At 41.4% G+C, this 144,179-nt stretch overlaps 1 pseudogene; it reads right to left on the bottom strand.

Annotated features, from left to right (window-relative positions):
* Nucleotides 1-23,130: 23,130 nt before the first annotated feature.
* LOC120236218 lies at nucleotides 23,131-100,708 on the bottom strand (annotated as a pseudogene).
* Between the last annotated feature and the right edge of the window lie 43,471 nt (nucleotides 100,709-144,179).

Genomic DNA, 144,179 nt, shown 5'->3' with positions numbered 1-144,179 from the left:
GAGTGAAGTAGGAAATCACCATTAGACCATCACAGTAATCAGTGCTGAAAGCAAGATCCAAGGAAGGATCATAGTGTCAGGGGACAAGAGTTTAACCAGAAGCAGGATACTTGCATAAATTCAAAGTATCTGTCTTCAAATGTTTAATAATTATAAGAGGAAAAGAGTAAGTTTATGGTGGAGAATCTTGACAAATACCACCTCAGCCAAACGACCAAAGATCACCAGTTAACACATATCAAAATTATGTACTACTGATACAATGTACTGAGAAGCACAACTTTCTGATCTATCCATTCTCCAACTATATAATCTTAATCTCATCATGAGGAAACATCAGATAAACTCAAACTGAGGAACAGTCTCTGAATTAACTGTGCTCTTTTCAAAGCATCAAGGTCATTAAAGACAAGGACAGACTGAAAAGCTATCACAGATAGGGTAGGAGGGTGGGGAAGACTAATGAGATGTAACAACTAAAAGAAATGTGGGATCCTGGAATAGAAAAAGAATAGTAATGGAAAAACTGGTGAAAACCAACTAGAGTGCGGTTCCATATATTGTACGAACGTTGATTTCTTAGTTTATGTAAACATTCTATGGTTATGTAAGATGTTAACATAGGGCAAGATGAGTAAAGTATACGTAGCAATTCCCTTCATATTTTTGCAACTCCTCTGAATCTAAAATTATCTAAAAAATAGTATCACCCCTCAAAATGTAAAACCCTCATTTCTTCTTTCACACAACCCTTTTACTCGGCTAAATAAATAAATAAAACCTTTTAAAACAATTAGAGAGCCAATTTTGACTGCGAGAATAGGGCCAGGCTACCAGATTTCTGACTACCAAATTGTTTCCCTGGTCCTCCTTTCATCTATAAATCAGGTCAGGAATCCTCAAGAATCTATTTTTTTTCCCCTCTTTCCTTTTTCAAACTTCTAAATCAGGAATTCCTACTGAATGCAGCTGGTGCTCTCCCGCTCCCACACAGCTCAAGGCCTGCGGAGTGACAAGGCCCAATTGGTGGGCTGTGACCCTTCCCAGCCTCTGCTGCACTTAAGTTTTCTAAATATGGTTCTGGGAAAATGGGTTCCTGGGGGTGCCACATCCTGTTAAAATGTCTGCAGACTCTTCTAGAATTTTTGCAAGAAAAGCAGCACAAAGGAATTTCACCCAAAGAGAGCAAGTTGCAAGGTCTGGTCTCAAGTCTCCTGTTGCCTTTTTTTTTTTTTTTTTTTTTTGAGAAAAAGAACTCCTGTCTCCAAATGTATAAATACACTATTAGTGGGCAACAAAGGAAAACCCATCTGCTGTCATCTGAAGATGCTGCCAACCCGTGACATTTCATAGGGCTGTCTACATCTTCCATCTTTCCACAAGGCAGAATTAAATTGTGTTTAGCCTAAAAGCACATATTTTACCTCATTAAAGTGTCTGATGTTCTATGAGAAATAGACTGGCCTCTGGCTTTGCAGTTAGCTCACACAGTAAAGGCCAATCTTGATTAATACAAAATGTTTGCATATTGATTATATGAATCATGAGAGATAATTACTTTAAAAGGAGAGGTTTCTGCCTAATGAAAAAATAGGCTGCCCAGTAAAAACAAAAACCACCACCAAAAGCCAGAAGCTCAGGGAGATACCATCTAGGTGGAAATACCTTTAATAGGTTCAAGACACACTGGAACAATTTCTGTTTTGAGGCTCAGGGATTCTCGGGACTTCCAGGATGAGAGAATTCGCACCACTGTTTCTTTCTCCAGGCATTAGGCCAGCTTCTTAAGGCCCCAGGAGGACACACCGAAGTTTAAGGTAGCTGGGCTGCCACAACTTGATCACAGCAAGTTATCAAGTTGGCAAGTTCACTGGTCACACTGGGATGTTTTCTGGAAAGTCTTCAGGGAGAAACTAGCTCAGAACACTCTTTGGAGGAGCAGGGGCAGGGGCTTTCTTTAGCTCCCATTTCTGGTTGATCACCTGTCGTTTCTTCGAGCTCCTGTTGGTCTCTCAGAAAACCACAGTCCATGCTCCAAATTGTTGTATTTCATCTCAGTCTAGAGGCGGAAGCTGACTTAGGATGACTAACAAGCCAAAGAAATAGTCAAGAGAATGTGACAAGGCACACAGGATTTTTGTGAACTGTCTCAATTTCCAAAGCCATTTCTACTGTTTAACCTTCTTATAAAAACCAGCAAAGGAGGATGAGATGACATGGACTCTGTATGCTGAGCCTAAGGATAGCACTACAATATAATTCTAAAACATTTTTACAGAAGATATGTTTTTCAGTTTGTTCATTCTACCTCCTGGTCCCCAAGCCCCAAGGATAACAACTCAGCACGTTTTGGGGGCAGAAGGGGGAACTGGATTCTTCAGGATTAAGATGCAGTTTCACTCTACAGATGGCTATGGTGCCAAGTTAGGGCTGGGACCCTCAGTGTTAGTTTCCACATCCCCAGGATGGAGGTCCCACAGACTTGGAGGCAGCCCAGGTGTGGGTGTCAGTTGGGTGCTCCAGAGGCCCAGGCCATGCCATGAATGCAAGTCTGAAGCTGCAGTGGTAGTGAGGGCAAACCAAGAGCAATATGAAAGTAGAGTTCTGCTCCACCGCTAAAAATCTACCCAGGATCTACCAGGAAGTATCCATACCTGTGGCTGTATGTCAAGAGTCAACTCCAAAGGCAGGAAATAAGCATATCAAGCTATTGATCACCAATGAATGATATGTTTATTGTTAAAGCTCAAAAGGGTACTATGAACAATTATGGGATGCTAAATTCATTGCCTATTACATTACGGGGAGGTCTACATATATAGGTCTATCTCCCTTCAAAGCATATATGTACATGTATATACATATATATCCACAGATCTATGTATACATTAAAAAATATAGTATGTCCAGGGATCAGCCAATTTTGGGCCTACATGCTAAACACGTAGTAAAGACCCTTTACTTTATGGTTGTCATCCTTGGCTGCAGCAAATACCAATGCCTGGTTCCCATTGCCAGAGATTCTGAGGTATGGGCAGGACATTCTCATGTTTGCCTAAGGTTGAGAATCAGAACTTTATTTCCAATCTAAATGCCCCAATTCTAATAGTGTTAATTTCCATGGGAAACCAGTGAGAGCAAGCAGGGGCCACTGTGGAGATTAAAGCATGCTCTGTTGATGGCTCATGAAAGAAAACAGTCATGCAGCTGGTATTATGCTGCTCTGGTACTTATCAAAGATAAGCTAAAACTGTCACATATAGACTACAGCCATTGGTGGACTTCTGTCTGGGGAAGATGCTAGAGCAGGGTTCAAAGTTATGTAAAACCAGTGTGGAGATTCCTCAAAAAATGAACAATAGAACTCCCCTATGACCCAGCAATAGCACTGCTAGGAATTTACCCAAGGGATACAGAAATGCTGAGGCATAGGGGCACATGGACCCCAATGTTCATAGCAGCACTCTCAACAATAGCCAAATCATGGAAAGAGCCTAAGTGTCCATCAGTGGACAAATGGATCAAGAAGATGTGGTTTATCTATACAATGGAATACTACATGGCAATGAGAAAGAATGAACTCTGGCCATGAGTAGCAACATGGATGGATCTTGAGGGTGTTATGCTGAGTGAAATAAATCAGGCAGAGAAGGACAGTTACCATATGTTTGCACGTATAGGAGGATTCGGAGGAACTTAACGGAGGGCCATGCAGGAGAAGAAGGGAATAAATAGTGGGGGAGAGGGAGGGAGGCAAACCATGAGAGACTCTTGAATGCTGAGAACAAACTGAGGGCAGATGGGGTGGGGAGAGGGGAGGGAGGGTGATGGGCATGGAGGAGGGCACTTGTGAGGATGAGCACTGGGGGTTATATGGAAACCAAATTGACAATAAACTATTAAAAAATTTTTTTTAACTTTTAAAAAAATGTTATGTAGCCATAAGCCCAAACAAGATAGAGTTATACAGTAGAGCCCTGGTCACTTGCAGCCTCTATCAAGAGCCTACTTTTGCCCTAGGAGATATTAGAAAGAAATCTTATCATTATGGATCTGAATCCAAGTTAGAAATCTCTCCTGATTGCTCAACAACTAGCCACTTAACGCTCATATTTGGAACTAAGATCGGCTCCCTGGTATCTTTGTCTCTCTGATTATCCAGCAAGCCTCTTAGTATCCCCATCTCTCATGGGAAGAGAAGAGTAATGTAGACCTGAGCCTTCCAGTCTTGAAATCAAGAGTGTATACCAATCAGCTCATTTCATCCCCGCCACTGCCTTAAAGAAGTGATTCCCTGTCCTGGCCTTCATGCTATTGCTCCTAATGGGCCACTGGCCATCTCTGTCAGCAAGCAGGTACATATCAGTCAGGAAGGGTGGTGAGCAGCAATTGCCTTTTGAACAGGTTTTTTTTTTCAATGTTTATTTTTAAGAGAGAGGGAGAGAGTAAGCACATGTGTACATGCAGGGGAGGGGCAGAGTGAGAGAGTACACCTTGTGTGTGTGTAGGGGAGGGACAGAGAGAGAGAGCAATCTGAAGTGGGCTCCGTGCTGACAGTAGAGAACCTGATGCAGGGTTCAAACTTACAAACTGCAAGATCATGACCTGAGCTAAAGTTGGATGCTTAACCAACTGAACCATCCAGGTGTCCGTGAACAGCATGGTTTAAAGAGTCACATTTGGGGGCGCCTGGGTGGCTTAGTCGGTTAAGCGTCCGACTTTCTCTTAGGTCATGATCTCGCGGTTCGTGGGTTCGAGCCCCGCGTCGGGCTCTGTGCTGACTGCCGGCTCAGAGCCTGGAGCCTGTTTCAATCTGTGACTCCCTCTCTCTCTGACCCTCCCCTGCTCGTGCTGTCTCTCTCTCTCTCCTAGAAATAAAACATTAAAAAAAAAATTTTTTTAAAGAGTCACATTTGCCTGGAGCCAAGGATAGAGGCTCCAGTTACGCTTTTGCAAGGGCAGCATTGTGCCCCCGCTGCATGCACCTGTAAGCACAGATGCGTACAGGCCAGGCTGGTCAGGCCAAGCTCCTGGGCTGCTTTCCACACAGGGTCTTATGTTGCTGAATCTTTTTGTCCCCCTTCAGGGAGCTGGTGGGAGTCTCTTCTGACTCAGTGTATTAGTTTTCTGTTGCTATCTAATTACCACAAACTGAGTCGCTTAAGCAACATCCATTTATTTTCATGTTTTCCATTGGGCAGGAGTCTGGGCACAGCCTGGCTGGGTCTGGTCAGGGTCTCTGAGGCTACAACCAAGCTGTCAGATGGGCTGGGCTCTCATCTGGAGACTTGACTAGAGAAGAACCCACTTCTGAGTTTATTCAGGTTGTTAGCAGACTTGTGGCTATAGGGCTTGTGATTTGTAGGGTTGGGGATCTGGCATTTTGCTAGACCTCTCAGCTCCCAGAGCTCACCCACAGTTCCCTGCCATGTGATCATCTTACAGCATGGCCACATACTTCTTCACAGCTACAGACGGAGAGTTTCTGTCTTCAGTTTGCTAAGTTACCCAATCAAGAGAATAATCTCCACCACATTCACCACTTAATGTAACCCAATCAAGGGAGTGATATCAGTAGCCTTTGCCATCTTCTATTGGTTAGGAGCAGGTCACTAGGTTCCACCTTCAGTCAAGACGAGGAGGTACATAAGGGTAGAACTCATTGGGGGTTACCTCAGGCTGTATCTACCATACTCAGCTGCTTGCTTTTGTATTTGATACAGACTACAGGTTTGGATTTCCTCTTTGATCCTTCCTGCCAGGCCTGAACTTGACTTAAATTTTTGTTACTTATCCCTGGCTACTTCCAGTAGTTCCCAACTCTTTCTCTCTCTAGATGTTCTTGGATTATAGTTGAATATATTGGTGGCAATCAGTCTTGACAAACAGATACCATCTAACCTCTGAGGAAATTTAGGTTAAGTGGTCTTGTCCAACATCACACAGGTTATAGAACAGATGGAATCCAAACCTGGGTCTGTTTAATTCCAAATCCCATGACTCTGTCGTCTGCTTAGCTTGTGTGGTAGTAATAACAATTTCACCCATCTACCAGAACTAGTAATGAAATAATGCATAGAACAGTGCTTTGTAAATTGAAGAATACTATGCAAATATTTATTAAGAATTTCATTCAGAGGCACCTGGGTGGCTCAGTCAGTTGAGTGTCTGATTCTTGATTTCAACTCAGGTCATGATCCCAGGGTCATGGGATTGAGCCCCGTGTCAGGCTCTGTGCTGGGTGTGAAGCCTACTTGAGATTCTCTCCCCCTGTCTCTCTGCCCCTCCCTTGCTTGCTCTCATGCATGCTCTCTCTCTTTAAAAATAATTAAAAAAAAAAGAATTTCATTAAAATCTTGGATTTGGGACTTTTTAACAAAATAGATCTTCACTTGCATTTGTCCTTTGAAAACCCTACGTCTAAGGCAAACTTTATTTACATAGCTTTGTGGCATATTAACAAGAGTTAAATCTTCCAGTATAATCCAATGGGTAGCTTACAAAGCATAAGTGGAGGGAAATTAATCAAAGAAAAATCTTTAATCTCCCTTTCTTAGTCTTCCTTTGTTCTTTTTCATTTTCTCTTAGCAGGTTTCCTATTTAGACCTACGATTTTCATGGATAAGCCATGGATCTTGGGAGAGGGGGCCGTCTGTCCAGACCTCCTTGATATCTAAAAATATAGGGAACATGTACAGAGGCATCCTTGCCCCTCCACTTGGGTGTCCAGCACTGCCCGTCTGAGCCCAGTGCTCTAATTTCAACCAGCAAACCTGTGGAGCTGAGGCTGCTGGGAGGGTCTGGAAAGGGACTCAAAGAAGGACACAGAGGCTCAGGCCTAGACAGGCCCCTGCAACCACATTACACTGGTAAGATCTGAATCTGGTCACAAGTAGGCCTCCATATGCTGAATAGTGGACACTGGTCTTAAAAACAGATAGCTGAGATAGCTGAACAATCGCACCATTGTTTGAGAAGTCTGAGCTTTATCTTCGGTTATTTAAGGCAATGAGGACAGACCACAGAGATTCCCACATCCCTCTGGTGCTAACAAGGCAAAACTCCCTGTTCTTGCCTACTGCCTCCCACTCCAAGATAAGAAGCCGTTCCTCCAGTTACTAAACGCTCTCTATTTGTTCTACTTGTAAAGTTCCCACAGGGGTATTCTGAACCTTTCTCTGTAACACAGTCTTAAGACAGCCATGCACTGTTGCAGAGTTGAGTCGCCTCTTAAGCTCTGAGGTAACATGTGATCAAAAGTCAGAGACACCTGAATTGGAAACTTCAACTGGGCCATCAGGCATCTGGTTAATCTTAAGCCTCTCTGGGTCTTCATTTCTTCTCTCGGAAATAGGAATACAACTACTACCTAACTCATGGCTATTGCTATGCTCTAAAACTTAGATGGGTTCATGCATGTAAAATCTTACCACAGAGCTTGATCTCAGCAGAACTTGCTGCAACGATGGAAATATTCTGTAGCGATGCTGTCCAACACAGTAGCACTAGCCACGTGTGGCTGTCGAGCACTGAAAAAGTGGCTAGTTTGGGTTTCGTTCTATGAGTTTTTCTTCCCTCCTCCATTCTAAGGAGGTCAGGCCATTATGTTCCCTTACCTCAGGGCCACAAAGATCACTTTATTTTTACTCTGTGGTTTCAGAAACCTGTACTAATGGGTGACCCTGGTCAGAAAAGGGCAACCATGATGGAATGGAGACCACCTTGCCACTGCAGGATTCCTGCCTAGCTCCCTGGTGATGCCCCAGGCAGGACTCAGAGGACTGAGTGTAGCACCCAGGAGGTGGCCTCTCCGCGTGCCTGCCAAAATACCTGAGATTCTACCCTATGTCCAGCTTGGCAATTTGGTTTAAAGATCACATCCAAAGGGACCAAGAATCATCCATGCTACATGATTATCATTTCCACCAGGAAATAAGCAATTCCCAGATTTCCCTTGGGTCCAACTAAATCATACACTTGGGGGGGAGGGGGAGGTAGATGGGGAGAAGGTAGGTGGAACAAAAAAAGTGGGCAAAAAAGGACACTTCTGCTGGAGATGGAGGTGGTCCAATTGCCCACACAGAGAATTCTCTCTGCCTTCGCTTAATAGAGTCACATTACCGTGTATAAGATTTTACAGTTTGCAGCCTTGTTCATTAAGAGCCTCTGAACTATAACAAATTGATTCTGCTGGGCAAGTAAAAGACATTTTATTCATTATATTATCATCTTGGGAGGAGAATAACTGCCCATGAAAGGAGGGGCAAGTAGGGGAAATCATATACTGGCTGGCCAATGTTTTCAATGGAACATTCTGACTTGAGACTCTGATATTCCTTATGCTAACAGTAAACCTCTCAAGGCTTTGATGCATCAAGTTCTTTCCCTCTCTAGAGCCACACTATGCAAGACAGCAGCCACTAGCCTGTGTGGCAATTAACTTTTATTTGTAAAAACTCAGAATTAAAGTTACTTCTATCCTCAGTCACACAAGCCATATTTCAAGTGCTCAAGAGTCATACTGGGTTACTGTCCATGCTGTTACAGAGCAGATAGAGAACATTTCTATCATTGCCCAGAGTTCTAACAGAGATTGCTTTTCTAGAAAGGACCATTGAGTGTATAACTAGAAAGGTGTTTTAAATAACTACTTTCTTGGCTGTTATGACTAATAACTATTTTATACTTAAAAAATGAAAATAAACCTTATCCTGTTCCAAATCCTGAAGAATTATACACTAGAGTCATAATTTTACATATCATTCACAGCTAAAAATAAAAAGCGAAGTCTTTGTATACACACAACTTTCTGAAGTTGTGTTTGCTTCCTGGGGACTCGTGACAGTCTGATACTCCTGTCAGTGTCTGAGTGGCAGTGTCTTCTGCGTAGGGAGACCCAGTTATCCCACAAAGGTGACAAGAACATGGGGACCTGTGCTCAGGGTGAATATAGTTAACACCCTGCTGCCAGGATGGATTACATTTATGGCCATTTACAGCTCACCCCAGGGAGACTCCATCTATAAAAGCCAAGTGACAGCTGTAGGGAGGAAGTTGCCACAAGGACTCAGGTAGTGAAGGCATTAAGCTATAAAATCTACGGAGGCATATAAGGCTCGGGCCTTAACTGTCCGGGTACACGGTCTACACTAGCTGACTATTCCCGCAGTGACTTGATGTTCCCCTTCGCTTTCCCAGTGATGGCATCCCATTAGAAGCCTTTATTCTTTTTTAACAGGTGCCAGTTGCAGCATGCCTACAGACTTCTAGAAGCAGCAGGACCTGAACATGATCATTTAAGCTCCATGCTAAAGAGACAGAAACTGCTGCATGACAGTAAGTAAAAGCAGACAGTCAAAGGGAAGGATTGCATTCCAGGCCATGTCTGGCTCAAGTCCGACTCTGCCCTTGTGGCCACAGCAAGTTGTTCATAGTGCATGGCCTTGCTCACACAGTGAAAAAGGTCTGAGATTACATTAATACTAACATTATCAGTTATTAGAGGTTTACTCTGTCAGGCTCAGTGTCAAGCCCTTAGCAGGTGTTATGCCATGGAACCCTCCAACAGTGCTGTGGGGGGTCACTGCTATGACTCTATCTGGTGTCATCTGGTATAGGGCCTTATACCAGTTAAGTGATATCCAAGCTCATGCAGTGAGAAGTAGTAACTGAACTTGGACAAGGAGGATCTGACCACTTCTACCAGTTTCTGGGAAGCTCCTGTCAATTCATCTGTATACCTGTCTGGTCTACTGGCCTTTTAATCAGCTCCCCCATTCGCTTGATTGAATGGTAAAGCACATGCGCTCTGGGACAAGATCACTGGGTTGGAATCTCAGCTCTGTAGTTAGTCACCTGTGTGCTCATCTAAGCTGATTTTTCATCTATAGGAGGAGGAAGATAGTGATGTCTGGCATCACCTGAGAGCTAGGAGCAATACAGAATTTCATGCCCAACCAGAGAGTCAGAACCTGTAGTTCAACAAGATGCCCAGATATGTTTGCACATTAGAGTTTGAAATCACCATCCTGCACTAGAAAATAGTACACTGAAATGAATTGTTTAGTCAGATACCTAAGACTCCCAGATAGACTGGTTTTATAAGGCCAGACCCATATCACAGGTATAGATCAACGGCACATATGCACTTAGAGAGCTACAGTGCTCCTCAGGTGAACACGGCCATGTGAACTCGGAGGATTACTCTGTTGAAAGATGAGGAAATGAGGCTCAGTCGTTGCTGTAAGGACTCAAGTCAATGAGGCAACATTAGCAATACAGTTCCGGTAATCCATGAGAGCTGGGAAGGAGCCATCATTTAAGCAGAATAAAATCTATTGGCATCTGTTCCCACAAGGATTTAATGCCTAATTAGGTCCAACCTAGGAAAGCCGCATCCTGCTCTGGGGAGGCTGGGAGGCCACTGTGTTCTCTTTGGGAACTGACTGCTTCTCATAGGGGCCAGGCAGAACGGCATCTGGGTCTGGTCTTCAGATTCCTAGAATTCTGCTTGCAAGGGATGCTGTTCCCAGACCGCTTGCCAGGTAATTTTGAATAAAGGATCCTGAGTGGCTCAAACCATGTCTGTTCCTTCCCTGCTCTCCTATCCCCCCACCTTAGGAGGTTCCCAAAAAGCAGAGCTTGAGATAGGAACTCCTGTTCAAATGATTTATTGGGGGCACGCTCTTAGGAGAAGGGGTACAAACAGAATTTCTGATAAAATACACGATGCCTAGTTTGATTTTAATTGCAGATAACCAGGAGATAGCTTTAATGCAAGCATGACCCCAATATTTCATGGGACATACTTAAACTAAAAGGTTATTCATTACCTGAAATTTAAATAGAACTGAGTGTTGTTAATTGCTAGATCTGGAAACATGAAGAGCAACAGAAGCAGGATAGCCAGGGAAAGCAGCTAAGTAAGGAAGTGGGTAGACTGAGCTGGAGTCTGGCTTTCACCTGAGCCTACAGGGAACCCAGGGGGTACCCGGAAGTAGTCCGGTGTTGGGGCAAGGGGGCTAGCATTCTGTACTCTCTGCAACTCAGTCAATGACACAGTATGTCCCGGGCATATGGGTGAGGAGGTGTCGTTCGTGGGCAAGGGTGGGGGGAAGTGGATCTCATCTGGCCAAGGGCAATTCTCCAGAGACCAAGCATGGCTAGGAGATGCTAACAGCCAATACTCAATTGAACAACTCAATTGGGGTACAACAACATCTATGATACCTTCCCCTCCACATATCACTCTTTAGCAATCCTCAAGCCCTTGAGAAGTCGGCATCTTGTTGATGGTTTTAAAATAGGGGAGCACCCCTGGATCTTTTAGCCTTATTTCATTGGGAACAGATCCATATGCAGGGCTTTTGGAAAACAGAACAGGAACATACTTGATTCACTAACTGCCAGATCTGCATCATCAGCATATTATCAGATCAACTCTGGGCATTTCTAAGAGCTGGGCTGAGCACTTTCTTTCTATGGCACTTATTGTTTCACCAGAATGGGAAATGGAGGGTGGAGAAGAACTTCCTCCCTGGGTTCCAGCCTTCCGGGCACTAAGGATTTGGCAGTGTCTGCTGGAGGCTGGCTTGGCTGGTGTCACTTTCAGAATATGAAATGACATGATGGCTTCTGGTTAGGGCATGAGTTGTACCTAAATAGCTAAAGAGATTCCTGTGTTTTACATGTACTTATCCATTTAAAGCCCAGCAGAAAACTAGAAGTAAAAAGAAGTATTCAGGACCAAAGACATCCAAATTCAGGCTGTCTTTGAAGAAGGGGAAGATGTTGACCATTTATTCAGCAACGAGGCTATAGGAACTATACTCCCAAATTAGAGATTACCAGCTTTCTTCGTGGATATTGCTGGCTATCCCTAGCTCCTTGCCAGCTACAAGTAGATCGGTCTTCCCAGAATGTGGTCCACAGAACACCTCCCTTATAAGTGAGGTTGTGTGTTTCAGAGTTAGAAACTCTGCCCACTGCAGCTATTTCTTTGGAGATTCACAGTACCCATTTGTGTTGTAAAGGTTCTGAGAAGTCCTGAAGTACAGAAAGGCAGCTGTTTGCTGATGCACTTTTTTGCAGAACACCAGGAGCTCTGTAGTTTAAGTGCCACCAGAACAATCCCACAGTTCAAGCGAAAGAGAACAGAAAAGCAAAAGGCAGTTATCTGAGGTGGGGAGATGGGGGTTCCTCTCCAGGCTTTACAACCTGTGAGCCTGTGTCAGGTCCCGGCATTCCCCCATTACTAATTTCTTCTGGATAAGAAATTAAAGGCAGTTAAAGGGCTAACTGGAATTGAGAGGGCTAAAGCTTTGCTATTGTCAGGCCTGTTACCCAGTAGATCCCTCACATCATTCCTCACTTCCTCCTATGTGACATCTGTACCTAGAATAAACTCAGGAGAGCAAAGCCCAGGTTTTCTCAGAAGCTACCACATGGCAGGGGGAAGGGAGAAGGGGAGGGGGAAACTCTTGATAACATGAGAAGCATGTCAGAGGGTTCTGCAGGCTCAGGAATTGGAAGGGCATTTGCTCCCTTGCCTTTTGTAAAGAAAAGACAGCTGGGGGCGCCTGGGTGGCTCAGTCGGTTAAGCATCCAACTTCAGCTCAGGTCATGATCTCACAGTTCGTGGGTTTGAGTCCCGTGTCGGGCTCTGTGCTGACAGCCAGCTCAGAGCCTGGAACCTGTTTCAGATTCTGTATCTCCCTCTCTCTCTGACCCTCCCTGCTCATGCTGTCGCTCTCTCTCTTTCTCAGAAATAAATTTTAAAAAACATTTAAAAATTTTAAAAAAAGACAGCTGGAAAAAAGTCTATACCTCATACTGAGGTAAAAGGACAAAATGAATCCTGCTCATTCTGACATTTGGTAGAAAAGTCATCTTAAAAGGAAGTCATCTATGCAAGAATAAGGGGTATAAGACAAAATGCACTCACTTTCCCCCCTGATTGAAAGAATAGGCAACATGGGAAAATTGCCTCTGGGTATTATTTGGGAGGCAACAAGAAAGTCTTTCTGTATCCGATACGGTTCTTAATATAATTTACTGTAACCTGGAATTCCCTCATTAGAGATTTATTCCTTTGAGTTAAGTCAGTGGTTCTCAACTAGGAATGATTCTTGCCCTCATTAAGATATATGACAAAGCCACACTCCCAGAGTTTGATTCAAAAGGAACCAGAGAATTACATGCCAAACAAGTTCAGAGAGGATGCTGACCCCCACCTTGAGAACTACCAGTTTAAAGGGCTGAATGAGACAATGCATATACATAGCTATCCATGTAATGCCTGGCATATATAAGCTTACCATGCTCAGTGATTCTCCAACTTGACTGCACATTAGGATCCCCTAGTGGGTTCGTGGTAATCCCAGTGCTTGGTCCACAGACCAATTAGACCAGAATCCCTGGGGGTGGAGGGATCCCAGGCATCATTGGTTTTTGAGGCCCCCAGGTGATCCCAGTATACAGCCATGGTTGGGGTGCATTGCAGCCAGTGGTAGTTTAGAGAGAGAGTCCTTTGCACCGCCCAGTCTTCCCTACCTCCTTGACAGCTTGAGCATCAGTTGACCTCTCTTATCCCAAAGCACTACCATGTTCAGGCCCTGACCAGTCCCCCTCTAATGTCTGTGACGTCTACACTGGTCCCCCTGCCTCGAGAAATCCTCACCTCCAGGCCTGTCCAGCCTCCATTCGGGCAAGGAGCGTTCCCACCATTATAGGTCACCAGCTGCTCTCACTCTGTCCCATGCAAACCTTCCCATCAGTTCCACACTTGCTTTCTATGCTTTCCAGCCACACTGGCTGTCCTTCCTCACAAATAGCCTCCACACAGGACTGCTCATATCCTCTGATTTCTGCTAACTGGCCCCAACCCAGCAAGATGCCCGTGAAGCTGTGCTCCCCTTGCTAAGGGCTGAATTATGATAAAGTCTATCACTATAAATATTAAGAGTCATCCTAATTTTTGGTTTCTCTCTCCAACTAGATAGGGGGCAGCGAGGGAATCTTCGCTGATAACAAGAACCACCATTTATTTATCAAGTACCCCTAATTGTTTGTTTGTTTTCCAGCCTTGCAGATATAAAAGTGAAGGAAAAAAAAAAAAAAAAAAGGCCCCTGCTTCAAGGAATTTACATCTCCTTGATCAGAGAGGCTCCTCAAATGTTAAGTCTAACCCCAACTAAAAATCTGGACTAATGGTTTGATAAAGAGATTTCCATTATAGAGCTATTTGTTTGAAAACCCTTACAAAAGAAATCAAAATTAAAGCACATTTTGCTATACACTTACCATATTGCCTGACCAAAGCAGGACAAGTAATACAGGTAAAGAAATGTAAAACTGAACAAATTATACCAGTACCTATATGTGAGTAATTGGGATCAGAACTACCCCACCACCCCCATAAATGGTTATCTATACCTACAGTCATCCCAACCCATCCTTGAGGCTGCAAGTGCAGGAAACAAGACTCCTCCACTCCCACACACCACCACAGAGAGACCGCTGCTGCTTAACCCTCTGCCACATTTCAAACAGGTGGCAGCATGCCGTCCCTGACCTCTGCTTCCTCTCTCTCCTGGCCCTCTCCCTCCACTCCCCCCTCCCAGGGACAGCTGCCCTGTCCACATAACCTCCAAGCCCCTGCAGTTCACCCAAGCAGATGCGTTTCCTCTTCTTCCCCTGCCCCACCTATCCTTCCCACAGAGATCCATTCCTTCCGCAGGTTTCCTGCGGAGCCATGCATTTTGTGTGTTTGTGTTTGAGAGGGGGAGAAAAATAAAGGAAGAACTTTATTATTTGAGCCTTGACCTTTATAAATGCACCTCCCTGCCATCTGTTAACCTGCAGGCTGGAGCAAAGGAGAGGGCCCCAAATGACCTGGTCACTGAATGGGCTTGGTACCTCAGACAGTGGGAATCAGAGTGTTTGAATAAGAGGGCCCCACCCCACTCTCCTCCTCATCTCTACTATGTGGCACTAAACCATTCTTTCAAAATGTTAATTTCAGTCTTGAAATGGAAACCCAGTGGAGAATTTTAAATGAAACACTCAGCTTAAGAAAAGGAGAGGGTGGGAACCAGGGTTGATGGGACGTCCACCATGCTTCATAGGAGCATCATGACAAATGATAATCCCAACAGCCCCCTGGGGGGAAGCCACAGCTGGCTGCTGCCCACTTGGGCAGATGCAGTGATAGGGACATAGGAAGATCCAAATTGCCTGGGCCTTAGTGCTAACTTCCCAAGCACATGGTCTTCAGCCTATGGTCCGCTGAACCAGCAAATGCAAAGGTGGTAGCTAGGCAGGATGCAAGAGAAAAGCCAGGAAAGTTTCACATTTTATCATGGACACACCCCCAAATGGATCGCAGAGCAAAGTCAATAAGAAAATGTCTAGCAGTGGCAAAGACTGGGGTCCCTGTAACCTCAGATGTAGTTTCTCATGCAGTGAATATACGGTTGGTTTTTTTCTACCCAAGGCTGTTATTGAGAACAATCACAGAGAAGGCAACAGCGACACCTGCCTTTCAGAACAGATTCATACCAGGTAGAGAAACCCGAAGCTTACTCTCAGTACCAGTGAATGTGACCTTAATGGGAAATAGGGTCTTTGGAGATGATCAGATGAATAAGATCATTAGTATGGGCCCGAAACCAACAGGATTAGTGTCCTTGTGAGAAGGGGAAATTTGCCCACAGAACATCACATAAAGATGACAGAGATCAGGGCGATGCATTTTTAAGCCAAGAAATGCCAAATTGGCAACAAACCACCACAAACCTAGAGGGAGGCAGGAACAAGTTCTTCCAAGAACGAACCAACCCTACTGTCACCTTGTTGTCCGGCTTCTCATCTGCAGACTAGGAGACAAATTTCTGTTGTTCTGTCATCCAGAGTGGGGGACTTTGTTACCACAGCCCTAGAAAGCGGGTATAGGCACTACTTTGAGAGTCTGCTTCCATCATAGCCTCAACTGGACAGAAGCTCCGCAATAAAATCAAAGAATTCAATGGGCACTACTCCCCCTTACCAGTAGGCAGACTTTAAAGCTCAAAAATGTCCAGCAACTTTCCCCATTTCCTTATCTAAAAAATGCAACCCCGTTGCCACTAACCTCCTCAGGGCTCATATGCATCCTTGACAGGTTCATGCATGTGAACATGGCCTATAAAATGGAAAGGGTGATAATTACAGTTATCGCAAGGAGTATTACTTTTCCTTCAACTGCCCCAGGCACGAACAGACTGGCTGGCCCTAAGCAGAATGAGACTCTCTATGTGCCCCTGCAACCACCTCGTTCTAGGCCTCGGGAGGTTGACCTGTAGGGGATATGTCAGTGGCTCCCTTTTCTTTTGCTACTAGTTGGGACTGGCCAAAGGGAGGCACCAGCACATGGTCGGATGGCATGAGAGCAGAGACGTCAAGGCTTCTATCCCTCTGGCACCCTCCCTATTGGGTTCTCAGGAGTTGACTATCGTCCATAGAAGGTTTCAGCTACCATCAGAAAAATATCCCTATACAGCTACTCTCTCAGGTTTCCAGAAATTCTGCCTTCTCCTTGTCTCTTCAGGGTTAGGAGCAACAGACACCCACAGGGGCTAACTCCAGGACATTGTACTCAATAGGACCAATTTGCTTTAACTCCACATACACCTTGACAAATAACCCCTCTAGTAAAGGCTCCTCAAAGTATCCTGCTGGAGTGTGCCTCCTGGCATGCCAGGACTGATTCAGTAATTATACGTCTAGAAAGTAAATTTTACAGTATCAAATCATCACCTTGTACACCCTAAACTGAGACGTTTTATGCCAATTATATCTCAATAAAACTAAAAAAAAAAAAAAAAATGGACACAATTTGTAGTTCCTCCAGTGAAGAGGTAGGGTTTATTTCTCCACCCTGATTCTGGCCTCAGCCATTTTCTTCTTCAACGGCTGGGATATTAACAAATGTGACGCGAGCAGAAGCTGAAATGCTTGCACGTCTGTGTCTTGCCTTCCTCTTGCTGCCCCGTGGCAGCCTTTGGGCCGCCATGCAGACACCTGGACTGGCTTCCTGGAGGGTGAGACAATGTAAAGACAGGCCCCGGCCACCGCCAGCATCCGAGCTGAGGTACCGGACACCCCACTCTAGACCATTTCGCACCAGTGACGCTGCTCAGACCCGAAGAAAGGTACCAGCAGCCTCATAGAGTTGTGAGCAAATATAATGATGTGTTTTTTTTAAATTAACAGTTTCCTTTTAAGTTTATTGATTTTGAGGGAGAGACAGGGAGAAAGAGCCAGAAAGAGAGAATCCCAAGCAGGCTCTGTGCTGGCAGCGCAAAGCCCAGTGTGGGGCTTGAACTCACAAACTACGAGATCATGACCTGAGCCGAAGTCAAGACTCAGACGCTTAACCAACTGAGCCACCCAGGTGCCCCTAAAATGATGGTTTTCTTAAGTGATCCCCTTTTGGGGTGGCTTGTGACATTTCCAAGGTTAGCTGAAATAGTAACTAGAGAGATCGTAGGGTCTACTGACTTTCTAATGGAACTAGAGTGCATGCAGAAGGATAAGAAGAAATTGAAGGGCATAAATATCTGAGAATAGAACTTGGGAAGTCAGGGACCTCTTGGGCAGCTTTAAAGGTGTCCTGCATCGCCTGGAACCCTGAACAGATGTGACAGGAACAACACCTGGTAGTCAGGGTTGCAAACCGGCAACAGCAAACGCATACTCAAACCCACCAGGGTTCTCCAACTAAGACAATTTCAAAATGTAGTTCCCCTACCAGCAGCAACTGAGTCAGCTGAGTGCTCATTAGAAATGCAAATTCTTGGATTCCACCAAAGGCCTAGTCACTCAGACACTGGGAGGGGACCGAGCAGCCATGTTTCATCAGGTCCTCCAGGTGACTCGGACTAAGGCTACAGACAGATAGCGTGAGAACCACTGCATGAACATAAGGCTCTGGTGGAAAAGGAGTGGGGCTCTGAGATGGGGACATCTGGACAGACACGAATGAAGCTGGGAATTTAGGACCCGCCCCACCCCACCCCCATTCCTCTTAAATCTACTTTGTCCTCAGAGGCTGTCCCTCTCCCATGCAGGAAACTACCTACAACTGTCTAAAACCTTTCAATGACTACTGGGACGTGCCTTTAGGCCCAGAAGAAGTATCAGATCGCAGCATCGCCCAGATGAACACTAGGCCTATGCTGATCTGGCCAGTTGGTGTGGCAGGAGTCCAGGGAGCATACAGAAGAGCGCCTGCTAAGGGTGACAGACAGCAAAGGAAGAAATAGTGGGGGTGTAAGACAATCCACTAGAATGGACTTGAGGGAGCCAAGTGGTAACTTTTCAAAGCTTGGTGTACTTGTTAAACATAGGCTTTAATGAAACTGAAATTGGGGGCACCTGAGTGGCTCAGTAGGTTAAGCGTCCGACTTCAGCTCAGGTCATGATCTCACGGTTTGTGGGTTCAAACCCCTCATTGGGCTCTGTGCTGACAGCTCAGAGTCTGGAGCCTGCTTTGGATTCTGTGTCTCCCTCGCTCTCTGCCTCTCCCCCACTCACGCTCTGTCTCTCTCAAACATAAATACACAAAAATTTTTTTTAAAAAACTGAAATCACATAAACTTACAATTAGGTATACTAAAAATAAAGCTGATACTCAGAACTCATCACTCCTACTTATCTTCACTACATTTTACTATTATCTACGCCTTTGAGGTTATTTGCCTGTACTCTATCTGCCTAGTGGAAATACTAGATCATGGTGGCCCACTCTGCATCTCTCCGCAAAGCTGTCTTCAGTACTAAGATAGTTATAGTTTGAAGAGAGAAGTGGTGAGAATATTTACTACTTGGAGATGAGCAAACACTGGAAAGCAGGCTTTTCCCCGGCCCCAGACTGCTAATGAGTAAACCTTTACCTGCATACCACTCCCTCTAAGTCTTGATAAGCCTAAATTTATTTTCATGGGTATACCTTTAGCACTTTCAGGTCCCAACATGCCGGCTATAGAACCTAGTAGTGACCTTGAGTTGAAACTTGGATTTCATGGTAGCTGTGATCAATTCCTATTGCTGCTGTGACAATTTACCACACACTTGGTGGCTTAAAACAACAGAAACAAATGCAAGGAATTACCTGGAAGTTTGGGAGGTCAGAAGTCCAAAATGGGCCTCATGAGGCTAAAATCAAAGTGTTGACAGAACTGTGTTCCTTTCTCGAAGCTCTAGGGGAGAAACTTTTCTTTCTGCTTCTAGATGCCCAGCAGATCTAGGCTCACAACTCCTCTTCTGTCTTCAAAGCCCCAGTGGCCACATAATCCTCCTCCAGCCACCATTCTTCTCACATTGACTTTTCTACTTCCCTTTTCTCTATTTAAGGACTCTTGTGATTACATGGGGAGCACCTGGATGCCCAGGAGCCTCTCCTTAAGGTCAGGCAATTAGGACCTTAATTCCATCGGTAACTATTCTGCCTCCCACAGTAGCCTACAGTCAGAATGAATCACCAGAAGCTTCCTGCAAAGGCTCAGAGAGATAGGAAGATGAAAATGAATCCTCTATACACACCTTCTTAGGACCTGATCCCCTCCAGTCTTAATCCACTGGTAGACCTGGGAGCACTCTCAGGGACAACTGCACAGCTCGTCAAATGGCTCTTTGGTGGCTGCTCTCTGCAGGCAGGAGCCCAGGTGAGACAGCCAGTCTGACAGACAAGGTGGGCATGGTTGCTACGAGAAGCCAGCCACAAGGACAGAATGGTGCAGCAGGGATTTGTGGCAATGACTAATTGATCATGGTGTCCTTAGAAATTAAACTGATAGATAGCCTACGAAAATGCAGCTTGACATATATAAGAAAAAAAATGTGGATTTATTGGCAGAAACCTAACTCAAATTATCCTAGGGGGACGCATGACCTCTTCTTCAGTTCACAGCTCCAGAGCTCCAGAACGAATGTATAATGCAGCCATAAAGTATAATTAGAATTTTCTTCCAAAGCTTTCCCAGGGCAAACTGTGGCCATTTATCCTGGTAACTGGGGCTGGAGCAGGAAATCTACAAACCTCCCAGGAGTTATTAGAAACTGGCTCTGAAATGACATGAAATCCCCAGAGACCTTAAATATCACCATGGGCCACCACTCAGAATGGGAGCTCACAGAGGTCAAGTGATGGATCGTGTCCTGAAACAAGTACCTCTCATGGTACAAGCTCAGCTTGGACACTAACTTGGTTATCTCCTCCATCCCAGGGTGCAGAGGAGGAATAGGTAAACTTGGCAACTGGCAGAACGTTCACATGGTCTCCCTGACCTATGAGTCAAGGCCATTGTGGCTGGAAGGGCCCCATGGAGTCCCCAGAACTGACCCCTGTGCGTCCCTGGGAATTGCCAAGATTAGTGCTGAGATCAATGGCCTGACAGCACGGGGGTGGTGATTCTACTATATCTCATCCTGCTTGGAGGGTACAAATTCCAGGCAGCTCATGGAGAATAACTGTGTTTTCACTAATTAGGTACTTTTGGATTTTTAGTATGCATTTTTCATTCTGTACCTCAGGGAAAGAAAAATTTTTCAAAGGAAGACCTAAAACCCAGAATCCCTAAAGACAAAGATCAATCAATTTGATTACACAAAGGTTAAAATTTTCTGTGTGAAAGAATTAAGTGAAAAGATAACTAAGGAAAAAAAAGATAACTAGCAACACAAATAACAAAAGACTCACTGAGTTAACATATAAAGAACACTTGCAAATTAGTAAGGAAAAGCTACAATATAATGGAAAATTAGGAAAGAGGCTTAAATAGAAAAAGAAATCCAAATGGATCATAATTATATAAATTAAATTATGACAATAAGAAACCACTCTTCCTTGCCTTTGCACGTTGGAAGAACATTTCAAAGTTCAACAACATTTTTTTAAAAACAAGATGTTAGCAAGGATGTAGGAAATGGACAGTTTACTATATCATGCAAATTGCAACAGCCTCTTTAAATTATAATTTGGCAATACTGTATCAGATGTAAAATACACATAGTGTTTCCACAGTTCCACATGGGAGTATCTACCCTTCACAATAATTGCACGCAAGTGGGAAGAAGCCACTGAAGCAATGACTGGTTAAGTTAGAAACTGGAGTAGGTCTAAGTGCCCATTAGTTCAAGTGAAGTAGAAAACTGAAAGCCTAAGTACTTTGATTCAATCTTGGTTAAAATTCTAGTTTGAAACTATGGCCCACAAGTTTCAATGGTATTATGGAAACTTCAAATGAAAATGTCATTGACGTAAGTGCTTTCAATAAGTGAAGCACCTGGTTAGCTGTGATCTGTTGCTTAAAAAGATAAGAAGGAAAAGTTAGGGAATATTTACCAACTCATTACAATTGAGTTTCTGTCAGTTTACTAAAAAGAGCAGCAAGCATTCCTCAGGGCACCTGGGTGGCTCAGTCGTTAAAGCGCCAGATTTTGGCTCAGGTCATGATCTCATGGTTGGTGAGTTTGAGCCCTGCATCAGGTTCTCTGCTGTCAACTCAGAGCCTGCTTTGGATCCTCTGTCCCCCTATCTTTCTGCCTTTCCCCAGCTCTCTCTCTCTCTCAAAGATAAATAAAGATTAAAAAAATAAAAAGAGCAACAATCTTTCCTAAGTTTTAGAGTTGATTTTCACAGTTATCTATCAAGACTGCTGACCTGTAATGTTAAAACCATGTATTTGTTATTGGAAACTGAATACAAATGCTTATTTTAGAGGGGTGTGTTTGTTTTCTTGCAAATTATGTTTTCATAACAGATTTAACTGCTTATCAACCTGAGACACTGATCCACTAACTCTGACCTCATGGGTCTTGTAATAATAAACAAACCCATATGAAAACTGTGAAGTGTCTTTTGGAGTTAAGAAGGTGTCTTTATTTTGGCTTTCTGCTCTCACTGGTTTGTGGAAGTAAAACAATCTTTAAGGGGTGTTAATATCAGATCTATTATTTGAAACACAATTCAAAATATTTTATCTTTTTCAATTAGCTAAATAAATTATGGCACACGAAAACAATAGAGTAAGGAATAGAGCAAATCCTCCATGCCACCCTCTACCCCCAGTGGTTCCCAAACCTGAGCAGAGGGCTTGTTACAACACCAACAAGGCTCGGCCAGGCATTTCTGATTCCACTGGTCCAGATTAGAGCCTAAGAATGTGCATTTTTAACAAGTTCTTCGATAATGCTGGCCTGGGGACCAACCACACTTAGAGAACCATTGCTTTAAAGGCCTGAAGTCGCTCTTTAGACATAGAGAAAGTTTCCTTCCCCAGGACACAATAAATTAAAAGAACAAACAAGAGATTGATAGGTATGCTGTCTTTGCTTATGTAAACAAATACACTTATCCAGGCTTGGGAAATGGCTGGAAGGAAATATGAAGTCGGGGATGGTTTCTTTTGGACAGTGGGCAAAGCTGGGAGAGGCACTGACCGCTATTATATATATTTTATACTGCTTCAGTTTACCAACAGCATGCATTTGATTTAAAAAATTGACCGAACTTTTAAAAACCAAAATCAGCAACAGACTACGGAGTCTGGCACTGGCCGAAGGTCTGTAGGAAATGCATCCCCAAGTGGGGACTGGGTCCAAGCAGGGCATCCTGGGCTCAAATCATCTCCATGTTCAAGTCTTTCCCAGACAGGGCTCTGGAGGACGTGGGCGTGAACTCACAGGAAAATAGGCACGAATGTAAGCGGGTTCAATTTTAATACTGGAGGGCTGTGGGAAGCGGGCAGAAACTAGCCCCAGGGGCCGGGTCGACGGAGCTGTCTCGCTTGCCTCCTTAGGGACGGGAATCTGCAAGCCTGCCTCGGAAACCGGACGGAACAGCTGTCAATCTTCCCTGAACAAGGGAAGTGAAAGAAACCGTTGATTCGGGGGTGGGGAAGGAAGGGTAATGGGGCTGCGACCGCAGAAATTTAACTGAGGCTGCGGACGGGTGGGGAGGGGCGGAGCGGGGAGGGAAGTGGTTGCGGGACCGCAGAGACTGAGCAGAAGACTCTGGTTGCCCCTCGGTTTACTTGCAGGCTCTGACCCTCTGGCGGAGACGAGCACGGAGCGCGTCTGAGATGCACCTGCTCAATGGGCCGTGGTGGCTAGCATCTGAGCGTAGGTGCAGCACCCAGCCGGGCACACAAGCGGGAGGCAGGAGGAGGGAGGCCTCCGATCCCCCCAAACACTTCGGCCCCGGTAATTATCCGGAAGAAGCGCCCTCCCTCCCCACGGCTTGACTTTGCGCACCTGTTTCCTAGAAGGTGCAGCCGTGTGCGGCTCCCGGGACACCGCAGGGACACGGGTGGCAGCTACCTTCAGCGCCGCAGGCCAGCAGCAGCAGCGCGCTTTGCTGCGAATGTAGGAAGCAGCTTTGGCCACCGGAGGGCGCAGCTGCTCGGAGGGTTTTGCAAAAGGCGAGTGCGTGGCGCTTGGGCTGAGAACGTCCACAGCCCACACTCAGCAGAGGCTGGGACTGAAGGCGTCTGGGGTTCAGCCCCTGGGCTGATTTCACATCCTGGACTGCGCTGAAGTGTTGGTTTGTTAGTCTGACTTTGGTCAGTATTTTTGGCGGCTGCCACATATCCTCCACCCCTTTTTGCGATGATGGTGTTACATGGAATAAAATTCATCGATTTTAAGTGTACAGTTTGATAAATTTGGCAATTCCATGAGGCCGTTTAGTCACCCCACAATCAGGACGTCGAACATTCCAACATACTGAAAGCCCCCTTGTACCTCTTTACTCTTCACCTTCTCCCCCAACCACCCACTACCTAACTGGGGCAACCCTTCAGCCACTTTCTGTTACTAAGCTTTCCTTTTCCAGAATGTCTTCTAAATTGAACCATGGAACCAGACTTCTTAAGTTTGGAAATTCAGCCACATCCTTGCATGTTCTCATACCTTGCTCCTTTCCATTACTGGGCAGTTGTCCATCATAATGGGGACACCGCAATTTGTTTCTCCATTCACCACTTGGTGGACATTTGAGTTGTTTCCAGGTTTGAGGTTATATGAATCAAAGTGCTGTGAATGATATTGTACACGTGTTTATGAACATAGATTTGTATTTCTCTTTGGCAAATACCTAAGTAGTGGAATTGCTGGGCCAAGTGGTAAATGTCTGGGTCACTTTCTGAGTACTGCCAGACTGTTTTTTAAAAGGGGCTGCACTATTTTACATTCCCGCCAGTAATGTATGAGGGTTCTAGCTTCCCCACATCCTTGCCAACACTTGGTACTGTCAGTCTGCGGCTCTGTCTGACCACCAAGTTTTTATTTTTACCCTATTAAGTCCTGCATACCCCAGGACAGCAGTTGCAAGATGCTCCTACCACAACGCTTTGGCAGCATGAAGGGCAGCTGAGGAGTCTTTGAGCCCGACAAGACAAGATTCTGTGGGTGATAACCTTTGTTTCAGGTTACCCCAAGGCTTCTGAGCATCAGCAGCTACAGTAAAACAAAGTTCCAATCCACAGATTAGATGGGATGTTTTCATGCAGGGAACCAGAAAATGAACACTAGCAACACCCCCCAAAAGCTTCTGAATGCACTGGATATATTTAGGGTCAAAGGAGAGTTGTCAGCTGACAATGGCATTGGCTTTGTGGAGACCTATATGGAAGTTTCTTACTTGTAATTGATAAACTCGAAAATTACTTATACCATTCCAAATGCATAATTTTGTATAAGTAGTGCTTATATGACTTGTTCTTCTATGTTTTCCACCCTCTCTCCGTTTTAAAAAGGTTTTTCAATGTTTATTTATTTATTTAATGTTTATTCTTTGAGAGGGAGAGAGGCAGCACATGAGCGGGGAGGGACAGAGAGAGAGAGAGAGAGAGAGAATGTGAAGGCTCCAGGCTCTGAGCTGTCAGCACAGAGCCCAACATGGGGCTTGACCCCATGAACTGTGAGATCCACTTGCAGTTAGATTGAGACCACGTGATTAAATTACAGAAGAGGAGCAGAGAAGTTCAGGCCAGACCCTTAGAAATATTCCATGGGACCCTCTATGTCTCTCTTCCCCTGCCACAGCGACTTTATAGGGCACATGCCCCAGAAAATGAACTTACAGGATAGAAGAGGGCCATCTGATTCCACTAGATTTTAGGGCAATAAAAAATATATCTTTTCTGTTTTAAGTAACTGAGATCTGAGGACTTTTTTGGTTACTACAGCAGAGCCTAGCCTAATTCATATATTTAACCAATCCCCCCATTCTTCCAATGTCTACAGAAAAGCAACTTGGACATGATGCTAAGACCTCATTTGAGAGTGGGAATATCACAGTCCTGGAAAAGAGAATGTTGAGGGGGCAAGCATCTGATTTGTCCAGATGGACTAAGGAATCCTCCTCACTTCCCACACTTTTCTCTCATGTCCTAATCTGTCTTGTAGCTAGAACAACAGTGGCTGAGATAAGGGAGAGTGAGAACCTGTACCTGTAAGACCTTGGTTCTATACAAACAGTGCTCATGGCAAATTGAAATCTATAAACAACCTCCCACCCTTCAATTTAGGTGATAGTTTCCATAGCCCTCAAGAATAGTTTCCTTGTCCATGTTGCAGACACAATGGTACATGAAATACAAGTCTGCTTTCTTACCCTTTTCCCCTTCTCTTACACAGAGGGCTACAGGCAGTAAGAAAGGAAGAGTGATCGAGGTCTTTGATCACAGCAATAAATATGCATGCTTTATTCATTTATTTCAGACTCCATCAAACTTAGTAGGAAAACCCCCTGCTCTTCGTTATTATCTGTGAACAGGATATTAGGAAGTCCCATGATGGCCAAGGCAAAGGGCTGAAGGCCTGAGGAGTAGGACAGTCTCACCTGAAGGCAGGTGGAAGGAAGAGGAAGGAACTCACAGCCTCTGGACTGGCTTGCTGCGTGTGCTGCATCATGACCTTTAGGAAGCCAGAGACTGAAAATCAGAATGTGGTGAACTGCATTCCAGGAAGTCAGGGGAAGCTGGATGTGGACTTGGTTTGCTCAGGAAGAGAAAAAGTATATTTTCAGAAACATTCTTTTTCTTTTGATTGTTAAAAAATAGTCCTTGACAATAGTTGCCTCATTGTCAGAACCTCAAAAGAGCTCTGAGAAGCTCCAAGGAATCTTAAGAACATACCTCCCTCCCTCTGATCTGGGTCTGATCTCCCTCCTCGTTCATGTGCAAGTCAAGGAGCTTGCCCCATGGGCTCCGTCAGCCCCGCCAGTCTGGGAGTCCAGGTCCATCGGTCATGAGCAAGGAGCCTAGGACAGCTCCAACCTTTGACAAAAGTCAAGAAATGGGGAAGTCAATATCCTGTCCCATCTACATCTTGTCCTCCTCTGCCCCCAGTGCCGTAGACCTCACGGGAGGTGAATGAATAATTCTGGCAAACTTTGTTAACCATGCAGCCATGTCCCCTCAAATACCCTGACCACGAAAACCAAGGAGCTCCTGAGGACCTGGGCAATGCTCAAGATGGTTTGCTCTGCAGTTGGAGCCTAACCTGTGTCTTGTTCTGTGATAATTGCTTCATATTGTTCTGCTTCAAAGTCCACAGGATGAGCTTTGTCACTGAAGGATCTTGTTGCTTTAACATCCTATTTTTATTGTGCTTTATTTTTCTTGTACTTCCAAACAAAGTGCTAACTCGTAAGAATGATTGGTGAGAACATTAATGTTTTTAAAGCTCTTTGATAGTAGAGCCCTGTTAAATTTCCTCTCCATCATACCATGTATGTCATCTGACAGTTGTCACTCGACTTAAATGGTTCTATTAAACTTTCAGCTAAAATGCATCGTTCTTTCATTATGCGATAAATCACAGGATAATAGTTCATAATTCTCCATGAAAAATTCACTGCATTCCAAATATGTTTTCTAGAGATTATTATATACAGATCCAGTAGTTATGTCACAGCAGTTTTTGTTATGAAAACTTCATCAGTACAAATATTAACTTATTTAAATATACAGATATATTAAGATACCACAAATACCAAGATAAAGCACTAAACTCATTTAAATATACAGATATATTAAGATACCACAAATACCAAGATAAAGCACTAAACTCTTATGTACTTTATTTTTCCCTAGATGTTTTCTTTTTTAAGGTTTTCAGAGTTAGGATTTGAAAACAGAAAATGAAACAAGGGGGAAAAAGAAGGAAAATTATTTGGATACTTGAATATATTTTTGGAGGAAATACAAGAAAGGCCAGATGGGAAAAAAAGAAACTTTAGAGGTTCTTGATTTAATGGTGTGTAGTAGGCATAAGTCTTGGATTGATGCCCTCTACCTCTGTGTCAGTCATACTGAAGAAACATAAGAAAGACAGGAAGACGTAACACTCTCCCTGCTGCTCTCACTTGCACGTGCTCTCTCTCTCTCTCTCTTTCTGAAAATAAATATACATTAAGAATTTTCAGTTATATTGGGTACAAGTCCTGATACAAACTTTGTAGAACAGTTAATAATTATCACTAGGTTGCCCACTTCTCAAATGCAACTATTCCCCCTCTTTGCACATTTGACCCTTCAAATGTTGTCTAATAGGCAAAAAAGTATTGCATGTATTTAGTAGACCACTTGTAAAAAAAAAAAACTACATCTAAAAAAATCATAATTTGAAAGTCCAGACATACATAATGCTGCAAATATATTTAGGAAACATAATGAATTGCAACAGGAACTCCTCTAAAATACTTCTAGGACATTCTATATTTCTTACTTTGTGTTCACTTGTGAATAATGCAGCAAAAATCTCTCTTGAAACTTGAGGCTTTAAAATATTGCCCAAGACATTTACAGCTACAGGAAATACAGAGCTGCATTAAAAACATGTTTGACAAACCTAAATTTGAGGCCATTTTCAAAGACAAAGTAGAAAGACTGAGTTAAAAGATGCAATAATCACTTTAAAATTATTGATGATTTTATTGCTAAAGACTTTAGAATGCAAGCTAAAGGTATACTTCTGAAAAATATCACCTTTAAGCCTTATTTACTTGATACTCATTTTAGATGAAGTAAAATTAATGATACAAGCCAAGTAATGCAGGAGCCAGATTCAATGTGCATAGTGATCTTGACCGCATCAAAAAATTAATAAACTCTCTGAAGACAACCAGTGATTATGTTTATCAACCATCTGTTACTGATGCTAAATAAATTGCAGAACCTCTTGATTTTGACACCAACTTCTTCATCATTAAAAGTAAAATAAGCAATCCCTATCAAAATTACACCAGCATTCTTCACAGAGCTACAACAAACACTCTTAAAATTTGTATGGAATCAGAAAAGACCCCAAATAGACAAAGCAATCTTGAAAAAGAAAACCAAAGCTGGAGGCATCACAATCCCAGACTTCAAGCTGTGTTACAAGGCTGTAATCATCAAGACAGTATGGTACGGCACAAAAACAGACACTCAGATCAATGGAACAGAATAGAGAGCCCAGGAGGACCCACAAATGTATGTCCAACTAATCTTTGACAAAGCAGGAAAGACTATCCAATGGAATAAAGACAGTCTCTTCAGCAAATGGTGCTGGAAAACTGGACAGCGATATGCAGAAAGATGAACCTGGACCACTTTCTTACACCATACACCAGAAAAACAAAAACAAACAAACAAAAAACCTCAAAATGGATAGAAGACCTAAACATAAGACAGGAAGCCATCAAAATCCTACAGGAGAAAGCAGCCAGAAACCTCTTTGACCTTGGCCGTGGCAACTTCTTACTCAACACGTCTCCTAATACAAGGGAAACAAAAGCAAAAATGAACTATTGGGACCTCATCAAAATAAAAAGCTTCTGCACAGTGAAGGAAACAATCAGCAAAACTAAAAAACAACCGACGGAATGGGAGAAGTTATTTGCAAATGATGTATCAGATAAAGGGTTAGTATCCAAAATCTATTAAGAACTTATCAAACTCAACACCCAAAAAACAAATAATCCAGTGAAGAAATGGGCAAAAGACATGAATAGACCCTTCTCCAAAGAAGACATCAGATGGCCAACCAACATATGAAATAATGCTCAACATCATTCATCATCAGGGAAATACAAAACCACAATGAGATACCACCTCACACCTGTCAGAATGGCTAACATTAACAACTCAGGCAAAACAGGTGTTGGCGAGGATGCAGAGAAAGAGGATCTCTTTTGCTCTGCTGGTAGGAATGCAAACTGGTGCGGCCACTCTGGGAAACAGTATGGAGGTTCCTAAAAATATCAAAAATAGAACTACCCCACAACTCAGCAATTGCACTACTAGGTATTTATCCAAGGGATACAGGTGTACTGTTTCGAAGGGCCACATACATCCCAATGTTTATAGCAGCACTATCAACAATAGCCGAAAGAGCCCAAATGTCCATCGACAGATGAATGGATAAAGAAGATGTGGTATACACACACACACACACACACACACACACAATGGAGTATTACTCAGCAATCAAAAAGGATGAAATCTTACCATTTGCAACAACGTGGATGGAACTAGAGCGTATTATGCTAAGTGAAATTAGTCAGTCAGAGAAAGACAAATATCAGATGATTTCATTCATATGAGGACTTTAAGATACAAAACAGATGAACATAAGGGAAGGGAAGCAAAAATAATCTAAAGACAGGGAGGGGTACAAAATTTAAGAGACTCTTAAATATAGAGAACAAACAGAGTGTTGCTAGAGGGGTTATGGGAGGGAGGATGGGCTAGATGGGTAAGGGACATTAAGGAACCTCTTCCTGAAATCATTGTTGCACTATATGCTAACTAACTTGGATGTAAATTTTAAAACATACGTACATATCTACATAAATTTTAACAATGGAGAAAAAGAGAGAGTGGGATGATTAACCAACTGGGCCACCCCAGATGCCCTTCAATAAACTTTCATCTGATTTAAAATAATAAAAATTAAAAATAAAACAAAATAAAATAAATAGATAGATAGCTGGTAGGAGGAGGAAGCTTTTCAACTGCAAGTCTTGTGATCAGGCCTCAAACTGGATTTTAAAATCGATTTCTTTTTTTTATATTAGTTACAGTAATTTCATTATTAAAAGAAAGGTTTATAATACTGAAAGAATATCACAGACATCCCAGTCATCCCAGTTCTCTGGATGACATCTAGTTAGAAAAGTTAAAAGAGAGAATCTATTTTATTTTATTTTATTTTATTTTATTTTATTTTATTTTATTTTATTTTATATTTGTTTTAAGAGTTAAAAATTTTTTTGAGTTTATTTGTTTATTTTGAAAGAGAGAGCAAGCACAGTAGGGGCAAAGAGAATCCCAAGGAGGCTCTGCACTGTCAGTGCAAAGCCCAGTTGGGGCTTAATCGTGAGATCACAACCTGAGCTGATCAAGAGTTGGATGCTTAACCAACTGAGTCACCCAGGTGCCCCCTTTTTAAAGAATTTTTTTTTAACATAGGGGCACTTGGGTGGCTCACTCGGTTAAGCATTCAGCTTTGGCTTAGGTCATGATCTCATAGTCTGTGAGTTCAAGCCCAGTCTGGCTTTCTGCAGTCAGTGCTGCTTCAGCTCCTCTGTCTCCGTCTCTTCCCCCCCTCCCCAAAGGAAACATTTAAAAATTTAAAAAATTTTTTTAAATATTTATTTACTTCACAATTTACTTTTTATTTATCTCCCAATCATGAGATCATGACCTAAGCCACCCAGGCGCCCCAATTTGAATTATGTACCACTGCTTTGGAATGTCAAATTTGCTACTGAAAATAACTTATAAACATAGTAAGAGATGTGATATTGATGGGTTACCATGTATGAGGAACTGAAAACCTTAAATTGCTTTCTAAATTCTAATGTGTGTGTCTTTTAGGCCTTGAGTATATTTACAGCAATAATTCACCAGGAATTTCCAAATACTTTTGTAACTTTCATGAGGTAGATACTTTGGCCAGTGGAGAATATAGTCAGTGAGGAATATAGCTTCTCAAAATTAAATTTTTATTTTAAAAAACCCCTAAGTTTATGTTATATCTGAGGATTATAATATTAGAGGCAGACTGTCATATACAGTAAATATCTCTAGAGAAAATGAGAGATTTGAGCAAGTAAACATTGAAACTGCCAAACTATCCTGCTTCTGTGAAAGTGACACAAATAACTTTTATTTTATTATTTTATCTTATTTTATTTTATTTTATTTTATTTTATTTTATTTTATATGTGTGTGAGAGAGTGTGCGTGCAAGCAGGGAAGGGAGGGCTGAGGGAGAGAGAGAGAATCTTAAGCAGAATCTCTTCGCCGAGAGTGTGGAGCCTGATGCGGGACTTGATCCTACAACCCTGGGATTACGACCTGAGTTGAAATCAAGAGATGGAAGTTGAACCAACTGAGCCACTAACTAACATCTTAGTGATATTGAGTTCCTAATTGTTCTCCTAATAGTTTCAGGCCTATTATTGGATCATCTATAATTTAATTTGTTTAATTTATACAGAACTGATATAAACTTTATGGTTATTATAATGTAGTTGAAGTAAATTTTATTATTGGAAAATTTAAAATATGCTAATTTTAAAAAACTATTATTTTCCCTGAGTAAAGTCACCTTTTCCTAATGACAAAGCCAGAGTGTGTCTTCTTCCTTGATACCATATCGGAGAAGGATGGACCATTCTTGATCTCCAACCTGTTCCCTCCCTCATATCCCCACCTCCAAAGGATTTGGAACAATTTCATGTGGTCTATGAACTGTCCTAAAGTGGCTGCAAAACTCTGCATGTATGTGCACTTGTGCCTTTTTCCCCCGGGACAACTGTCCCTGCCTCTAAAAGATCAGAACCTATTATTTTAGACTGCATCAGAGGCTTGGTAAACCAAAATTGCTGGGCCCACCCTCAGAGTTTCTAATACAGCAGATCTGGAATAGGGTCCAAGGATTTGCATTTCTAACAAGTAACCAAGGGACGCTGCCATTGCTGATCCAGGAACCACATCGGAGAACCACTGCTTTACATCAGCAATGGCCATGCTCCATAAGCCCTCACCGGCAGAGCCCTGTGTATTAACTACTCCGTCTTAACCAGCAGAGGGCAAGCCCACGCTTACTCCAATTTGTATGAATAGCATCTTCTATCACTAGGTGGCAGCACCTGCCTACAAATCTCTACATACAGGTCTCCCATAAATGTAAAAAAGCAAGATTAGAAAGCTACATGAAAAGCCTTTGTCTACAAATTGGATGGTTACCTAATTCTGACAAATGATCAAAATGTCTATCCATGAAGAATACATGCTTGCACAAACTAGGCGTCAGGTAAGAGTAAAATATATTGTTTGAGAGAAAAAGATGCTATGTGACCTCTGGCCTCTGGCCTGATGCTTCCAGATGGGGTTTCATACTTCTCTGTCTGATGATTCGGAAATGTCCCTCTGCGGAAAGTCCTGGGCTGGATGCTGCAAAATTACCCAACATGCTCATTAAATATACAGATCCTTCCCTCTCTCCCTCCCATTCTAATGAAGCAGATCGGGGGTTAGGCACTGGCTGTCGTATTTTTAACAGGCATCCCAGTCGATTCTGAGGCAAAGTCATGTCTTGGCTATTAGCATCTGTACATTTAATAAACTAAACCAATGTTTAGCTATGAATATTTGGATATTTCTGCTTTTTGCAAAGTGGTTCTTTCTAGGTCCAGACATCATAGTGGTTCCAAATGCATAGAGTTCCACAGTCCAGTGTGGTGGCCACTGGCCACGTGTGGCTGGAGCACATGAAATGGATGGTCTGAATTGAGACGTGCTGTCAGTATTAAATGACAGCAGATTTCAAAGACTTAGTAGTGGGGAAAAGGAGATAAAATAATTTTATTTTCATTTATTTATTTATTTAAAATTTTTTAATGTTTATTTTTGAGAAAGAGAGAGAGAGCATGAGTGGGGGAGAGACAGAGACAGAGGGAGACACAGAATCTGAAGCAGGCTCCAGGCTCTGAGTTATCACCACAGAGTCCGACGTGGGGCTCGAACTCACAAACCATGAGATCATGACCCGAGCCGAAGTCGGAAGCTGAACCGACTGAGCCACTCAGGTGCTCCAACATAAAATATTTTTAATGTAACCAATAGAAAAATTAAATTACATGGGTGGTTCACAATCTATTTCTCCTGGACAGGTTAGTTAGAGGATGTAAATAACTTTGAAAAGAATGGGGAGTGGGGTGGGAATGGAAAGCAGAGAGGCAGAGCATAACAGGCTCAGAGGAGGAAATTTTGAACCTCTTGGCATTCTAACAGCATTCTCAGACCCAGGCCTCATACCCCGGCAGCTTGGCCAGGAAAAGAAACATCCTTCAACCCACAGGCACTGTAGTGCTAACAACAGTTTATCCATCAATGAGTTTCCAACTTAAGCCCAAACTGACTATGAAAACCCGGGAAACGTTCACTCTCTAAATAGGTTGTGTCTGAAACAGCCTGGGTGTTATCCACTTGCCAGAACTCAGATGGCACTTTGACATAGGAAAACAGTGTAGTTACTACAAATGGCTGTTGGTATGTGGGCTAGCCCACTGGCACCTACTTAACCTTTACAAGAGCTGAAAAATTGGACTTTGCTACAGAAAAAACTCCACTGCTCATAAACAAAACTGTGCTCGCTTACTCTTTATTTACTGATTAGCAAAAGAAACAGAATGTTCGGATTGCCTGTCTGCAGTACCAATACCGTGCTCTGAGAACAAAGGGCAGGTTTATCCTAAGCTGTGGTCCTCAGTCCTCAAAGGCAGTCCTCTGGGTCAGCAGCACCAGCATCATCTGGGAACTTGGTTAGAAATGCAAATTTTCAGGTTTTTACCCCAGACCTTAGAAATTCTGCAGGTGTGGCCCAGAAATCTGGGCTTTGACCAGCCATCCAGGTGATTAATTGTGAGGATGTGCCCTAAGATGGAGAAACACGGATCTATACTGATCTAGATAAAGAGGAGGCCGTATAAAGGGAAGCCCAAGGGCACTGAAAGCTGTTGCTGGGAGATGCTGTCCACCACATCTGCTGACATTGGAATACTGTGTGGTGAGGCAGGTAGGGCCTGGATTTTGAATCCAGGACAGCCTGGGTCCACAGTTGAATTTCATTCCCTACTGTGTAACCTGCCATAGTTACTAGACTTTTCTGAGCCTGCTCTGCCATCTAAAAGATGGGGGGAAGTAATATATCTTGTGCATGATTCTTCTTGGGAATAAATGAGCCACTGTATGGAAAAACTGCACACGTTCTTGGTACAGAGCAGGAGATTATTTTTAGTTACACGAAAGTAAGACATCCATAATGCTAGGGGAAAAAAAACAACCTGAGGGCTTGTGTGGCATCATTCCATCCATCGTTATTACCTTATCTGTGCCTGTAACGTGCTTGCACTTTGCATGGAAATTACTTCTTTTCCATGATTAGTCAATTAATCTGTGACAATTTTATCTAATCTCATTATCACTGAATTGACTCATTAAAGTTTTATCTCCTTGGTTTTATTGAATCAGGTTGGATGGCAGTGAACATCCCACACGGTTTTTGAGGGTTCTGCTTTCTTTGCCTTCCCATGATATGGCTTCAGAGCCCGGCTTGATCAGGAGAAACTAGTTTGTTAGTATTTTTGAGCTGGGACCTGGATGCTCATTCCTGGGTTTGCTGCTTTCCCAAGTCTGTCTCAGAAAATGCATAATGCTTTGATATCATAGATGCTTGCTGATGGGAAGGTGACATTGGACTATGGAAAGGTCTGCCCGGGATTTAGAAGCAGCAGGCTTTACTCATAGGTTTTTCTGTCCTCAGTCTTTGAAGGAGAAGCATTACAGGGAAGAGGTCACGTATCAGGAAATATCATTTTCATAGGACGTGAGATGGGCTGAGTCATTGGCAAATATGCACCATAGCGGCTCTCCCCAACAGGCACTACCAGTTTGGGCAGCATCCTGGCTTTGTCGAATAGGCAGCAGAAATAGCCCAGATCAGGCCAGCTTAGGAATCTGAAACCAAGAACTCCCTGGCTCTTACCTCTCACAGGTTTCCCCTGTCAGGTCACGAGTGTTTATCATGAACAATCTACTTTCAATATGCTGTTTGTAGGGGTGGATATCACTGTTGCTAAGACCTTTTTAGCCTATGGCGATTTCAAGTGAGCATCAATACTGTGGCCTTCCCCTTTGGAAGGGGGGAGAAAATGCACTTTCCATTTCCTGACAGCAGGCTCTCCTGGGCCACTGGGCTGCGGTTGGAGGAGGAAGCTGAGGACACAGCTCCCTTCCTGTCTCCCCAACGTGTGGACTTCAAGTAAAGGAGGGAGGGAAGGTAGTTCCTGCCTCCATCCACCCCCTTCCCAGGAGGTTCCAGACCACAAAAAGGACTGAAAGTGCACTCAAAACCATATTATTTCAGCAAGCTGGGCTGCCCACATCGACGTCGACCCCTTCCTGCAGCATGGGCAGTGGAGAAAGCCTATCTGCAATCATTGAGGAGAGAATGAAGACACATTTGACCTTCTGTCTAAATTATTCCCCGCTGGGTGCACCCTTCCAAGGCTATAAGCTGCCTATAAGATTGAGAGACACTTATTGATTTTTGCTGAGGGAGGCTGTCTCTGAGTCAGGTTCCTCCACCTCATTCAAGAAGGTGTCAACACACAAACTCTCAGAAATGCCTCTCTTGGCTTCCCTCTCGAGACGACTGTGATAAACAGATTCTATCTCACAAGCAAATGCCGGTTAATTGGTACTGGGCCGTATCCATAACTCTGAGGAAGGAGTTGGCTTGAGTAGAGGAGGCAGTGATTGGGCATTAATGTCCGCCCAAGGCAAAATGTGATTAAAAAAAAAAAATAGCCTCAACATAGAACGTTTGCCACCTCTCTTCTAGAGAAGTAATTCTTCAGTTTCTCAGAGCAGAAAGACTCATGTAGACTACTTACTTCACCCACACCTTGCTACAATGGACAAAATAATGGTGAACATACAGTAGATTGAATACCTGCTACATGAGTATCACTGCATTATGTATTGTCCACATATCACCAGTGAGCTTCAGAGCAGCTCCCTAAGGAACACATCATAATGGCCCCTTTGGAGGAAACTGCTGAGACCGCAGGAGGGCCAGTGGTGCCTCAAAGTCACATTGGTCGGGGTCAGAAATTTGACCCCAAGCCAGCCTCACTCCACAGCTGGTACTATTTCCCCCCACCTTAAACAAGCTGCTAGCTCCAGACCTCTCATTCTTAGGCTATGTCTGGTTACTTCAATATAGTAAAACAAACACACTGTAAATTCATCAAGAAACAAAGTGTGCGAGACATGAGAGTCACTCAGTAAATGAATATGGAATGAATGACAGCGTTGAGCTGGTGTTAGCCTCTTTCCCGCCCACAGGCACAGCTGTGAGCACCTCCAAAGCCCAGCGCTGCCCCCCACCCCCCTCCAAGGACATGACCTCAGACATGACTCCGGGCTCTGCACCCTTCCCTGACTTTGTAGAGTGCTGTAAAATTAAGTCTTCAGGTGGTTTCGTGTCTCCTGCCAATGTTTCCCCAGAGCTCAGATTTTGGTTTCCCTTTGCCTTCAGCCCACATTCTGATGCAGCCAAACCCGGCTCCTTCAGGATGCAGTCCAAACCAGAAAGCGTGGACAGGATGTATGAAAGACTGTTTAAACAGTTTAAAGAATGAACCATTTGAAGTCATGAATACTGCAGGAACATCGTAGGCACTAAGGACTGTAGATGATTGAAAAATGCATTTTGGACACAGAAGAGGGTGAAGATCTTAGTGAACACAGGGAGAACTTTGGTTTTAATTCCAGATATGTTTATTGAGGCAGCATATATAGTTCCCCCATAAAATTCAAAAAGTGAAAATAAGACATCTCGAGGAATGTATTATAGCATGACCTAACTTTTCAAAAATGATCTTTAACTTCAAGGATTTGGGAGAAATGGAGACCATGATTGTTTTGTTAAACAAATTCCAGCCTCGTTCTAGAAACCACATGTACACAGCAATTGAAGAAGTGGCTTAATGACTAATTGGTGTTGCTGACATCTCCTTCATTCATTACTGAGCCCACACCAGTCCTTCTCACAGGGCTTATATTATGCAAATTGCTAAAACTGTCTTTTTACTCCTCATGGCAGGATGAAAGAAGCTGTTTTTCTCCCTTAGAACCACTTTGTCTGACTCCTGACTCCTAGACTCTGAGTAAGACACACACGTGACTTTCTCTTGGGGTGTGCCCATCCCTGTGGACAAGCAGACAGGCTGCTCATCCTAGACACACAGGCTCTGCTTCAGGACCCTATCCTCTGCCTCCCACCATGGACGCTCCTCCTTCCATCTCCCTGGAGAGGACGCTCCTCTCTCCCACCTGTTAACACTGAGGGCAGGGGCTCAGTTCTCGTCTTTGTCTCACTCCCTTGGTGACCTCCTCCAGTCTTGTGCCTTCCAGAGCACCCAAATGCCTAATGCGCAGCCCTCATCCAGACCTCTCTTCTGCACTACAGCCCACCTCTCCACCTCCGGGTCTAATGGCATCCTTCAACTTAAAGGGTCTGGAAAGACCAGGCCTGGTCTCTCCACAGACAATTCCACAGGAAGACTTCCCCTGTCAGAGTGGTGGCAGCTCCCTCGTTCCAGGGGCTCCAGCCAAAGACCATGGAGGAGCCTTGGACAACTTTCCTTCTCTGATACCCCACCTACCGTCTACTGGAACATCTCTTAGCTTCAAAACATAGCCAGAATCACTCTTTCTCAGTTCCTGTATTACCAACCCCACACCCCCACCCATTTCACTCATAGGAAAAGCCAAAAGTCATCGCAATTGGGCTTTTTCTCTCTGACTTTACCTATTACTCTTCAGCTCCCCTGGCCTCCTAGCTATTCTCTGAGCACATGGGGGACCTCCCACCTTAGGACCTTGGCACTGGCTATTTCTACCTCCTTCAGAACTTTGCTTAAGAATTACCTGCTCAAAGAGGCCCACTTGGCCACTCTACTTAAGTCCAAGCTCCAGGTCCCTATGCCCACACTCCCAATTCCTTGCTGGCAATACTTTTGCGTAAGTCTTATCTCAGCCTCCTTGTAGCCTATCACACCCGCAAGGATGTAAGCTCCATAAAAGCAAGGGTACTTTTTTCTGTTTCTTTTTTCCCCCACTGAACGAAGGCCTAGAACCACTTCTAAGCACATAGTAGTTGCTTAATAAATATCTATGGAATGAATGAAAGAAAACTACATGCACATAAACCTTAAATATGAATCTTAATAAGGGAAATAACCACCTCGGGATTCTTACTAGGATGAACTGACCCTCCACGCACAGCCACAGTTACTCTTCCATGTAACCCCAATTTTAGTCATTGCAGAAACAGCCCCAGATGTCTGAAATGAAACTGAAAAAAAGTGTAATAATTTCATTTCTGCCTCTTAAATACCCAGCTCACCACACTCTGTCAACTCTCCTAGCTTTGCCAGGACACATGCCCACTTTAAGGACCAGATACCTATCCTGAACCCCAGGACAGGTACATTTGGTCACTGATTCCCCTTGGCCCCAGTGACCTTGGACTGACCTCAATTCTCACAAATTTCACTGCACTACAAAAAATTTTTTTGTTGCATTTTCTTCCCACAAGTATGTATGGTATTTAAACTGTGTCTGAATCGTGACTCCAGCAAGATTAAGTTTCTTAATCTTTCTATGTCTCAGTTTCCTCATCGGTAAAATGAAGATGAGAGTGCCTACCTCACAGATTTGTGATGAGTGAATAGATCCAAAGTGCTCAGAACGCGGGGTGGAGGACCGGTGCTCAGTAAATGTCAGCCATTATTGTCAACATTGTTATTTTCACTATGAACACCAAACACAGTGTCTTTTTGGTTTTTTATTTCCAGCAGCTAGTATGGTGCCTGGGAGATGCTTAGAAAAAGTCTGCAGGATAGATGAGTGAATGAATGAATGAATGAATGAGGATGAGCTATTTCAGGACAGTGGCCATATATTTTCATCTCCATTTCGCACAAACCTGGCATCCAATAACTCTCAGGAAAGGCTTTCTGAATTTTGAATGAATGGCATATAGGAGGCTTTCTGCATACAATCTGTATAGTACAATTTTGGGAAAGCATAAAACCAAACTAGTGAGAGCACTGAGGAGGTTGCTGTGGTGCTTAAGTTCTGCGACATGAAGAGACAAGATATGTGACTCTGGGCACATTTTTAAAACTTTTCTGGGTCTCAGTGTTCTCCTCTACCAACTGGGGCCAAAGAGTCATTGTGGCCTAAGAGAACTAACCCAGACAGCGCCTGCAAAATGCACAGTTCAGGACATGGCACCTCAGTACCTCAGTCAGCAAACGTTGACTTTAAAACCACGTGGCCAGAATGGACTACTCGTGCACCCTCGTGCATCAGGCCCAAGAGCACCAAGAGAAGGCCGATGTCCAGCTTTATGGGACAAGAGCTAAATCTCCATCTTTCTACCCTCATGTCTTTTCACGTTTGTGTAAATTGATAACTTCACCAAAGGCGTCTCTTTCTCACCCCCACCTGCCCATGACCCCAGGGAGAACCTAGATAAATTCCTCTTCTATAACCAGAACCCCTCCTTTCTTCAGGTGTGAGATTTTTCTCCAAAACTTGGCAAACAAGTCCAGAAAAGTCTCATCACTTCAGGAGACTTGAGAACAAAAACTGGTTTTTTTTCTGGTTTCCTCTCTCCACTTCCTCCCCTGAACCCTCGCCAAATCTGCGCAAGCAACGGATGGGTGAGAGGAGGCTCGGCTCATGATGAATCAAGCCCCTAATCACAGATGGCACTCGGCCTCATGCGTGCCCAGGACAAACTGAACTTTAGCCTCTGTTGATTGGAATCCAGAAAATACCCGGCACTTTATTTTAATTCATCATCTCTGACCACGCTGTGAGGTCTGTGTGATGACTCTTTTTAATGTCATATTTGAACTGATTGACTTCTCCAAAAACGCAGGGTAATGATTTGAGAGAAAAAAATACAGAGGAAGTTTTCTTACACATAGATGAGAGAGGAGGAGGCACTGCCCGCACCTCTGATGCTTTGAGTATCTGAACGGGGGAGTTGGGAAAAGGATGGAAGCAACAGCTTACTTCCTTGTCTTTCAAAACTAAAAGCCAGAAGCTATTTATATTACATCTTTAGGGAGTCAGAAGAATACCAAACCCAGCAACAAAGCCTGACTTCCTCTCATGAACTTTGAAAAGCAAAGCTTAAAAGTTCTCAAGCTTAACATGGGAAGGAGGAAAATGATGAAAACAGAAATATGGAATGACAGAGGGGATAATTGCTACAATTTAAAAAATGGCCCTGTTTCATCCTATAAATGAAAAAGTCTTCAAAGGAAAATAGTACTATTTGTATGATGTCCTTAGATGAGTATCTTTGCTCTTTAGTATCTTTGTTTTGATGATAATAAATGAATTATAAGTCTGTATCTGGAGCTTTAGCAATATATTTGCCATATGTATGTTCATATATATGTATGCATGCGTGTATGTACACACATATATTTGATCAATAATTCTTTAAGAGTTAGCTTAAAAATATTATTTGGAGCAAGAGTTGTTGGAGAAGATGGTAGGAAAATAACAAGGACTCAGTCAGTCTTGTCTCCTACCAAATCTGAACATTGAGAAGTATATTCCATAAATGCTTGTTGACTATATGAATACGTCAAAAGATACATTTAGCCAAAATTACATATTTAAGTATGGCAGTAGTATGTACAGCATTAGGGGAAGGAAATTCAAGCAACCAGATTGAGGTGTCTGTAATGACATTCTGATGTTGACATTCTGTAGTAGTTGTTGATATTTTAACATTCATACCAACTTTTAATCCCCTAAAAACAAACCATTAAGCTTTCAACTTCTTTTTATTACCATGAAATCTGTGCACTAGGTGCTTTTACCCCCTCCCTCCTCTTCCCCTCCCTTTCATTGGCCTTATTTGGTCCCTAATCCACAACCCATCCTTGACTCTCACCTCTCCCCTTCTTAGACCTCCCCATATCCTTTACCCTATCCTTTACCAGATGATCCCAAGTCAAAATATCCCTGGTGTCCAAACAAAGGATAATGTTAAATGGTCCCAATTTCACCCATGGGGCAAATGGACTGACCAGGGCTGCTGGTAATGGACATGCCAGGAAAGGCAGAGTGAGAGGAAATCATAAAGAGCAATGTACAAGATTTGGCAACAGAGCAGATGTAGTAGAAGGAACACACAGAGCAGCCAAAGATGACTCTCTGGTCAGCATGTGATGAGAAGAATGGGGACGTCGGGGAAGTAAAGAGCAGAAGAGGGTGTGAGAACAGCTGAAGAGGATGAGTTTGGACTGGGCCATGGCAAGGTCAGTAGCAACATCAAAACCCTGAGTAGCTTCACATGATTTCAGATAGAGTTGGTGTTGATGGTACAAGATGCATGGGGCCAATACACTTCGGGGTCAGGGTCTGGCAAGGCTGAAGAACAGAAGTCCTTGAGAACAACATCTCCAAATGAGGGCTGAATTGAGGCTGCAGGGGCCTGGCTTCTAAGAATGCCAGGCGACACTCTGGCTCCTACCACTCAGGGGGCCCAACACTTCCACCTATTTATTGTTGAAGCCCTGGAGGTGGGGGAAGAGGCCAGTCTCATAAGTCATGTGTGGCTGAAGGAGTTGCCAAAAGGAACTGCTCCTTACTGTTCTATATCTCACTTATTCAAATAAAGAACTCCTTGTAATTCTTCTCCTGAGGGAAGGATGGAGCTGTGATTTGCAAACCCAAAGGCAAGTTTGTTATGGCTGCTGTAACAAAGTACCACAAATGGGGTATGATGTAAGTAACAGAAATTTCTTTTCCCACCATTCTGGTTGTGAGAAGTCTGGGACCAAGACTGGTTCCTTCTGAGGGCTCTGAGGGTGGGCCACATTCCAGGCCTCTCTCCTTGGCTTACACATGTCTGTCTTCATATTCACAAGTTGTTCTCCTTGTGTCTTCATATTGTCTTACCTCTGTATGTATCTCTCTGTCCAAACTTCCCCTCTTGGTAAGGGCACCAGTCATATGGGGCTAGCGTCCATCATAATGACTTCACTTTAACTTGGTTACTTCTGTAAAGACCCTGATTCCAAACAAGGTCCCATTCTGAGGTACTAGGGGTTAAGACTTCAACATATGAATTTGAGAAGACACAGTTCAACCCTTAACAGCAAATCAGAGGGAAAGGACAAGTGCATGAGGAAGTACACGTTCTAGGAGGACTCTATCTAAGTGTGCAGAGTTGGCAGTCATAAGCTTGGCCTCAGACCTTTGGAAATCCCCTGCATCTGGTTTTCCCAATTCTCGTAATCTCATCCCACCAAAAAAAAGACATCTAAATACATTCCATGCATTTCTGTTGAGACGCTCACTCTGCTGCCCTCTGTGCAATGTGCTAAGAGGTTTTAACTAGGGTGGGTTAAATGGCTTGGTTAAACTAATGTCTCTGAGACATTTCACCCATTCCCTAAGGCTAAACAAATTTTTTCCAGGTGTTAAATACATTGCATAATATTAGACCACCTGCGGCTCCATGGCTCCATCTCCTAGCAGCAAATCAGAGTGAAAGTGGTTAGTGACCTTTTCCCTTTGTGTCATTGCAGTCTAGAAGACCCTATGTTCTTCTAGACTGGTGGGAGAGACACTGCTGGGTGAAGGAGAGGGGTTTACTCTCAAGATAGGTAGATGTGGGCTCAGGTAGAGTTTCCAGTGGAACGCTGATAATGTACCAGCTGCTGCATTAAGCTGGAGGATTCACTTGTGAGCAGGACAGTCTTTTGGGTGGGAATGGGAATTCTCACATTCCCACAGGCAGATGGAATTTACAAGTGGAAGGGCAGAGAAGCTCAGAGACAGAGGGACTAAACCTGTTGCTTTCAGAGCAATCCTTGCTTAGTGGTTCTGTGAACGTTTCTATTGGTGGGTTTCCATGCAATACCAGTTGCTAAATATTCCTATATTACCATTGCATAGGAACATACTGTTGGAGGGAAATTGAGATGGTGGCAATGGTGGAAACCAGCTTAAGTTAAGAAACAGGCTTTAGATGGTTATGGAGTTTAGATAATTAGGTTGAGAAAAACCAGGATTTGTGTAGCAATTCTCAACTGTTTTACTGTCAGGACTCTTTTCCATTCTTAAAAATTATTGAGGCCCTTAGGAGGAACTTGACGGAGGAACAAGGGGTGAAGAAGGGCGGAAATGGTGGGGGAAAGGGAGAGAGGCAAACCATGAGAGACTCTTGAATGCTGACAAAAACTGAGGACTGATGGATGTGGGGGGGAGGGGGGATGGGCATGGAGGAGGACACTTGTGGGGATGAGCACTGAGTGTTATGTGGAAACTAATTTGACAATAAACTATTTGTAAAAAAAAAAAAAAAGGAAAAAAAATTATTGAGGCCCTTAAAGAGCTTCTGCTCATATAGTTTATATTGATTAACATTGACAATGCTGTAAATTAAAGCAAAGAAATTTTTGCAACATATATTCATTGATTTAATGTAACAACTACCCGTTACATGTTAACATAAATAACATCTTTCTTGAAAATTAATTATATTCTCTTCCTCAAAAATGTAGCAAAAAGACTTCATTGTGTCATATTTTTAGAAATTTATTTAATGTCTGGTCTCAGAGAAAACAGATAGAATCTCATATCTATTTCTGCTTTCAATCTGTTAGTTGTGCTATTTTAGCTGAAGTATATGATGAAAATCCAGCCTTACACAGATATGTAGTTGGAAAAGGCAGGATTCTGTGGGTTTCCTGAAAAGAAATCAGGGCTCCCCAGGGGTCCTCTGGCCACACTTTGAAAACCACATTAGTTTAATCTTACTACATCCTGATTGGACCTCTTCTTCTAACTATACTGTTAGAAGGAGATTCAAACCTCAGGATTTTAATCCATAATATAAAATTTTGTTTTAATTTGTCTGTGTCATGTACATCCCTACAAAGCCTTCATTCTTTTTACTTCTGCATTTGAGAAGTCAGCTTTGTGCTAAAACTTACTATCTTTTAGCTTGTTTGCAGTGAGAGAGTTAACTAAAGAAAAGATAAATTAGAAACAAATATAATACAATTACCTATAGTTATCAGAAATAGTTTTTTAAAGCCTCCAACTCTGAAGACCCAAACACTCTTAACTATGCACATATAAATGATATTAAAATATGTGTATGTAAGCCATAGACAGTAGGAAGTATTTTGTGAATTTTGTTTTGCTGTCTTTTTTTTTTTTTTTTTTTGGTCTTTCGAGGAACTATGTCATATGAATCATGAGGACCATTGTCAACGCAAAGGAAGATAAAGGAAATTGGTTCATTGCTCAACTGTTTCAAGCCCAACCCTCATTAGCAAATTGTGGTTCTTTAGGCTGACCAAGGGAACTTGGGCCTAATAAACTTGGGGTGTGGTCACAGGAGACTGACCCTTGCAAATCTTAGCTGAGTTACAGACAGTATCACCCTGAAAGCAGCCAATGAGTTGTTTTCCTAAGCCAGTGGCATGCAGAATATCATGTGCTATATAATATGGTTAACAAGGATGACTGAATTTGAAGAAACCAGTCCACAGATGTCAAAAACCCTAAAGAAGCTCACCGTGAAGTTAAGTCTTGGGACCAATAGTTCTAGCCTAAGTCTTAGACCCTGGGAACCAAAGAAGGAAGAAGAAGGAGGAAGAGTAGCTCTCCTTCATCCCTTTATTGAAAACAGGGCTAGTCCTAGATGATACTGGCCTTGAAAGACCCCCTTCCACAATTTTTACATCCTTTACCACCTTGCAAAGCCCCTCTCTCTGAATGCACACAGTGTTTCCTACTGTCTTTGTCCTATGTCACTCAGGTCCATGATTTCCTAATAGTCATTCCCCCACTACATCTGCCCTTCTCCTTAGCCTCACTAGCTAAACTCTGGTGCCTCACCTGGGAGTTCCAACAAAATCTATCTGATATACATTCAAGCTTCAAGTTTAAATTCACATACACATTTCCTGAGCCCTGCCTGGTCCCACTTCTTTGTCCTTAGCCCTTAGGTGAAATCAGTGTTTCTGTTGCCTCACCTCTTTGCCAAGGCCATTTGCATCTTTAGAAGGTGTGTCACAAAGAGAAATGAAAACACTCAGGTGAGGGGAAATCTTGGGGGCTGGGGAGAGGTTATAAGGATATCTCACACTCCCACCCCCAAAGCTACTTTAGTTATTCTTGTCAAGAGAGAAGGGTCGTCTCCCAGGAAACTCAACTTTTGCTCTTTGATTTCATGTGAATTCCCCACCTCCTCCTTTTATTAGGAAAGAGCATAAGGTATTTGTTTCTAGATTTGTTTGCAGAAAAACCAATAGTAGTCTTCCAGTTTCAAATGAGGATTCTTAATGCATGGCCTATAATATTTGACATTGTTACCCCAGGTCTGCTTATGGGGTCCAGAGAAAATGCTGGAGGCCTCAGGGAGGTGTTGCTAACTGACTGTCAGTGTGCTATTCCAACAACCACAAAATGACAGTATGCCTTTGCCTTTTCTAGGAAAAGGACACTTTCTTTCTCATTGCAAATCACTGAATTCATGGTAGTATCTGTCTGGCTGAACTCTTGTGATGCCCCAGTCTCCTTTCCTTTGTGGTTTGCTTTTTCTTGGTAATGATTCCATTCCATAGTTTTCTTTCTGGGTTAACAACTCTCCTGGATGTTATATAGCAATCCCAAATGAAGCATGAGTCTCCACTAAATCATAATAGGGATAGTATTGATCCTTGTCTTGATTGCATCCATCAGTAGATTGATGTCCAGACAGATTCCATATGGAACAGAACAACTGTCTGGGTTTTCTGGGACAACAGATTGATTTGGGCTCAGGGAGGTTTTATAACCCCTGCTAGATCCTGGAGAAGTCTTCATGTGCCAAAGGCTGCAGGAGATTTTTCATTCTCAACTTTTTAAAATGTTTATTTCTTTTGAGAGAGAGAGAGAGAGAGAGGAGGGGTGGGAGGTCAGAGAGAGAGAGAGGAGAGAGAGAGTCCCAAGCAGGCTCCGTGCTGTCGTCACAGACTCCAACGTGGGGATTGATCTCACAAACCATCAGATCATGACCTGAATGGAAATCAGGAGCCAGAAGCTTAACTGACTGAGGCATCCAGGTGCCCTTCATTCTCAATTTTAGTGTCCCGTTAAGAAGGTTAGGCAGACACAAAGGAGAAAGTGCTACATTTACCTTTAAAGAAATGTTAAAGCAATTGGATTGCATACATGTTATTAAGCTGTGGAATAGGAATAGGACCTTAAGATATAATGTGGTTTATTTTAAAGTATAAACACATACACGCTCATATTTCATGGAGCAATAGAGGAAAATTTCTTCTGGAAAAGCAAATAAGCTTAGGAAAACCGAACTTATGAATTCATGCACATTCCTGGCTTTATGACCCCATGGCTTTATTTGGTTAATGTTAACTTTCCACATTTGGCCACCAAAATAGCTTTCCATTCCGACCGAGGCTGTTACTGCAAAGTAAATAGCTTAAGTTTTCCTTTCACACCTCACCGGATATTAATCTTTCAGAATCACTGCCCTGCCTTTTGCAATGTTCTTAATGTTCACACTTCCTATTGAGAAACTGCTGCACACACTGAGGATATCCTGCTTGATCAGCAGGGTCTGCTGTTCTGAGTGGCAGTTCTCAGGAGATCTGCCCCTGCTATTCCCTCTGATTGTTGCCTTGGGGGACATGCCTTGTGCCCTAGTAGTTCTGAGGTTTGTCAGATCCAGATCATTGTCTCTGACTAATCATGGTCTTGAACAACAGTTGTCATTCAAAGGTTGTTCTCTTACTGAATTGCCATGACTAGGCAATCATTTTTTATATTGAAGTATTGGACATTTTTAGAGGTGATTCCCTGGTGATTATTCAGGGAATTATACATTAGGCTATGCAGGAAAATATCTTTTAGGAACTCCACGTGCTCAATGAAACGTCACATGGAGTAGAAACAATTGTGAATGGAAAGGTGATTTCAGGACATGATGATTCCAGCACAATTTGTTTTTGAACTGTGTCTTCTCATAGTACTTCATGGATTTTTTTTTTTTTGTTAGTGCTGGGAAATATGATGGGAAAAACATGGGCAATTTTTCTAAGGCTAATATCATTGAAGAGTATTTCTTCATTTGAGGAGGAGAGTTTGTTCCAAACTGGAGGAAACTGAGAAAATCGTTTCTAGGACTTAAATTGTAATTCAGTTTCTGTCCCAGTTATCTAATACCATGTAACAAAACACCCTCAACTTTAGAGGACTCAAACAAAAACCATGTTCTTGTTCATGATTCTATGGATTAGGAATTCAGACCAGGCTTCATGGGGACAGTCCATGGTGTTGTCTGAAGCAGATTACATGTGGCTAGAAGACCCAAGATGGCCTTATTCATGTGGTTAGGGTACTGGTGCTGGCTGATGGCTGGGAGGTATTAGTCGTCATATGTACACTGAGGTGGCTGGGTCTCCAAAGGAACTGGAAGTCCTCTTATAACCCATAAGTCACACAGTGTCAATTCCCCCACATTCTGTTGATCAAAGTAAATCACAGTATGGACCTAGATTCAAGTGGAAGAAAAACAGACCCTACTTCATGGCTGGAAAATAATCCTGGCAGCACAGAAATTGTTGGTAACCACTTTTTGCTAAAATGCTTCTACCATGGCTGGTTCCTAGCAAAGCACTAGTAAAATCCTTCACTTAACCAATAACTATTAACCAATTGCCTCAAAAAAAAAAAAAGAGAGAGAGAGAGAGAGGGTTACTTATTTTAATGTCTCCAAAGTGCCATTAATTGTAAGATGTACATTGTTCTGTATGTTATTTTAAAAAAGAAAAAGGCCGCCAAGTAAACCATGACATGACACAAATTGTTCTCACCTGTTTTTATCTTTCCCAGTTCGCAATCACGCGCCTATGAGGCTGTCTTCTTAGTGGACTCTGTCTCTTTTCCTTCCAGACTCTTGCAGTTCAGCCCTTCTTTGTTTGAGAGATGCAGAAGGGAAGTACAGGATTCCCTATTTCTCTGCCATCTTGCCTCCCCATGATATAAATTGTTAAGATACATCTTGACTTTGGAGATATTACGAGGTGGGGGAAATGTGCATATTCAGGATAATGAAAAGTGGTAATTATCTGATAGATAATTCAGTAGAGTTCTCAGACAAATGGATAAAATCCAAGGCTTGGAAGCTAGTCGTTATTTTGATCACTCCTGAGTAAGGTACTCATTCTGGCATAGTCTGATAGAACAGGGCCTTAAAGGGTCATTATTTCTCAAACCATGAGGGCAGGCAAACCATGGGAATCAGGAGAACAATAGGGTATTTGTAGCTCAGTGAGCAAAGCTACCTCTATTGGGAAGTTGATCCCTACTTTTGGTTGCTTTGTACCACTCAGCTCAACCAATACACCTAGACCTCTACTGGATTCTTTAATTAACTCACTGAGTGTTCTTCACCATTGAGAAGTCCTCGGTAGTTTCACACTGGCTTCCTAGATGACAGGTTTCCAGGAATACACGAAGTCATAAAAGCAGTGATTACCATATTTCCAAATTTAGTCAATGCTTATTGGGTCCCTATGTGTGCCATAGAGTGTGTGAGATGCTACAACAGTAAAAAAGACAGATATGCAGCATTCCCTCTTATAGTCTGATGGGGGAGGCAGGCAGTGGGCAAGTAAAACATTTTTTTAATGTTTTTTTATTTTTGAAAGAGAGGGAGAGAGAGAGCATGCAAATGGGGTAGGGGCAGAAAGAGAGGGGGATGGAGGATCTGAAGCAGGTTCTGTGCTGACAGCAGAGAGCCTGATGGAGGACTTGAACTCATGAACTGTGAGACCATGACCTGAGCCAGAGTCAGACACTGAATCAACTGAGCCACCCAGGTACTCCAAGGAAAACATCTTAAATCGTGGGAGATCTTATAAATGGTATGAGGGAAATGAAGAAGGTGGTGAGGGAAAATAAGAAGAGACTTATTCTCCATGAGTAGGAGAAGGGCAGAGAAAGAGAGAAACACAGAATCCAAAGCAGGCTCCAGGCTCTGAACTGTCAGCACAGAGCCTGATGGGGGGCTCGAACTCCCACCAAACCGTGAGATCATGACCTCAGCCAAAGTCGGAAGCTTAACTGACTGAGCTACCCAGGTGCCCCATGAGGAGACTCCTTTAAACTGAGGTGATCATGGAAGGGCATCCTGAGGAAGGAATATTTAAGCAAAGACCTAAAGATTTAAAAGGGTGAGCTATGCACAAAGCCAACGGAAAGTGCTCTAGCTGGAACAGAAGACACAGCAAGTACAATGGTGCTGAGGTCACAAAGAGCTTCACATGTTTTTGAAACTGAAAGTAGTTTGATATAATCACAGCACAAGGAGCAAATTTCTCCAGAAAGCAGGCCTAGAGATACATGTAGAAATTTCTCCTATGTTCCACACAGGCAAAACAAACAGAAAATGTTTAAAAAGCAAACAGCAAAACAAAAAAACTGGAACCAGAATTTTACAAGCCTATAACCATCTCTGAGAAGAAAAAAAATGAGCCTATAGTGATGTTTTTTTTTTTACTTTCCTTCTAGAATATGATGCAACTATTTCTTGGATTTATAGAAGCTTATTCACAAAGTCAGTATTTCTCAAACATGAGAAATGAAGCAAGTCTTTAAAGGAAAAAAATACATAAATCATCAGCATGGACTTAAATCATTTTAATTATGTTTCTTTAAGATGAATGAAGTGTAACTGCCTTATGCTCATAGATCTTATGCAAATCTAAAACTAAATCAAGTTTACAAATTAAATACAAACTAAGCTTTGAAACCAATAAAATGCAAATTATCAACATTAGAGTAATGAATGATGTTATTTGCTGCCACTAAATTGCCGCTGTTTGCATAGCAAACTATACATGAATGTGTTTCATTTCACTTGTTGCAAAGCTGGACCATTATTGTTATCATCTTCTTTGCTTATCTTTTTTAAAAATAAGCTTTCTTATTTGGATGGATCCATTATTGATACAATGGATCCATTATCATAAAAGGCCAATTAGCACACTTCCAAATACAATGTATATATAGTGTGTGTGTGTGTGTGTGTAGATATATATTCCAAATACAATATAAACATATATTTTTAGGTTTATATCTTTGTATGAGAGAGAGGGAGAGAGTGTGAGTACATGCACATGTAAGTGGGGGGAGGGGCAGAGAGAGGGAGAGAGAATCCTAAGCAGGCTACTCACTGTCAGTGCAGAGGCCCATGCAGGGCTCCCTCTCATGAACCATCACATCATGACCTGAGCTGAAATAAAGAGTCCAACACTTAACTAACTGAGCCACCCAGGTACCCCATCACACTTCAAAATACAATACTGAAATTAAAATATATTGTTTCACAAAAAAATTCTTTGTCTTTCACTACTGTATTTATAATCTAACCATTGCTAATTTAAAGATAATATTTTACAATATAGCCAATGACTTTATGAATGTGTACTAATGGCCATCTCTGAGGTTTTTATAGTTTCATATGCCAATGATACGGACCATTACCTCTCTCTATGGAATGAGTGCAAAAACCTTAGAGTGTATGTTGTATGGTAATTTGGCTTTACTTGGTACTAACTACGACCATATGTGCAATGCAAATGTCCCTATGAAATTGCATGGGGTACTTTAATAAAAGGAGGTAGTCTGAGAATTCTGGAATGTGCTCAGATTCCTTTAAGATTACCATTTGAAAATAAAAAAAAAAGTTTAATCCTATAGATTTTGTGGACTCAGGAAATGTGTCTGAAGGCTCTAGACTGAGAAAAGGTACATGTATTAATAATGGGATCAGAAGGAAGAATGGGTCTGCAATGTTTTATAATATCAGGAGCAATCAATCCAACATTAATATAGCTGGACAAATGCATGCCACAGAGATATAGCATAGGACATTTATTCAGCTTAGAAACAATGTGAATAAGGAAGCACAAAAGCGTAATAGCTCTTAATAATGATTAATACTTCCTAAGTGTCTATCAGGTATTGTGTTAGGTAATTAATAATGATGATTTGAAAAAGAATGCAGTTCATTTATTAGCTACCACAGGTGTGTGTAATAGAATAACATAATTCCAACTAGGTCACGTATTTAAAGAAAAAGCAGGAAGGCAATTTCTAATTTAACAATATCAGGTCTAACAATCTAAACAAAAATCTCTGAGGAGAAATTTCCTACCCAATTTCTGGAGACCGAATCTCTTCCTGAATTCCAGACTTGAATATCAATACACATCTCAGAATATCAGTGATAGATGGTGTTCAAAGATGGCTTCCAATTGTGCCTTCCCTCCAACTGTACATGCACGCTGCTCCTCAAATCAAGAGGTGAAGTCCTACTCCCCATCTTTAGAATACAGGCTGGCCTTAGTGGTTTGCTTAACTAGTAAAATATAGCAGAAGTAACATTCGGGTGCTTGTAAAGCTAGTTATAAGAATTCTTGGAACTTCTACCTGGCTCTTTTGAAATGCAGTTGTTAGGGATATTCCCTCTTGCAGCCCAACTGCCCTACTGTAAGGAGGCTAAGCAACATGTGCTGACACTGCCATTGACAGCTGCCAGCAAATGGCCAGCATCAAGTGCCAGCCATATGCCTGAGCCCCAGATGTCTCCTACAAATTCCAGAGGAAAACAACCCCAAGTTTTCCAGCTAAGCCCAGGCAACCTGCAGAAACATGGAAAATAATAATAATTGCAGTTTTAAATCACTAAGTCTTGGGTGGTTTGTTATGCAGCAACAGGTCACTATAATAGTATCCCAGATCCCAAACCAAATCTTTCATTTCCCCTTCACAGAACTCAATCCTTATGTGTCCCATCACAGGAAAAACTTCCATTTAATGGGGTAAAAAAATATCTTGAAGTCATCCTTGATCTTCTCTTTTTCTCAAATGCAACCTCCAATCCATTGGCTCAATCTCTAAATCATATCCCAAATTTCTTCATTTACTATTTCTTCCGCCCCTCCCATCCTTATCCAAGCTACTGCGACCTCTTACCAGAGCTTCTGTAATAGCCACAGAGCTGGTCTCCCTGCTTTCCCTTTACCTCCAGGGTTTCTTCTCAACACAACAGGCAGCCAGAGTCCTTCTTTAAAAATGGAAATGACTCCTCTGCTCAAAACCCTCTTGTCACACCTAGAATAAACCCAACATCCTGACCTTGGCCTAAAATGTTTTCCAGCATCTGGCTCCCATTTCCTTGCCAAACTCATTTATTACTGCTCTCCCCTTTGCACACTCTTCAGCCAGACAGGCCTTCTTGCTGTTTCTTGAATATGCCAATGTCACCCCTACTTCAGGTTCTTTACACTCACTCTTCCCTCACCCTGGAATACTCTTAGTTGAGATGTTATTATGATCCTTTTAGTCATATCTCTGTGCATAGTGCTTCTGCTCCAGGATGCCCTTTTCTGATCATCCTAGCTAAAATAGCAATGCTTGACTTTCTGCATCGCCTCACACTGCTTTAGTTTTCTTTATCATAGTTCTATCACCACCCTTCGCTATTGATCTCTTTTGTTTCCTGTCTATTTTGCTCCACTTCAGTGGAACTCCATGAGGACAACGAAGTTGTCTGTTTTGTTTACAGATATATCACCAGTGCCTAGAATCATGCCTGGCACATAGTAGGCCCTCAACAAATATTTGTCAGATGAATAAACAGTCCCTAGACCTGTTTCCCAAAGTGTCAATAAGGACTGACATGCATCTGCCTTCTTGACATTTAAGCTGATGTTTTCCATATTTCCTTCAGCTCAGAACATCAAGACATATGAGAAGACACATCATCCCCACGTATTCTATGTTACTAATATTTGGCCTCACTACTGCCTGGGTATTAGGTGTTCTCAATATGGGACCACAAATCCTTCTCTTAATCCTAACTTCTTGAAACTCAGGTTGAGACTAGACTTTGTGTAGGAGCCCATGCAAGCTCAGATGGCCAACCCTGGTCACTTATCTATTTAATCAACGTCAGTAGATCCCCTACTGTGTTCCAGGCCTGGTAAAAAGTACTAGTGATACACTGGAGAAGAAGACAGATTGGGCTCCATCTACTCGAAGCTAGCATTCTGAAGCATGAATGAAAGATAAGGCAGCCAGGGAGTAATGGCAAAAGGTGCCATAGAAAGTGCCTATAACCACAGCCTCAGGGATGTGTTCAAATCCGTGGGACAGACACATGTGTGGCTTGGGAGGTCCTGTCTCAGTAGTATCATCTAGATGACATTGGCTGTAACCAGCACACCCGCTGAGTACCCCGTAACCAATATTGCTATGCCCACACATCACTAGGGCCCTGGGAAACCCTGTGACACAGCCAAATAGCTGTAACCTTTTAGGCCTTTCAGAGCACTTCTGAAGCCCAGAAAGGCAGTGTATTGTCTGTATTTACCCAGCAAAACAACAAAGGCAAAAACCACGCTTCTGAATATTTTCAGCAGTTGGGACTGTCGGAAAAGTAAAGATTCATGACTAAATATATCCAGGCAGTGTCTCTGCACTGTTAGGCAGGGCTCAGTTTTCCTTTGTTTTTGTTTGTAAATCTCATCACTTTCAAAGAGTGGTCATATTAAAAAAAAACAAAAAACACTGTAATAATAAACACCCTTAATCCATCACGAATTATTATGGAAAAATTTCCTGTATTTATTTTCTCTAGAATTCCTAAATTCCTGTGGAACTCCTAGTAAGGTTTTCAAGTGGCGGGATCTTTTGTGAAGATTCAGTGATGTGGGTCACGAGCTCACATGAAAAGTAGATGCAATTTCCCACAACCATTAAAGTTCTCTTTATACTTCTTACATGTTTTAGCTAATCTGCCTCTCTAACTAAACTCTAATCTGTCATTTTCTTTTTCAAAGAAGAGTAGGAATCATTTAACTGAAGTCTCTCGGGACTAAATTGTGGATGACAACATCTAACATAAAAGCTTAGACTATTAAGCGCTTCACAGCCTTTATCTCATTGAATTTGCACAACAGCCTTGTCAAGGGAACACTGCTATTACCATCACCTCCATTTCCCAGATGAGGACACTGAGGCACGGCATGTCTTAGTGCCTAGCCCACGGTTACCTAGCAGGGAGCTCATTGGTAGAATGGGAATTCAAACCAGGACCCATCTTCTGCAGAGCCAGCAAGAAGCACCACTGCGCCCTTCAATCTGGCTTCAGAGGCTGGCCTATAGTAGGCACTCAATAGCAGATAGGGGCAGTTCCCGACTTTCAGTTAGCCAGCTTGCTAGTAACTCACATATTTGGACACTCAACTGCAGAACATCCCTCCACTCATAGTCTCCCTCCTGTCGACACTGCTGTAAAGAGAGCCCCCATTCCTTCCACCAGAGGACTCCCCACTCTTTCCTGAATCCCCTCCCTCCAGCTTCCCTCCCACCTCCCTACCCTAACCGCAGCCTCGGGGTTGCCCTCTAGGGGCAGGTGAGGGAACTGTTCAAGTGAAGGTCACTTCTGAGAACCAATCTGGACAGGGACCTTGCACCACTACTGGCACTGTAGTATCCTGACATGAAGGATTCCATTGTCCAGCCTGCAATCTTCGCTCTAAATGCCTTTTCCATAGGAAAGCAATGTTGCTTTCAAACAACCAACCTGCAAGTGAGCCCTATCCATTGGAACTGCCTGTTTAAGATGATGCTGCAGCGAAAATTCCTGTCTACTGGGATCTCTCCAAAGCTTAGAGGGAAAGTTGTAGATATGTCAGGATGACATTAAGTCCAAGTTTCCTGTTTCATTTTTTACCAGACTCATGTAAATCGATCATTAGTGCACTATTTCCTATGCCAAAAGTTATTAGGCGTATCCATGTTTGAGGCACATTTTGTGAAATCCTCTCCAATGCAAAACCACAGTATGTGGGTCATCTGTTCTGTGTTTGCATCCAGCCTTCACCATTTTGAAACTGTTTTAGGTACTGGTGCTTATGCACTTCTGTTCTTAATGGGTGGTATTTTCCTTCTTCACACTTCTTATATTCTTTTAGGCTCATCTTTGAAATGTTAGCCTTGGTCCACTGACATGAACATTTTTAAAAAGGAAATTAGTTGTAATTTCTTTCAAGTTGTAAAAGTAACATATTATTTATAAAAATTACTTTTCTTTCTTTTACAAAAAAATGATGTTTTGCCTTCAATCAAAAATATTTCATCAGTCCTTCTGAAAATGCCTTTCTTCCCTAAAACATAATATTAGAATAGTAATGCAGCAGCTCTCAAACATGAGCACGCATCAAGATCACCTGGAAGGCTTGTAAAAGTGCAAATTGCTGGGCCCCATCCATAGAGTGTGTGGGGCCTGAGGTGGGGCATTTCTGACAAAACATCAAGTGAAGTTGATGCTGCTGGTTAAGGGACCACAGTTTGAGAACACTGATTTAGTGTTAGAGCCCAAAAAAGTCTTGAAGATCATTTATGCCTTATTTAAGCCTCTAATGGCTATAATTTACAAAATCCTACTCAGACTGGCCTGAGTGCAGAAGACAGTTTGTTGGAGCAGCTGGGATATCTCCCAGACTCCAAGATAAAGGTGAACAATCAGGCCAAAGAGCAGGCAGATTGAGGCACACAGCAGGAGGGAGAGATCTCCTCTGTCTCTGTCTCTTCACTCCCCAATCTAAGCTCAAAGTTGCTTGTTCAAGTAATCAAGGGAGAGATCTGACTGGCTACTGGCCAGCTGATGAATGGACTCCCCAGGGCCAGTACCCATCCCTGATTCAATCAGCCTAATCCAAATATGGTACTCTAAGAAAGGTGTGGTTCTCAGAGAAGAGTGGCTTGGCAGAAACTCTAAATAGCTTGTACCACATCATCATTGGAAGTCTTATTGTCACAGGAGACAGCTGTAGTTTGGGGAAAGTAAATACTTGCCAAGGAGCATGTGCCTAATAAACGACAAAGCTGAAGCCAGTCTTACTTTTTTTTCTGGGGGGGTGGGGGGGGGAGGTGGAGCCTGGTATGTGGAGCCAAAGCGAATCTGGAAGTGGAAAATGGACATTTGTTTCTTAGCCAAGTGGGCCAGTGGACCCAATTACCAGTGGGCCGGAACTGCAGGTAGCAACGCCAGAGACCTGGGTGGTGTTAAATATTCAGGAATTCTGTAAGCACGTCGACCATTGGTAGCTGGAAACTTGCCATAGTCAGAGTATTTACACCATGAAAATTGGGTAATGTTACAAACTGGCCCTCCTCCTTATTTTTTAGTTCCAAAGAGCCAGTTTACCAGCACACCATTGTCTAGCTCCATGTGGGCAAAATTTACAATCAGCATAGACACCATATTTCATATAAGATAAGGCAACCTGAATTTGCAGTTTCCCCGGTAGCTGTCTTCCTAACCCCTACCGTTAGCGAATTGCCCTGGGGCTGGCAGCTAGGATTCACCTTGTATATCCAGTCCCTCAGACGTGTCTCCTGACAAGTTTCCCATTGACACTTGTGCCCAAAATAAGCCCACTGTCTCATTGACCGTGTGTTGCTCTTGTCCCCAGATTCAAAGCTGGCTCCGTCCTGACTGCCAAATCGCAGAACTGTAGTATCACAAATGTAAGACAAGCCTGAACAAGTGCATATGAAACCAACAGAAGGGGCACCTGGGTGGCTCAGTCGGTTGAGCGGCTGCCTTTGACTCAGGTCATGATCTCACGGTTTGTGGGTTCGAGGCCCACATTGGGCTCTGTGCTGACAGCTCAGAGTCTGGAGACTGCTTCGGATTCTGTGTCTCCCTCTCTCTCTGATCCTCCCCTGCTCATGCTCTCTCTCTCTCTCTCTCTCTCTCTCTCTCTCTCTCTCTCAGAAATAAATTTAAAAAAAAACCAACAGAAGAGTCTTGAAGAGATTTGCATTAAAGAAAAGAATGCAATAAGGCAGCCAATGAACAAATGCCCTCAGGGCTACTGACTTACTGTGTGGTTATTTAAAGAAGGAAACTCTTGTGCAAATTGCCCAAGACGTCTTTCTCCAGGCTCCCGTTATGCGGCTTGGCTGCCGGCTGCCTCATTCCCATCAGTGCACAAAGGCTGGGAGAGAAAGAAACCTCCGTGACTGTAAGTGATTCCCCAGTCCCCTGGCCTCTGCCACCTGTCATAGATCCGGCTGACGCACCTCCACTGTCCCTTGGCAGCACTCCACCCAGCCTCCTGTCCCATATTTCTTAAGAGGCACAAACTGCATGTGCCTCACTGACCACAAGACAGCACTGGGGGCTGAGTGGGGGTGGGGTACAGTGTTTCCATCCAATAATGCTTCCTGGGCCAGAGAGCCTAAAACAACACAAAGCAAAACTCCGGCTTTCCATAAGGAATTTGGGCATGAAGAGATTTGCTGCTGTTGCGACTACAGCATGATTTCCTGGAACATGATGTCGTCATGAGATCTCACATGCGTCTTCTCCCACGGCAGACCTGGAGTTACTAGTGCACTCACTTAAAATACTAAAAAAACCATATGAGGATGCCAAGATAAATTAAGTCTTGGCACTGACATCTATGGGGATAGAAGCATTTTACAAATTTTAATGCTTTATCTCCTCCTTTTCATTTCCTTTCTTCTTCTTCCTCCTGCCTGCTTGTCCTTCTTTGCCTTACTCAAAATCTGTCTCCCACCCTATTTTATAGCCATTGAACTTCCACTGTCAATTTCCACTGACACACTAAACTAGGTACTGTGAAAAACACAAAAATGTGTGTTGAGGTGCAAAGCATTTGGCACATGGATACAGCCACTTCCTTCCCTAAGACTAAAGTACTTCATCTTATTCATTGTTCCCTCAACAATCTTGAGCACACTGTTCTTAGCAATGGTGAGTAAAGCCTGCTCCCTTCCTCTGCAGTCTTCCAGGAGAGGAAGATACTTGGGAAACTAATGAGAGCCCGGAAAAATACCTGCTACAAAGTGGTCCATACAACATGCTAAGATCATCGCATGCAGTTTTTTTGAATCACAAACCACTTTCACTGGGTTAATGCATAATGTCATGTAATTTTCACAGCGGCCCTAGAAAGGAGGCAGGGGAAAACGTCAGTGTTTTGATCTATTTGTCCCCCTGGACTGAGAACTCCCTGAGGGAGTGTCCTGGTTACAGTTAAGAGAATCTCATAGTTGCAGGAACTATGGAAGGACATCCAGCCTGGCACTTTCCTTACACCAAAAAGGAGACAGAGGTAGGAAGGCACCATGAGATGGTGACAAAAGCAGGGAATTCTACTTGACCCTCTGGTTCCTGTCCCAGCCTCAGCCATATGCTACACACATTATTTCACATATAACCTCTTTATGCTTTGATATTCTCTTCTGTGAAATAAAATCAACACTATTTCCTCTGCCCATGTTATTGTGCTTTATAAATACTAAATGAGGTGAAGGATGTGAAAACACTTTGTGAAACATTAAACACTATTACAAATATGATAGCTCTTTGTTTCTATCTCACTTAAAGCCTGTCTAATCCTGTTATGCTTGATTGAAAACGTGCTTGCATGTAAGCCCTTTGGAGGCAAGAGACAAATTCCACTGATATTTGTATCACCAGCTCTGAGTACAGTGGCTGCTAAAATGTTGTTTTAAACATATTTTTTAGATAACAATTACTGGTTTGGTGGATAAAACATAAACACGCTTGCCCAAGGGTAATTCTGAATGTCTCCCGAGCTCTTTCAGGGATAACTCATGAAGATGCCCACTGAGGAATTTCTCTCCCACTTCCATTTCACTTCCTATGATCTGACTACATCAGGGCAAGATAGTCATGGTGTCCCCACTATAGAAGAAAGATCACCTGTGTTTCCCATTGTACCTTTAGGGTGGTTGAGAGCGAGGGCTTGCCACTCAGATCGCACTTTCAAGAGGGCATGTCTCTTTCCTTTCTTAAACTCCATTCCAATTATTTTGAGGGTTGGCCAAAGACCTTAGGCTGATGTCTTGTAGGCAGTGCTGCTGGGATGGATTGGCAGTCGTGGGAAGGGAGCCCTGGGGTCTTCAAGATGCAACAGAACCATGGAATGTCTCAGCTACAGGTTATAGTTCCGCTGTTGGGCACACATCCCGATATAGATTCTGCTTGCAATTCTAGCTACCCCAAGAACCACTCCCTGAAAATGATGTGCTCATCCTTATCAGCTATTTGATTAATTCAGGGCTGTTTGTCTATGAAGCACCTGCTCTATCTTGTGCTTTAAATACTGACGTGGGAGTTGTTCTCAGAGGTGGGGGTTGAAGCCAGGAGAGTGAGTGCCTTCAGGGAGGGTGTCTGAGCAGGCTGGAGTGTTGGAGGAAACTCACTGTTGTTAAGTGGGGCAAGGAAGAGGAACTAGAAAAGGGAGAGGGCAAATGTGAGAGGAGAGTGAGGGAGTGATACTGGGAAAGTGACATGTCATAGAAAGAGAGAGAGGGAGAGGTGAGGTAATAGTGTCATATCCAGTAGAATCATCAAAAGGAACTCTGATGAAAGACCACTAGATGTGGCAATAAAGAGCTCATTAGTAAAATGTAGGAGAAAATGTTCAGCTGTGTGGTGAGTCAAAAGGAGCAAGAGAGAGAGGATGTCACTGCCCAGGAAAGTGATGCGGTGGTGGCAATTCATATATTCAAGGGTTTGGACAGGAAAGAATTGTCAACCTGTAGTGAGAAGAGGTATCAGGATCAAATGAAGATCTTGTCAATTTGGGCAAATCTAGGCACACCCGCTATTAAGGAGGGAGTTAGAAGGAAGGGTGGGAAATAATAAATATACATGTCTACCCCCAATTCCTGGTACAGAGCTTCTAAAATCCTTATGATTTCCTAAGTGATAAGACAGTGAGGAGCATCTTTTGTTCTAACATTTGGTCTTTGCCTGGTTTCTGACACAGAGCTCCTAAATCGCTTGGAATGTCTTTTCTTCTAATGAAGCAACTCTGGGTAAGCTTATACATAGCTTCAGGATGAGGGATGGTCACCAGAAAGACAAAGCCATGTTAGAAGCTTGGACCTTTCTGCCATACCTCCCATCCTGCAAGATGGGGAGAGGGACTGGAAACAGCTGATGATCAATCAGCCTATATCATGAATCCTCCACAAATATCCCAAAAGTACTGGATTTGGCAGCTTCTGGCTTGGTGAACAAATGCAGGTACTGGGAGGGTGGGGGGCCTGGAAAGGGCATGGAAGTTTTGTGCCCTTCCCCACATACCTTGTCCTCATCTAGATTTTCCTCTATATCCTTTATTATATCCTTTACAACAAACCAGTAAATGTAAGTGCTTCCCTGAATTCTGTGATCCATCTAGCAAATTAATTAGGGAACCCAAGTAGGCGGTTGTAGGAATCCCAATTTACAGGTGACAACCTAGAATTTGTGATTGGCATATAAATTGGAAGCAGTCTTGTGGGACTGAGCCCTTAGCATGGGGGATCTGAGGCTAACTCCAAGTGGATAATGCCAGAGTTGAGTTGTAGGGTACCCAGCTGGTGTTGCAGAGAATTACTTGATGTGTGGAAAACCCACACATCTGATATTGGAAATATCGTGACTGTGTGGGTAAAGGAAATCATAGAAGTGGCTTCCCGAGACACAGGGGAAGATTCCAAAGGAGAAAATGACTGGAAGAATCCATATTTACAGGAGAGGATGGGCTTCATATGATGGAGGTCAGAAACCTTTTCTTCCTACCCTAAAGCTGTAAAATGAGGGTGCAGATAAAGGATCAGTGAAGTTACATTATCAAAAGCCAACTCCTTCAGAAGACTACAGAAAAACCTGTTAATCAAGTATAGATAAGGGAAGGATATTTATAGGACTTGTGGGTCTGGGTTCACGTGGTTCAATATGGTTCTTTTAAAGGGAGATCTGACTGGAATTGAGCAAAATTCAGGACACGATAGTTAATACTGGTGAACCCAGCAAGGTGAAGGTCAAGTCTCGGATAAGCAAACAGTTGTTTCACAAGTAAACCATCTATCGTCCTGAGAAGAGAACTGTTTGCCCAGATAAGAAATCTATTTGCCCAGACAAAAGCAAGCAGGGTTATTTATTGGTTTATAGCATTTACTTCCTAGACAAGAAATTCCTGGAGAGACTAATTGTCATGTTGACATGACATACATGCTTTAGTGATGTAGGTGGTCCTGATTCTCAACACTGAGGGCCTCCTGAAGTGTAAGCATAAACCAGGAACACTATGGCAGTGGTTTCAAACTTGGCTGAACATCGAAATCATCTGAAGATCTTCAAGTAAGTACTAATGTCTTATTCCCACCCCCAAAATTCTGATTTAGTTGGTATGGGGTGCAACCTGAGCATTAGGCCTTTTAAATGTCCCCACCCACAGGTGATTCAAAATCAAGATTTGGAAACCACTTCACTAGAATTACAGGAGAAAGTAGGGATAAAATCACCATTTTGGTGGTGCTTTGGGGATATAAAAAGAGAACACTGATATACTACAGCATATTGCAGGTTGAAGTCAGACAGCAGTATTCTAGAATAGGGCTCATCTCTAGCTTCCACCACAGAAGGCAACAGCAGCCCAGGTGTGGCAGCCTCAGTGGGAGGCCAGACAGAGGACACTGAGGCATGGAGCAAGTTCTCTGTGGTGATCAGAGTGGGGAGCATGACTTGAGCAAGGGGAAGAGCAGACAGCTGAGAAATGTGATCAGAGAGACAGAAGCCTGGTATGGACTTTTCATGAGTGGGGAATCTCTCAAGGGGTTTTGAAAGGGGGAGGCCCAGAGCATGAGGGTGCTGCTTCTCCATTATGTGGAATGAAGGTGGGGGCCTGAGGCCTCATGGAAGAGAAAGAAAAAGACATGTAGTGATGGATGATGATGGGGTGGCCTGCATGGGGAAATAAAAGAACACTGAAGACATGTGGCAGTACCTGCGAGCAGACAGGAGGCCACAACACCACTGATCAGAAGAGCACAATGTGGGCAGATGATGTGGAGTTCAAAAGATGAAATAGAAAGGAAGATAGCTGTGTTTGACAGCCGAGAAATGGCTGTGGGAAGTGAGGGAATCCTGCCTAAGCCCTTTCGGCACTGAGAATGGGTCTCGGGGGAGTTGAAGACTACCCAGGAAAGGGCAGCAGGGGAGACCCAGGAGACTGAGAGACAGGTGAACCGTCGGGCCCAGAGAGGGCAAGAGGAAGGGAAGGGACAAGCTGTCAGTTTAGAATTAAGGTTGGCTTATCTCTGCAAAGCAGGAATTTCACAGAGCACGAAGCACATGGGAGGTGGTAGGAAGGACAGGGTGGTGGGGAGGCAGGCATGAAGCTGGGAGGGAAACAGTGGGAGACAGTGAGGTGAGAGCAGAGCATCAGAATGTCAGGTGGGGAGAGGAAGGAGCAGGTGCAGGGCAGCACTGGGCTGACTGGCAACGGCCTTTGCTTCAGGCCAGGAGGTCAATGAACTCAGAAAAGACGGAAGCATCCACCAGGATATTTTCTCTGGATGTTTTTTCATCTCTTAAAAATTTATTTAATTTTTGAAGAGTTTAAATACCAAGAAAGGTATTAAAAGGGACACCTTTTAGTCCAGCCCCTACCTTTCCAATAGCTACCTTTCCAAAAGCTAACCATTATTTTTAGTTTCTCATTCAGCCTTCACAGAATAAAGGTTGTGTATACATACATAAGCATATAGGAGTACACATTCCTTCTGCCATTTACACACTAATGGCATATCACTGGAGCACCTACTCTTGCACAACTCTAGGGGGTGCCGCTTACATAGAATTCAGTGTGAATAGTGTTCTGGAGTTGTTCAACATGGAAGAATCCCACAATATATGGAGTTATTTTACTTAACAGTATTTTTATATAGCCACTGCTCTGTCTTGGTGTGGATGTATCATAATTTCCTAAATATCCTACCATGGTCATTTTGGTCATTCCCAATTCTATGTTTTATAAACAGTGCTGAGCATTTCATTTTACACACATCTAAGTGCATAAAATGAATTGCTCAAAATGTAGTTACTGGTCAAAGGCTTTCTGCTAGGAGTACATAGGCAAATGTTTTCTGTAAAGAGCCAGATAGTAAATATTTTAGGTTTTGCAGGCCATATGGTCTCTATCTCAATCTCAATTCTGCAGTTGTTGTGCTAGAGTAGCTATAGATAATATATAAATAAATGAGAATGGCTGTATTCCAATAAAACTTTATTTACGGACACTGAAATTTGAATTTCACATCATGCTCATGTGTTATGAAATGCTTTTTTAGGTTGATTTTTGTTTCACCATTTAAAAATGTAAAAATCATTTTTATCTTGTGGACTATCGAAATACAGACAGCAGCCCATGTGGTAACAGCTTTCCCATCTCATTTATGCAATAGAAATGTTGATAAGTATTACCAAATTGACCTTCATATATGTTATCACTTCATACTTCTGCTAACAATGTGTAAGTTGCTATTTTCCCTAAAACCTTATCAACAGAGTGTTATAGTGAGTTTTTGAAATTTTTTGTCAAACAAATGGGTGAAACCAGTATCAGAATAGTTTTAATTTGTGTTTCTCTGAGAATGGAAATATCTTTGTGTATTTCAAAGCCATCTGCTTTTCTGTTAATCATCAGTTTATATCCTTTATTGCATATAAAATTTCAAATATCAAGTTCCTTGTGGGTAAATACTTTTTCTTCTTCTTTTAAAAGTGGAAATGGTTTTATTGTGTTTTCTGATTATAAAAATTATTATGATTATGATTACATTTTCCTGTTATAAAAATTTTAAGCAAATATAAAGAAAAGAAAAAGTACTACTCATAATCTCATTCCCAGAAATACCTACTTTTTTTTACATTTTTTCAGAACATTTTTCAGACATTTGCATATAGGCATGTTTTTAGAAAATATGACTCGTTCAACAAATATTTATGTGTTATGACTATTCCAAGGGTCAGGCTATATACACCATTTTTTAACGTGCCTTTTTCATTTAACAATGGATCATGGAAATTTTATTTTTGGCCTGTCAGCCCAGACAGTTGAGTCAACAAAGTACAAAATATGTTTCAATGAGCAATAATTCAATTCATCTCATCCTCTCTGGACCACTGTGTCTGACTATTCGGATAGAGATGGCAACTGAACCAATGGCATGGATTGATAGAGTAGGGTTACAGAAAGAGAAAGAACCATTCATTCATCAAATATTTATTGAGAACCTACTGTGTACAACACTAAATGTTTGGAATATAACAGGAAAAAGATTGAGAAAGTTCCCTGATTTCATACAGTTCAGTGAAGGAGATAGATAATGTAGGCAAGGGATCCCCATAGTGGGATATGTGTTATGAAGAAAATAAAAAACCAAGTGATGTAACAGAGATCAATGAGGGAGCTGCTTTCAATTGTGTAAACAGAGAATGCCCATCAAGGAGGAGACAAATGAATTGAGGTCTGATGGACAGGAAGGAGCCTGCCAGGTAGAGATCTGAAAAAAAGAGTTCCAGGCCAAGGAATGGCACATCCAATGAACTTGACTGGGTCTAAGAACAGAAAGAGGCTACCAGATGAGCAGAGTCAGAAAATGGTCTAACTAATGATGAAGAGATAGACAATGTCAGTCCATGAAAGCCTTGGCAGACCATGGCAGAGAGTTTGATGTTTATTTATTTTTTGATCTTTATTTAGAAAGCAATGGGAAGTCATTGGTAGATTGATGTGATTTGATCTACATTTTTTAAATGTTTATTTATCTTTGAAAGAGAGAGAGAAGGAGAGCAAGCATGAGCCAGGGAAAGGCAGAGAGAGAAGGGGACAGAGGATCCAAAGTGGGCTGTGCTCTGACACCAGTGAGCCCAACATGGGGCTTGAACTCACCAACTGTGAGATCATGACCTGAGCCAAAGTCAGCCACTCAACTGACTAAACCACTCAGGCACTCCAGATTTACATTTTTAAAGAGATGATTCTAGTTTAGAGCTGCCAGAAAAAAATATAGGATATTCAGTTAAATTTTAATTTCAGATAAAAAAATCAATAATTTTTTAGCATGAAAAGTAATAATTAATAATATTTTATATAACTAAAAAATTACTCACTGTTGGTCTGAAATGCAAATTTAACTGTGTGTCCTGTATTTTTATTTGCTAATTCTAGCAACCCTACTCTGGCTGTTGTGGAGACTTTTGTGGAAGGTTGGGGGGGTAGGAGCAGGGCAATCCTTAAGAGGCTTTTTGAGAAGTCCAAGGGTCCAGTGGTCTAGAAATGGAGGAAAGTGGATGGATATGCAATCTATTTTGGAAGTAGAGCCCAAAGGACTTACTGACAGATTGCTGCCAGGTAGGAAGGATGGAGAGAGATCAAGGATGATGCCCACCTTTCCAGTACCTGGGTGGATAACTGTAGAGTGATTATGATCTTCTCACTTATTTGTTTGTCTGTTCCACAAAGTCTGCAGATGTGTGACTATTGGATAAATAATAGTAAAACAAAATAAGAAGCAAAGTAGTTTAAGACAACAGTAAAGAAACTCTTTGCTCCACAGAACCAGCAGCCCTCTAATCCCACCTCCTAGAATCAACTGAGATTAGTATACTTAACACCAGTTTATTTATTCTCTCTGTTTCTTTGAAAGACAACTTTAAAATTTTTACTTGGATTAAGGGGAAAAAAGGGAACATAAAATGTTATTCGATAATTAGAATACTCACTAGTTGTATTTTGGCTCTGTTCTGTGGACAGTTTCCCATTATATGGCAAGGGGTAAATGATGCCAGAGAGAAAGTGGGTAAGAGTGGAAGTAGAAAAAACCAAGGCAGGGTAGGAGAGATGCTAAAAAGAACAAGAAGACAGACAAAAGTTGAGAAATTTGATGGGTTTGGCTTCCAAACTGCCTTCTGGAATATTTTCTTATTCAACCAGTTAATTCTAAGGTATTTAAGGCACTCGTTTATATTGCTAACAATCACAGTTTACCAGGCTGAGGAATGGGGTGAGAAGAAATATTTACTGAGCCCTTAACTAGATAACAAGTCCTTTACATAAGTTTTCCGGATTTTCATGGCAATCTGTATTGTAGTTATGTTTATCCCTGTTTTACAAAAGTTAGTAACTTACCCAAGGAGACAGAGTAAATGGTTACCAGACTTGAGTTTGAACGCAGGTTTGTCATCTGCCTGAATTCCAGGCAGGTAGTGTTTCCTTTCTACCATCTTTCTTCAGATGATTTAAAGAGTTTGAATACTATTTATAATAAATTTCTTTGTTGGTTCTTTCCTCCTTCACAGATTCTCTAAATTCCAGAGATAGTCATTCTTTTCACTCCCCTGTTCCCCTGAATGTAAATAAAGATGGTGGAAGCACCAGAGAAGTACATGTTTTAGAATGGCTTTTGTTTTAGGAACAAAAATCTGCCTACAGATTGTGGCTGTTGCTAAGTGGGAGTGGTTGGTTCATTTTTAGAGGGAAATACCTCTTTTTTTAAAGAAGGCTTTAAAGGAATTTTTGGTTGTTTAAGATAAGGCCCAGACTAATTTGAAAAATAGGGAAAGTGGTTAGAAAAAGGTGAACTTCATCTTAATAAAGAAAAGGGGAGTGTTCCTTAACAGAGAGTTGTGGGGTAGGTTTCTGGGGAAGAGAAGTGTTTGTTTTTATAAGTTTGCCTTAATTAGATTTTCACTTTCCTCTGCAGAGTCTGGGACCTTGGGGGTTGGATATGAGTGAAACAATGGATTCCAGCAACCAGCCAGAATCCAAGGAGGAAAGGGAAAGAAAGGACACGCTGTGAAAAAGAATCACTAAAGAGGACCATGATATCCAAGAACTTTCTGTGTTCCTTTGTGCTCCGTAATTCACTTTGCTATCTTCATCTTTCGGAAACTGATTGACCACCGCAAAGGAGGAACTGAATACTTGGAGTAAAGCCAGGAGAGAGAAGCAGAAGCCTTCAGAAGCTGTTACTAGGTAGTAAGAAATCACTCTCTGGAGTCCCAGAGGGCAGATATTCTGGACAAGAATGGATTTCCTACTATTGTCCAGGATGCAGACTTGAGTAATTTTGTTTGGTTATTAAAGGAAGCCTGGAAGATGGGGGGTCGGATTATCCTATGTCTGGGAAAATGTTCATGGCACTGTGTGTCTAAGGCAGGAAATTAGACACAAGATGAAATCCAAGAAGGTAGTGTGGTTGGGTTTCTCCCACAGAAGGAGGAGAAAAATCCCTGAATCCCTAGTTATGCAAACAATATGCAAATTGGGGTGATTACATATTTGCTTAGAAAATTTCCGTTACCTCATTTTGGCTTCAAGGGGAGTGGGGACACCAAAAGGGAATGTTTGTCAATAGTCCAGAGTTGTTAGATTTCTCGGAGGGGAAACAAAGGGTAAATTTCGTATCAGACAAATGTCGGGTTTTAAGCAAGTTTTCCAAATGCCTCAATATCTCCCTTTCACAAAACGTACCAAAGAATAATTATGACATGTGATCCATAGACAAAATGAAGCACAAACGGAAAATTCTTTTCTCCCCTATTCATTCTACTGTAAGGGACTTTTTCTCCTTTCTCTTGGCTCAACAATGTGAAGGAAGGGCTTGGATTTTTTCCTGCAGATGAGTTCAGCTATCATTTCTAACCATTTCTCTAAAGCTGGACTTGAATTTGTTGCTTGGGGGTGATGGAGAATGCCTGTTCGATGAGGTGACATATGAGGCTGAGAGCATCCAACAAATGGACCAGCTGCTTCCAGAGATGCAGGTGTGACACCTCCAATGGGGTCCAGGCAGCACAGCTTAGATCCACCTGGGATGGCTGTCAGCAACAAAAGGTGGATGTCACTGCCCTAAGGGACTGGCTAGGGAGTCAGAGAGCCACTGTCTCTCCAAGGATCTAAAATTGGGCAAAATGTGCCTCGGGTTGAACTAAAAATCTTTTCTGACCATTAGCTGACCTGATTAGGAGTTAGGCATCTCTCCTTCTCTTAGCCAAAGATGGTGGAATAAGTGTCCTAACAACAGGGATGGTTTACCTTCTACAGTATGACCGTCTCATTCTGCTGCCCACAGTTCTCCCAATAACTACCAGAAAAGCGTCACGGTCAGAACAAACTTAGCCTTTGGCCTTCAGATTCAATGCATGATTGTAATGAGGTGACAATCCCAAGACCTAGATTAACTAAAGTAAGTTGACCAGATTTTTCTGGATATTTCCCTACTTCTGTTAAAAGTGTTACCATTGCACCAGCAGCTGACTTCAAGACCTTGTGTCTTCCTTCTCTCTCCTCTTTTCTATCTTTGTCTCTCTGTCTCTGTCTCTATCTCTCTCTCTCTCAGTCCCTAGCCCTGGCTCTGGCTTTCTCTGTCCTTCATCTTTTTCTCTTCCTCTGTCTCTCTGTTCTCCCTAATCTCTCACTCTTTTCCTTCCTTACTTCTCTGCTATTTCCTTTTCAGTATCCTTCAACCTTTCTTCCCTTCTTCACTCCTAGTCCTGCAGCCACACCAGGCAAAGAGCTGTGAGTTGTACTCCTGAAGACTGTTAAATATTCTCTCTGCTTCCACCCCATAGCACATACTCTGGGTCCAAGGAGTCCTTTACTCTTCCTGTGGACAACAACACTGGTCTTGGCTTCCAATCTTTTCTAAAAATATTTTATTACACATAGCTACCAAATTATTTTTCCTATAACAAAATTGTAATATTGCCCTGTTTGAAAACTTTCAAGGGTTCCCCATTTCCTGTGAAGGAAAGTCCAAAGTTCTAAGCCTGCACTATTGCAGATCTAACATGGTCTGGTCCTGCCCATTTTTTGCAGCCCTACCCGTCTCTGTCTTCTTTCAGGCATACACTGCTTCTGCCAAAATGTGTGACCTGGGGCGTTTCCTCAAGCTGTGTCTTTTGTCTGAAGTTCCACACACAATCCCCCCACCCCAGTGCCTGGCCCAATTCCTCCATCTTTACACATCCCAAACCAGCAGGCCCACCTCAATCCTGGACTCCCTGGATATCCCTAGCTAATCTTCTGAGCCCGTATACAACTTACTCACATAATGAGGTCACCCTAACAGTAGTAAACCAGCTGCTGCTCTTTCTGTCCCACATGCTTACTTACATGGACCTCAGTCTCCCTTTTAAGTCTATCCTATCGATGTTTCCAAAAGTTCCCAGAGTGCCTCATACAGACTCAGCGAACAAGGACACTTCTTCCAGGCTGTCCCATTGCTCTGCCATTTCCCCCCAAGCATCTTCTGGGAATTGCTGCTCCTGCCACAGCAAGGGTGCTGGAGTCCCTACTGTGTCAAAGTCATACAGTGTTCCGTGCAAGTTGTAGAAAGGACATGTGGTTTCTCCTTATTGAGGAGCTGGGATCCACTCTATTAGTGAAGTCCCTAAAGAATCTTGTTGATCCCCTAACTGTCTCTGAGACACTGTGAAACAGTTCTGCTTTTAAAAAAATTCTTGATTGCGGGGTGCCTGGGTGGCTTGGTTGGTTAAGCGTCCGACTTTCACTTGGGTCATGATCTCACAGTTCGTGGGTTCGAGCCCCGCGTCGGGCTTTGTGCTGGCTGCCGGCTTGGAGCCTGGAGCCTGTTTCGGTCTGTGGCTCCCTCTCTCTCTGACCCTCCCCTGCTCGCGCTGTTTCTCTCTCTGTCTCCTAGAAATAAACAAACATTTAAAAAAAAAATTCTTGATTTCACCATTCTTTTATCATTCTCTCATCATAATTGTAATACTGAGTTATAATTATTCTACCATTAGGATATCTTTCAAATCTACCCGCATTTCTCCATCTCCACTACCACTCCCTTATGCAAGCCACCTCTCCCCGAAGCTACTGCATCCATTCTTATTCTATTCCAATCCTTTCTCCTTATAGCAAAGACATAGTCTTATAATGTCAGTCAAATCAGTTTACTCCCCAGATCAAAACCCTTCAACAGATATCACTCATCTGTGGGTAAATGTCTAAGATTAGTAACAAGATTTAGAGGGCATGTAATGGCCTGGCCTCCTCATGCTCCTCCAACCCCATCTTTTACCCCAGTCGGCTTCCCTCCAATATGTACTCATTTCAACCTCTTTTCATTTTCTCATGGATATCGGCCCCTTTTCTCTTGGGGTGTGTTGTCCAGGCTATTCCTGTGGACTGAAATGCTCTTCTCCTGGCCTCTCCTGGAATTACCATTCTTTACATCTCAAGTCAAAGGTCACTTTGTCCAAGAGAACAATCCTCATCTACGTCTTTGAAATTTAGTAACTTGTATTTTTTTCTCCAAAGGATTTGTCACAATCTGTACCCATGTATATATGTGATTATTTGTTCGTCTGTCTCCCCACTCCACTGGGGGAGGAATGTCTCTACTATTCTTTACAGTATCCTCAGTACCTAACATAATGGCTGAGACTCAAAAAACACTACCTGAATGAGTGAATGGAAGAAAAGAGGGAAGAAGGAAGGAATAAATTATTAAAATTTTATAAGAAAATTAAATTTTACTGTGAGTCTGAAATCTCTAGCCTCAACCCTATTTTCCCCCATTGAAATAGTTATACAGTGAACACAGCTCTTGCCTTGTGGACATCCAGCCTCTTCCTTCTCATCTCTGTATCCAGCATGTTTTGCCTTCCCTTTCTCTAGCAATGGATACTCAGATTGCCTCCAACTTTTCCATCATCATAAACAATAGCCAGTGTTTAAAATGCTACTTTTAAAATCTCTCAATATGTTTTTAATAAACTTGAATTAGAGTGAGTCATAAACTACCAGCGAGCTTTGAAGGATATCTTTCATGACTGTAATACCTAAATGCAGTATTTCCTGCAATCCTCCAAACATATTTTCAGGTCTTTAAGAAAAATACAAGCATTAAATATGTATATATATAAAATCTCCAATAGGGGGTGACAAAAGAAATCCATTACATATGTATGTGGATTTAGAATATTGACCAACTGAAGAAAAAGCATAACCAAGATGGCCCCTTCTCATCGGATAACCTTCTCTCAAAGAGAAATAAAAGAGGCAGTATAGGCAGTCACACCAAACATTTACCTAATTTCTCAAGTCAGAAACCTAGGGCTTATCCTTGATTCATGCATAATATTATTCTTTCATCATCTGGGGCAAAACCTAGTCATTTAACATTTCTGTCTTGACGTTATTACTACTTTATTCATACAACCTCTGAACTATGACGACTGGCAGGCTCAAAATGAAAACAGTCATAAAATTATCAGAGAATTTTGGCTTTCTGTCAATTCTACAGATATGCAAACATTTCACAAGAGTTGTTTCCAGATTTCACTCAATGCACCCCTCACTTTGCCCATATCCTCTCTCAATCCCTACTAGCTCGTTCCCACACAGCAGCCAGAATAATCATTTTTAAACTTGAATTTGGTTCTGTTGCATTACTGCTTAAGAAGCTCTTGATGGCCTCTTGCCTGAAATCTGTAACCTGCTCACAGGGGCTGGCCCTGCCTGCTGTCCTATCTGCCTCCTACTCTGCTCCTCCATTCATCTCTGCTCTCCCATGGCACACCAGATTCCCAGTTCCTCAAAAGCACTAGAGCCCACGTACTCCCTGCTCTCTCTGCCCGGAAGGTTCTTCTCAATTTCTCATCCCTAACACCCCCACTCCCAGCCTTCTGATCTCAGAGCAAGCATCAGTTCCCCAGGAAAAGACTTCCCTGGGCTCCCATTTACTGTGTGCACAGAGCCTCATTCATCTCCTTTTGGAGCATATAAAATAGTCATAAATTACGGATGTCTCTGCCAGGCTCTTCAGTCTTTGGTCATCCTTGCTAGACTAGAGGATCCAAGATCAAAGGGCGTGGCTAATGTTGCTCACCACTGTGCTCATGGCCCCCAGTAGAAACCAGCACAGAATCAGTACTCAGAAAGCATTTTAAATGGATAAATAAATGAATAATTAGACTACTCCTTTTTTTAAGTAAAATGTTCTATTTACTGTGACGAAAGCCCAATTCCAGTTGAAAAATATTGATGAATTAATCGTAGCTATTCTCTGAGCTTTATGTTTTTTATTGGTTGGGTTCTCTTCTTCTTTACACGCAGACATGGGTTTGTACTATTCTTACTGGATTTGTGTGGAGTGAAACTAGTCAGCGATTGGTGATAAGAGCCAAGCTATAGGACCAGGCAAGAGATTATTGTCTTGGTGATAGTGAATCCCATTGAAGGACAGTGGGTTTTGAGGGAAGATGAGAATTTCAGTCACTGCTATGGTTCATCTAAGTAAGTCTATCATCCAAAAGGCAGAAAATTAGGATTGGATTCAGATTTCAGTGTACAACCATGTGGGCTTCGGTCTAGTTAATGAACACTGGGAACAACCCACCAGACATAGGTGGACCCGAAGTGGTCTCAGCTGCATAACATAACTCTGCACCTCTGTCCACATTTGACTGATCCTCCATTAGGTCTCAGTTGGTCAAATTCTCTCTTCCAGAAATTTGATACCAGGAATAGAAAAGCAAGGAGATTGGGAATTAGTGGTTTTAAGTTCACATATTCGCAGTGGACTCTGGAGCCAAATCTGTTCATGATTGTTCAACTCTTGATTCTAGGAGATGTCTTTAACCTTCCGATAAATTTCCCCTTCTTTTTTGCATCCAGTAAAAGCTGGTTTTTGTTATTAGCAACTCAAAGAGCCCCACAACTACAAATATAGAGAAGATACCTCTGTGCAGGTGGTAGGTGAAACTACAAATATGGAAAGGTCATTTTACAAATTGTAGGAGAGAGAATAAGAGGGAAAGAGAGAGAGAGAGAGAGAGAGAGACAGTGAGTATGAAAGAGAAATAGGGAGAGAATGTGAGTAAGAAAGAGAGTAGGCACAAGGGCAACACGAGAGTGAAAGCCACGTGCAGAAAGTGTGAAGAGCAAGTGTGAGAGAGAGAGAAACATGAGTGGGGTGGGGGCAGGAGACAGATTAGAATAAGAGAAAAGTACTGGCATTTGGGGATGTCTAGCAAGGGTGTGGACTGAAAAGTGAAGTTCTGCTGGGACTAAAGTCACATAAAGGTCAAAATTTAAGAAATGTCAGGCTAGATCAATCAATTAATCAAACAGAAAAAAAAAGTCAGTTTAAAAATGGAGGAGAAAATCAGCTTACAATTATTCTGACAGTTATCCGCCATATTCAAAGAACTATGAATAGGGAAATTTCAGATGAGCTTCCTGAGGGGAGTGGGATTTATTTTTTTCTTTAAATATTTGTTTATTTGGGGGGGAGAACACAAGCGGAAGAGAGGCAGACAGATCTGAAGCATACTCTGTGCTGACAGGCTGACAGAAGCAAGCCCGATATGGGGCTCAAACTCACGAACTGCAAGATCATGGCCTGAGCTGAAATTGGACGCTCAACGACTAAGTCACCCAGGTGCCCCGGGATTTATTTTTTTCTGGTGGGGTTTTATTCTCCCCCCCACTTGAGCTTAACCTAGCTTATCATACAGCTTGCAAGGAAATAGGAGGGAGAAAAAGACACATGTGAGGAGGAATTACCTTTAAGAACATAGATCAGAGTACATTTGTTTGAAGATGAAGATGACAGAGGGAAGCTTCATAAATCCTAAGAAGCACAGTGTAGGCACCAAACTTGTTTGCTTGTTTTCAAACAATGACATTCTGTCTAGCAATTTCTTCACTGAAAAAACTACTGGATTTACAGAAAGAGATAGCTTTGGGCACATTTATAATATAGACTTACTGGGACACTTCTGGCCTTCCAAGCCAGATTAAATATTTGTAGCAGATATATGCAAAGAAAAAGGTTTTATTGTTTTATTAATCATCATATACTATAGAATTTCATGGGAAGTGCCTAAAATAACCTCTTGCTCAGTTAGGCTGAATAGATTAGCAATCTCTGGCCAGTTTGCTCCACTGACAGAAATGCAGTGCAGAGTTGAGCGTCGCGGTGCTTACAGAATGACAGAAGGGGTCTTCTTTCTGCAAGATGCTGCTCACCTGTCCAGCCTCTTCTCAAACCTGCTCTCATCTCACCCAGAGTTCCTGCCACACTGGGATTCTTCCATCTCCCAGAGCCCTTGGGAAATGTGTCACCTGTTCTCTCACATGGAATGTTCTTCCACCTAGAGTGCTGTGCTTCAGATCTCCCTCCCCTCCATTCTCAACTTCCCATATGTGTTTCATAGCAGGGGAGTTCTTTTCCTTCAGAGCATTCCCCTCAGGTTATAATACACACTTGCTGGTATGATTTATTTGATTGATGCTGTCTGTATCTAGACTAAAAAGCTCTGTGAGGACAAGGGCTGTGTCCTTTTTCACTATTGTATCCCCAGGATCTAGCACAGACTGGAACATAGTAGATGTTCAATAAATACTTGTTAGTGAACAGATAAAGCTAAATAATAAATGCTGCCACCTTTTAACCTTAATATGCTATTTCTAAAAAGACCAGACAGATATTTCTTTCTTCAGGCCTACAAACATACTCAGGAAGGTGGAATCTTTAACATTGTCACCAACTCTTTGCCTGTCTTCCCGCTACGTCTACTCAGGATCCAAGGGCTATCAATGTTGTTTCTGTACTATTCCTCAGTATATTCTCCCCTCTCAGGGTCACTGTCCCAGGAACACCATCACATGGATGACTGCAAATCCTATCCACTAGTCTTGGTTCCCACTTGACCATCACCTCCACAGGTTAGTCTGCTCAAGTTCAGTCTGGGTTTCCATTTGAAATAGTGCCCCACTAATCTCTCCTTCAGCTTCTTCCAACTGCTGATGAAACACTGGTTCTCCACCTTGTATATACTAGAACCACCCATGGAGCTCTGTAGATATACTAGTTCTAATCCAGACACAGATAGATTGAGAATGGCCTTAACCCAGTTTTTACCACAAATCATCTCTCTGAAGACAGACAGGAAGGTACTTCAGATTTGTCCCTTGTGATAGGCCACTGACTCAGAGAGCCAGCCATATACCCACCAGAAAGCACATCAGTGATTCCCTCACCCACTGGTGTTGCTGTGTGTGGTGGCTATTGTTTCCAGTCCATGTCATCATCTGGCAGACATGGAAAACCCCAGAAAACAACAGTGCCTGAAGTAAAGCAGGAGGTATATCTTGGTGTCAGTGCATAGCTTCCTGAGAAGAGTCCCCACAAGGAAAGCACTGTGGGTGGAAAGTGGAGAAAAAGTATGTAAGAGAGATGTTGCACAAAGTTTTTAAAAGTACATTATGCCAGTGTCTTCTGCCCATTTTTAAATTGGATTTTTTGAGTTTTGGGTGTTGAGTTGTATAGGCTTTTTATATATTTTGGATACCAACACTGTATTGGATATGTCATTTGCAAACATCTTTCCCCACTCAGTAGGTTGCCTTTCAGTTGTGTTGATCGTTTCCTTTACCGTGTAGAAGTTTCTGTTTTGATGTAGTCCCAATAGTTTATTTTGCTTTTATTTCTCTTCTAGAAAAATGTTGCTATAGCCAATGTTAGGCACATTACTGCCTATGCTCTCTTCCAGTATTTTTATGGTTTCTAATCTCACATTTAGCTCTTCGATCATTTTGAGTTTATTTTTGTATATAGTCAGTGAGGGACAGACAAATACCATATGATCTCACTCATACGTGTTATTTAAGATACAAAACAAATAAGCAAATGAAAAAACAAGAGAAACAAACCAAGAAACTCTTAACTATAGAGAACTCTTAACTATAGAGAACAAACTGATGGTTTCTGGGGGGGAGGTGGATGGGAGGATGGGTTAAATAGGTGATGGGGATTAAGAAGTATACTTGTGACGAGCACCAGGTGTTGTATGGAATTGTTGAATTACTATATTGTACATCTGAAACTAATATAACACTGTATGGTAACTATACTGGAATTAAAATTTTTAAAAAGTACTTTATGCCCAATTACAGTATGAGAGTGCCTGGCAAAGAGAGGTAAAAGATGTTTCCTCATACAGCAAAACAATGTGCAGAGAAAGCCTCTGCAATTAGGCTTGGAGGTGAGAATGCATAAAAGTACTATAGCAGGGGATTTTTGAAAAGTAATCATCTATCAACCACATCACCTAAGAGTGGGGCCAATACGATTGATTTTGCCTTATTTGAGATGAGAGGGAAAAAAAAGAAAGCATGCACCAGCAAAACTACAATAACAATAAAAATAGAGGTCTGACAAAAAAAACAAAAAACAAAACACACACACACACACACACACACACGCACGCACAACTATGAGGAAAAGGGATAGGGAGCATCATTCATATCATATAAGAGAAAAACAAGCTTTCAAAAATGATCTCCTGAGGGGCACCTGGGTGGCTCAGTTGGTTGAGTGACCAAGTTAGACTCAGGTCATGATACCATGGTTTATGGGTTCAAGTCCTGCATCGAGCTCTGTGCTGACAGCTCAAGGCCTGGAGCCTGCTTCAGATTCTGTGTGTCTCTGTGCTCTCTGCCCCTCCTCCATTCACTTTCAGTCTCTCTCTCAAAAATGAGTACACATTTAAAAATATATATATATCCTGAAAAATATAAAAAAGAAAATTTCAGAAAACGATTTTGTAAGATGTAAAATGACTCACTTCATAGCGAAAGAGGGGAAAGCTGTAAGAAAGCTGTTAATTGGCATAAAGAGATTATAGAATCAGATTAAAAGGGAGATGACAAGAAAAGGATTATAAAAACTCTAAGAATGTGAAAGCAAAATTCAAATCCTCATTGATGGCAATAAAACATAAAATCAACACTGTTGGAAACTGACAGTGTCGTTGGCAAACTTGAGAATTTCTCATACAAAGCAGAAAAAGTGTGCCAATATCCACTCTTTACTCCCAGAAATTCAGGTTTAATTGACCAAGAGTGGAGCCCAAGCATAGTTTGTTTGTTTTTTTTAATTTTTTTTAATCCTGATGTCCAGGCCACATCTCAGACCAATTACATCAGAATTTCTGGGAATGAAACCCAGCCATCAGTATTTTTCAAAGCTCTTCGGAAATGACAATGTGCGGTCAAAGTTGAGAACCACTGCTCTAGAGGTTTGGAAGGAAATATTGTAGCCTGAGGATTTCAGGGTCATTTCTCATTCATGAAGACAATAAGAGACATAGTCAGACTTGCAAGTACTTAAAAAATACCAATATAACTTCTAGAAGAAATAACTTAAAGACATCCTACAACTGACCAAAACATGAAGTTGAAAAGGAACTAAAAACTAGTTACGTTGTATTATAAAAGATGTGTATCTAGTTTAAAATCTCAGTATTGTTCATGAAAAGGAATAATATAATTTTTAAAATATTTTAAAGATAATAAATAAATAAATCCCCATAGATTAATGATGATTGAAAAGTGGGGTTAGTGTAAATATATATATACATATATATATAATACACATTTACATATATATACATACATTTGTGTGTATTGTGTGTATGTATATGAAAAAGACAATATGAGCAAAAATTTATGAAGGCATTCATACCACTTCATATTCAGAATCCCATAGCATCAGTCAATTTTAATTACTGCTAACTATGATTACTGCTGCAAACTTACATAGTCCATTCAAAAGCTACCATTCATTCTGACAGCTTTCTTCCTCACGTCAAATCTAGCCATATCTCCCAAGGCTTGTCACTTAATTGCTCAGGTCCTCTGCAATTGACAGCCCAAGTCTGGACCACCAATGTAACTTTCCACATTGTAGAATCCAAATACTAGAAACAGGCTATGGCCCTTTTCAATTCTTAAAGTTGTAACCATTTTGGTGAGCCTCTTCCCACAAAGCATAAGTATTAGGGGACTCCAATTCAGGAGTAAAATGTGGTAGGCCACAACACATTAGAATTCCCATTGGAACAACTAGAAAGAGCCAGACAGACTACAAAAGTTACATTTTTAAGGGTCTCAGAAAATGAGGAAGCAATAAGGGCCACATAAATTACCAGTTGTTTTCTTCTTTGGGGATATTTGACAATTCTGGGCATGGACTGAGAATGAGATTTGTCTTGTAAAGAAGAATTTCTTGAGGAAAGGGAAACCAGAGAGGTTTTTTGGCAGTCACATGGGGCTGGTGAGAGAAACTAAACTTGAGAAGTACTAAACACATAGCTGGTTTTCCCCATGGGATATCTTCTGAGTTCAAGAGCTATGCAAAGGAAGCTGGGAAGTTTGGCTGAATGCTTCCAAAAGGCACAATACAATCTTCCCTAGTTTTATAACACGAAGGATAAAAAGTGGAACTAGAGAAAAAGGTCTTGCCATTCAAACACAGAGCCAGGCACCCCTTAAGGCAACTTCCAGATTTTGAAGTTGTGATGGAGCAAAGAGTGGGAGGATAAAGAGCTCAGTTCAAAACCTCCAAAGTACAGCATTAAATTCCCCAGTCTTTTAGGGCTGAAAAGACAAAGATCCTGCAGGCTTTAATCAAAAGCCCAGAAGAGTTATGTTTGAGGAATAAGGTAAAGAGTGGACTAAGCCTCACTAAAACTGCAACTTAAACCCTATGCATCTCAAAGATAAACCCTTCATCCTATCTGCCTAATGAGGAAAGTGGAAACCCTCTCTAGGGCAAAGCATTATCTGGAGTTTCTGCAGTGTTCTTGTATACAATGCCTGACAAACAAACAAACAAACAAAAATTCAGAGAAACAAGAAAATGTGACTTATAATCATCATCAAGAGAAAAGATAAATAATAGAAGCAGACCTACAGACAATCCATATATTGAAACTAGCAGACAAGGACTTTAACTGATTGATATATTCTAGGAAATAGAAGAAAAAAAGGGGGAAATTAATGAAAAGATACGTATTATCAACAGAGAATTGAAATCTATGTAAAAGGATCAAATGGGCATCCTTTAACTGAAATACACAATATCTGAAACCAAGAAAACATTGGCTTCATTAAACCAGACTTAACAGCAGAGAAGACAAGATTACCAGACCCTAAGATAGGACAATAAAAAATATACAAATTCAACCACAAATAGAAAGAATCTATAAAAACAAAACTGAGCAGTAAAGACATATGGAACAAAGTTAAAAGGTCTACCATATTTCACTGGAACACCAAAAGAGGAGAAATAAATTGAAGCAGATACAACATTTGAAGATATAATGGCCAAAACATTTCCAAAGTTGGTGAGAGATGTTCCACAGATTCAAGAAGCTCAGCAACTTCTAAGCAGGATAAACAAAAAGAAAGACACACAGACATAATTTTGTCAAACTTCTAATAATCAAGGATTGAGAGAAAATCTTAAAACCAGCAAGAGAGAAAACATTAACTTCAAACTAAAGATTGATTTTTCAACATATATTATGGAAGCCAACGGAGATAATGGAATAATGCCTTCAAAGTGCTAAAATAAGAGTATCATTCTAGAACTCTATATTCATTTAAAATATCATTCAAAAGTGAAGGCAAAATAAAGAAATTTTTAGAAAAATAAAAATGAGAGACGTTTTCACCAGCAGACCTACAGTACCATAACAATGACAGGAAATAATCATATGAAAGCATGGAACTGAACGAAGGAATGAAGAGTAGCAGAAAGCATAAATATGTGGGTAAACATAAAATGCTATTGACTATTTCATGCAACAGTAATAATGTGTTGTAGGATTTACAATACATTTAAACCAAATAAATGATAATAGCACAAAGGTTAGGATGAACTATATTAAATCTCTAGAGGAATCCTAAAATAAAAATACAATAATTTATCTAATAATGGAGTCAAGAAATGAAACTTAAAAATATGCCTGATTACAATGAGAAAGAATGAAATCTGGCCATGTGTAGCAACATGGATGGACCTTGAGGGTGTTATGCTGAGCGAAATAAGTCAGACAGAGAAGGACAAATACCATATGTTTGCACGTATAGGAGGATTAGGAGGAACTTGACGGAGGAACAAGGGGGAGAAGAAGGGGGGAAATGGTGGGGGAAAGGGAGAGAGGCAAACCATGGGAGACTCTTGAATGCTGACAAAAACTGAGGACTGATGGATGTGGGGGGGAGGAGGGATGGGCATGGAGGAGGACACTTCTGGGGATGAGCACTGAGTGTTATGTGGAAACTAATTTGACAATAAACTATTTGTAAAAAAAAATAAAATAAAGACATAAAAAAAATATGCCTGATTAATCCAAAAAGAGGAACAAATGAACAAAAAACATATGAACAAACAAAAAATAAGTAAGATGGTGGGCTTAAATCCAACTATATCCATTACTCCTTTTAATACCAATAAGCCAAACAGCTAAATTTTTAAGAAAATGATGCTTAAATTGAATAAATAAAAACACAACTATATGCTGTTGACAATAGAATAACTTTAAATATAGAGATACAGAAAGGGTGAAAGTAAAAGGATAGTAAAAAATATATTGTGCAGACACTCATCAGAAGAGAGCCAATGATAGTACATTCATAGTAGACATTAACAAAATACACTCTATGCTGGCCTTAAGGGAAGTCTTACTTTTTTTTCATAGAATATAAATATGAAATAGGTTCTCTGACTATAATGGAACTAAAATATATATCAATAACAGTAGGTAATTAGAAAACTCCCCCAAATATTTGGAAGTCATGTAATATGCTTCAAGTTATTTGATCATGTAAGTAACTCAAGGATCAAAGAGTCAAACAAAATTAGAAAACATTATAAACTAAATGATAATACAAGCGACATATTAAACAGTGATGCCAAAAAGGAAGCCTATATTTCCAAATGCATAGTGCATTTTGTGGGTGGGGGTGACGGTGTCAAGAAAGTTAAAAATAATAAACCTAATTCCCATTTCAGACAAATGAAATCCAAAGAAAATAGAAGAAAGGAGATATTAGTGAGCAGAAATCAATGAAATAGATAAGAAACATAGAATAGAGAAAATAAAGCCAAAATTTGGTTCTTTGAAGATATTAATACAATTGATAAACACTTGGTAAAAGTGATCAAGAAAAAAGGATGGGGAAAAACCTAAATGACCAAGATCAGGAAGACAAAGGAGATCATCACTGTAGATATCTAAGAGATAAGGTAATATAATGAACAAGCTTATGTTACTTTATTTTTTAAACTTAGATGAAATGGATAAAACTTTTTTTCATTCACACAACAGACACAAGAAGAAATGTATTTTTGTTGAGTCTGATTAAAGTCAGCTTTACTTAATAATGAGAACCTCTTTTTTTCTTCCTTTATACCAGCACTGGCTAGTAAAACATTTCTTCAAGGATGGAAATGTATTACATCTGCACTGTCGAATAAAGCCCCCAGGATTGGAGATGATGGTTTAGGAAGAGAATCTGGACAGAGAGAAGACATCAAGAACAGGAGCTGGTGGAGGAGGAATGGCTGGCTGATGAGGAATAGCCAGTAGAGTAGGAAGACCGCAGATACATGTGTAACACAGAAGCCTGGAAAAGAACATGTCTCAGGAAGGAATAAGTGGTCAGCCTTACCACGTGCAGCTGAGAAATCAAATAAGATGCAGATAGAGAACAGCTGACCCTGATAAGAGCCTGCTGGGTGGTGTGGTGGAGGTGAAAGCCCATTGGACCGGGCTCAGGAGAGAATACGAGATGAAGAACAGATCATGAAGTCAGCTAACTCTTTCAAATAAATTTTCAGTAAAGGGAAACAGAGAGCAGGGCAGTCACTAAATGGTTTGTGGGATCTTTTTTTTTTTTTTAAGATGGATTAATTTTGTAATGTTATTTTTATGTGCTAGTGAGAAAGATTCAGTAGAGAGGAAGTCAGTGATACATAAAAGAAAGGAGACAACTGTGGGGTTGACATCCTTGACAGGGGGAGAAGGGACAGACTCCAGAACATGTACGTACATCCCTCCAAGTAAGGCCCTTTGTATTAACACAGAACTGGCTCAGTAACTAAACTGCAATTTGCAAAGGTGGAAACATGAAGCAACATTGTCCTTCCTCCCACCATCTGGTGACTCTAGTAGTTCCCTCAGGTTGTACGTCCCTGCTCCTGGATAAAGCTTCTCATGGCTTTACCAGTTACTCAGATAACAACAAAATCCGTCCATTGTGTTTAGAACCCAGCATATTACCAATAGTCCCAGATTTACTGAATTTTAAGTTTCTCCCATCGGCCAGTTCTGGTCTACCACACGTATCAAGAAATGGTAAGTGCCAGAGGGAGGAGAGGATATCTCTCCCTTCTTGCCTGCTCATTCCATCTGCCAGGATGACCTGCTAGGTTTTGATTCTTCCAGGATTCGAGCCACGTAGGAAAAAAAGTTAAGAGGAAAAAAGGCCTTATCTGATTGGTGAGTTATAATTTGGCACCAATGCCCTTTACAGGGTACAGAATTTAAATGCCAATACTGTCTTCTGAAGCATTTTTACGGATTCTTCAAAGATTTCCCATAGGTAAGAATTTCCCCAATGCAGCAGCTGGACCCCTGTCTTGTGGCTTCTGGTAAATCACCCCCATCTGTTGGGTGACACCTCCAGGCAGTTCTCTTGGGTAAAGTCTATTACAGAATGACCCAGTTTGGTTCCTTCCATGGGGTTATCTGACCAAGGGGAACACCCTTGCCTCACCAAATTCATGACAACGAAACTCTCTACTCCATAGCTATAGAGCAACAAGCTAGAGAAAGTCTCTCCTCTGCAGATTTTTAGACGTTCCCTCACGTTCCAGAGGACATAATGACAACTTCTCTGTAAACGTCTCTTACCGATCCCCTTAGTGGCTTTGAAATGGCAGAAACACTCCCACTCCCACCCCTAGCTCCCCACTGACAACTCTCTCCAAAGATACCCTCAATCTTAGAATCTCATATCACTCTTATTCTCGCTTGAAGTTAGGCCAAGGACTAATGCCAGCCGAACAGGAGTCATGGTCTCAGCAGACCCTGCATACGTGGTCCAATCCCTCTCTTTGGGATGCTGGAATATCTGGTTCCCAGATGCGGGGCCTCTACAAAAACTCTGAGAGCAAGAGTCCCATTTTAACAGTTGATTTTGAAATACATAAAAAGGAGGACAAATATACAGTCAGCGCCCACTGTTGTGGCTGGACTTGGCCCAATTTGCATTTCTTTAATATGTAAAGTTATTTCTTCCAGCACCACACACACCCTTCTTCCTAACTATTGATCTTTCTTTTCTGTTTTATTTTTTTTTAATGTTTTATTTATTTTTAGGAGAGAGAGAGAGAGACAGCGTGAGCAGGGGAGGGTCAGAGAGAGAGGGAGTCACAGACTGAAACAGGCTCCAGGCTCTGAGCTGGCAGTCAGCACAGAGCCCGACGCGGGGCTCGAACCCACGAACCGCGAGATCATGACCTAAGCGAACGTCGGACGCTTAACTGACTAAGCCACCCAGGCGCCCCGATTTCTTTTATGTTTTAATGTTTATTTATTTTTGAAAGAGAGAGAGAGAAAGCATGAGTGGGGAAGGGGCATAGACAGAGACACAATCTAAAGCAGGCTCCAGGATTTGAGCTGTCAGCACAGAGCCCCACACAGGGCTTGAACCCAGAAGCTGTGAGATCATGACCTGAGCCGAAGTCAGATGCTTAACCCACTGAGCCACCCAGGCGCCCCTAACTATTCATTTTTATTCTACTTTAGAGCAGGAGCAATAGGTGAAAACAGGGTGAGCACATACCATTGCCAAAGCTTCTCACTGCACAAAGGGCACCTGGCTAAGGGGGAAGGAGGTAAGTGAAACAGAACCCACCATGGCCACCAGCTTGGTTGGGGCTGTATTATCCTTGAGGGATATTTGTTTTATTTAATTCACAGAAAGGTGCCTTGGGTTAGCAGAGGCTTTTTGAAAGAAGCTACAGAAGCCTAGGAGTAATCACTAGTACAAACAGAATTATAATGACTCTGGGATAGAAGAGAGAGTGCTCCAATAGTAGTGTGAATTTAACATGATGATGATGTGACCTAAGAGAGAAAATTCAGGAAAAAAAAAAAAAACATTGGTTGAGGGGGTGAAGGCAAGGAGTGAGCAAAGACAGGGTCAAATAAGAAGGAATGAGTAGTATTTGAACTGAGTTAAAAAGTTAATTAGTTATAGTCAATTTAATGCAAATGGAGGAGATAAGCCATCTAAAGCTATTTTCTTTCATTCTGAAATATTGTTTTGCCTTGGTCTTAAACACTTAAATATGCTACCGAAATGCTTCCCAGCCCCTCTGCACTCACAGGATTCCAGACCCTACCCAGGGGTTTAGCAATGCAATCTGAATATACTTCCCTCCCACTCCTTTCCTGTAATGTTTGACCCGCTGGGGTCAGCCAAAAGACTTGACTCAGGAGGTGGTTCAGTAATGAATTTTATCTGTGTGTACATGAGTGGTAGATCATAGTTGTTTGCATCTCCCTCAGGTTAATACTCAGGAATATAAATCTTAGGAAGGGGGCTTCGGATGTAGCAATGGTAAACTACCATGGTTAGGTGTTTTCTAAGTGTTCTTGGATTGGTACAAGAGAAGGAGGGACTGAGAAAAGGAAGGAGGAAGAGAAAAAGGAAGGGAAAGGAAAAAAGAAGAAAAAAAGAGAAGGAAGAGATATTATGGCATTTAGTCTCCTGAAAATTCTTAGCTACAGTGTTGTCTTCTCTTGGATATAACACAAAACAAATTATTATCCCAAGTGAATATAGAATTTTTTTGCTTTTCATTGTAGATTTTAAAAATTGAGATATAACTGACATATAACAGTGTGTATGTTAAAGGCATACAATGTGTTGATGTGATACTTATATATCATGATTACCATTGTAAGGTTAAACACCTCTGTGAGGAACACAGAATTTTAAAATTCTAATCCATAAGAGAGCAAAAGAAAATAACTAAGGTTAATTGACTTATTTGTAGCCTAGAAGATAGGTACATTCTCCGCCAAGTTCTCATGGCATTTAGTGTTCCATGTGTCCCATTATTTACAAAGTTACCCAGTGGCATCCCTGCATTAACCACACCTCTCAGACATGAAAACATTGCTCTCTTGCTACCCTAACTCTAGCACACCAGGGAGGTGCTTTTCTACGATAACTTTCATCTTACCCCATACCTACACGGGATCCTGACAGCTGAGGACAAAACCAGACAGCCTCTGAGCAGATTCATTCCTGATGGGCTCATCCCTAAAAATCTATTCCAGTTGTGAAGACCCAAATCAACTATGAAGAAAGGAGGAATCCGCCCTGGATATAGAAAAGTAGATGTTACCTTCAGTCCTAAGCATAGATTCTCAGTACTGCAGGGACATGAAATACGAAGAGGTCAAGCTCCTTGCCTGATACAGGAATTTCTCTGCAACATACCTGTCAAGTTCTCATCTGTTGATAGAAGAATTTCTTCATAGAAGGGAAAGCCCACTATTATTATTTTTTTAGATCAAAAAAATTGTGGGGTTTTTTAAGTTTATTTATTTTGAAAGAAAGAGCGAGAGCATGCATGTGTGCGTGCATGCAAGCGGGGGAGAGGGGTGGGAGTTGTGGGGCAGAGAGAGGGAGGGAGGGAGAGAATCCCAAGCAGGCTCCCCACTCTCAGCACAGAGCCTAATGCTGAGCTGGATCTCACAACTGTGAGATCATGAGCTGAACCGAAACCAAGAGTCAGACCCTTAACTGACTGAGCTACCCCGGTGGCCCTAAAAAAATTGTTTTAAGTAATCTCTACACCCAAATTGGGTCTTTAACTCACAATCCCAAATTCAACAATCACGAGCTCCACAGACTGAGCCAGTCAGGCATCTCTGAAGGGAAAGCACACAATTATCGTGGAAAGATATTATCAAATTTCCTCTTAAAGTAATCCACTTATGAGAATTACCAATCACTTCCTCCCACTCTCACCAACATTAGACATCAGACATTAGACATTATTGGATTAATTAACTTTGTCAAATGTGATTTACAAAATCAAGTATATGTGAGTATTTGTATAGCTATATCTATACAGATAAAGTTGGTGTTTTAATTTACATTATATTAGCAGGTTTATTGCTTATTAGTATTTCTTTTTTATTTGTTTTTTCCCTTTATTTTTGATACATTAGATATATAAATGCTTTAATCTGCTATATATATGTTGCATATTTTTAAATTTGTCTTTTAACTTATTTAGGACCTGTTTTGCAGTGTAGACATTTTAAGTTTTCATGTGGTCAAATCTATAGCTCTCTTCTTACAAGACTTGTTGGTTTTATGCTGTGTTTTGAAAGGTCCTTTCTTAGCTCACCTGGTAAAAATACTCATCCTTCTCCGTTGTTGTTATTGACTTTGTGTCAATCTTTCATTCATTGAAAATTTACTTACCACAGTAAAGGGTGAATATAGGGATCAATCTTTTTTTCTTTTCAAATATTGGAAAAGAGCTCTTAAATACCCCTTCTTCAACCTAAATGACTGAATGAATAACTGAAAAATAGTATTAGCAATTTGTCAGATGGTCTCATTTTCTACCTCTGCTCTGGATCCAGGGCACAGAAGGGATTGAGAGGTTATACCCCTCCCCCATTTTTGTCATATCTTCCCTGAATCCAAATAATAATTAGCTAGCAAAACAGTCTAATGGGAAAAATAGCCTCTCTTTACAGATCTGCAATACTTTTTCAAGTATGCGCTAAGATCTTATCCTAATTTTCTTAAGGAGAAGCTCTTCCCATTCTGAATTCCAAACCAATGATGTGATCTTTGGCAATCTGCTCTGGAAGAAATAAAGTAGCGTTCCATTCCTGGCTGTATTTGGTAGAGGACCTATGGGGTGTGGGTGGATGAAGAAGGCACAGATAATATATTTTCTTTTCCATTCCTGCAGATTTCAGGTGCTCTTCTAAGATAGCTGAAAAATCACAGAAATTGTCTGCCCACATGTCCCAAAATACTCTCTTACTGTAACCACACTTGCATTTACACATATCAAAATGCTTGTAAACAGCTTGGATTAATTCAAATTCCAGGGAAAACAGTGAAGCTAATTTGTGACCAAAAAAAAGAGATATTTGAACTAAAAACATAGTCAATAGTAATTCACAAACTGAAGATAATTTTATGTCAATACTCAATTTGGGAAAAGCAACTCTCTTAGGAATTTCCCTTCTCTCCCCCAATATACAAATAGGCAGCCTATTCGTATGGACTCCACTCTTTACTGTAAATTGAAGACCTTGCATTTTACATCTTAAAATAGATAAGATATTCTGTAAAAGGAAATCTATCTCATAGCAGAGAGTCCCTTTTACTTATGAAAACAGGTATTTATATTTTCTATTTAACTATATGGACCCTAAGTACTTATGAGGTTAAAATAAAAAATGTATGTCACTCAGCTCTGTTGGAATTGATCTGCCTTTGATCTTGGACCTTAGACTAAAAGTTCCAAAATTCTAATCCAATTGAAAAACGTTACAATATCAACGCAGCTTTTACCTTTGTAAGCAGATCATTCTGCTTTTTGTTGCAGTGAAAAACTAAAGCCCTTGTGTTCCTTCATGCCCAGAAAAAAAAAAGAAAGAAAGAAAATGGCTACTTTAAAAAATAATGGTGAATACACACACCTTGTTGGATTTTGTTAGGCCTGGGTCTTTTAGCCATGATTATATATCTTTAAAATGGCCTTTCCTATTTGGTCTAAGTAGTTAAATTCTTAACAGGTTTGGTCCCCAAAATTTGCAAAAAAGAAAATACCAGAATACATCTGAAAATGGGAGTTGGAGAGGAGTAAGTTAAGACTTCGATATTGGAAAAAGCAGTTCTGGTAAAACAAGCAGAAACAAAGAAATATTTGAAGCTAGCGAGCATCTAGTTAACCACAACTAGGGAGCATGTGGTGCTGAATGAAAAAAACTGTTTGGGAGGTGTCTGACTGGCTCAATCAGTTAAGCATCTGGCTCTTGATTTCGGCTCAGGTTATGATCTCACGGTTTGGTTCTTGGCTTGTGGGATTAAGCCCAGAGTCGGGCTCTGTGATGACGGTGTGGAACCTGCTTGGGATTCTCTCTCCTCTTTGCTCTCTGTCCCTCTGCTACTTGTTCTCTCTCCTTCAAAACAAATAAATAAAATTAAAAAAAAACAAAAAAAAAGAAAAGAACTGTTTGGTGTATAACTAAAAGTCAGCTAGACTTGCCACCATCTTAAAATAGATTCCAAGCGAAAGAATGAATACCCTTTTTTCAGGAGTTACTGTGTATTCCAAACATTAGTTGTGATAGGCAGAATAATTACCCCTCAAAGATGTCCAGGTCCTACTCCCTAGGACTTGTGAATATGTTACTTTCCATGGCAAAAGGAACTTTGCAAATGTGAGTAAATTGAGGATCTTGAGATATTGAGATTATCCTGGATTAACTGGGTGGGCCCAATATAATCTCGAGAGTCATTACAAGAAGGAGCCTGGACTGTCCAAGTAAGAGCAGAAAATGTGATGAAGGAAGCAGAGAGTTAGAGCCATAGATCTGAAGATGTGACGCCAATAGCTGTGAAGATGGAGGAAGGGACTGCTGAGCCAAGGAATGCAGGCAGAAACTGGAAAAGGTAAGGACTTGGAGTCTCCCCCATCCTTGAGCCTCCAGAGGACGTACAATCCTGCCAACATCTTGATTTCAGCCCAGTGAAACTGACTGTGGACTTCTGACCTCCAGACTGTAAGAAAATGAATTTATGCTGTTTTAAGCCACTAAATTTGGGACCATTTGTAACAGCAGCAGTAGGACACTAATACATTAGTTTAGCCCAAACCAAGTGTAAAATGCATACATTTTCATTCATTTCTAAAGGAGGTCTCCATAGGTGCCTCTTCTCTCTGTGTAAGGAGCTTTGCTAACAGCATTCTGGACAGGTGAATGCTCAGGGCTTGGAGCCTGGAGGAAGCGAGGGGATGGGGGAAGAACAGATGGGCACAAGGGACATATCTGCAGCATCAGAGACCCAAGGTAAAGGGGTCAGGGTCACCACGGTGTATCAGTCCCCCAGTAGTGAAAGTTTCAAAGTGCTCGAGACCATAGCCAGTAAACAGTGTCAGCTCTAATCCCTGACACGCATTGTTACATTTTTTTCTTTTTCCTGACCAGACAATAGCAAAAAATTTAAAGAGATTTGCTCTACTCACAAATGTCTCTAGAAATATGTATGGCATGATGTTAAAATGTGCCTGCGGTAGTTTTTTGGGATGTGAAACCATCACAATTAGTCTTGCTCCCATTTCCTAGTGAGATGACCTGCTAGGGATCCCCCAGGGAGGCCTGGCAGACAGCAGACTGTGAACATTCAGTGAGGGCCAGTACCTCCCCACATACCCCATTCCCCAACCCTCACCTCCCCATCCTCCCATCCCCCTAACCTGCCTGACCCAGGTCAGCTCCAGGGCCATTAGAGGATAGCAGGACAGGAGCCATGTGAGGCTCTGGGAAAGGAGGTGGCCTACTCACTCACGTCCTGGGCAGGCCGCTTCAGAGTGCAGGCATCAGGGGCCATCTGAGCTCGCACTGCTTCTTCCTCCACATGCTCATCCTTCCTGCCCACTGAAGTCACACAGGCCTCTGGATGGCCAGCTCCTGGAGTCCCGGTCTCAGCTGTGTGGAATCTGAAGAATCTGTTGCTCTGCTCAGGTGCACACATGCTCCAGGGCAGTGTCATTTCTCCCGTGTCTGGTGCTTCCCTTCCTTTCTGGGCTGCACAGAATGCTCCAAGATTTATTTTAGGGAACTTTTTTATTTTAGGCAGCTATGGAGACTTCAGAAGCACAAAAGGGAACTGTTTTCAAAGGGGGTCCTGGGGCGAGGCTGCTTAGCCTCAACTTTTGCTGTGTGGCCTTGAGCAAATTTCCAATCATCTGAGGGTCTCACCTTCTTCATGAATAAAAGAAGACCAACTGCTACTACTATTATAATCTAATTCATTCTAATTCATGTGATTGCCGTGAGGTTCTTAGCCTGAACACTTTCAGGGCTCCATTAATGTTAGCAGCTAGCATTATCATTATTGCTATTGTTCTTACAGCTTTCCTGAGATTTACTTTATCCATTCAGCAGAAGTGTATTCAATTCTCACCTATGCATGGACACCAGAGACATATAGGGGAATAAGCTCCCTTTGCAGCCCAAGAAGAACTCATGTCTAGAGAGAGAAACATACATAAATACATGATGACAGGCTGGCCATACCACCATCATAGAAATACAGTTAAAGAAGACAAGTTAACATGCAAATGACTTGCAGTTCTTTGATCCAAATACATAGGTCACAATTGTAAATTGGGACCCCAGTTGGGTCCACATATTATGTGTGGTCTACTCTACTCAGTAGCTTTGAAAAATTACTTATTAAGGGGAACCTGGGTGGCTCAGTCAGTTAAGCCTCTGACTTTGGTTCAGGTCATGATCTCAGAGTTTGTGAGTTTGAGTCCCGTGTCAGGCTCTGCACTATTAGTGGAGAGCCTGGAGCCAGTTTCGGATTCTCTATCTCCCTCTCTCTCTCTACCCTCCTTCCCTTGCTTATACTCTCTTTCTCTCTCTCTCTCTCTCTCTCTCTCTCAAAAACAAATAACATTAAAAAATTTCTAAATTACTTATTAGAAAAGATTGCAAAGATGCAGAAAAATACCAGTATTAGTTCAATAAGCACATGTATATTCAGGATCTAGATTAAATCACTGTTAGTGTGCATGTGTGTGTGTGTGTGTGTGTGTGTTTATGCATAGAGAGAAAGGAATTTTAAGTAAATCACAGACATTCCCACCTATCTCAACATGCATCTCAAAAAAAAATTAAGAACTTCCCTATATATTCACAGCACCATTATCACACCCAAATAAGTTAACTAGAAACTCTTAGTATCATCTAATATATAGTCCATACCCAAATTTCCACAACCGTCCCCAGGATGTCTATTATAATTTTCATGTTCATTACTGATTTTTCAAACCAGGCTCTAAAGACATTCATTGCCCTTGGTCATCAAGTTTGCCAAGTGTCCTCTAATCTTTCTCATCTACAACTGTCCCCTAGCCCTTGTCTTTTATTTTTTTTAATGACTTTGACTTTTTGAAGAAACCAGAATGCTGTGTCTTATAGAATAACCCATATTCTGGATATGTTTAATGGTTTCTTTGCAGCACGCTCAATGTTTTTACAAAATATGTTTTTGAATTAGTAACCAACATTTAGAATTCAGGCAATCTTGAGTAAAATTCTGGATTTCTGGCTTCTTTTGAAAAACATCAAAAGATCTGACAGCATTAGGCCAATATTGTTGGCTGGTTACAATTTGTGGCACTGTGTACGGGCAGCTGCCTTTTCAAGAGCAACCATGTTGTCTTCAAGTTAACGCCCAGCACACCTCTTCCATAGGTGTAGCACCTAAAGTCACCTTCGTTTATGACTGCATCAGTTAAGGCTCTCCAGAGAGACAGAACTGGCAGGATACGTATAAAGAGATTTATTTTAAGGGATTGGCTCATGGCATTGTAGAGGCTGGCAAGTTTGAAATCCATAACTTAGGCAGGATTTCAATGCTACAGCCTCGCAATATTCCTTCTTCTCTGGGAAACCTCAGTTTTTGTCCTTAAAGCCTTCAACTGATTGGATGAGGCCACTCATATTATGGAGGGTAGTCTCCTTTACCTAAAGTCAATTGATTATAAATGTCATTGCATCTACAACATACCTTCACAGTAATGTCTATCTAGGGTTTGACCAAACAACTAACTTGGCACCATAGTCTAGTCAAGTTGAAACATATAATTAACCATCACAGTTGATCAGTCACAACTGATCTAAAACCAACCATAAGGATGTTGGTTTTACTTAGCTTTCTTGTCTCAAAGGCTTTCTACTCCTTCATATTAGTTTTCCATTGCTGTGTCGAATGGAAAGTTTAAGCCCCAAATCTAGTGGTTTAAAACAATAAAATTTATTATCTCACAATCTCTACAGGTCAGAAGTCTGGACATGGTGTGGTTAGATTCTCTTCTCAGGGTCTCACCTTGCTGAAATCAAGGTGGGGGGTGAAACTGCATTTTTACCCAGAGCTTTGGGTCCTTTCCCAAGCTCTCTGCATTTTGGTAGTATTCATTCCTTATGGTTGTAGGCTGAGATCTGTCAGCTGGGAACCACATTCATTTCTTAGAAGTCACCCACATCCTTTATCATGTGGCCCTCTCCATTCTCAGATCAGCAAAACACATCAAATCTGAATCCTGCTTCAAATCTCTGCCTTCTTCTGCAACTGGGGACTGTGCCAAGTTCTTCAGCTGGGGAAAACAAACCAACTCTACTTTTAAAAGGTTCATGTAGGGGCCCCTGGCTGGCTCAGTCGGTTGAGCGTCCGACTTCGGCTCAGGTCATGAGTTCAAGCCCCACATCAGACTCTGTGCTGTTAGCTTGGAGCCTGGAGCCTGGAGCCTGGAGCCTGCATTGGATTCTGTGTCTCCCTCTCTCTCTCTCTCTGCCTTTATCCTCTCACACTCTGTCTCTTTCTCTCTCTCAAAAATAAATAAACATTAAAAAAAAATTTAAGGACGCCTGGGTTGCTCAGTCAGTTAAGCGTCTGACTTCAGCTCAGGTCATGATCTCACGGTTCGTGGGTTCGAACCCCACATTGGGCTCTGTGCTGACAACTAGTTCAGAGCCTGGAGCCTGTTTCAGATTCTGTGTCTCCCTCTCTCTCCGACCCTCTCCTGCTCATGCTGTCTCTATCTCTCTCTCAAAAATAAATAAAATATTTTTTTTTTTAAATTTTAAAGGTTCATTTTAAAGCCACCGTCCAACTTTGGCCTAGGTCATGATCTCACTGTTTCCAGAGCCCCATGTCAGGCTCTGTGCTGACAGCTCAGGGCCTGGATCCTGTTCAGATTTGATGCCTCCCTCTCTCTCTCTCTGCCCCCCACCCCTCAAAAATAAACATTAAAATTTTTTTTTAAAAATAGAGGTTCATGTAATTAGGTCAGGCCCACAAATAATTTCCCTTAAAGCCAGCTGTGACATATAATATACTCTAACACAGGGATAAGCCCATCATAGTTATCGTCCCACATATTTGTTACACGGGATACCTACATGGAAGGGAAAGGTGTAGAGTCTTGGGACCCATGTTAGAAACTGCTTACCCCATGCTTCTTTAAGTTCTTTGCAAAAGTTCTTATCCTCTATATTCACAGAAATAACAGAGTTATGGTGAGATGCTCAAAAATCAACTGGTGAGCCAAAAACAATTTCCTAATTAGTACAAGAAGATAGCTAGTAGCCGAGCCATGCCTTTCTATACAGGGCTAGGAGTACTTTTAAATAGAGCCTTGCTAAATTATGCATTCTCATAAAGTGCAAAGGGGATCTCCCTTTGTTTCTTTCCACAAACCCTGTCTTCAGAGTAAGAGTTTACTCATCTCTTCCCATTCTGAGCTTTATTGGTAGCTTCTTGTAAAACCAGTCTCAGCTGCACCCAGCCAAGCAAGCATGAAAGGCCTATGAAAGCAAAACCAGAAATCAAACAAAAAGCTGCACAGATGCTTTGGCATCATGCTTTTAAAAAGATCACACAAGGGAGAAGACAGCAAAGATCCCAAAGGGGAGCCCACCAATGCATGCATTGATCTCAGAGGGGCTTCTAGTGGGAATTCACATTTCTTAGACTCAGTTGCTATTTAGTGTATAGGAAAAGCAGAAGGAAAAGGGAAAGAGGCAACTTTGAAGACTGGATGCAATACCCAAATTCCAGAGAATTGATGACTGGGCCACAAAATATGCAGTCACACTTATAGGCTTTATCATTTCCTAACTCCTTCCTGTGTGTTTTCCAGATCATTTTATAAGGAGAAGTCATGTATGTGTCTGCCAAAACAAACAAACCAAAGCACAAGAACAGCAGCAGCAGTAACACACATTGTTCAAATGTCTATTCAAATGTCTAGTGCATCCAGCTCTGCACTGACAGCTCTTGCCCCAGAATATTTCCCCAGAAACCTTTACAGGAAAGTTTTAAAAAGAAAAAGAGGTGCTTCGATTCCCTTATTTGATTTTTCTTTTATTGGAAAATCTGGAACAACAACTCAAGCATGACAGGGTGAGAAGCACCCATTTTTCCATGGATCCAGCTTATAATCCTATGCAACAGAGAGGAACCCAAAGTATAAAAAATATTTCATGAGTGTTGCACTGCACTTGAGCATAGACTCAGTGGTCTCCCGAAATGAACTGCTGGAAGTCCCCTTGGGAGAGCTTTTCCTCAGTGAGGAGCCATAAATGACACCTCACTTGAAGTGACTGTGATCAGAAGAATTTATAAGGAACTGAAATATTCTCATGAATTTTAATGTTTAACTTAAGCATTTCTTCTCCAAACGAAATCTAAACAGAAACCTTTGCCAGATACCTCTGGTAGCCAGGAGAACGAATAACACAATCTCCTGCCAAGTGTTTGAGATAAAAAGAGATTGAGAACAATGATGTAGCCCTCAAGAGAGTTTTTAGATCATGGATTCCTCCTGTCCCGACTTTCTGGGGAGATTTTTATTTCATATATCTAGGATATTTCTTATTACATGTGTTTAATGATAGAGGGCAGGGGGTGAAGGTGACAAAGAATTAACAATTTGGCTTTCTTGTATGGTGCAACCTAAAAAGAAAGACAAGCATAACATGATGAGGGAGAATGTTGGGAACACAGCCAAGGCAGAGGCTGGGAGGAGTCACCAAAAGCAGTAGTCATTCATCATCCCTAACCTCAGAAAATCCTGAGTAAGGGTCTAGAAAGAGAGGCTGTGATTTGTTTGGATTTCAGTTCAGAATCCCTGGAACCAACTTCCTTGCCTTATCTGTAAATTAAAGCTTCTTTCATCATCCAGGCTTTATTTCAAGGGAAGGTAAGAATGAGCATATTATAAACACAACTCTTCTTGACAACATAAATTGCAGTTCCCAGAAGTTTCCTTTGTGTGCTCCAATATTGCCATTACCACTATTTACCATAATCACATGTCTAAAAGATGGGCTATTTCAATCAACACCTCCTACAAAGTAAATAACTTCTTAGCTCACAGCTTTCATCCATCCAGCATTTCCTTCTTTACTGTACTCTCTCTTCTCCCTCTTGACTAAGGAAAATTAGATTCTCTTCTCTCAGCATTAGTTTTGCATAGGTGCTCACTTCTTTTTCTTGTCTGCCATGACAGCTCCATATTTGACAGGATCCTTTTTATGAGGGCATTTGTCTTTGACTGAAAGATGGAAGTGTGTCTATGGTGTTGGGTTAGAGACTAATAAGGTAAAATTTTGGAATTTTGAGCTAAGTAATCTATTTGGGGAGGAAGGGTCCTGTCCTTTGCATTGTAGAATGTTTAGCAGTATCTCTGGCCTCTATATTAGATGCTGGTAGGACCACCCCTCCCCATGTGACAACCAAAACTATGTCCAATTGTTAAATGTCTCCTGGGGAGCAAAACTATCCCCACTTGAAAAGCACTAGACTAGGGGAATTAGAAGAGAAATGTAAGAAAGGGTCCCTTTGCTTTGATAGTTTAAAATCTTAGGGAGACATAGAATGTTAGGTATAGAAGCATCCTTAGATATGATCTTGATCAACTCTTCTTTTTCTGTGTGCATAAACTATGTGAGGCACAGAGACATGGAATGACTTGCTCAGTCAGTTGTACAAGAACATTCCAGGGAAAAAAAGCAGCATATAAGCAAGTCTAAATTGTATTTGTGTAGACTGCACACACTATGAAAACCTAAAGAAGGGTGAGAGAATAATGTTGGTTGGCAGTGGCATGGAGAAGGTAGGACTGAGCCTCAAACAAGGAGCCCCTGAAAAGTGAGGCAGGCAGACAGAAGAGGAAAGGGCATGCCAGGCAAGCTTGTGCACGACCGCAGCATGAGCAATGGCTCCAAACTAAGAGTAGAGCATGGAGTATTAGAGGAACAACTCAGAGAGTACCCTAGAATGGTAAGAGGTGAGGCTGGAGAGCTTGAGTGAGTCCAAATTCTGGAGGCCTCTGATTTCCTGGATTAAGTCCCAGCTCTGGGCCAGAGCCCTCCAAAAAACAAAAAACAAAAAAGAGACTTCTGACATCCTCTGGGGGAAAGCAGGAAAATGGGAATATACAAAATGGAAGTTAAGAGATCTGGGTTCTAGTCTCAGCAATTCACTGCCACCTCAATGACTTGGACAAGCCCCTTTACTTCCCTAGGTCTGTATTTGTAAGATAAGGGGTAGAACTGGATAATTTCAGAGGTCCTTTCCAGCTCTCATTGTGTATGATTCAGTGAAAACTCACCCCTAAAAATCCCCCCGTAAGATTAGACACACCTGCTCTCACACTACTGGCTAAAGAGCTGTTTGTCACTTGCCCTCACATGTCTCAGCAGGTCCCCTAAGAGGGCCATGAAGTGAGAAGGATGTAACTTCTGGACCAACTGCACATCATACCCATATGTGAACAGTCTGACTAGAGACAGGAAATATGCTGAAGTCCCAAATGCTCCTGATTAGTTGCAGTTTTTCTGTTCCAGAATAAGGCCTGACATTTCTGGCCCTGATTTTTGCTAAACACATGATTGCACAGTTGACTGGGTTCAGGAAAAAGAAAAAAAAAAAGATGTACAACAGCTGATGAGCAAGTGAACAGAGAACAAGTCCTCTAACATGACATTATCATATCACTTAGTGAACTACAATAGAGCCGGTAGAAGGAGTTAGTATTGTTTGGCATGGATAAGGGCAAATAAGGACAGAATGTAATGAATTTAAAACTTCTTTTCAATGAGGGACACTATGGACAAGATTAAAGGACAGCAAAAAAAAGTGGAGAAAGATATATGCAATGTCTAAAACCAATGAAGGATTTCAAGTAGAATATTTAGGAAATTTCTAAAGGTCAGTAAGCAATCCCAATAGAAAAATCAACAACAGCTATGTACAGACAATTTCCAAAAGATAAATCAGCCAAAGCTAATAAGCATGAGATGTTCAAAATAAGGGATAATCTGGGAAATGGAAAATTCAAGGAATGATGAGATGGTACTTTTCACCTATGAGGCTAGTTAAAATAGAAAAGCTGGATAATGTCGTATGTTGGAAGAAATGTAGGAACTTCCATGTACTATTGTTGGAAGTGTAAAATGCTACAGAAGGTATGGAAAGCAATCTGGTAGATGATCAACGTACATTAACACCTATGACCTTCTCTAGGTAAACATCTGTATTAGTTTCTTTCTTTGCCTTTGTGAAGTATCTTAAACTTGAGGCTTAAAACAATAGAAATATATTCTCTCACAGTTCTGGAATTCAGAAGCATGAAATTGAAACACCAGCAGGGTCTCGCTTTTTCAGACACTACGGGGGAGAACCTTTCCTTGTCCCTTTCAGAGTCTGGCAGCTCCAGGTGTTCCTTGGCTGTATAATTCCCATCTTTGCTTCCGTCTTCGTCTGGACTTCTCCTCTTTTTCGTGTTTTTCCTTCTTCTGTCTATTCTAAAGATACCAGTCATTGCATGTAAAGCTCACCCTGATTCAGTATGACCTCGTCTTAACTTGATCACATTTGCAAAGATTCTATTTCTAAATACAGTCACATCCACAGCTTCCAGGTGGATATGATTTTGGGGGGACATTATTCAACCCAGTACAGTTCCCTTTCTGGGCCCCCAAAAGCATGTCCTTCCCACATACAAAATATATTCAACACCCCAATCCCAATATCCCTCCAAATTTTAACCAATTCCAGCATCAACTCTAAGTTTAAAATCTCAGCTAAGTATCATTGACTCAAAAAGTTCCAAATCTCATCATCTAAATCATGTGAATCAGGTATGAGTAAAACTGGAAGTATAGTCCATCCTGGGGCAAAATTCCTCTCCATCTGTGGATCTGTGAAACTAGAAAACAGATATCTGCTTCTAAAATACAATGTTGGACAATTATAGGATAGACATTCCCACTCCAAAAGGGGGGAAAAATGAAAGGAATAAAGAGGCCGCTCGTCCCAGGAAAGTCAGAGGGCAAATCTCATTTTCAATTTCAAGGCCTGAGAATAATCCTCCATGATTCAATGCACATTCTGGGCCCATGGCAGCCCTGTCCACTCAGCCTATAATAGTCCCCTCAAACCCCCAGGCCCATGGTGGCCGTGTCCTTTGGGCCTGCAATAGCACCTCAGACTCATCCTTCTTTTTTCTTGAAGAGTCACAAATGTTTGTAGTCAGGTAGTTCTATCAGCCAATCTCCTATCTGCCTTATGGAATTTTGGAAGTCTGATATAGCCTTTCTCTCATTTCATCCTGTCTCTGTTCTTTTCAGTCCAAGCTGGTAGTGTTTCTCTGATACAACATCCTCAAAACCTTTGCGGGTCTCTTGTAGGTTTTTGCCTGTCAAGAAAGATCTTTCCTGTATTACACTATCTCTATCCCTAGCTTCTGTAGAGACAGCTGAGTGGATCCATGAGCCACGTGGCTAATTTCTTCAGCAAAAGTTGTGCAGCCAGACCTTCAGCCTTCTCTCAAGAGCACACATTCCGACAATAAATTTTCTAATTTAAGCTTCCTTCGTAGTCCAAGTAGACTGAGAATATCCCCAACAAGGTGCTGGTTCCTTTTTATTTAATAGTCCCTCCTCAGTTTATCTTTCTTCTCACATTTTACCATAAGCAGCAAGGAGAAACCATGCTGTACCTTGAACACTTTGCTTAGAAATCTCCTCAGTTAGTGGTGCCTGGGTGGCTCAGTTGGCTAAGCAGTCTATTTCAGCTCAGATCATGATCTTGCCATTTGTGAGTTTGAGCCCCACGTGGGGCTCTGTTGTGACAGCTCAAAACCTGGAGTCTGTTTCAGATTGTGTCTTCCTCTCTCTCTCTGCTCCTCCCCACTCACACTCTGTCTCTGTCTCTCAAAAATAAATAAACACTAAAATTTTTTTTAATAAAAAAGAAATCTCCTCAGTTAAATATTCAAACTCAAAGCATACAAATTCTGCTTTCTTTCTCTTTTCTTTTTCTCTCTAGCTTTCTCCTTTATATTTCCTTGGTATACACTAATGAAAATAGATGGAGATTGAACCATCGCAGCAACCTTCATTACCTGTCTCCAAATTCATCAGAGCTTTCTTTACTTAGCTCCTCACTGTTCTCTCCTTCACTCTCACTGCTACTGTCTTCTTCACTATCTTTATCATCTTTCTCAAGATTTTGAGATTTCTCCATCAGCAACATTTCTTCAATAAGTGAGAAAAAATCCTTGGCCTCAGAATTTTCTGATTCATAGATTAGAATCATCTGACATAATTTTTTTGCCAAATGGTAGTCTTGGCTCATTTTTGCTCTCAGGAATCCTGCCATTAACTTTAATGGGGCATGAGTATCTTTATTAAAGTTTACTGTCTTCATCATTATCATCATCATTGGTGTCATCTTCACCATCATCATCTGTCGATTTAAACAACTTATCATCAATATCCTGAAGGCAACGCTCATTATTTTTCTCCTGCTCTGAAAGGATCGCATCTTTGCTCACTTGACCTGTGCATTCTTTTAAGAAGGAAGATGATCATACCTTACTTAGACTATAGATTTTTTTCTGTATCTTTATTTTCAATAGTCTTTGAAGATACTCTATTTTTAGTATTCTTTAAAGAGCATGTACTTTCAATATTTTTTAAAGAGACTTCCTTCTTTTCTGAGAATCCCCTAGCTATGTTTAGAGAGGCTTGTGTTGGTGAGGTACAAAGTTTGCTTGCCAATCCTGGTTTGCGTCCAGGGAGGCATTTATCTGACATTGCTTCATTTGGTTCAAGCATTAGTTTTTCCTTTGGATCAAACACTAGCAATCTGCCATTGTGTCTATATTTTGGTACCTTCCTGTGTGCCACCTCAGCAGCTGTGGAGCCCTAGAGCCCGAACCTGCTTGTGATTCCCTCACACCGCTTGTCCACAGGGAGGACAAAAAAGATCAGCCCAGCTCACATTTGGCATGAGTTTGGAGCAGGGAGCTGTAGACACAACATTGCCATGGAGACCTTTTTTTCAAATATTTATTTATTTTTGAGAGAACACAAGCAGGAGAGAGGCAGAGAGAGGGAGACAGAGGATCTGAAGCAGGCCGACAGCAGCAAGCCCAATGTGTGGCTCAAACTCACAAACCTTGAGGTCATGACCTAAGCTGAAATCAGTCACTCAACCAACTGAGCCACCCAGGTGCCCCTGCTTTCTTTTTTTTTTTTTTTTTAATGTTTATTTATTTATTTTGAGAGGGAGGGAGGAGGGAGAAAAAGAGAGAGAGAGAATGAGCAGGGGAGGAGCAAAGAGAGAGGGAGAAAGAGAATCCCAAGCAAGCCCCATGCTCAGCACAGAGCCTGACAGAGGGCTTGATCTCATGAACTGTGAAATCATGAGTTGGATCCTCAACCAAATGAACCATCCAGGCACCCTCAAATTCTGCTTTCCACGCAACAAAGAAAACATAATCTGGCCAAGTTTTCTACCACTATATAACAGAGATAACCTTTGCTCCGATTTCCAATACATGTTCCTCATTTCCTTCTGAGCTCTTGCCAGAAGTACCTTTAATGTCCATTTTCCTAACAATATTCTATACATGGCCATATATGTGTCCACTAAGACCATAGGTGCTTTCTCCGCTGTGCTGCTTATATCCTTGTGAGTTTCTCACCAGAATATAGACTTTGATTATAATGAGCCTCAAAATTCTTCTAGCTTCTGCCCATTATCCAATTCCATAGCCATTCCTACAATTTTAGGTATTTGTTACAGCATCATTCCTCTTCCAGGTAGCAAATTCTGTGCTAGCTTCCTAGGGCTGCCTTAAAATGACACTAATACTAAATTGGTGACTTAGAACAATGAAATTTATTCTCCCATAGTTCTGAAGGCCAGAAGTCTGAAATCAGGGCTGTGCTCCTCCTCTGAAGAATCTAGGGGGAAAACCTTTCCTGTCTCTTCCAAGAAAGAGTTCTGGTGGCTCCAGGTGCTCCTTGGCTTGGGTGCATAACTCCAAGATCTGCCTCTGTCTTTCCATGGCCTTCTCCTCTTTATCAGTGTCTTCTCCTCTTCTATCTCTTATAAGGACACTTTTCATTGGATTTAGGGCCTGCCCACCGGTATAATACAGGATGATCTCATCTTGAGATCTTTAATAATTATATTTACAAAGACTATTTTTCCAAATAAGTTCATATGTACAGGTTCTGAGGCCTAGGATATGGTTGTATCTTTTGGGAGGCCACAATTCAACTGACTACAACATCCCAGAAATATTCTCACCTCAGTTCATGTGAGTATAAACCAAAGATATTCACTGCAGCATTGTTTGTGGTGTTTGGAGATGGATGCCCACTACTAGGACAGCACGTAGATACAGTATGGTGAAAGCTCAATGTACCAGAGACATTTACAGCTCACTGAATATGCATGTGCACCCCACATTCCCTAGACGCAACAAAGTTGATTAGGGCCACATAATGGTGTTGGTCAGTGTGCTGTGAGTTGCACTGACATATGTCCCTTCTAATCTGAGGAACATAATAGTGGGTATGAATTTTCCATGCTCTCTTCTTTCCTGACTCAGCAACCCTGGAAGGAATGTTCCCTGTGCCACAGCTATGAAATACAAGTGGTCCAGATCCCTGAATCACAGCTTGAAAGGGCTGGCTGGAAGAACTGCCGGACCTACAGAGGATTCTGCATAAATGAGAAATACATTTTTATGTGTTAAGCTACTGTGTTTCATTTGGGTGTTGTTACATCAGCATAGTGCAGCCTACTTTGAATAATGTGTAAACCATGAAATATTATCATTTGTTAGGAGCAACAGATTAGAAATACATAGCTCCACAGACAGATGTTAAAAACACAATGTTTAATGAAAATTCAAAAAAGAGAATGAGATATAGAACATAATATCAAATACAATTTTTAAAATAAAAGTACACAAATAAAAATACCCATTTCACAAGAAGACATCCAAATTTTTAAAAATACAATTAGAATAGAGGTGGGAGAGAGGAATGAGAGAGGGGTGAAAAGGAAATCAATCCTTCTATCAAATAAGGGATTTGCCAGTTCTTATTACAATAATATTCCAAGATCTGAGGAAGATGATTAACCAGAGAGAGAGTCTCCTCCTCAGGCCCAAGACAGAAGCTGGGGTAGTGCCCCAGAAAAAAAAAAAAAGAAAAACAGTAGAGAAGCTTGGGATCTGCTGAGACTTTAAGCAGTGAGAATGAGAAAGAAAAGAGCCAACAAAGGGACCTGGGGAGGAGAAAGAGTTAGAAAAGCTGAGAAGGTAAATTGACCAGATGAAGCGTAATAGGATTCTGACAAAGAATGTGGCTAGGGGAGTGAAAATGAAGATATGGATAATGGTATTGGACTATAAATAAAACACAATTAAATCCAACATCTCTAGCAAGTCCCACAACTCCACCATGATATGCTTCCTTCATCTCTCCTTGACCCACTACTCTTCATACAGTAGTATCTCAGACTTTTTCAAAGTCTCAGGGGCCAAACACTTGCAGTTCCCTTTGTCTCAAACAATTACCTCTCCCCACACACACCATGTTTCCATGGCCCTTATCATTCAAGTAGCCCCTCTGAGAGGCTCTCTCTGACCACACTTCCTAAACTGGCCTTCCCTCCATTCTCTTTCCTATTCCTTTACTTTCTTGATTGCCTACTTATTGTCTAAAAGTAGAGTTATCACTTCACTATCATCTCTCTCTGCACAAAACCTCAAGCTCCATGAAATCAGGACCTGTCTGGCTTATTCCTTACTGTATGCAGAGTGGCTGGAACAAAGGATGGCACATGGTAGGTGACTCTGATAAGTTTGGCCCAATTGACAGGGTGCATAGAACTGCTATTAACAAGTGAGACTGGAATAGGGAGCAAAGGAGGATGTTCTGAGAAATAGACAATGAGTTCAGTTTTGTCAATGTTGAGCTTTGATGGAGCCCATGACGCACCCAACTATATAGCTTTCCAATAGGTCATGAGTCAAAAACTGGGAGAGACTGAAAGATATGAGAGCTGCTGGCAGTCACAGTTGAAAGTAGAGGAAGAAAAATACTTTTTCCTCTACCCTCTTAGGTTCATTGACTAGAGTTCTGAGAATCATACTGACAAAAGACAAATGAAAGGAGAAAAGACATACAAATTTCATTTGATGTTAATTTTTATGTAACATGAGGGCCTTCTTAGAGAAGAGGTGAAGAACCAAAGAAGTAAACAGGCCTTAGAGCTTATACATCAATTTTAACAATAACAACAAAAAAAGATGAATTGTAGAGATGTAACAAGACAAAGGAAACAGTTTTGGGGGCTCCTGGGGATTGCAAGCTATGGGGAAGTAAATATATAAAGGAAAGTAATAGAAGATAAAGGTTATCTTAGTAAGGTTTTTGTGCTGACTTTTCATCTTCTTCATGGCAATTAAACTTCCCCAGGAGACGGGACTTATGGCTGTCCTTATTCCTCAGGCATTTCTGCTTTTAGTCAGATAAAAGAATCTCTAGAAGATTTCTTTCTATATCTATTGAATATCAAATGTCTTTAGCTCAAAATAATTTTTATGCCAAATTGGCATGTTTGGGGGTGGTATATTCTGATTCCCTTCAAAACCATGAGGAGAGAATAGGTAGTAGAAAAAGAGAGAACAGAGGGGCTGCACCAGTTTACATTCCCACCAACAGTGTAGGAGGATCAAGAAGATGTGATTTATCTACACAATGGAATACTACATGGCAATGAGAAAGAATGAAATCTGGCCATGTTTATCAACATGGATGGAATTTGAGGGTGTTATGCTAAGAGAAATAAGTCAGGCAGAGAAGGACAGATACCATATGTTTGCACGTATAGGAGGATTAGGAGGAACTTAACGGAGGACCATGGGGGAGAAGAAGGGGAAAAACAGTAGGGAGAGGGAGGGAGCAAACCATGAGAAACTCTTGAATGCTGAGAACAAACTGTGGGCTGATGGGGGTGGGTGGGAAGGGAAGGGAGGTGATGGGCATGGAGGAGGGCACTTGTGGGGATGAGCACTGGGTGTTATATGGAAACCAACTTGACAATAAACTATTTTTAAAAAAACAAGAAAAGAAAAAGAGAGAACACCACAGTTGAATGAGGTCATAGCATACAATGCTTGAGCCCCACTGTGGAACCTAATCTCAGATTCCAAGAGATCTGCCTCTGAAATCCACAACTAAGCAAAAAAATATAGCATCAAGATTTCAGCACATTTGCTCCATTGTCTGGCACAGTGGGATAGATGCAATTCCTGCCATCCAGGGAGCTTACGCTTAGCTAAAATATTCCATGTATGCTGAAATTAGGGGATGCACAGCTGGGTCCCTGGAACAGCAACTTGAAATCCCTGCTGCCTTAAAGCCATTGTCCTATCTTAGAGTCCCCTCAACAGAGCCATTTGGTTACCTGAGGCTGCAGAGATTGAAACATTGCAGGAGCCTAGGAACACATCACTTCTGAGCAGAAAGTTCATAGTTCTATTCAGATCAAGATAGCCTTTAAATAAGTCACATCAACCACAGTCTTCTTAACCAAAAGTTCTAGACTCAGGACAAGTTGTCAACAGACACACTGAAAGAAGAGAGGAAATGCTGAGCCTAGGGACTAAACCAGTTCTCATCCTTTGGTGCATACTAGAATCATCAGGAGAATATGTTAAAAAACAGACACACTACCTAAGTCTCTCCTCACACCAATTATAATTTTTTTATTTAAAAGAAATTTTTTAAATGTTTATTTATTTTTGAGAGGGAGATAAAGAGAGAAAATGTGAGTAGGCAGGGGAGGGGCAGAGAGAGACGGAGAGGAGACACAGAATTTGAAGCAGGTTCCAGGTTCTGAGCTGTCAGCACAGAGCCCAGTGCAGGGCTTGAACACATGGACTGCAAATTCATGACCTAAGACTGAAGTCGGATGCACAACCGACTGAGCACTTAGGCACCCCTCTCCTCACACCAATTAAATCAGAACCTCTGGTGGGTAAGGATGTTCTTAAAACACTACAAGATTCTAATCAGTCATGGATGAAAAAAAAATGGTTTTGAAACATAAAATGCATCGCTGGAAAATGTTCCTTTCTTCCTTCCCTCCTCTCTTTCCAGGAAATAGAAGACATAAAAGCAATCTCATCATGTATGCCTCACCCAGGCCAGACTTGGGTGATCAGCACCCCTTGGAGCTCTGCCCATGATTAGTGGTTGAATGAATCAGTCATCTCCTGTTCCCAAAGAGTCAGTGGGGGGAGAAAGGTCCACAGGGAAACCAGAGGGAAGGAGGGAGAGTAGATTGGGTCCCACAGACAGCACGATAACTTTGGTGGCTGCTGACTTGTTCTATTGGTATTTCCCTCCATCACCACCCCCACCTCGCTCAACCTTCCCACCTTCCCTTTGTCATAAGTGATGAACTTAAGAACTCTAGATACCACCAGTAAGAAGTCAAGTCCAGAATTAATGTTGGGGCTTCTTTAAAACAATGAGTGGCTTAAAATCCCAGGAGTGGGAATCATGCTGGCCTTAAATGCTGTGTTGGATGATAATTAAAAGCATTTGACACAATCCACCACTCCATCCTTCTTAAAGCCACCTTCTTAGTGAAAGTTCTCCTGTGTTTCTAAATAATGGCTCTCTCTCCATTGCCTTTACTGCTCCTCTTCCTTTTCACACTAGCCTCACACTTTCCTTGACGGATCCCTGAGGCATCTCTGTAGAGCTCTAAAATTCCTCAAGACAGCATGAAACGTAATTCAGCTCTATCCCCTCATTTTATAGGACTGAAAATTGAAGCCCAAAGAGGGTGAGTGATCTTCCCAAAGTCATGATTAGTAATAGGGTCAAGAGTAGGACTCATGTTTCCAGACCTCCACCTGTATTCACTGCTTAATTTGCCTTAACACTGACTTGACACGAGAAGAAAAACACCAAAAGCTGTTGATTTGTGTGAAGCTCTTCCTTTCTAGTCTCCTAAGTCCTTGCTATTCAAAATACAGTACATAGACCAATCGTGTAAGCCTCACCCAGACCTACTAAATGAAACAGAATCTGCATTTTAACCAGATCACTAGGTGATTCTAAGGAACATTTAAATTTGACAAGTACTTTTCTAAATTAGCATTTGGATATTCAATCATGCAGAGATTCAAGTACTATTTAACACACACTATATAAAGCAGGGTGATAGCCATTGAGAAGGTAATCGCACCAAAACAAAACAAAACAAAACAAAACCACCACAAGTAGAATTTAATTATCTTAAAAATTTCAGAAATAACAGCAAATTGAGGTATTTCGTTGGAAAGCAATGATACATGAGGGTCTGATAGCTTGATTTCTATATCAAATAATTCTGGATTTAAATATTATAATAACTTAAAAAATAAAAATATAAACACCATCATCCTGGTATTAAGTGCATATGTAAATTCCAATGTTCTCAAACCATTCTTCACTGCAATTCAATGCCGTAGCTGGAATCAAAGCCACCATGATGTAGGACGGACTCTGTTCCAGTGAAGGACTGAGCACCAGTTCCATGCTGGCTACTGTAAAACTCCTGGCACAGAATATCTTTACTAACGTAGTCATTGCTGCACCTTTCCCAATTTCCTTGATCTTCCTGTTGTTGTCAAAAAATAATTTCTGGTATGGATTTAAGCAGGCCCAAAACACACCTGATGTCTGCCAACTTCCCTTCCCCCTTTTCTTATTAACACTGTGTTTCACATTAAGAGTTTTGGCCTTTCCTTGTCTCTTGGCAACAGAGTTTCTAGAGGAAGTGCAAGAGCAAGGGCATACACAAAGCCTGTAACATAACAAAGGCAGAGAGGATAAAGGTATCCAGTGTGAAACATAAAACCTGTGAATGGGCCCCTTTGGTAAAATAAGAGTATTCATCAAATCCCAGGCATTACAGCTCCTGTGCTCTCTGCTCTAGCACTATTTTTGTGTGCTCAAATAATGGCATTTGTAACAATCTAGGTAATTCTAATTGACTGCTGATTGTAAATAAGATCAAGGGTTAACTCACAGAAACAAAAGCCCTTAGAATAAATATACTTGGAAGGAAAAGCAACATATGTACAAAACAGTAATGTCAATGAAAGCCAGGATGTGACACTAACCAAGTGAGGGACAATGATGAAATGTGTGACAAATTCTCAAGGGAAAGGTCCAGACTCAAGCAAGAAGAAAATTGTATATTTCTTTCTGCAGACTGGCCTCTTTTTTTTGCTTATCTATAGTTATGGTGGGCAGAAGATGGCCACCTCACAGCTTTTCAGTCTACACATTATAGATGAAACTATAGAGAACGCCCATCTCTCATGGTCATGACCACAAAAACCAACACAGAAAATGATTGGTCTGATTTGCATCAAGGACCCACCCTTGTGCCAATCAATCTGCCAAGGCTAGGATCTGTCAGCAATGCTTGACTGCCTGGGGAGCATATGCAGGAGAGGGATCACTTCCTAGAACAGGGAATTTACTGTACTGGCTTATGAGCAAACAGATACCCAGATACCCCAGAAGGTGCACATCTATGAGACAGAGACTTGTGACAAATCCAAGTCTCAGCACCAAGTCCAGGAGTGGCTGCCTCTGAGCTGGATGAACCTCACTGTCAGAGTTGCCCACTGGCAGAGGGGCAACATTTAATAGATACTCAGGGGGAAGAGTCACCTGAGGCTAAAATGCTGGAGTTCTCTCAAACCCTTTCTTTTATCTCTCAAGTCTGCTTACTAATCTATATCTGGTCATGTCCTGTCACCTCAGTGCCTTCCTCTGGAACCTACCGTGTCCCACACTCCCTACTCATTAGTTTGGGCACCTGTCTTCTGGTGCATATACATCCAGACCAGTGTCAGGAAAAGCTGTCTAGCCCTTAGTCCAGCTTTCTGTTTCCTCATTCCAGTCCCTTTCTGCGATTTATTCTCTAAAGGATGAGCAAAACGGGATTATTAAAATACTGAATGTTAAAATGCAGGTTCCCCTACGGTTCCAGGTAGGTAAGGCCTGAAGTGAATCTGGGTCATGCTCTGAACCAGTTTTGGTATTTTGATAAAGACACTATCCAATAAAGTTGCTAACTAATGTAAATTATATGCTGATTATAGGTAATAAATTACTCCCTGAGCATGAGCTCAGGGATTTGAATCCCCAGCCCAAGCATCAAATATATGACCTAAATGCTTTTATGTGTGCCATGAAGGAAACTCTATTTTCTGTAGCTGCAGGGCTGAAATTGTTTAAAATTAAATGTAGAACTTCCTCCTATGATGTGTTGAACTATAACACAATTTCAACTCTCAGACTCTCAGGTAATCTGCTGTTAAAGTGAGGGCATTGACTGGAAAAGAATAGGATCCTGTAAATTGGGATGGGGAAAAGAAGGAAGGCTCTGATGAAGCGAGGGACAATAAGTTCCTAAATTCTGATTAAATTCTGGTGAGCCTTCTTTGCCAGTGGAATAGGCACTACCCTAGGACATTGGCCTCTCCACCCTTAGTGGTATAGGCTTTTCCACTTCTGAGGGGATTAGCTCTGCACTGTACCCACTTCTGAGGGGATTAGCTCTGCGTTGCCCAGGGAAACGGTAATGCTCCCCTCCCTTGAGGCAGCTGCCATGCAAGGCAATGCTAATTCTCCTCAGTACCCACCTCCACCACTCTTCTTTCCTTCCTAGTGGGGAAGTGCAGAAGTGCACTATATTACAAAACAGCAGAATTCTCTAATTTATACAAAGAGAAATGAGGGAGACATCGGGCGGTATGGATGCTAAGGATATGGAATAACGGTAGAAGGAGCAGAAAGGTATAGGCTCACCAAGCAGAAATTCTACACTTAATATTGCAGCTTGGGGGAGTGATAAAGGGCTCTAAGAGTTTGGTTGGCTGAAACATGGATTAAAAGGTGACCCATGTTTGGAGAGTGAATTAGAAATGCCTGATCTAGGGGTGCGTGGATGGCTCAGTCGGTTAAACCTCGAACTCTTGATTTTGGCTCAGGTCATGATCTCACAGTTGGTGAGTTTGAGCCCTGCATAGGACTCTGTACTGACAACACAGAACCTGCTTGGGAGAGATTCTCTCTCTCCCTCTCTTTCTGCCCCTACCCTGCTCGTGCTCTCACTCTCTCTCAAAATAAATAAGTAAACATTAAAATACTTTAAAAAGAAAGAAAAGAAATGCCTGATTCCTTAATTTAATGTAGAGGAAGAGATTTGAAGGTAGAGAGATTGCTACATTATACTGAATGGATTTGTCATTTAGGGCCTATTCACCCACACTGGGAGGGTCCAGAAGACTTATGTTTCATCACTATGAGAAATAAGTTTATGAGGGGAGCCCTTTCTCTGTAGGCCAGACTTTACAGTGGGAACTACAGCCACTCAAAGGGGAAACCTAAATTCAATGGGAGTAATTGGACCCTGAAGTGGCAGGATTTAAGTGACAGCACTCACCAGTCAAAGGTAAAGGGGGCATGATTACCATATGGATAGCAGAATCAAAGCACAAATCAGAATTGTCTGACTCATGCAGATCTATGGCATTGGCTACTTGATCTTAGCATTTCTAGAAGTGAAATAGTTAGGAAGTTTACTAAAGTCTTACTTGATCTGTACACATAGAAAAGTTCTAAATCAAATGAATAAAAGTCTAACCCGAATCAAAAAAAAAGAGGGTCATGGTCCTTCAGTCAATTCCCAGATTTGTTTATAGACCTAGAACCCCTTGAACGAAGGAAAGGCTTCATTCCCCTTGAGGAAGGACCATGGTATACTAAAAATTTATACTACTGGGGCATCTGGGTAGTGCAGTCAGTTAAACATCTGCCTCTTAATCTCAGCTCAGATCATGAGCTCATGGTTTATGAGTTCGAGCCCTGAATAGGGCCATACGATGATGGTCCAGAGCCTCCTTGGGATTCTGTTTCTCTTTCTCTCTGCCCTCCCCTACTTGTGTGCTTACTCGCTCTCTCTTTCTCTCTCTCTCAAATAAATAAATAAAATTATACCGCTAATCTTTCTCCCAGCCTTCCTCAGAGGGACCTACAAGCTTTTTTCAGGGTATACATGCATTACAGAAAAGAAAATCATTAGACCTTTCAGGAACACTCTCCAAGTAGACACTAATCCAGGAGGCTCAAACATCAGTGTGGTCTACCAGTCAGAGTAGGGGCTTGTGGAGTCGAGTGATCAACAGTGGGCCCAGGGGGTCTCCGAACCCACCCCACGATGATTTCTCCAGGTCCAGAATTCATAGTTGGATGTGGCAGAATCCTCACATTAGTCCCCTGACCTGTGGAGTCAGGGCCATTATGGTGGGAAAAGCCATATGACAGCTACTAGAACTGACTCTACCTAAGAAAAATAGAAAAATAGTAAATCAAAAGCAACACTGCATTCCTAAAGGGATTGTAAAAACTAGTGCCACCATCAAGGACTCAAAGGATGCAGGGGTGGTGATTCCTACCTCATCCCCATTCAATTCTCCAATTTGGCCTGTGCAGAAGACAGATGGATCTTGAAGAATGATAGTGGATTAATGTAAGCTTAACCAGGTGGTGACTTGAATTTCAGTTGTTGAAACAGATATGGTTTCATTGCTTGAGCAAATTTAACACATCCGCTGGTACTTGGCATGCAGCTATTGACGTGACAAATGCCTTTTTCTCTATCCCTGTCCGCTATGCCTGCCAGGAACAGTTTGCTTTCAGCTGGAAAGGCCAAAATTATACCATCATTGTCCTACCTCAGAGGTACATCCAGCCCTATGCCATAATTTTGTTCATAGGGATCCTGTTCACCTTTCCCTTCTGCAAGATATCACACGGCCCCATTATATTGATGACATTGCACTGATTGGACCTAGCAAGTAAGAAGTGGCAATTACTCTAGACCTACTGATAAGATATTTGCATACCAGAAGGTGGGAAATAAATCTAACCAATATTCAGGGGCCTTCTACCTCAGTGAGATTTGTAAGGATCCTGTGATATGGGACATGTTGAAATATTTTTTCTAATGTGAAAGGTAAATTGTTACATCTGGCCCCTCCTACAGCCAAGAAAGAGACAATGCCTTGTGGGTTTCTTTGGGTTTTGGGGCCAACACATTCCTCATGTAGGTGTGTTACTATGACCCATTTACTGAGTGACCTGAAAAGCTTCTGGTTTTGAGTGGGTCCCTGAAGAAGAGATGGCTCTGCAGCAAGTCCAGGCTGCTGTGTGGGCTGCTTTGCCACTGGGGCCATATGGCCCAGCAGTTCCCATGGTGCTTGAAGAGTGCTTGGCAGGGGTCCCTGGGTGCCTTAGTCAGTTAAGTGTCCAAGTTTGTGTCATGATCTCATGGTGTGTGAGTTCAAGCTCTATGTTAGGCTCCTTGCTGTCAGTGCAGAGCCCACCTCAGATCTTCTGTTCCCCCCTCTCTCTATCCCTTCCCCACTCCTACTTGTGCGCTTTCTCTCTCTCAAAAATAAATAAAAACATTTTAAAAAAATTTTTAAAAAGAGTGCTTGGCAGGTTGAGATGCTGTTGTGAGCTGTTGGCAGGTCCCTATACATGAACTGCAGTACAGACTCTTAGGACTTTTCTTTTTAGAAATAGCTCTTGGCTACGCTACTGGGCCTTAGTAGAGACTGAACACTTAACCATGGACCACCAAGTTACCATGCTACCTGAGCTGCTCTTCATGAACTGGGTATTATGGGTATTATCTGACTGAGCAAGTAATAAAGTTCAGTGGGCACAGCAGTGCTCCATTATTAAGTAGACATGGTGTATATGTGATCAGGCCCAAGTAAGCCCTGAAGTCACAAGTAATTTACATGAAGAAGTAGCCCAAATGTCCAGCCTCCCCCATCATGCCACATGACCTTCTCTCTTCCAACCTGCATGGCCTCATAGTGAGTTCCCTATGACCAGTTGACAGAAGGTGTAAAATTCAGGCCTGGTTTATATAGAAGGTTCTACATGATGTGTAGGCACCACGTGAAAGTGGACAATTGCAGCACTACAATCTCATTCCGGGACATCCCTGAAAGACAGTGGTGAAGGGCAATCCTCCCAGGGGCAAAACTCTGGACAGTACACCCATTTCTCTTTGCCCGGAAAGAGAAATGACCAGATACGTGACTATATACTGATTCATGGGTCATGGTCAATGGGTTGGTTGGATGGTCAGGGACTTAGAAGAAACATGATTAGATAATTGGTGACAAAGAAACTTAGGGAAGAAGTGTATGGATAGACCTCTCTGTATAGGCTAAACAAAGGAAGATATTTGTGCCCCATATAAATACTTACCAAAGGGTGACCTCAGCAGAAGAAGATTTTAATAACTGAATGAACAGAATGAACCATGCTGTGAATACTGTAAGTCTCTGTCTCCAGTCACTACTGTCATTGCCCAATGGATTTATGAACAAAGTGGCCATAATGGCAGGGATAGAGGTTCTACATGGGCTCAGCAACGTGAGATTCCCCTCACCACAGCTAACCTGGCTAAGTCCACCACTGAGTGCTCAATCTATTAGCAGCAGACACTGACACTGAGTCTCCTGTTTAGTACCATTCCCTGAGGTGATCAGCCAGCTACCCTGTGGCAGATTGATTATATCATGGAAGGGACAGTGTTTTGTTCTTACTGGAATAGACACTCTAGATAGAGAGTTGCCTTCCCTGCATAGAATGCTTCTCTCAAAGCAACCATCCATGGACTTTCAGAATGCTTTATCAATCATCATGGTATTCTACATAGCATTGCTTCTGATCAAGAAACTCATTTCACAACAAAAGGAATTATGGCAATGGGTCCATGCTCATGGAATTCACTGATCTTACCATGTTCCCCACCATCCTAAAGAAGCTGGCTTAACAGAACATTAGAAATGCCTTTCGAAGACTCAGTTACAGTGCCAGCTTGGTGACAATACCTTGCAGGACTGAGGCAAAGTTCCCCAGAAGGCTTAGATATGGTGCTATTTCTCATATAACCAGGATTCATGGGTCCGGAATCAGGTGTGTAAATGAGAGTAGCACTGTTTTCTATTACCCCTAGGAAACCACTACCAAAATATTTGCTTTCTGTTCCCGTTAACTTATGCTCTATCAGCCTAGAGATCTTAGTTCTGAATAGAGGGACACTTCTAGCAAAAGACACAGCAAAGATTTCATTGAACTAGAAATGCCATCTGGTCAATTTGGACTACCCATGTCTTGAAATCAACAGGTAATTAAGGGAATTACTATATTGGCTGGGGAAACTGGACTGCTACTCTACCATAGAAATAAGGAAGGGTATATCTGGAATACAGGAGATTCCTTAGTGCTTCTCTTAATATTACCTTGTCCTCTGATTAAAGTCAGTGAAAAACTACAACAACCCATTTCAGCCAGAGCTACTAATGGCCCAGACCCTTTAGGAATAAAGGTTTGGGTCACCTTACTAGGTAAAGAATGATGATCAGCTGAGGTGCTTGCTGAAGATAAAGGGAATACAGAATGGGTAGAATAAGAAGATAGATGTAAATACCAGCTTTGATCACATGTTATCGTCATGAGTATTTCCTCCATTATGCCATGAATACACTTTGTGTTTGTGTGTGTGTGTGTATGTGTGTACCTTTGTGTTCTTTTCTCTCTTGTTCTCTTATGTAAAATAAGATATATTGACTTTATAACAGTATTTAAGTATTACTAATTTTACATCATAGTAGTTAAGTTGTAGGATATCGAAAAGAGTAAACACTGTTTAAGGACTTTACCTCCTCTTCTGGGAAAGAGGTTAGTGAATTTTCAGTCCTATGCAGGATAGTTCTATCACACTGGGCAGAATTATGACCTTGTCATTGTCTTTATTTGCATATTAAGTGTGGTTTAAGGAGATGCATGTGGGTGCCAGCTTGATAAAGTGGGGACTTGTGATGATTAACTTTATGTGCCAACTTGACAGGATTACAGGACGCCCAGATATTTAGCTAAACATCATTTCTGGGTATGTCTGTGAAGGTATTTCTGGATGAAATTAGTATTTTAATCGGTGGATTTGGGAAAGCAGCATGCCCTCCCCAATGCGGGTGGGTGTCAACTGATCCACTGAGGGCCTGAATAAAATAGAACAGTAGAGGAAGAATTTGACCATTTCTTCCTGATTGCTTGAGCTGGGACATTGATCTTTTCCTGCTTTTAGCATTCCTCATTTTCAGACCTTGAAACTTGAACTGGAATCTATATCATTGGCTCCCCTGGTTCTGAGTTTTTGGATTTACACTAAAATATACCACTGGCTTCCTTGGGTCTCCAGCTTATGGATGGCAGATTATGGGACTTCTTAGCCTCCATAATTGCATGGGCCAATTCCTTATAATAAATTTCTTCCTATATGTATATCCTATTGAGCTGTTTCTCTAGCAAACCCTGACTAATACAGCCTGTTAGTGGCTCCCCTCATGATCCCAAGATGGCTGCTCCTCTAATGAGCCTAAGACAGCTGCCACAGTCCTACGAGCCAAGTATTGGCATCCCCAGGATAGTTCCTCAGGAGAGTTTCTTTTTATTAAGGAGGAAAATATTTCTCAGAAACCTCCAGCAGACTTCCCCTTACTTCATTGGCCAGAATTGCATTACACACCCGTGCTTAAGTCAATCACAGGCAAGAGGAATAGAACCACCATGATTGGCTTAGGGCAAATAGAATTCACTCCCAGGGCTGAGAAGGGGCCAGTTTCCCCTGAAGTATCTGACTATCTGATACCCCAAATTTTGGAGTTATATTAACAATTAATGATGTCCACCACAGCTCCAAGTTCTAGGAAGGCACTTCCAGTCTGAAAAGAAGATGCCTGTCTTACCAAACAAAAGTAAAGCCAGGATTAGGAAGTTGATTTCACCCAGCCACCTGTCCTGCTCAAGCTACAAGGTGTAATGTGTTAAGCTTTTGAGACATAGGGTAGTTAATAATTTAAGGACTATGGAATTGGATGGCTATTGTATTGGAGGACAACAATGAAAGTCTAAGTATGATTAATTACTAATTAAAACTAAATGTTAATACCAGAAGTCTTCGTTGGAAGCATATAAAGAAACTCTCATATTCTGCAGCCAGAGAGCAGAGAAATCTGAGTGTAAGATTCAGGACTTAATTATAAGAATAGCAGAGCCCCAGAGGAGATTAAATTCTCAACCCAGAAGATATTCCCCATCAGAATCTGGTCTCTGATTAGGAAGGGGTGAGCTGCTGGGACTTGGGATAGAAACACCTCTATTGATGCATTTAAAAATCTCAAATCCCCAGATTTCCCTAAACATTTTGGGTCTGCAGAATTGGTTTATCCCTTCTGCCAAAAGGTTGCACTCAACGCTTGCCTGAAGACAAGGGAGAGGATCTTCTTGCAAAACAATACATGCTGCTCTGTGGAAGACAGACCCAGAGATGGTCCCAGTTTCCTGAGATAGCCACTCTTCTGTAGCCTCCTTTTGCTCTGAATGGAACTGACATTTTTAACCAATAGGATATTGTAAAAATGCCCAACTGTAACTTATGAAGTTAGCTCATAAAAGACATGTTGCTTCCTTCTTCTTCTTTTTTTTTTTTTTTTTTTTTTTTATGTCATGGGGTGGCCACCCACTCTGGGGAAAATCAGCTGCTATGTTGTAAGGATACTCAAACAATATTATGGAAGGGTACCTGGGTGGCTCAGTCAGTTAACCTTCCAGCTACAGCTCAGGTCATGATCTCACAGGTCATAATCTCACAGTTCATGGGTTCAAGCCCCATCATGTCAGGCTCTGCACTGACAACTCAGAGCCTGGAGCCTGCTTCAGATTCTGTGTCTCCCTCTCTCTGCCCCTCCCACCTCACTAAATTTTTTTTTAATAAAAACAAAACAAAACAGCATTATGAAAAGATCTACAAGGCAAGGAACTGAAATGAATAGCCAGCAAGCAACTAAGATCTCCTGCCAACAGCCATGCTATGAGCCATCTTGGAAGCCTTCAAATGACTACAGTCCTAGGCAACATCTTGACTGCAATTCATGACAAACCTTGAGCCAGAAACACAGAGCTAAGCCACACCTGAATTCTTGACCCACAGAAACTGAGATAATAAATTTTGTTGTTTTAAGCTGCTAGATTTTGAGGTAATTTGTTACACAGCAATACATAATTAATAAAGGCCCTAAGGATCTATTCCTACCTCCCATCTAGGTCATCAGATCAAAGCTAGGGGTAGATCACAACATAACCTAACTGAGGAAGTTCTAAGTCTTTTAAGAAAAAGAAATACAGACACACATGCACACACACCCCTCCCAAATAAACTACAGGATCTAGCTAGCACATGCCAGCAGAAACTATGATACTATGTTTGTGACAGAGGATTTAATACCTCAGGAGACAAGGCTAAGACATATCAAGGATGGATCTTGGATATTTGGCAAAAGCAGTGAAGTAGAAATACTAGAACCATCATGGCAAACAGTGGAAGAAGAGATCAAAGGCCTCAGAGAAGTAGGCATGCTGAAGTGGATATACTAAATAAGATGAGAAAATGCACCAGAAAACTTTGTTCCGTGGGACCCCCAGAAGACACTCTGTTAACCAAAGTGACAAGGAAAGGTTGTGGATGTTATTATAGAATCGGACTCATTGATTATAATGGGAATAACAGCACCCTGAAAAGAGGCTACCCCTAACCACCAGAAGCAAGAAGTCACAATTGCCACAATTCATGGATATGGTTAATAGAATACAGAATATTTAGGACAAGCCAAAAGGGTAATGTTCAATCTGCACAAACAAAAGAAATCAAGGATGGGTAATCAAGAGACTAGGGGCGATATAATGAAAAGTCATGATCCCTAGTCCAATTTCTGGATCTGAGCCAATGTTTAACATGAAACATACTGACTGAGAGAGAAGCCTCCCTAGGAAGGAGAACCCTATAACACCATGGTAAGTATATATAGTAATGATCACTTCAATCCCTCCCCAAAGGGATCTGTGGTCATTTATTCAGGAAGCTGTACACTTGGAAGAGGGGAAATCCTAAACAATTTGAGGACTGTTGAACATAGGACACAGGCTGACATTGAAAATCTGGACTCAGATTTATCACCCCCTTCAGGGCTTAGCACTCAATGCCTTCACCTGCTGGAGTGTTAGCAGCTATCAGCTGAACCCCTCTTGAGGCATTGCTCTCTGCTGACGAGTTTCTTTGTCCAACATCATACTCCCGTCCTGGGGAGAGCTCACATCCAGAGACTGGACAATGTGGAAATGTAGGACCAACCCCCTTGGTTATCAGTTTAGGATAACGCTGAAGGGTCATTACTGTTGCATAGCCGCTCATGGGATTAGTGAGGCTTTTCTTAAAATTGCATCACAGTTCACCTTCTCTCTCCACCTGGTAATGGCATCTTCACTTCCCCAAAGTACTGATCCCAAGAGGATATCCCAATCCCTGATCCGCATGCAAATCTCCATCTCCTACTCTGTGGCACAAGGAGCCCAAATTGCAGCACATGCATTATCTCATTTGCTCCTCACTACGATTTTGCAGGTTTTACTATTAACCTTCTTTTACAGAGGAAACTCAAGCCCTAAGATCTTCAGTGTGAGCTTGTATGCTCCCTGGTTCTAGAGCCTATATTCTTCACCAAAGTGGATAAGCAAATTCTAATCCCTGTGCTATAATTAGGCAAATATCCTCCTGGAAGAGACTCTGGGTACAGCCAGTCAGGCACTGACTCCCAAGAGTTTGTAATTCTTCTTGTGCTTGTGATGCTGTTTTCCTGACCTGACCAACTGACACCCCAGCCCTGTGGATCCCAGATCTCAAGGTAACGGGAGCAACCTGAATGTACAATAATAGTCTTTGTCCTATGATTTCAGTGGTTAAATAAGTGATTTGTGGCTAGAAAGTTACATAACTATAGAGATCATTCAGGTCTGCATCAGGTCTGTCTTCCCTCCCCACCCCCAAGCTGTCAGTTCCTCCTTTGAGTAAGGCTCTGTCCCCTACCACCCTAAGTTCTAAGGTGTCAGATATAGGAAATGCTTGATTGGAATGTGGCTAAAACTGCCTCTATTGTGGCAGAGAAACAGACTGTCATCAACAGCTGCAAGGAACCTAGAGGCCTTTTGTGTTTTAGAACTTTTTTCTCATTTTACTCTGAGAAATCTCTTAGACAATGTCCAGACCCCCATCAACTTCTACACGTACACAGCATTTATAAGTAACCAGGCAGGGCAATGAAGCATGTTTAGTCATTTTGCATAAGAACTTCCCTTGCACAACTTCTATATATAACTCACTTGGCAACCCCCTTTTCTACCCATTGAGGCACCAGTGCAGAACACGTTCTTAGGAGTGCTCACAAGCAATTTCTGTTGTGGGCTCCTTGAGGCAATTGAAAGAAAATTCTGGGTGTTATGTTTCCCTTGCCCCTTATATTCACATCACCAATACCTCCTAGGCTTGTCTCATTATTCCCACCATGGTTCTTCTGCCTGGGAAGATCTGTCTCCTTCCCCTGACCCGCATGTTCAGCTCATTCCTGCCCTTATTCTCTTCCTACGTCATTTTCCACCTTTCTCCCTACAGCAGAAGATCCTTTGATTCCTTCAGTCATCCATGTGCACTGCACCCTCTCTGGAGATAGCATCCCTAAGGAACCCCATTCCACTATGATCATTCACAAAGCCTTATCAGCACATACTTACACAGGTATTGGACTATAATTGCCAATTTTCAATGGAATCTGACAGAGTTTTAGAGTTAGAATCCTATTTCTAAGAACACACTCTGTCTTTTACTGGAATGTGATCCTGGGGAAGTCCCTCCTACTTCAAGCTTCACTGTCTTCATTTGTAAAATGGAGATAGTAAAGCCTACACAAAGTGCTTGTGGAGAGAATTAATGAGGTAAAGTAATGGGAAGTGACTTTTACATTTTCAAGTGTTAAACAAATGTTAATTATCATTATTGTGTTGTTTCTCCCCCATGGGCCTTCTGAGGCCACATCTTTTACTTCCTTTCTAACTCTCCCTTGGGTCGCATACAGTGCCAGTAATACTGTAAGCTAATATTAGATGCAGTGTTAAGAAAGAAAAAAAGGAAACTACTTACCTAATAGAATTAAGGCAAAATCATAACCATATTAAATCGATTGTAGACATTTTGCCACAGAGTGAATCTAGAATGCTCTTGACAGGGAAACATCCTGAAAAGAGATGAAACTTATTTGCAGTCCACTCTTGCTGATCTACACCTAATGGAAGAGGGATAACATTGAGACACAGCCATTCCTCATTCTAACGTGGAGCCAATATTGCTAACAAGGGATAATTGGCCTCTGGAAACCTTGTTAGTTTCCCCCCCAAAGGCTGCTACCGTGAAGTAACCAGGTTTTTGAAATCCTCCTTAAAGAGATCATTTTTATCTCCATGGTTCGATCAGTTCCTCTTCATCATCTGAGGCAATGCTTAGTGCTTTCCATTGCTTTCTAGCTGTGTCAGATTTCCCTAGAAGACAGAAATGAAAGTGATGACTAAGAAGATTGCGCTTAAAATTCAAATTTTTGACCTACACATTGATTCCCCCACCCACCCCTCCCATTCCTGTCTCCTAGACTTCCAAAGGGGGAAATTACCATTTTTATGCAGTGTAAAGCCTTCAGCTTACACCATTCCATGTAGACCTGCAATCTCTAAGCACAAATTTAGTTCGTTTGGTTGAAACTATATAAAGCAGAACCAAGTCAGAGAATTCAGATTTTTTTTCTATTTCCCTGACAATCTTCTGAAGAGACAGAAAGGGTTATATGCCAAAAACGTACCAGTTAGGTCTATTTCCTCTCTGTCACTTTGAAACAATAAGTGTTTACTTATTTCTGCCAACCCCAACATTGGTTTGTATTCTATATTCCAGTCTTGCCCCCAAGTCCAATTATTTAAAGCACCATGGCAGAAGAAAAAGAGAGTGAGGAGGAAACATAACAATAATATGTAGTCTTTCTTCAGGCTACCTCAACATGCTCTCATAAAACATTTTCCTCACAGAAACAGGATGAAATTTCTCAATTGTTTTTATTTTTCTTCAATGACCCAGACTTGAGTAATACAGCCAGTACTTTGATGGATATCTAAGATAATTAAATGGTTATGCTGACGTGTTAATGGAGCTCATTTTCCAGTGTAGTCGGTTCCAGATATGCTCACTGAAATCAAAATCTAGAATTTAACAGGCATTTTAGCCCTCCTCTCTACCAAAAGACAGATTTTCTAGTCTGCCAAGCTAGCAAAAAGTAGATGATTAGATGGTGCAAACTATTATCGAGGGATCTTTTGCAAAGAGGTGTGGTACCTCAGGTGTAGTACCAAACACCCTGTAGGAACGCTATACTTCCTCTATATATTTAAAGAAAGCCATGCACTGGAACTACAACACTGATCAGAACTACCCCTGAACAGAAGTTCCTGTTTGGTCTTAGATTGACCCATTAGCAGATCATTGTAATACAATTCAGATGATGGCAAATATACAGCACCAGGGGCTGGGGGCAGTGTAGGGGTATAGAGAAGGAGGTGCTGGACCATGTCTTAAAGGATAAGCAGAAACTGGACAGGAAAAGAGAAGAAAAAAGGCCAATCCAGGCATAAGGAGCAGCCAGAATAAAGAACCAAGACAATAAGAGAATGTCCTGTGCAGAGTCAGCAAACATTTTTATCCCAAGCCTTTTTTTATGCAGCTACCATTTTGTGAGTCAGGGCTGCCATCTTGTTTCTCTCTTGTTCTGGAGCCCCCTGGAGAGGTTGGCCCGTGAAGCACTATCTCTAACTCTCACTGTGAGGTCACCTCCTTCAAGGCTCTACTGCCTTAATGGCCCTCCATCACCACTCGTAGGAAACTCAGAGGTCCAGTGACCTGGGGTGAGCTGAGGAAGGAGATTCTCCCCTTATCATGGGCCGCTGTGGTAAAGGGGTCCTCAAGTAGTGCTCATGTCTTCCAGAACTTTAAAAGAGACAGCCCTCACAGGCTTTACCTCAGCCTACTGGGTTCTCTCCAAACCAAAGGACTCAGAAATGACTCCATGGGGGTCTGCCATGGGAGTTGAGGAAATTACCGATTCTTCCTCAGAATCTCCCTTCCCCCCTGACGAAGCCTAGAAGCTTTGATGTGGGGCCAATCTCCTTTTCCCTTAGGCACTCATCTCTCCCAGATAGTTCCTCTCCCCACCCGCCCTCTGACTTTTGGCTGGCTGCCCAAGCAGTTTACCAGACAGCCTAGATGTGCCTCAATCCTGACAGAATGTACAGCTGAGGCCAGAGCTGGGGTCCCTTCTACCACATTTCTTTCTACTTTAAGCACAAATGAGAAAGTAAATCTCCAAATTAGAAACTGTTAACAGCAGATACCTCTGGAGAGGGAAACAGAGCAGCTGGGGGACAGGGTGGAGGGAGACTGACTTTTTTACACACTCTTTGGTGGTTATGTTGTGCTGTGCTTATGGATTGCCTATTCAGGAACTGTAATTTTCTATAAAATTACTTTAGAAAGAAAAGTAAATTTTTTGAAACCCAGAGTTCTAGAATACTTTTGAGAACGCAGTATGAAGGCCTTTCTTATGTTCTAAATGGCTCAATAATCTTATAGGTAAAAAGTCAGTTGGTTTAAAAAAAGTGGTGATTAAGAAGACAGACCTCAGACAATAAACTTGCCTTGAGACTTTAATAATTAAGTTTAATCTCTCTGTGCCTCAGTTTCCACATCTGTAAAATGGGGATAATTATAATATCTATCTCACAGACTTATTGTGAGATTAAATGAACTAATATATATGAAAAACTTGGTGTTTGCTACATAGTGAATGCCGTTCACCTCTGTCACCTTCTGCTACAGCGTGTAAGAAACTCTCTAGGTGCGTAAAGTACACCTCTGAGAAATATTAAAAATGAAATCTGAGTGCTTTCAAAGCCCTTGTCACACTTCATTATCTGTCTCCAGCCTGCAGGAAAAACACTTTCTTTCATGTGAGTCACTTCTACTGCCTTGGCCTTCAATAACCTCCCAGTATAAGACCTGATTCAGGGACCCAAGTTCAAGCTCTTGTTCCTCCACTAACCTGACATGTGTCTTGGACAAACCACAAGGCCCCTAGACTTAATTTCTTCACAGGAGTGCCATAGGGCCACACAAGCTACTGCCTCTGAAAACGATTTGTACCCGCCCAAACTCTGCACACGGGGTACAGTTATTTCAAAAATACACAACTGACGACCTATTAAATGGAATAGTCAAGTTCAATAGAACAAATGTCCATCTGGGAAGTGGAACCGCCCAGAAGCTTCCACACTGCCATGAGAAAAGTTTACTTTTTGGTAAAAACTCTATGATGATTGAATCAACTGCTGACGGAATAGCCCCCTGCCGGAATGCTCTCCTAATGGGGTTGCTGGTACCCCCTCTGCCAACACCACCTCGGAGTAGAAAAGTCCTGAAACTCTGAACAGTTCCTTTTCTCTTCCAGATGTTTCCTCTGGGATCCACACTCTGGGTCCTTTCGCTTCTCTGCAATAACCCACCTCCTTTCACATCCAAGGCACTAAAATATACTACAGACTTCTATAGTTCAAAGGACAGTTACTTGTAATCAGTTCAAAAAATCTAGGAGAAATACATTCATCAGTTCTGTGACTTCAAAGTAAGTCAGTTTATCTCTCTAGGCCACAGCTTCCTTTGCTAGGAAAATGATATTTTGGATTCTAAGAGTCAACATGAGCTTGGCACAAGTGTAAACTTAGTTTCCACTGTTTCCTACCTCTCCATCCCTTCTGGTCAGTTCCATAAACCTCCACTCCCTGGCCCAGGCTGAAATCCATCTAACAGCTGTCTCTCATTTTGAAGGAGGTGGGTCCTGACATGTTTTTGTTCTCAGGGGTGAAATGTTGCTCTCCCTATCCTGGCCCACCTGGCCATGGTTCTCACACAGCTGTTGGCTTAGTAAATTCTTGCTTAGTGAAGAGACAAAGGAAAGAATGCATGGATGAATGGATTAACTTGTTCATTCTTTCAACAAATGTTTACTGACTGTCTATAATATACCAGAGAGAGCAGTTCTGTTGAGTGGAAGTGGAGGTGAAGGGGCAGGGTAGGCCTCCCCTAAGGAAGTAAAATCTGGCTGAGACCTTGAAGGAAGAGCAGGAGGTAACTCTACCAGGAGCATTCGCGGGGCCAAAGGCCCTACAGCTGGAAAGAAGAAAGAAATTAATGGATGAATGAAGGAATGAGTGAATGAATGAAGAACTAACAGACCAGTGAATGGACAGCCTGCCTTACCCTCCATTACTGGCATTCTACCTATTTTTGAATTAGCGCCTCATTGGTCCCCGACACATGTGGTTACGTTTCATCAGTCTGTAAAGCAGGTGTGAGTCCTGGACACCTACTCCTGTGGTTAGAAAAGAATCTTGCAATATCTATGTAAACACTTTCTCCTTGGCTCCTATTATATGGAAAGCAGTCGTTATCCAAATGGAGGGCTGAGAAATTTCAGACTTTCACTACTTCAGGGGGTTCACTCCTCTCTTCACTAACCCACCCCAAGTTTCTCCAAATGACAGCGTCCATTTCAGCCCTTGTCCATTATCAACGTAATTCAAACACCTCCCCAGATTGGTTACAGTAATTTAGATTTTTTTTTTATTTTACAATAAAATCCAGTAAATTCAGAACAGAATTTAACCATGTCTTTTCTCTTAAGGTGAAAGTCCTCAAGGGAGATAAGTTTACTGAGCAGGAAAGAAAAAAAAAAAAAAAGAAAAGAAAACTTTTGTCATTCCTGAGAAGGGGGGGAGGGAAGGGGATTAAAAAAAAACCCTGTAAATGTCACTACTGACTAATCCCATCTATTTTTGGAAGGCCCTGGGGGGTTTTAGGGCTTTCCATGCGGTAAATTAAACAGCGACATTCCTCTGAAAAAGGAATGTGCAGCCTTTGCTCCCTGGCTCACCTGAAGCAGGCATAATCAGGAGCCTGAAAGGTGAGTGGGAATTCCGGGGGCAGAATTGGAAACTGCACACCACTTGCTCTCAGGTATGGCAGGTCACTGGCATTTTTAAAGCCGATGAATCAAGCGTGATCCTGATCTGATAGCTTTCCCAGGCTCACTATGGACTCGTGAGGGTACTCTTTTAGCACTGGGCTCCCCTGCTGTGCCTCCTACTATTGACTCCAGTTATACCTGACTTAGGACAGTCGATGATAAGGTCAAATGCCCAGATCGGTCTGTTCCTCTGAGCCTGCCCTGAGCTCTAGCATATCAATGTGAGTCCTATGAAGTATGTCTGTTGTTAAAAGTTCAGAAAACATTCTGTCATTAAAAACTGGTATTTACATTACACTGGTATTCCCTGGAGAAGAGACTCTTGACCACTGAGAACAAACTGAGGGCTGATGGGGGTGGGAGAGAGGGGAAGGAGGTGATGGGCATGGGGGAGGGCACTTGTTGGGATGAGCACTGGGTGTTATATGGAAACCAACTTGACAATAAACTATGAAAGAAGAAAAAAAAGAAGTAAACCTGGGCACACAGGGAAGTATGTTCTTGCCATGTTTTTAAGCTCCACCATGCTTGTAAGTACTTCTCACATTCACCACTTTGTGTCTTCATATGTCAGGTTGATGGCATTAGATGGAAAATAAATTTTTGCATTGGTGGTTCAATTAATTACACGAATCTCTCTACTTTTGTGCACGTTTGAGATTTTCCATAAGTGGAAAGAAAAATAAATAATGCAGCATTTCACATTCTGTACGATTCTTGATGCTTTTACTTTCTCCTCTTTAGCCCAACCAAAGACATGGCAAGTGGGAAACCTCTGAAAGCAGAGCTCCCCACTGCTGAGTCTGCCCCGAATCCCAGCTCCTTTTGCTCAGTTGCTTAGATATGGGACTCCATTTTTTTATTGCATTTTACATCCCACCAATACTTGCATAAAGAAACTCTGTCCCGCCGTGATTAAAATTAAAGTTTCATTTCTTCTAAGAAGGAAATTACATATTAACAGGCATTGTGATGTTATTCTTACCTTTTACTTAAAAGCAAAGCTTTTATGGACACTAATAATTGCAATACTATTATTGGAAGTAAATTTTTATTCCTGTGTCGAGATAACATATTAGCAAATGATGATGTCACAGTAGTTGAATTTTGCAATACAACAATTGAGGATTTTACAACTATCTTAAGTCTACACCACAACACAGACAAGTAAAGCACAGAACATGAATTCTGCAATTGTCATCACCACAAAAAAAAAAAAATCCATTGCACATTTACAAAGTTAATAATAATGAATAGCATGCTGGCAGATAATCATGGGGGTGAAAGTACACTGGTTCTTAGGAACTGTTATAAAAACTCCACAACCCACCTACACAACTTTGGGTCACAAGTATTCTACCCCTAGTTGAAAACCGTTCTCTTAGTAGATGTTTTTAATGCACTCAAAGTCAGGACAAACTGACATTCCCTTTCCTCCTGCCCTGCAGATGGAGACTAGTGGACACAGGGAGGAGGAGGGGCAGACAGCTGAGCACTCCATTCCAACTCTGAGTGGAGCGCTATTCCCACCCCACTCCACAATACCCCAGCTTGGCCCTGACGTCAAACCAGCTTCCTGGGCTCTGGATGAGAACAGAAAACAAATTCCTCATGCTCCATTAAAGCGTCCACTAGTTATTTGAAAGAAAGCCTTAGAATCGGCTTGATAATATGGATCATTTTGAACTAACAGGATGATGGCCAGTCTGAATTGGTGAAAACTTCCCTTATGCCTTAATGTGATTTATAGGACCATTTTTAAAAGTAGTTTTACAACTTTCAGAATCATGGTATAAATCTAATGCAGGCTAACAAAGGACTGTTTTATGGGTGTCTCTTGTTTGGTGACTAGGTTCAGAAAGAATTTCAACGTAGTCATTAAGTTCTAAAATGTCCAAATAGAGTTTGGTAACCATTGGTTTTGTTAGCTTTTTGTTTGTCTGTTTTTAAGTTGTTTGTTTGTTTGTTTTTAAATAAAATTCTATTCCCATTGCAACATAATAGCAATGACTTCTGGCTAGTTTAACTTGTCATATCTACTATTTGTCCACTCTATCTTAATAAGGTTATGACCTCTTCTTAGAACATCAGATGCATGAAAAGATTGTAAGAAAGAAAAGCTGTACCACCAGACTTTCTTAAGATTCCGTCTTCCAGTGGCTCCTGGGCGGTGTAGTCTGTTAAGCGACTGACTCTTGGTTTTGGCTCAGGGCATGATCTAACAGTTTGTGAGATTGAGCCCCGAGATGGGCTCTGCACTGACAGAGGCTGCTTGGGATTCTCTCTCTCCCTCTCTCTGCCTCTCCCCTGCTCACACTTTCTCCCTCTATCTCAAAATAAATAAATAAACATTTAAAAAAAAAAAAAAAGAGCCCTGCTCCAGGACAAAGGGGCAACTAGCAATCTGCAAGAGTAAATGCAGAGTGAACCATAAAACAAGGGCATCAACACAGCTTCCCAGGGGTGCACAAGCAGTGCCAGGGGTCCCATGTGGAAGGTGAATGTGAGCTGTGTGAGTTCAAGATGTACATCAGTTCAGACTCCATCACCACTCCATGCATGCCTATTCCCTGGATCAATCTCCTTCCTCTCACCCAGAGCTATCCTGTAGAAGTTGGTATATTGAGCCATATTCTAGAATCCTGAGGGAGCCTAGCCCCACACGTAAGTACTCTCACTCATATTAAAGGGAAGATTCAACATCCCAATATGCTCTTTCAGATAAAACAAGGCTTAAGAGAGTAAGGTTCCATGTAAATAATAATACAAGTTCAGGGAAAAGACAGGAGTTAGCCAGAGGAGGTTAAGAAGGTAACCACTTAAAAATTGTTAAGGAGAAAAAAACCTAAGCAGCCAAGGGAGTCTGTGTATGAGACTTCAGCCACAGGTGTGGGCAGAGTGAAATACCAACAGAAAACAGGGAGATTAAGAGAAAGGGTCACTCTGGATAATGAGACATACAGGTGTGCTGACATTGCCCCTTTTGCTAACCTTTATAACACTGAGCTATCAGAATACTTGCAAGTCAGGTTTCTGTCCTCTAGTCACAAGATTGGACAACTCCTTTCTAGGGAAACTGAATATGCCAGAAGAGACCTGTCCCCACATCCTGCATATACTGACATTTAAGGTCTTCCAGTGGAATAATCAAGAGCCTTCCCAGATCTCTCTTCAGAAAAGCCTACCAACTAATAAGCCCCACCTACATAAAATTTCCCATATACATTTTAGTACCTCTCCCTTGCTTGGTACTTACAAATAAGCAACCAAATAATTTTTACATTACAAATTACAAATAATTTGAAAAAAAAAAAAAAAGCCACAACGTTGAAATAGACCAAACAAACTAACATAAAAAAAAACTCAGGAGAAATTAAAAAATAAGAATTAGGAAAAAAGATGTTGTAAGCCAACACTAATTTCCTCAGAGAGCTAAAAGAAGATATATTCATGCAATAAGACACTATTTTTTAAATTTTATTTATTTTTGAGAGAGACAGAGAGAGAGCACAGTAGGGGAGGAGCAAAGAGTAGGGGGTGGGGATGGACAGAGAATACAAAGCAGACTCCATGCTGACAGTAGAGAGCCCAATGTGGGGCTTGAACTCACAAACCGTGAGATCATGACCTGAGCCAAAGTCAGGCTCTTAACCGACTGAGCCACCCAGGCACTGCAACAGGACACCATTTTTAAAAAGAGAGCTCTTGGGAATTCTAAATATGACAGCAAATATGAAAAGCTCAGTAGGTTAAATAATAAAGCTTATAATAGTAATAATAAAATAAGCAAAATACTATAGCTGAGCAAATCTCCCAGAGAGAATAGGAAAAACAAAATGCAATGAAAAAGGGAAAAAGGGTTTGTTTGTTTGTTTGTTTGTTTGTTTTTAATATGAGATTAATCCAGAAGGGCCAATGTCAAGAAAGAGAGAATAGTGAAAAGAGAGAGAGAGAGAGAGAAAGAAGGAAAGAAAGAAAGAAAGAAAGAAAGAAAGAAAGAAAGAAAGAAAGAAAGAAAGAAAGAAAGAAAGAAAGAAAGAAAGAAAGAAGAGGAAGGAGGGTGGGAAACCAGAAAGTGGAAGGAAGAAAGAAAAGTAATCCTCATAAATAATGCAGCTCACATGTAGTTGGGACTGAAGCAACTTGTCACACCATAGAACATTAAGCCAACAAGGGCAGAAATGGAAAACTATCAAAATTTATAGTACAGTCCTCAAAGACTCAAGAACTGGCAGTCCCAGATATTTCAGAACCTGAGGGCTAAGGTGAAGCAAAAGCAAACCTAAGCTGAGTAAAGACTGTTTGAGAAGCATTTAGAGCTTTCTATTACCTCCTTGCTCTGTACCACTGGATCTACAACCTGCTTTTTCCCACTCCGTTAGAAAACAGTAGGTTTATTCTTTGAAGACATTCTTTCTGGATTGGAGGCCAACTGGCCCAGCTGTTGGTTTGGGAACAGTACCACAAACGAGGGCATATAGTGACCATAGCATTTTAGAAAATTTTGCCTCTATATCTCTAAATAATCTTCTTATATTGCTACTTCCTGATTTTTCAGGATTAGGCATCTCCATTAACTTGCCATAATGTTATCATTTTGTTCTCTTTAACTCCCCAACCACAATATACCCTTCCCATTTCTTTACTATTCAAATACAGTTTATGTAATTATTGTGGTTAGATCAGTATTTAGTGTTTACACTATTCTAACTAAACAACTAAACACTATTCAGAACTGAATCATGATGCAAACCATGTTTTCTTTTTTTCCTTTCCTACATATCTTTGTGGTTCCTCTGGAATGAATAAAACATCTCCCTTTTTGCCTTTGCTTATTATTTTTTAATGTACTAATAATTCAAATTCTCCATTTTTTGTTCAATGTCTGAATTTCTTCTTGAGACATTCATACACATCAGGCTTTCTAACCGTTTCACCTCTTTAAAGAAGCCTGTCTCACAGCCTTCTGGCTAGTTCTAATGTGGACTGGCTACTCTCCACACCTGGTGCACAGTTGCTATCTGGGAACTTCCTTTACCATCATCGGCAGATTCCCATCACCTTTCTCCTGTTTCCTGTATCTCCTATACTGGTCTTATTTGGTTTTCTCCATTGTTTTAGTGGTGCTCGTCCCATGGTAGCTTCTTAAGAAAGGGTTGTGTGAGGGGCACCTGGGTGGCTCAGTCGGTTAGGTGTCTGACTTCAGCTCAGGTCATGATCTCACGGTTCATGGGTTTGAGCCCCATGTCGGGCTCTGTGCTGACAGCTAGCTCAGAGCCTGGAGACTGTTTCAGATCTGTATCTCTCTTGCTGACCCTCCCCTGCTCTCTCTCTCTCTCTCTCTCCTCTCTCTCAGAAATAAATAAAAAACATCAAAAAAAAATTTTTAAAGAAAAAAGAAAGGTTGTGTGGGAGGTAAAAAAAAAAAATTTAATTGCTTCCAAGACTAAAAATATCTTTATTCTACTTCACGCGTGATTCTAAATTGCATTCTAGCTTCTAGTGTTGCTATTAAAAAGTCTAGAGTCATTCTGATAGCTGTTCTTTGTATGTGACCTGTTTTGTCTCCCTTGAAGTTTTTAAGATTGTCCCCTTGTCTTGAGTGCCCTGATATTTCACAATTCTGTGCCTTGGGTGTGGGTCTATTTTCTTGCATTGTACTGAGCACTCAATAGGCAATTTCCAACAGGAAACTCATGTCTTCCAATTCTGGGAAATGTACTTGAATTAGTTTGTTGATGACTTCCTCCCCTTAGTTCTGTTCCCTCTTTTGGACACTTTTATTCAGAAACTGCACTTCCTGGACTGATCCTCTTATTTTGTCTTTAATTTTCTCCTGTTTCTAACTTGTTTCTTTCTAATTTCTGGGATATTTCCTCAACAGTATCTTCCAACCCTTTTATTGAAATATTCATTTTTTATGTCATTTTGTTCATTTCTAAGAGGATTTTTTAAATTCTATTAGTTGCTTTTTCTAGCATTCTTTTATCATCATATTTTTATATCTCTAAATATATTAATAATAGTTTTTTCCTTGATGTTTACTTCTTTTCCTTTAAATCTCTTTTTCCCTTTTTCAGTTGGCTTTTTGTAGTTGTTTATTTTATTATTTTGGTCTCTTTCATTTCAGCCTGTTCTTAAGGGTCTAGTATTCCAGTTGTCTTCTCATATTAAATAAGGACTTAAAAACTGGCTGGAAGCTCTGGCCTTTGAAAGGGGTTTGGCCAATTTTGGTTTCACTACAGTGGGACCTAGTTGGATTGTTTGGTAGGGAACCTCCAACATCAGAAACTTCAGGTATTTCTTCTTGGATTGGTCAGATACAATAGAGTATAGTTCTACTCTGTTGGGAAGTTAGAGTCCTGGCTAGCAGAATTCTAAGAGCCTAGGTGTGTTTTTGGACAATGTCTTGGCCACTGCCCTCAACTACCCTTGATTCCTCAGTCCAAAGGCTCTATGTTTATCATCTCCGGAGAAAAACTACTCTAGGCTTCTGCTAAGGTTGGAGTGGGTACAGGGCAATGATCTAACATCACAGAATTGTTGGCAGGTCCAGGACTCTAACTTCTTCTTGACTTTTCTATTTTAGGCTTTCTTCTAATTCCATAGATACCTGGTGCTGCCAATTCCAAACTCTTCAGGTGATTCTGAAGTTTAGATCAAGGAATTCTCCACTTTCCCACTACCAGCCTAGAATTCACCTTTCCCAAGTCTGCTAACTCACTTACCACTTGTCCATCTACTTTCCACATTCAAAATATCGTTGTTTGGCCTCCTTTCTCATTCTCACATACTTGTGGGTTTATGTCTTAAATTTTTAAAAAAATCTTTTTTTCTTTATTTCAGTTTTAGTGGTTTAGGGAGGAAGAAAGAAGTAGAGATGTTTCAATTTGCCATCTTTGCCGAGAATTCCTCTCATTCTGGGGTGCCTGGGTGGCTCAGTTGGTTAAGTGTTCAACTCTTGGTTTAGGCTCAGGTCATGATCTCATGACTCATGACTCTGAGCGCTGCATGAGGCCAGGCTCCAAGCTGACAGTGTGGTGCCTGCTGAAGTTCTCTCTCTCTCTCTCTCTCTCTCTCTCAAAATAAATAAATAAACTAAAAGTCTAAATATGTGTCAATAGGAATATGAATAAATAAATTATAGTTTACCCATTTGATATGAGACCTTCCAGCTATGTAAAAGAATGAGGTAGGTCTGTGTAGAAGCAGACAAGTAAGAGCGACTAAGAGCATGAACTCTGAAGCCAGGATTCATATACCAGGTTTGCCACTGCACGACCTTAGGCAAATTATTTAGCTTCTCTGTGTGCCTGTTACCTCATCTGTAAAGTAGGGTTGGATTAGTTTCCTAGGCTTTATAACATATTACCACAAATTTAGAAGCTTAAAACAATATGCATTTACTACCTCACAATTTTCATGGAGTCAAGGCAATAGATGGGCCTTCTACTCAGGGTCCCATACAATTACAATGAAGGTACCAGCTGGGCTGTGTTCTCATCTGGAAGCTTAACTGCTTTCATGTTCACTCAACTTGTTTGCAGAATTCATTTCCTTATGCCTAGAAGGTTAAGAACTTCTCATTCTTACTGGTTGTCAGCTGAAGGCCACCCTCAGATCCTAGAGGTTTTCCTCCATTTCTAGAAGGTGGCTTCTGTACCAAGCAACACAGCCACTTACTCCATCAAGCCGGCAAAGTGAATGTCCAAAGCTAGTCTGCGAGCAAGATGGAGTCTTGTATAATGTTATAGAATCATGAACGTGACATCCATAATCTTTGCAAATTCTGTTGGTTAGGAGAAAGTCACAGGTCTCATTCACACTCAAGGGGAAGTGATTATACAAAGGTGTAAATACCAAGAGGCAGAGATCATGGGGATAGGGGGCAACCTGGGGTCAGTCTGCATAGGGGGGTAATAGCAGTATCTATCTCAAAGGGTTATTGTGAAGATTAAATGAGTTACAATATAAAAAGCAATTAGGTAAGGCCTGGTTTATTGTTACCACTGAATAAATATTAGCAATTATTTTTTTCATTATTAGTATACTTGATGATATAGAAATATATCAAAGAAATATTATAAGGTGAAAAAGCAAGTTGCTGAGCAAGGAACAATATAATATCTTTTGTTTAAAAATGTTAAAACATACACGGGTGCCTGGGTTGCTCAGCCAGTTAAGTATTCCAGTCTTGATTTCAGTTCAGGTCATGATCTCACAGTTCATGAAATCAAGCCTCGCATCAATCTCTGTGCTGACAGTGTGGAGCCTGCTTGGGATTCTTTCTCCCTCTCTCTCTGCCCCTGCCCCCAGAAAATAAATAAACATTAAAAAATTTTTAACATAAATAAAATAAAATAAAATGGAGGAAAAATTGTAAAAAAAAAAATACCTCCACACATTTTCAAATACATCTAAGGAATACCTACCCAAAGTTCACAACTACTCTCTCTTATTTTAAAAAAGTAGCTGCTTGCTATACAATGGAGGAGGAACAGAATAGAATTTGGGGCCATAAGTACAATATCCAGTACAGTATTATCACCCCCATTATAGAACTGAGAAAACTCAGGCTCAGAAGGTTTATAACTTGTTTCAAGTTATTCTATGATCAAAGGTAAGTCACTTAACTTCCCTGATGCTCAATTACTTCTTCTATTATAGGAAACCAATAATTCCATCAGAAAATTTGCAAACTTGTACTTACACAAGCCGAACACACATATGCACAAACAGGCGCTGCACTTACACATTAACCTGCCTCCACTCTAGAAGAGAACAATGAAAATCTTAGAGATGACATCAAATGGCCTCTCCCAAAATTGTCTCCAATATTATGATCTCACATTCTTTCTCAGCTGAAATACTGTGAGTTTGTGAAAGAGTTCTCCCTCTTGTGTGTATGTGTGTAGGGGGTGGGGGGTGGGAAGTAGGCAGAGTAAGCTTTTCCTGACTTAATTTCTGTCTTCAGTGGCCCTAGGGAAAGGGCACTTCTTAGTTAATTGGCAACTATAACAGATTAGTCCTTAAGATCGACAGATATATTAGAAGTGCTCCTCAGGAGTGAGCTATCTGAGCACACTTAAAAGGAACAGACTCCGGCAATCGGGAGCCAGCCTCTGAGTCAGTGTGCCTTGAATTATCTCACCATCTTTTGTTTGTCTCGCTCCTGTGCTGCCGACCCTGCCACTACTCAGGCAAAACTGCTTGATGTGCCTTCCTAGCAACATTCTACTCATGCATAGGAGTCTTTTCCAAAAACACACCCAGTGCCTGGAAAATCCTTCTCCGCCCTCTAGACAGACTCCTTCACTACCACCCCAGCCCTGGTTCATGAAGCCCAAGCCTGCCAAATAGTCAAGGCTCCACCAATTAATCAGAAAGAGAAGGCAATTTCCTGGAGTCTCTCCCATTACACACTCACCTAAAAGAACCATAATCTGTTGTTAAAAACCCCAGGATATTAATTTCCCAAAGAATAGCTGTTTATTGCTTGGTCTTTTACCTTTCCAGTCTTCTTCATTCTTTCCACAGGTAAGTCTGAAGAGGGCAGAAAAAGTGTCCAATTTATTTGCAAAGTCTCCAATACAATATTGTACTATTCATTCATTCATTCACTTGTTCATTCATTCATTCATTCAACGAATGATAGCATCATCTCTGCACAGAGCTGAACAAGGCTCCGCCCTCTAGGGACTTATAGATTAGCAGGAGATAGAGAATGCAGACAATTAAAATGTAGAAAGATGGTTGCCCCCATGGAACTGCGTTCACAGTGCACTCAAGTTGTTTGCAGAATTGATTTCCTTGGGTCTATAGGACTGAAGACTCTATGCTTAAGGAATAGAAAGTGAAGGAAGACTTCACAAAGGGGATAGCACTGAGGCTGCCCTACCCTTCCCAGATGGATGGTAGAAAGAGGGGCTTTTAAGGAAAGTGAACAGTAGATGTTGGGTTAGAATGTGGATTCTGCTTGTCTTTCTTGGTCCCAGAGGCTGCTCCAAGGACCTAGCTCTTAGTGATGTGATGTTAAGAATGCCTGCACAACATATGTGATTAAACCCTGTTAAGATCTCTTTATAAACTTTTAAGATTTGACAAGTGAACGTTGGGATCCATTCATCTTGCTGCCACCAAAGACAATCCTCCTAGGTAAGTTCTCTTTGCTTATTAAAACTGCCACCTACCAACCTGGAGTGAGCTGCCTCTTCAGTCTCTCTCTGAGCTCTGAGTACAGGGGCCAGTTTCAAATCACACCAGGGAAGTTCTGGAGAGGCTTGTGAACCAACATCAGCACAAAAGCATAGCATACAGTATATTTAGTGAATGATAGTCAAGCATTATTAAAGCCCAAAGTTTGAAGGGCGAGTGGCAAGGTGATAAGTCTGGACAGATTCAAGGCTTACGTGCACAATGAAGAGGTTGAAATGGAAAGTCACTGAAGCATTTTGAATCAGAGTCATATGATCAAATACAGTATCAGAAAGATCCCCCGGCAGTAAGAGCAGAACAGGTGAAGGGAACAGAACAGGAAGTCTTTAAGAAAAGATCTGGTAGGAGATGGTGGGACCTGAACTAGGGCAGTGGCAGTGCAAGTGGAGAGAAAGGGACAGATCAAGGAGAATGTGATGAGGTAGAACTCACAAGGGCTAGTATGGGGAATCTTGTGTTATTAATAAATGACACACCTGCAGGAGAGTGAGCAGGTTTGGAGAAGAGGAGGGCCTGAGTCCAGTTTGGGACCTACTGGCTTGCAGATAGTGGTAGGACATGCACGTGCAGGTAGCCAGGAAGGGCGGACTATGGTCAAGGGCTCAGTCCAAGGTTGGGTTGGGACAAATATATGTGAGAATCACACCCATAGAGATAGTGGCTGAGGCCATAGTGGATGATGGCATAATTCCCCAGGGAGAGTATGTGGAGGGAGGAGAAATGAAGACCCAAAGTGGATTTCTGGGAACACACAAAAAGTCATCTCGAGATCACACAGAGATTAAGACCAACAATAAATGTGGTTGGCTTCTTTGGATCCTAACACTGTATCTTCTCTTTCATACAACATAGGCCTTGGACAAATCGAACCAATAATACCTTGTACTTTATTACATTGGAAGGCTTAAAGGAAAATGCACAGTCAAAATTAAAACAAATTGTGTTTCCTTCCCTGCTCAAATCAAGGTATAACATGCTTGCCCTACAGCTATGTGGCCCTGTTTGCATAGGAGCACGGCTCCCCAAAAGCATCTTTTGCTCCTAACCAAAGACATCTTTGCTTGGGCCCAGCTGAATTCTTCTGTGAGTAAAGGTGGAGTCATAGGAGTCTTTCTTTCTTGGAGTTGTATATGGGGATGAGCCCTGATCATTAAGCCACTGAGCTAAATGACACAAGATGTGTAGAACAATAGAGGAGGGTTTCTAGGGACAGACAACTCTGAGAAATGGAAAAAAATTCTATAACATAAAAGAAAAAGGATTTTTTTCCTCTTTATTATAATAGCTGTGTGTGTGCGCGCGCGCGCGTGTGCGTGTGTGTCAAGCTAATGGAACACCTTTAAAACTCCAACTCTGACCATGTGATGACCAGTAACACTTTAAATCTTGATTTCTATGAGGCAGAGACTTTTCCATGTGTACAAAGCTCAAGAATAGGCAGAACTGATCTTTGCTGATTAGAAGTCATGATAGTGGTTACTTCTAGAAGGTGGTTATTAACTGGAAGGGAGTTGGACAGAATTCTATGGGGTAATGGAAATGTTCTATATCTTGATCTTGGTGGTAGTTACATAGGTGATATATAAATAAAAATTCATTTGGCTGTGCATCTAAGGCTTTTGCATTTTTACTGCATGTAAATTCTATATCAGTAAAACTAGATCATCTGAAAAACAACAGATAGAGCATACATTCCTATACACACACACACACACACACACACACACACCCCAGATAGATACACAATAAGGCCTATGTTTCACAGGAAAGAAAATGAAATGAAAAGAAGACTGGTCTGCTTGAAGGGGAAGGAATTGAAGGCCCTAATGAGATCCTAGAGCTGACATAATGAAAAAGGGAGTGACAAAGCAGGGAGGTCAGGAACCATGATCAGGGTGCGTTTCTGGCTTCCGAGACCTCATGGGTGAAGTAGCCCCACCAGATGGCAAAACCCAAAGGAGGGCTGTGTTGTGAAAAGCCAAAATGGAAAAGAGGTGAAGGTCATTGGAACTGAGGAGATCCCCAAGAGAAGACATATTAGAAGGATCAGCTATGTGGTAACTAATGCTTACCAAAAAAGATGGCTGGAGTAGGAATTCAGGTATTTAAGATCTCCAGACATTTTGGGGAAGTAGCCAAGGAATCAAGTAGATGACAGCTTGAGATAAGAGCAAATCATTCAAGTGATTCATGAATGGTTTTTTAAAATGACAGTAAAAGGGAAAAAAAGTAAGTAATTGGTTTAGGTTAAGGAACTCTTTGAAAAATGAGGTTTGTAAGTGAAATGAAACTGAAGGTTAGTGTTATATCCCCTGGAGGGAGGGAAGAACTGATGTTAGGTCACCTTCTCTTTGCTTCCACAGCCCTCTGTGCAATGCAACCCTAACACACCACCTCACTCAGAGTTCCTTAAGGACAGGGCCTGTCACACTGCCTCGGGGACAATGAGTATTTAGTGAGAGATGGGGAGAAAGGAAAGAAACAAGGGAAGAAGGCGGGGAGCAGGGACAAGAAGGGGAACCTAAATTCTAAAGAAACTTCAGGTTATAATTTTTTAAAGTGCAATAAACTATAGCATGGTGGGATAAGCAGAGTTCAAATTTTTAAATGCTATAAATGTCATGATACCAAAAGGTTACTGTAAAACCAAATTTTTAAATTTAAAAATATTTAAAAATTTAAAAACATTTACATTTTTTGATGTGTAGGCAACCGGCTAATTAACGAATAGACCAAGTGTCAAATGATCAGTAGGAAATCACTTGCTAGACCCTTCTTGAGATCAAGCCCCGCCCTGAGAGCAGGAGCCTGCTAGGGATTCTCTCTCTCTGCCCCTCCCCAACTCGCACCCTCTCTCACGCCTCTCACACTCTCTCTCTCAAAATAAACAATTTAATCAACCTGTAAGGATTTCTTCTAGGACTTCAGATAACCTCTCAAAAGTGATCATCTGGTTCAGGGGACACAAATGTTAGTCAAGCAAAGCAATAATTCCCAAGGCAATAATTCCCAAGAGGATGGTTGGCAGAAATTAGCCAGGCTCCAGCATGATCGTGTCATGCTTTTCCCAGGCTCCATCCCTTCTTCAACTCTTCATCTTTCCCTGACTTTCTTCCTGGTGGTCTCATCAGAACAGAAATCATTCTGATAAATCAAAGAGACTAATTAAAACATCGCACCAGGGAACTGTGAAGAGAGGATGATCTAATCAGGAAGTCATCGCTAATAGTGAATTTACACTTCAAGTCACCTAGACGTAAGAGTTATTTAGGAACCTGGAACTGCACCATCTAGGCACCTATGAGTTAAGAGTTTCTGGACCAATTCTTTAGTATCCAAGCCTCTTGTAAAAAGCTCAGTCACAGTTGTTCTGACCCTTGACAGCTGGGAACTGTGCTAGAACTTGATTCCACAGCCTTCTTTTCTACCAGGTGCATTCCACTTTCCAGATCCTGTACATTAAAATACATTGTATTTGGAGATTTTTTAAATTAATAAGATACCTTTGAAATAAATGAAAACACCCTTTGAAGCCCCACCAGGTGAAAATCTTTTTCTGTCAGCATCTCGTTGGGCTGGTTTCCAAAAAAACATAATAAAATCAGTTCTTATCCATAACCTTAAAGATTGTAAGAGCTTTTATTTAATATTTGAAACTATGGTACATGAATGGGAAGATAAACTTGACCTAATACTTATGTAAGATCTATTCTCTAATAGGAAACTTAAGGTCCAAAATGGCACAAGTAAGATTAAGGAATTAATTAAGATCAAATAGTAACTTTCTTTCAAACATATTCAGTCTGTGTTTTCTTAATGCCACTAGAGTAAATGTGTCCTAGATGTAAATTTCTTCCTGATCAAACTGCGGCTAATCTTTATAATATAATCCAATAATAACAAATCATTTAATTGCTCTTAAAAGCCTCCTAGATTTATAGGCTTAAACCATGTGTAAAAGAGAGAATTTCAGATATGAACTTTGGTTGAAGTGGCAATAAACAAAGAACAAATAAATTGGAGAGACTCTCTAATTACTTTTGGGTAAAATGAAGGTCATAGCAAAAGATATTTTAGTGTTTATTTACTTTTGAGACAGAGAGAGAGCAAGGGAGAGGCAGAGAGAGAGGGACACACAGAATCTGAAACAGACTCCAGGCTCTGAGTTGTCAGCACAGCCTGTTGTGGGGCCTGAACCCACGAACCACAAGATCATGTCAGACGCTTAATCGACTGAGCCACCCAGGCACCCAAAGATTTTTTAAAAATCATTCTCAATATGGTAGATGCTGTCAGAAAAAAATCTTATTTAATAAAATACTTACTTCTCACACAACTCAGCTGGAACACGGGTTTTCTCTTCCTCTATTTAAACAACAATAGTCTTAATGATTGATCTCAGAGAACTATACTATACAACCTTAGAATAGCTGGCAGTGAGTGCCTTGTTATGTTAGCTCTGGGCAGAATTTCTGTATCCCAAATATTGTTATACAATGTCATTGATGATTGACAAAAATAACCTACATATACAGTTTAAAATGTTGTTTCCTAAAGGGAGGATTGTGGACTTCCCTTTCAAAACGACAGATCTCTGGGCCCCAGCCCAGCCTAGCTCCTCAGATTGGGATTTCTGAAACTAGGGGATGAAATCTGTACTGTAAACACTCCCCAGGTGATTCTTGCACACATTAAAAATTGAGAGCTACTGAGTGAAGACTTTATATATTTCTTTATGTGTCTTATGGATTTCCCAGGGTAGTGGAATTTCCCACTATTCCCATCACTTTATAAGACACCAGGAAAAAAACAAGTAGAAGTAGCTCAAATGTCACTGCTGTCATATGGTCGCTGTGTGACTGTGGATTAGGCAATTCATATATTCTCCTGAATTTTGCTTCCTCATCTGAAAACAAGGATAACAGTATCTACTTCACCGGGCTTTCAGGAGAATTAAATCATATAATACATGCAGATTAAGTCATGCTGAACAGAAGATGGTAAATGGCTCCACCTTTGTGCAATTGCAACCACAAGGGATAGGAAAGGATTTTATCATGGACATGGCAAGGCTTTCATGACTTTGCTCAGGAAAAAATCTGTTCTCAGTTATGAAACCAGACATGGCATTGTTACCTCCAACAAGCCGCCAATATTCCCAACAAAAACTGAAGACAGACAAGAAATATTCAGAACCACTGCAAGATTTTGATAAATTAGAAATTTGAGTAGTAATGAGATAAGAAAAAAAAGTATAAATCTCACAAAAGAGAGCACAAAAATATTATTTGAATGATACAATTACTGGTAAAAATCATAGCAGGTAACAACATCTACTAGTATAAACAGGCCACTTTGGTAAGACAACTGATTACAAAATATACAAAAAGAAAAAATTTTCTCCCATATATGATGTAAACTTTAATAACAGCAAATTTCAGATATGACAGAAAAAATTTCCATTCCCATAGCACAACAAAAAGACAAAATACTTGGAATATGTATTCTGTATGTATGAAACAAAATACATAGGACCTATATACTTTTTTTAAAAAAAATTTATGTGTTTTTACCATGTATTTTTTAAATAAAATCAGCCTTCATAGAAAAAAGAAAATAAAATGTTATTGGAGTCTATAAAACATTTGAAGAATAGATATAAACTGGCTTATTACATGAGAAAAGTCAGCATTGTAAAGATGTCAATTTATTCCACAATAATTTATACATTTAATTCAAATTTCACTAAAAAAAGAATTTTGGATTTTAAAAAATTATTCCAAAGTTAATGAGATGTGATAGCTAAGAAAGTAAAAGGAGTAATAACAAAGAAGGCACCTTCACTGCCAGAACGTAAGATACATTTTAGAGCTACAATAATTTGAGTAATGTAGCACTGCCAATAGGAGGGATAGGCAGCTCCATGAAATGGAGTAGGAAGTCCAGAAACTGAGAAGTATATGTAATTATCCACCACACAATAAAGGTAGCATTTCAAGTAAATAGGAGGATGAGAGATTATTCAATAAATATTACTAGATTTTTAAAAAGCAATAATATTGGTATCTTACCTCACTCTATTTACCAAAAATTAATTACAGGTAAGCTAAGTAATTAAAATTTTTAAAGTAAAATGAACACATGAGAAAGGAAACAAAACTCTGGATGAATATATGGTGACTGTTTACATAACCCCAGGATAAGGAAGGAATGCATATGTATTATACCATGGCAGGAGCTATAAAAATAATAACAATAAATTTTATTTTATAGCTAAAAAGCAATATTCAAAATTAAGAAAATTGGGGAACGTATTTACAACCTACACACTGAAGGGTCCATATCCTTACTATGTAGAGAGTATCTTAGGTAATTATAATTACTCACATCTATTTAGCAATTACCATATGCCCAACAGTGTTTTAAATGCTTTGCATATACTAACATTTATTTCTCACCACAATACTCTGAGGTAGGCATGATTCTTCATTCTATAGAAGAAAACTGAGGCACAGAGAAAGCTAAGTAATTTATCCAGGGTTACAGAGCCAGTAAGAGATAGAGTAGGATTTGGGCTCAGGCAATGGGGCTCCAGATTAATAACCATTCTACCATGCTGTCAGTGAGTTAGTGGACTTTATGTAACAAGACAAAGAAATAAGAAAAAGATGACCAAAAAAAAAAAAAAAAAAGAAAGGACCAGCAACCTAAAGAAGCAAATCACATCACTTGTTGAGATGAGCACTGGGTGTTATATGGAAACCAACCTGGCAATAAACTATTTAAGAAAAAAAATTTTCATCTGATCATAAAACACGTGTAAATATGTTTAGACTCATAATCAGAGAAATGTCATATTAAATACCGAGATACTATTTTATACCTATCAAAATGAAAAAGATTAAAAAGTGCCCACTGTTGACCACAGCCTTGAGAAATGGATATTTCCATACACTGCTGGTGCAAGCAAACTGGTACCACCTTCATGAAGGGCAACATGGCAACATTTATCAATACACTTAAAATGTATATGTCGTTTGACCCTACAATTTCACTTTTAGGATTTTATTCTAAAGAAAATGTCAAATGAGTGCAAAGTTGTCTGTGCAATCATGTTCCCTACAATACTATAAGTGATAGAAAAATGGAAATAGTTCATCTATTTCCATAAAATTGAACTAATAAAATCTGTTAACAAAAATATTATAAAATACTTTTTTTATATGAATACTGTGGGAAGATAAATACAACATGTTGCCAAATTTTAAAATGGCGTAACACAGGACGCATAGTATCATAGCTCTTTTGTAATATAAATTAAAATGGATGTCTGTGGCATGTGTATATGTCTGTGTTGTGTGTGTATATTCTAAAATAGTAATAGTGACGACTTCTGGGTAGTAGAATTGTGAATAGTTTTTCCCTCGTGCTTTTTGGTGTTTTCCAAATTTTCTCGATTAAGCATGTTCTGTAAGTAGAGGGGACAATACTCATTCTCAAGGGGTGAAAAGCAGGAAGTAATTTTTTCAGCCAAAGGGAATGGACAGAACACAGTGTCAGGTCACCAGAGGAAAAGAGAACAGAGAAGATCAAGTCTATAAGGATAGAAGGACAAGCTATTTCTTAGTAATACGTGACAAGCAACAGACTTACCAAATACTCCTTTGATGAGAGGCTAAACCTCCTTAGCCATGCAATTGGCAAAAACTCTAGAAATAACTTTGAAAGAGCACAAAAACAGAAGATGAGAATAAGATTCTTCATTCAAGAATGTAACTGCCCCCACCCTGACTAGCTAAAGCACAGGAACACAGATGAGAGACCTAAGCCAGAATGGAAGGAAGGCAGTTCTCCTAACCATCCTTGGATAAGGACTCGATTCACCAATGCTTTAGGCAGGAGGAACAAAAAGTTAGTATCAGTGCTCCCGCTGCAAATTATTGATAATGTGTTGAACATACTTATGCTGGAGTTAATTGCATTGTAAATTATATCAAGCTCAAATTCCATGGTATATGCTTCTTCGTTCTCCAGTGACTTTTTCTCGTCTGTCTTCAGAAATTAGAGCTGGACCGGACTTCACACCAAACCTTTGGTACCTGGGTAGGCAGACCTTCACAGAATATTATCCTCACAATGGATTATTCTATATTGGAGTGTTCCATAAGAAAACAGCTCCCAGTACTGCCAGCAGTTTTGTATTTTGTTGAATTTATAACGTAAGCTCAGGAAACAGGCTGTTGTTACTGGTCACTGGCGCTGAGGCTGGAGGTTGGGAGTTGACAGCACAAAAGAAGAAAGATGAAGTCTTTCAGCAATGACAGAACCAGATCGTCACTTTCCATTTCTACTACCAGTTACATTAAAAAAATTAAATGCCCAGTGGCGAATTTCATCTCTAACAGAGAATTGTTTCAGTGTCATATGGATAGATACGTCAGAAAGGAGCTTTGAAATTATTCAAGGGTGTAGAGGGGGGGAAATGTTATCATCAAGGAGGATTCTTTTAATTTGAAGAAGCCAAGGGAGAAATATTAGAAGATGGCTGTGGAAGATTATTAGGTTATGAGTAGTGGTCTAGTCTATTTCCATAAAGCAGAGAAGAAGAAATGATCCCAATTAAGTAAAGTAGGACCCTTCTGACTTGTGGAAGGGTTTGACATACAGTTTTCTGAAAATAATTATGGAGACACTATCCTTCAGAGATGTTTAAAGAGAAGGATGCAAATAGGGTGGCTGATGAAAAAACTTCCTAGTGATAAAGACATGTGCCCTCTGACATTATATGGGGCTTTCTGGTCCTCTGTTTCTTTAAACAATGAAGAGATGCTTATTTTAGATTGTAAGCTATTACTTCTCTTTGTTGACCTACACTTTACACATCTCCCTCACATATTTCTCCCCATTCTGACACATTTTTCTTCTTTCTTTTCATGCAGATATTTTACTATTAAATTAGAGGAAAGAGAAGTTATTTAGGTAAGTTATCCCTAGCTGCTGCTATATCAGAAACAACTCTTGCCTCTGACAGAATAATGAGACTATTAACAACCCATATGTGTCCTTTACTTTAACTCAATAGACCATGCATATTGTCAAGTGTTTGAATCTTATCTTCACAGTAGCTGCTGTTCCTCAAGACAGGCTGCTAGGGAATAAAAGGAGAGAATAGTGTGGAGGAGGTAAGCCATTTCATTGTTATTGTTTATAAAAGCAGAGTATGTGGGTATGTAAAAATTCAGGCTGGATGAGAGCACTTTTATAAGGTTAGGGCTGAAGAAAAATTACAAAAACTTAGAAGGAAGTTAAACAAAGTGGTCAGGAAAGGAGGTGGCAGAGATTAAAAACTAAAAAGCACTCTTTTTTTTGCCACACAATTACTTTACCCCTCAAGACAATCTTTTACTACCCTAACAATTAGCTACTATTTTAACAGAATTGATTGGTTGTTTTTGTTTCTGGGACAGATGTAGTTCTATTTATTTAGTGACATTTTTATTTTTTATTCTTTTTCCAATTACAAAATGTCACAAACACAAACATACTCGACTGTTTCCTCATCAGACACTCTGTATTGGTCTTCTTTTAGGAGGACAAACATCTTTTCCATCTACAACAGCTCCTGGAATCCATCAAGAAAGTATCCACTCTTACAAGTCATGTAAAAAAAAAAAAAAAA

This window comes from Hyaena hyaena, unplaced genomic scaffold (assembly GCF_003009895.1).
Source record: "Hyaena hyaena isolate Hyena2069 unplaced genomic scaffold, ASM300989v1 scaffold_149, whole genome shotgun sequence".
Lineage (NCBI taxonomy): Eukaryota > Metazoa > Chordata > Mammalia > Carnivora > Hyaenidae > Hyaena > Hyaena hyaena.
The sequence above is the reverse complement of the archived record's forward strand: the minus strand, read 5'-3'. Positions and strand labels throughout refer to the sequence as shown.